The sequence below is a fragment of the Cyphomyrmex costatus genome, unplaced genomic scaffold, assembly GCF_001594065.2.
Source record: "Cyphomyrmex costatus isolate MS0001 unplaced genomic scaffold, Ccosl1.0 scaffold100, whole genome shotgun sequence".
NCBI classification, from domain to species: domain Eukaryota; kingdom Metazoa; phylum Arthropoda; class Insecta; order Hymenoptera; family Formicidae; genus Cyphomyrmex; species Cyphomyrmex costatus.
In genome coordinates this window covers 2,253,857-2,398,035 of record NW_017274955.1, presented here as the reverse complement: position 1 = coordinate 2,398,035, position 144,179 = coordinate 2,253,857, and the positions used below count along the sequence as shown (strand labels likewise).

General features: G+C 28.3%; 8 protein-coding genes across 8 annotated transcripts in view; 6 read left to right on the top strand and 2 right to left on the bottom strand.

The window, feature by feature from the left end:
• The window catches only part of LOC108771803 (chymotrypsin-like elastase family member 2A), a 4,858-nt gene extending 3,729 nt beyond the window's left edge, over positions 1 to 1,129 (bottom strand). Inside the window, exon 1 of the mRNA XM_018537172.1 lies at positions 1,036 to 1,129. Coding sequence (XP_018392674.1) covers positions 1,036 to 1,129 — 94 coding nt within the window. The remainder of the gene's footprint in view (positions 1 to 1,035) is intronic.
• Positions 1,130 to 3,703: 2,574 nt separating this feature from the next.
• On the top strand, positions 3,704 to 7,856 carry PNPase (polyribonucleotide nucleotidyltransferase 1). Its single transcript, XM_018536992.1, has 7 exons — positions 3,704 to 3,858; positions 4,574 to 5,491; positions 5,570 to 5,743; positions 6,014 to 6,210; positions 6,330 to 6,490; positions 7,019 to 7,330; positions 7,458 to 7,856. The coding sequence occupies exons 1-7, from the start codon at positions 3,704 to 3,706 to the stop codon at positions 7,854 to 7,856; spliced, it is 2,316 nt and encodes a 771-aa protein (XP_018392494.1).
• A 990-nt stretch (positions 7,857 to 8,846) lies between these two features.
• LOC108772016 (cytochrome b-c1 complex subunit 9) lies at positions 8,847 to 9,235 on the top strand. The gene is made up of 2 exons (XM_018537461.1): positions 8,847 to 8,993; positions 9,197 to 9,235. The coding sequence occupies exons 1-2, from the start codon at positions 8,847 to 8,849 to the stop codon at positions 9,233 to 9,235; spliced, it is 186 nt and encodes a 61-aa protein (XP_018392963.1).
• A 5,589-nt stretch (positions 9,236 to 14,824) lies between these two features.
• On the top strand, positions 14,825 to 18,211 carry LOC108771357 (leucine-rich repeat-containing protein 15). The gene is made up of 3 exons (XM_018536619.1): positions 14,825 to 14,882; positions 15,464 to 16,170; positions 17,401 to 18,211. Exons 2-3 carry the CDS (start codon positions 15,464 to 15,466, stop codon positions 18,209 to 18,211), a joined length of 1,518 nt encoding a protein of 505 aa, XP_018392121.1. The 5' UTR covers positions 14,825 to 14,882.
• A 5,829-nt stretch (positions 18,212 to 24,040) lies between these two features.
• On the top strand, positions 24,041 to 93,980 carry Calx (sodium/calcium exchanger 3). Its single transcript, XM_018536605.1, has 9 exons — positions 24,041 to 25,392; positions 29,318 to 29,590; positions 47,214 to 47,305; positions 72,997 to 73,188; positions 77,327 to 77,497; positions 82,984 to 83,142; positions 88,144 to 88,315; positions 91,693 to 91,991; positions 93,563 to 93,980. The coding sequence occupies exons 1-8, from the start codon at positions 24,041 to 24,043 to the stop codon at positions 91,895 to 91,897; spliced, it is 2,616 nt and encodes an 871-aa protein (XP_018392107.1). The 3' UTR covers positions 91,898 to 91,991; positions 93,563 to 93,980.
• A 15,263-nt stretch (positions 93,981 to 109,243) lies between these two features.
• Positions 109,244 to 112,966, top strand: LOC108771918 (maltase 1). The gene is made up of 9 exons (XM_018537337.1): positions 109,244 to 109,415; positions 109,674 to 109,853; positions 110,175 to 110,332; positions 110,765 to 110,899; positions 111,246 to 111,451; positions 111,559 to 111,757; positions 111,947 to 112,401; positions 112,487 to 112,627; positions 112,846 to 112,966. Exons 1-9 carry the CDS (start codon positions 109,244 to 109,246, stop codon positions 112,964 to 112,966), a joined length of 1,767 nt encoding a protein of 588 aa, XP_018392839.1.
• A 17,717-nt stretch (positions 112,967 to 130,683) lies between these two features.
• LOC108771346 (collagen alpha-5(IV) chain) lies at positions 130,684 to 137,818 on the top strand. The gene is made up of 4 exons (XM_018536592.1): positions 130,684 to 130,807; positions 131,004 to 131,333; positions 133,311 to 136,319; positions 136,452 to 137,818. Exons 1-4 carry the CDS (start codon positions 130,684 to 130,686, stop codon positions 137,816 to 137,818), a joined length of 4,830 nt encoding a protein of 1,609 aa, XP_018392094.1.
• Positions 137,819 to 139,273: 1,455 nt separating this feature from the next.
• LOC108771954 (prisilkin-39) lies at positions 139,274 to 143,015 on the bottom strand. The gene is made up of 4 exons (XM_018537381.1): positions 142,924 to 143,015; positions 142,220 to 142,379; positions 140,178 to 140,388; positions 139,274 to 139,612 (listed from the first exon to the last, which is right to left on the bottom strand). Exons 1-4 carry the CDS (start codon positions 142,939 to 142,941, stop codon positions 139,306 to 139,308), a joined length of 696 nt encoding a protein of 231 aa, XP_018392883.1. The 5' UTR covers positions 142,942 to 143,015; the 3' UTR covers positions 139,274 to 139,305.
• Between the last annotated feature and the right edge of the window lie 1,164 nt (positions 143,016 to 144,179).

Genomic DNA, 144,179 nt, shown 5'->3' with positions numbered 1-144,179 from the left:
ATGTCAAAACTCCATCTTTGCAGTATTGCTCATCATGCTTGAAATTTCTTAAGTAACTATTTTAATGGTACAACAAAATCATTTTCAGATCTGTATCTAGCTGAATTTTAAATACATAAACAAAATTGTTCGTTTCGTGTAAATTTTTGCGTTTAACTTTGATAATTTCTGTTTATCAGTTTTTAATATGCACTAATCTAGTGTAATGCGAGTGACCGAGTTCACTAGAAAAGCGCGGTAGAATTCAAGACGTGTTAAAAACTTTGAAACATCTAGGATTTGTAAGTATAATCGGTGAAAAAAAGTGAAGTACACATATGATAATTATAACAGGATATTGCAAAGATATTTTAGAATATTATTAGGATTTTCGCGAGTATTTTCTCTGAAATGTGTTTAGTATTCTTTTTAATGCTATTGTAATAAAATACTAAATATACGTGAATTATCAAAAGTTATAGGAGGATAATAAGAGGTGTAAGAAGGATATAAAATCCAAGCGTATAATATTTCAAAAAGATTTCAAATAAAAATGTAGGTGTTGAAAATTTGAAGAAACTAAAATTCCATTTATAATCTGGAAAACATAATGTGATAAAAGTATAAGATTAATCGAGAAATTAAGAATAAACTATACATTTCAAAAATTACAAATTACACATTTTAAAGGTTACGATAATGTTAATCATAATTAAAGGTATATTTTATAAGATATTTTTGTTCTTCAGCGCGTACTAAAGAAAAAAGAAATATCTTATAAAGAAACTTACAAAATAAAAAAATATATCAAATAAACAAAAACTGTACGCATTAAATAAAGAATTAACTGCGCAAAATGGATATAAAATCAATGTAATTAGCCAAGTATTATTAAGATAAATTTAAATCTTAAGAAAATAACGCTTTTGAAGATATCAAGTAAGTTTAATTAATAGAATTTTATTTTATTTCTCTGTGATGTTATTATTACACTGAAGGTAAGAAACATTCCTGATAAAATTGTAAGGAAAATCGCAACGTCGAGAAATTACTTACTAAAATGATCTTCCCGGATGATTCTTATCATGGCACATTGGGTCTCCGCGAGAACGATCACCAGCAGGACAAGAAAATCACCGCGAATATACATCACCAGCGAAATCAAGAATATCCGCGCTGGATCACCACACCGATCACTATGATCTATGGATCTGCATAGCCTGACTGGCCTCGACGACGCCAATCGATCCTCGAGTAGGATTAGCGCGTCACGTCGCGAAGAGCGGATTCTTCGGTACGAAGCGATCTCGAAGAAAGTGATCGTTGAATAGTGCGGGAGAGGGGAAAAGCGAGTGATGCGGTCTAGCAGATGTTGAGGAACGCGAGAAGCGTTTAAGATCATAATTTATGGAATTTAATTAATGAAAACTCAGTCTTAAAAACGTTCCGTTCAAAATAAATGTGAAAAAGAGTAATATAGACCTCTCATTTACGTGAATTTAAATGTACCAAAAATAGATATTATGATTAGTCTTTATTTATAGTATAAATAAACATTTACTTAAATACATATTAAATTTTAGTCTTTAAAACTCTACTAAAAAATTAACATCTTTTAAATAATTTTAAACTGCTCTATTTTGTATTTTTTGTATTTTTTTAATTTAAAACGTGCCTGAAGATGTTAATTATATTTTTATTCTTGGATATTCGCAGAATCTGAATGGGATTTGAGAAAATCTTTGCATCCTCTAAACCGTAAGTTTTCTTTTGAGATTTTTAATTGATTTTTCTATATATCAATTGGAATTATAATGAAAATAAACGAAGAAATGAAATTTTCCTTTCATTTCAGTGGTTGGAATGGAAATTGATTGAAAGAAATCTTATTTATAATCCATCGAGAAGTGCGATAAAAGAAATTAGCGAATCGAATCGATTAAAAAGGAAGAAGGTGAGAGACTTTCTCTTACTTTAGATAAAGCTTAATCGCAGGATTATTCGAATTCGGAGGGCTTTCTTCCTTGGTAAAAGAATTTCGACATCGATGCATGGGAAATTATGCAGATAGTTGGACATATTGTTAATTAACGTTGAGGTAGCTCGAGGAAAGAAACCGAGGGAACCGAGGCGCAATTCAAGAGTCTCTCTTTCTCTCTCGTTCACACACTCCAACGAAGCGACAACTTTCGAGAGCGAATCACTCTACTCGTCCGAGCTGAGAGAAACGCGGTCGATATAATGATATAATCGCTAAGACGATAATCTACTGTTCTGGTTTGCGTTGTCTCGATTGCAGGATATCGCGTTTACAGAGAATTTATCAACATGCAACTGCAGCAAATTTCTAATATTTGAATTATATTCCACAAATAATATTCGGTTTTATACAGAAATCTGAATGTAAATTTCTAGATAGCACAATACTGATCTCTTTCTCTCTCTCTCTCCATTTGAAAAGTATTCACCTTCTTAAATTCTTTACGAATTGCCCTCCCCCCCTCCCAGAAACAGAACAGAATATTTATGATAAATATTTATTACTATCCATTTTTTAGAATGATATGTAAATATTTTATACATGTTCAAAATATTATTAAAATATTTTATACATATTCAAAATATATTATTATTATACAATAAAATATAGTCTAAATATTTTATGTAATATATTTATGATAAATATTAGCAAATAATTTATAATATGTATAATATAAATGTTTATAATCTGTGCAATCTAAGACCACCAAAATATATTTACAAAATATAATTAAAAATTTCACCATTGTTTTCGATTGTTTATCACGAAATAAGTAACAACATTCTTTACATATATACATATTTTCTAAAATATCGAGTATAAAAAAATTCTAGAAGAGATATAAATTTTTTTAGCATTTCCGAAAAATGTTTCAATCTGTATAAAAAATTTGAAGTTTTTCAAAACGTTGTAAAATCATGAAAATTCTAAAAAATTATTTGAAATATTCTTAAAAAATTGTCACCAGGACGAGGGAGAAAACATTAAAAAAGATTTAAATATAAACATTTTTTAAATAAATATACATATATATAAAATGTACATACATAATAAATACATACGTAAAACAAGTATAAGAAGCTCACTGAACGCTCAGTGAGCTCTTTCATCTGATTGGCATATTTCGTTAGATTCTAAAATATAGATCAATAAGATGAAAGAACTCAATGAGCGCTAATAAATGAGCGATCGTGTTTCTGGATGCACCCATTACGTAATTTTTTAAAATCACTTGAAAAATCACATGATATTAGAGATAAATTTCATCTATTATATATAATTTTATAAAATTATCAAATTTTAAATAATTAAATGATGGAAATAGAAAAAAAAACATATAGCGTCGCGTCGTGAGACTTTTCGAATTATGTGATTTTAAAAAATTATGATATGAAACAATTCCGTTGCTTGTGATTTACATATTTTAACTAGATGATTTTGTTATGTGTTACTTTGTGACGTGTTTTTTCCAATAGTGTAATTTTTCAAAGTAATGCAAGGGTTTTTCTAATTAAATACATCATCTCTATGCTGTTTAAATATTACGATTTTTGATTATATAAGCCTGAACTGCCAGTAGCCAACTTCACACTTGTTGCCAAATAGCAACGCCATCAGTAACCAAGAGTTAAACAGAACTGATCAGAAAAACGTGTTTCACGTGTTTGTCTTATGTTGCCAAAGATGATAGCACGTACGAATTTTAGGTTATTGAAATATTGTAGGACAGTATTTGTGACATGTAAATATTTGTGTAATAAAAGAAATGTGTATTATGTTAAGTTTAGTACCGCAAGTGGCAAGAAAGCCGGCACCGAAGCTGTCACGTTTTCTGATGGGTGAGGTTAGGTTGTTACGTTCATACACTTTAACCTGTCTGCCAAATCAAACGAAATATTTAGTTACATTCTGTCATAAAACATCTATATATTTGAAAATTATGTTATATATATATATATATATAAAATTTATATTAAAAAAATTGCAAGAAAAATATAGACTGTCATAGACATTCTTATCTTTATTTTAATATTTTAGGTATTCTGTAATGAGTTTTTTTATCCATAGTATTATTTTTTTATATAAGTATTTTTTATTATTATTGAATTTGGTAGAAATACAGTTGCCACTAATTATTGTTACATGTTATTCATTTTATTAAATTAAGAATTAATATCGTTTATCAATTTAACTTTATGGCTCTTAATTTTTAACAATTTAACTGTTATCAATTGAGCTGTTTACTTAATTGTTTATTTTATTTTTTATTATTTTTACACTGATTTTTTCTCAAAAATTAAGATGTATTCAAATTTTAAATTATTATATTCTGTATTTCTTTGTAATTAAATTTTAACTTATTACTGCAAAATTTATCTGAAATTGATTGAGAAGTATGATGATACTTTTATTTATAATTTCTCAAATTTATTGCAAGAAGAAATTTCTTGTTTTTAACTTATTATTTGAAGTGCTTAAAAGTTATTAAAAAAATTAATTTAATTAATTTATATATATTATCAATTGATATATATATATTTTTTATATATCTAGCAAGCAACTTCAGTTTTCTACAGGCAAGTATGCACGTTTTGCTGATGGCTGTGCGATTGCAACTCTTGGAGACACTTCTGTCATGGTCACTGCAGTTTGTCAGCATCAGTCATCTATTTCTTCGTTCCTTCCACTCGTCGTGGACTACAGACAGAAGGCAGCAGCAGCCGGTCGCATACCAACCAACTTTCTACGAAGAGAACTTGGACCAAGTGAGCATGAAATTCTTACGAGCAGGGTCATTGATCGATCCATAAGACCGTTATTTCCAGAAGGATTCTACTTTAACACTCAGTTAATGTGTAACATGTTAGCCGTTGACGGCATGAATGATCCTGATGTGATCGCCATTAATGGAGCTTCTGCAGCTCTTAGTGTTTCCGATATTCCTTGGAATGGTCCTGTAGGTGCTGTTAGACTTGGAATGATCGATAATGAAGTAATAGTCAATCCTACCAGACGTCAAATTCAAGACAGTATATTAAATCTTATTATCACTGCGGCTAAACAAAATTTAATAATCATGTTAGAAGGTTCGGCCAATGAGATATTGGAGCCATATTTAAGGAAGGCAATAAAACTGGGCGTCAAAGAATGCCAGAACATTGTAACATCGATAACAAAATTGCAAAAGGCATGTGGTAAACCGAAAAGAGAAATTAAAACTTCTGGGGAACAGGAAGACGATAATCTGAAGAGTTCTGTGAAAGAACTCTCAGAGAGAAAATTGCAAGACATATTTTCAAATCATACGCACGATAAGATATCGAGAGATAACGCAGTAAACGATCTTAGAAATAATATTATTGAAACATTGCGAAATGATAATGCACTTTTGGATGTTAAATTAGTAGAAAAAATCTTTGGGAAAATTGTTAAAGATGTATTCAGGACGTTAATTTTAGAGAAGAATGTTAGGTAGTTTTCTCGTATTCTTAAATATAAGATATTGTCAATCTACAAATAATGATTGAATTAAGATTTGATGATTTGCAGGTGTGATGGACGTTTACCAAGTGGTATACGTGATATATCATGTCAAGTAGATCTCTTTAATCCTCTTCATGGTTCGGCTGTATTTCAAAGGGGTCAAACTCAGGTCATGTGCACTGTGACTTTGGATTCTTTGGAAAGTGCACTTAAAATGGATGCTACTTCAATGTTAATTAGGTATATTGATAATATAACAAGTAAACTAAGATATTATTTTTTTTTGTACTGGTTTATTTTGTTTTATGGTAATTACAATTATGTCATGATAAGTTCAAGTTCTGAATATTATTGTTCTAGGGAGAATTTGATTTAAAGATGTAATATAAAAAATTAGAAAGTAGTATTGTAAGAAAAATTAGTATGATCTAAGCAAAAATGTAAACAAATGTCTATATGCAGTAAAATATTTGCTATGTGTAGTTGTTTATAGATTTTAATTTTTTGTAGCAGTGGTGTTAAGGAAAAGAACTTCTTTCTCCATTACGAATTTCCACCTTACGCGACTAATGAAACGGGACACTCGACTCGAGTTGGTCGCCGAGAACTGGGACATGGCGCTTTGGCAGAGAAAGCCTTGCGACCAGTTCTTCCAAAGGATTATCCCTTCACCATAAGACTGACTAGTGAAGTTCTAGAATCCAATGGTGAGGTGATAGTACAATACCCCTGGCAATAAACATAGTTTAATAAATGCTCTTGTAAAGCTACAATAATGTACCAAAAACTTTATAAGTTAAAGTTATGTCTTGCTCTATATAAAAAGGTTCCTCTTCAATGGCTACCGTTTGCGGCGGAAGTTTGGCACTGCTCGATGCAGGTATACCAATATCTTCGACAGCAGCTGGCGTTGCTTTTGGTCTTGTGACTAAATATAATGAAACCAATACACATATTGAAGACTACAAAATATTGACCGATATATTGGTACGTATTTACACAGTTATTACACCGTTTAATTAATTCAATTAATTTGGTTACAGAATATTTGCTACAGCAATGACATAACAAAGTTGTATTTTTGGAGTTGATTATCGAAAAAGAATAGAAACACAAAAAAAGTAGAAAAAACATTTTAAAAGAACATACTTTTATTCCTATAATCATATATAGTTATATTATACCAAAATTGTAATTTAAAATTAATACTAGAATTTCACGCACACAATGATTCAAAATATTTAAACTTATTTTCTACAAAATTTTATTCTTTTTTGAAATCTGTCTTAACAAGCGTTGTATATAAAGTATCATTAAGATCATCTAAAGATTACTTTAATTTTTTAAATCAAAATTTTTTTCATTTCATATTTGAATCAAGATACATTTAGAATGTAGATTATTGTTTCCTTCAGGATAAATTTATTCCAAGTTATAAATTGTTCAAGTTTAACCACTATTGGGATTAATATTTAAATAAAAAATTATATGATTAACAAAAACTTTTGATTGCAGGGAATTGAGGATTATCTTGGAGATATGGATTTTAAAATAGCAGGCACCAAAGCAGGATTCACCGCATTTCAAGCTGATATAAAGATACCAGGAGTTCCGTTAAAAATCATAATGGAATGTATAGATAAAACAACAAATGCTAAATCAGAAATAATCAAGATCATGAATAAAGTGATACAAGCACCGCGACAAACTAAAAAGGACAAAATGCCAGTGGTTGATAACTTAGAAATTCCTATTCATCAAAGAGGAAAGTTCCTTGGAATTGGAGGAATAAACCTAAAGAAAATATTTTTGGAAACTGGAGTGCACGTAAGATTTTTATGATCTGAAAAGTTTTCGTGTCTGATGACCTGAATATTATTAAATTCATAATAAAATTGTTTATTACAATTTTATTATAACTTGAGATTTCATTTCTTATTTTTATTTTGTTCAGATATATCCGCATGACGAAAACATTTACTCAATATTTGCGCCCAACGAAGACGCTATGACGGAGGCAAAAGAAATGATAGAAGGTATTTTAAAAAAGGATCGTGAGCCGATTTTGGAGTTCGGTGCTATTTATACTGCAAGAATAGTAGAAATTCGGGAAACTGGGGTTATGGTGACGTTATATTCCAATATGATACCGGCATTATTACCTAATTCCCAGTTGGATCAACGTAAGATTCATCATCCTAGTGCTCTAGGACTTGAAGTTGGTCAAGAGATACAAGTTAAATATTTCGGACGAGATCCAGTGTCCGGACAAATAAGAATATCACGAAAAGTACTGCAAGTACCAACTTCGGTTGCAAAAACTTTACATCGCGATGATGCAGAAAAAACGTGAAAGTTTTTGATACATAGAATTAAAATTTAAATTAATGCTATACATGTGTAAAAGAATATTCTGTATATTTTTTCCACTATTCTGTTAAAAAGTGATTATTGTTTTGATATGCAGTAGATTTTTCCTTGTACCTATTTGTCTTATATTTTTGTACGATATTGTTAAGAACAGAAATATAAAAAGAGAGAGATGGAGAAATATTGCAGTAAAAAATTATTCAATAATGTATTTTACCTATTCTGCTCTATATACTATTGTCGATATGAATTACTCGAAGATTTAATAAAGTTTACGAATATGGAAGGCCTAACACGATTCTTAAATTTGTTTGTCAACAGTTCATAGAATGTTGTATAATTAGCAAAGAATGAAAATGTTTAATTCCTTAATTTTCAAAAATGCTTTTCTCTTGAAGACAATTCTTAAAAAAAATTTTATTTTACATTACTTAATATTGTCTTTTCTTATCTTTTTATAATCATAATTATCAAATACTATTAGATAAAAACATTAAGTGCAAAAATTGCGCAATAAATTAAAAATAAATAGAACGATTCTTCCTTCGTTTGGGTTATATTTTCCTAGAAATAGATAAATGGAAATAGAGATAAATTGAAATGACAGGATATTAAAATGAGTTAAATTTACATGTACAGTCAATAGCATAATTTATTTTTTAAATGTTTTTTTAATTCTAAATCTATTTTTGTAAAGACAGAGAATTTGACAATTTTTTCATTAAAAATTGAATAATAAAATCAATAATTAATAACTTAACAATAGAGTTCACTACTTAAAAGTTATACTTTTGCATTTATTTGATGCTATTAAAAAATATATGATTTTGCTCAATTATGTGAATATGTTGCTTTTTTTGTAATAATGAATAATTTGACAATCTACATTTAAATCTACATTGTACTTCATGTAATATCTTTCTCATCCATATCATAGCCTCTGATCCACGTAATATTTTTAGAATTTCTGATCATGTTGAATAAGATTGCACGTTTTCTTTATCACTACGTATTTAAACGAAGCTCTACGTTCACACTTAGTGCCGTGATTAGCGCGATGTATTTTGAGAGAGCATACGATGAAGCTTGCGAGTACATATTTGAAACTGTAAATAAAGGGGTATGATATTATAACATATTACATACACCGTACATATATACATATATATACACATATATACATATATATTTATATAATATATTTATCATTTTCATGATATTTTTATATTATGATTTTTTGAATTATATGTGTGACGTCTTTTATCATAAAATGATTAAAGTGATCAAAATTGCTAAAATTGATTTACTTAATGTTTATTACAGAGGCTTTGGAAAGATATAAAACATCGATATGAAAAGTAAATTATGGAAACTTGATATACATATACATAACGCTCAACTAAAGCTTCCCATTGATAATAAGAGAAACTTGTTAAGAATTAATGTACGTAGATATAATGTTATATATTTTATATTATTGAATTTTAAAATTTGTTAAATTAGTCATTATAATATCACTATTAATTATACACTATATTTTATAACAGAATCAGATAATTTTAATAACATTAATTACGAAAAACGTAATGGTGCATATCAAATACAAATAGTGCATATTAAACCAGAAACAAAAGGCATACAACTATCGTTAATATTTTTCTTTTAATTTTAATAAATACGTTTTGTTAATTAAATACGATTTTATAAATAATGATGTAATTAATTACGAAAAAAATTAATTATAATAATAAAAAGTATAATCTGTCTTGTTTATTTTATAGTAGGATGGGCGTTTACTATATTTCCTCTTACTTTTAACTTTTATTTTAAAGACATGCATGGAAGAAAAACGTATTATATGATTTCTTTCTTTCTTTTACTTTCTCACCCTATATGCATTTATGTAATATGAGCGCAATGTAATGGGAGAACGGTATAAGAGAAGCTCTTCGTTTGCAGAAAAAGAATTATAGGATAGAAGAAAATGTATAATAGAGAATATTTTAACTTAAAAAATTGATTACATTCTTTTTACAATTTAATTTTGAAAAATTAATTAATTTTGTAGATTTTGAAGATTATAATGTTTAAACCATATTTATAATTGTAATATTTTTGTGGACATTTATAATATGTAATTTCTCCAATTAAAAATTTTTATAGTTTTTGTACGTTATAAATATTACATGCTTATACACACATACAGAAAAAGATTTCTACTTATTTGATAAATCAAATGCGTTAGATATCTAAGTATATTCTGGTTTTGATAAACTTTATGCGTTCAGAATTTCCTATGATAAAAATATGAATAAGTGCTGATTTTTAAGAATGACGTGATAATATCACGTAAATATATATAAGATGCAGATTCGAAAGCGCAGTATTTGCAAAGAACATTCAGTGAGAAATTAATAGCCAAAATAGTTGAACGAGTACTTAGACTTATTCTTGGATAGAATCAACTTATCGACGAAAGTATGCTATATTTCTATTAATTTTTAATAGTTTATACGTAAATTTTATTTATTGATGGAAAAGTGATTAAAAAATATAATAAAATATGTTTTATACATTTCGTTATTATACTATTGTACATTATATATTATCAATATTAAATCTTATAGCTTATATATTAAGCTCGAGTACAGCTTGCGTTTCATGTCTAAAAAGAATTCGGTGCGCAATTAAAAATCTACATATCTATATTATAGAATATAAATCAAGATCCAGCTTGACTATTACGGTCTGTTTTCATCGGTTTTTCATTGATTATTTATTATACTTAAAGATGCAATTTTTATTTAATAATTAAATTTGATAATAATTAAATATAAAATCAATTAAAAAGTCAACACTAATTTGACAATTTTTTGCTTAGGAAACATGTATATACATAGAAAGTCTTTGATTTATTTCTACTTAAATGTTATTTTATTTTATATAATCATATTTTATACAATTTTCTAATTTTTTATTTCCTTATTTTTGATAAACTGAGAATTGTAACAATTTATGCTATGAACATTAAAATTGATAGATAATTGAACTCGTGATATTATTACGGTAGTTTCGTAGAGTAGCGTTTCAAAACTGAAAAATTGTTCGGCGCGCGGTTTGAAAGATTACACATACGTAATATATAAATTCACACGAAATTATAATAGCACCTAAGATCTAGCTCGACCGTTAAAGACAATTTCTCATTAGTTGCAATGTTTCTCATATGTATGCAGGTCTTAAATAAGATTTAGTATTATATATTTAAATATTGTGTAACAATTTACTTTCAGTATTTGTATTATTATAAGATAATTTTTTTTTCTAGTTTATTTATGCTTCCACATGTTTATTGGACAATAATGTTTTAATTGCTATGTTTTTTTATATAAAGGATATTTTCCCTAATTCAAGTATTTAAAATATCTATGCTGTTTTTAATGATACGATAAAATATCAAAGATAAAAGTTATTTGTTTCGAAATAAATATTATATAAGCAAAGGTAAATAACAAGTTATTATTTTTTATTTAATGGCAAATAGTTAAGAATTTTAATATAAAATAAACTCAAATTAAAATTAAATATGACTAATATATCTATTATATAAAAAACATCCATCAGTAATTTCTTTTTCCAAGAAAAGTTAAATTTTATAAATATTTCTAATTAAATTATATGTAATGTTACGTAGTTTTTAAACTATATTGAGTATTATAATTTCGTAATTAACTTGCTTTTTATTATTTTTACAGATGGAGTTAATACTATTTGTATTAACGTTTCTGTTGGCTGGAAAGCCAACAAAAACTTTGTCAGAATTTAAAAATATGAAGACTATTTCAACATTATCAAAAGAACATGAAAACATATTTAATATCAAAATCACCATCAACGAGAAAAAAAAAAATATAAATAATGTAAATGAAAGACTTAATTTGAGTGACATGGATTTAAAAACAATCAAAAATGACATTATTAAGAGCAACGCAATTAGTGATGTCTCTCTTTCCAATAACTTATTGACAAAGATTCCAAGTCTCTTAGACCACGTGACATACCTAACGTACTTAAATTTGTCATACAACAATATCAATCTTTATGAAGCTAATGAAATTGTACATCCCAATCTTCGAGTATTAGACTTAAGCTATCAGAGGCCAAACGTTATCAATACCATACCGGAAACGGAAGTGGAAACTTTTGAGGAAATAGAAGATATATACAAACGGTTGATTTTTAACAACACTAAGATAAGATTACCGAATTTAGAATATCTCAGTTTAAGTGGAAACGATATATCATCGTTTTCATGGGATTTCAATTTATCGTTTCCAAAGTTAATATGTTTAGATTTAAATAACATTAACGCAGAAGAATTGGAAAAAAATTTTTTCCACAAAATCCCTATATCATTACGAGTTCTTCATTTGGAGAATAATTATTTCCGTAATTTAACAATATATAACGCAGGAGAAATTACCTCTTTATATTTGGACGGAAATATTTTCGAAACTATCTTCATAAATTCTACAAAATTGAAAATATTGTCATTATCTAATTGTACGAAACATCTTAGTAATGGATTTTTTGAAACCCCGTACTTAGAACAACTTGATTTGTCTAGGAATGATTTTGGTAATCTGTTTGACGTTACCATTCAATCCGGAAGGTTTTTTTCATTAAGACGGTTTTTGTTAGATTATAACAAACTGTCATATATTCCTATTCTAACTAATTTGCAATGGCTTAATGAATTGTCGTTGAACTATAACATGATTACATTTATTAAACCAAACGCTTTCAAATATTTAAAGTCTTTAACAAAGTTATCATTAAAAGGAAATAGAATAGAGCGTCTTGAAAAAGAAAACTTTTCAGGATTAGAAAAATTGGAATATTTAGACTTATCAGAAAATCAATTAAATCATTTGCCAATTGATTGGGCATTGACTTTAATAAATCTTCAATATTTAAATGTAAATTCGAATAAATTTGCAAGTATTTCCGAAATAGGTATATATTCGATAAATTCATTGCAATATTTATTTGTACGGAATAATACATTCAGTAAAATAACAACACTTGAAATTGAGCCATTACCAGACTTTATTACAATATACTTAGCTTAAGATGATTCATAATTTTTACCACTATGACTATATACTGATTATTATTTTGTATGTTTAGCATTTATTATTTTACGTATTTAATTTTAGTTTATCTAATTTTTATGTTTAATTTTAATTATCTTTCTCTTATAAATACACTACAAACTTATTTCTATAATTGTTATATAATTTTGTTATATAACAAAAAATAAAAACTTTTTATTATATCTGACTGATCTGTTTATTTAAAATAATAATTTATAGCATTGGTGTAATAAGATACGTACTAACAAATATCTCTGCATTAAGCTGTTAGTTGATATCGCGTCTATAACTAACTGCTGAGTATGCTGCTTAATTTCTTGCTAAAAAAAGAATGGACTTTAGCTTGTATAGAAGCCATATTCTTACTGTTAAAAAAAAACGCATACAAAATATCGATGGAATAATTTTATTTATTAAAAATGAAGCGATTTTAACTACAATTAAATATATAGATGAAAATATTTAGAATTCATATAATAAAAAACAAAATATAAATTAGTTACTGTTATAATGGTCGCGTTCAGCAGAGTCAACTGTTGCGGAGCGGATCCGTAAATGCTCATTGCTATTGGTATATTCTTTTAGATCATCCAATAGCAATAATCGCTCACGGATCTGCTCCGCAACAGTTGAGTCTGCTGAACGTGACCAATGCTATAAAGTATAAATTGTTATGAAATATCTAATTCTTTAAACATCTTAAACCTTAACTTATCATTAAAATGTTAAAAATTATTCTGTACTTCCAAAACTATTTTTCTCATAAAAATCTAGATGCTTCAGAATATTTATATCGTTGGGCGTTGATGATAAATAGTATGATAATTGTGTAAGACTAGCCGTAAGATTGTATAAAGTTTTATGAGAAGTCGTCTCCATGGCATAAGATACGTTTCAATCGTACGTGTTCAGGAAAGTACATTGATAATCTTCGGCCCCATATAAAAAAATTAAGGCATGTGCATTATATAAGAATTTTATTACTAAAAACTTTATCTAACGAAATTTTATCGTTCTCAACTTTTTACATTCTTTTATCTACTCCTTTTATACATTTAATTACAAGTATTCATAATTTTTTATGACATATATGTCTAAATTTTAATATGTTCCTATTAAAATACACAAAATATAATAAAATATAAATACACATGAAGAGTACAAAAAACTATAGAAAAGTAGAATTTAAAAAAAACTGAAATTTAGAGAATAAAATTAGTATTTAAAAAATGTATATTTTTTTTAAAAAGTGTGTGAAAAATAGTTTTTGATTTTAGAAATTTTATCGAGAATACTATAATGTTAGATATTTAATTTTTTTTTTAATTATATACATATGAGCGTATAGTTGCCATTATATTAAATAATTAAATGAATTACACACATATATTTTTTAGACTTAAATAAATATAACAAGATATTTTAAATTATAAGTTTTTTATTATAGTAAATTGATATTTTGGGTTCTAGGAAAGATATTAACTCAATCAAATATTGAATCCCGAGCGTATGAAAATCATAAAATAGTTGCTTAATATCATATATTAAAAATAATAAAATATATCTCTTAAGTTCTACTTATGAGTGATTTAGTTTAGTGAATTTAATACAATTTTAATTTATAAACATTATTTTCGACCGGTGTACGATGCATTATATGTAGACGGCCCTGTTATTCACGCGAAAAAAGTCCCCTGATCCCATGAAGACCATCCCGAGTATATAAGAAGATAACTTTGCCTGCTTATGACAAAAGGTGTTAGACCACTTGAGTGAATTAATCTGCGAGTGAGAAGTATAATTAAAAAAAGTTCTTTTAACAAGTTCCAAAAAATTGCAACTCGATATCAACGGTAAGTACCTACCACAAATTATTAAAATTTACCATATATTTTAATTTTCCAATATAATATTAAAAACTTTTATTTATTATTATATATATTTTTTAAAAACCTGAATAATAACTATACGCTATACCATGTTTTAATTTTAATTTAATTTTACTAATTTTTATCCATTATTTATTTAAGTAACCAATTTTTATCCATTATTTATTTAAGTAACTTTTTATTTATGTTTAAAATTTATGAGTGTTAGCATTACATTAATCAACTAATTTCATAATTAATCTATAAAATTATATTAAATTAATATTAAATTTGTATTTTTTAACTAATACATAGTAATATAAAATAATAGTTAAAGATGAGCAACAACCAAGGATGTTATAAGAAATTAAATAAAATTGAATATGTTTTATATACATAAGTTTGACATACAAAAGTTAGCGACGTATTCGCTAACTTTTATATTATTATATTGGCTATTAATAATGAGTTAATTATCCATATATATATTTTTAGTCTTTTATTCTTCTTTATATTTCTTTACTAATATTATGTATTAATTTGTCTGTTTATGTTTTCTTTTTTAGATGACGCTAGGCTACAAATTCACGATTTTTTTAATTTTCACCATTGTGTATCTGGCAAAGACTCAACATAAAGAAAATACTCCTCCTTATGATTTCAAGTCTAATGCTCATTGGACAATAGTAAAAAATGTGACACCATCGACACCCATACAGATTATTTCCGCTCCTATTATCTCAACATTCCCCTCAAATTCATGCTCTCTTCATAGTCATGTCTTCAGGTTTTCTAATGTGGGTCTTAAAAAAATTGGTCGAGACTTTATTAACAGCAATGATGTTATTAGTCTTATCCTTGATAACAATGACATAGACGATATTTCATCATTTGCTTTTCGCAAGATGCAGAACTTGAGATATTTGGATCTCTCTGGAAATAACATTCCAAAAGAGAAGCTATTGTTGTTGCCAAGAAGCGCCAATCTGCAGACATTGATTATCGACAACAATCGAGATTCTCATAATCCCATTACGGCGACCCTGAAGGAATATGAAGTTTTTCAGAATTTGAAACATCTACACTTGTCCAATGGTCAATTAGGGAATTTTCAAATTCCTTTTTATTTGGCAACACCTATTTTGACTCACTTACATCTGAACAATAACAGCATCTATTCTAGTAATGCTGTTTTCGAAAATATTCCGGCAACATTGACTCATCTTCATCTAAACAAAAACGTTATCAATCAAGTCAAACAAAATAAATTGAGGTATCAATATTTATTAAATTGTTTTCTTATGTAATTAATTATTTTTCTTGCTTATTAAAGAATCTATAAGATAGCAATAAATTTTTACTAGACAGCAATTGATATTTCTGTTATTTCTATTATTTATCTTGTTGTCATTATCAGTAATATTGACATTGTCATTACGATTGTAGTTATTAATTTTAAGTTATTATATTTTCCTGGCGAAAACTTTTCTTGAAATTCTTTGATTTTTCAAAATTTTTATATAATTTTGTATCTTTCAGAAAAATTTTCAGTTTTTTTAATATGTAGACTACTCAACATTTTTAAAAACTGTTCCAACTTATATTATTAAAAATTTTATATTAATATATCATATTAATTTAATATGTTTAACATTATAAATTGAAATATATTTTACAGAAAAGTTGAAAAAGTCTACATTTTTTTAGAATTTTATATTATACAGGGTATTTGAGAAGTAATGAAAAGTTTTTTTTGCATAAAGGTAGAATAGACTAAACTGAGAAGAAAAGTCCTCTACCATTTTACAAAAAATTTTCACAATAGTTAACGAGATATTAATTTATAAAAATGTCCAAATTCGCCCGGCCCACCGCCAAATGCAAGCGCGCAGCTAGTAGATCGACCGCCCAGCGAGACGCGCCGTACACGTTCGCCATCGCTAGACATGCATTGTTTATAACAAGCGGCAATGGTCGTCACTAGACAATGTCCATTGCCGCTTGTTATAAACAATGCGTGCCTAGCGACGGCGAATGCGCGCGGTGCATCTCGCTGGGCGGTCATATCTAGCCGCGCGCTTGCATTTCGCGGTGGGCCGGGCGAATTTGGATATTTTTATAAATTAATATCTCGTTAACCATTATGAAAATTGTAAAGGTGTTTTCTTCTCAGTTTAATCCATTCTACCTCTATCCGACAAAACTTTTCATTCCTTCTCAAACATCCTCTATATACATAAATTATAAAATATTTTTAAGACTTTGTATTCTATAATTTTTAAAGAAAACTAAAATTTGAAGAGAGAAATTTAAGAAATATAATAAATAAGTAATAATATCAAATATTATGATATGTATAATATTATTAGTATTATTTTTACCATGCAGGAATTGTTATTATAATATTATGAATATTATTGTTATAACAATTATCAATAATTATTATTATAATTATTGATGTTATTTATTTTTCTTCTTCTTTAATTTTGATTATTAATTTTAGGCATCTGCAAGAACTCAATATGGATGACAACGTCATCACCCAAGTGTGTTTGGAGGAATGTCAAGACAAATCTATATCCTTGAAAGGTGCTGCCGAAATGCAGTATCTGTCTTTAGCCAAGAATCTGATCTCAGAGATATCATCCGATGCCTTTAGTGACACAAGTCGTCTGCTAAAGCTAGATCTATCAGGCAACGAGATCGCTGATATAGCCAAAGGCACGTTTAATGAAACTATGATGATAAGTAATCTTTCTTTGGCTGATAATGTCCTCGTTGTTGTACCGGATGTCTGCTCGATCTTCTACCTAAAGAATCTGGATCTGTCTGGAAATCGCATCAGCGCAGTATTCTCTGGCAGTTTCTGCGTTAATTTGAGGACTCTCGAGTATTTACATCTGTCAAACAATGTTATAACCACTATTGAAACCCGAGCTTTCCGCAATCTCCAAAGTTTGAAGTATCTCGACCTTTCCGGAAATCGCCTCAAGCAGCTTCCAGTACATTGGATATATCCGTGGATCCAAGAATTGCATCTTGAACGAAATAATTTCACCGACTTGAACAGCATATCGTTGATTAACATTAAGGAGCTAAAAAACATTTATCTTGATGAAAATCCCATGCCATTATTGACAGCAAGATCTTTTCACTTACTTCCAGGACATTTAAGAATACATTTAAGAAATATGCGTATTGAAGATAAATGTGCACAATGTACATGTGAGAATGATGACAATGATGATGAAAAGAATGCAGATGAAGATTATGACAATAAGAACGATGATAATGATAGTGACACTTTCGAGTAAAAAGTGTCATGAAATTTTTCATTATATTTTTTAAATTTCGTTATCAAAAAGATTTTATACGCCAAATGAGATAGATCATTTTGATTGAAGTATGCAATTATGATAAATTTTCTTACAATAACTTAATTTCAATTAATTTATTTAGAAAAATATTTCAAACAAATTTTATATGAATATAAAAAATTAATGAGAACAAAAATTCTATTCTTAGTTTACATTTAATTAAATAAAAAGTATAACTAATAACATTTTTTACTACGTAGAAAAATATACTTTAAAATACTTTTTTTCTTTATTAATAATATTAATTTTAATAGTTTTAAAATATTCCAAACAAAACACACGCTAAATAATTAAATAAATACCATTCAGTTTTAATTTTGCTAATGTATCTCTAAAATCATCTTTTATTGTGTAATTCATTTAGCAAATACTTACATAAAATTTGCAAATAATTTTGTTTTTACCACTGATGATTTACCATATAAATAATTAAATTTTAATTTCGTAGTACTTACAATTAATTTTACAAATAGAAATCAAATAATAATAATTGTCACTTTGTAATGCTCTATATGCTTATTATTGAGTTATATGTACTTAAAGCAAGATACTTTATTCGAATTCATTATATTATTACCTTACTAATACTTTATTGTACGCTTGATCATGCATTATTGTATACTACTATAAGATAATCATATAATAATTTCGTGCATAAATATATATTCTTTGCTTGTATATGATTTTTAAAATAAAGATTTGATGATGAACTTGTATATTTTAGTATAAAGTTATATCCACATAAATATTTTTTTATATCCTGTTAATATTAACATGAAGACTTATGTAATTGTCCTTTAATTAGTTTTTAAATTTATTTATTAAACATTTAACTTAAGCTCATAAAAGTTGTTCATATTTTTTCAGATATTATTAATAAAAAGATATTCTACAACTGACAAATTATATTTGTAATTTTGTAAAATAATCAAATGGTAAAATATTAAAACGACATGTTTTTGTCGATATTTGTAAAATTTTTAATTTAATATATTTGCAATTTTCTAAATTCTTATTATTTTGTAGCACGAGTTAACGATTGCGACAGCATGATCGTCGCAAAATAAATACAAATTCGATGCACGAAAGTACGAAACGAGCGTAATATTTAAGCGACTCAAATGCACATATCAAAATTCCAGATATCTACGATTTCTACGAAGATGGTAAAATCTTCTAAGTTCACTTTTTTCCCCATTTCGCATTGCGAAGTCCTAAAAGATTAAACGTATTTCATGTCATGTAGTAATATAGTCAAAAATATCTGTCTTCCGTCGCATTTAAATTATATTTAAATTACGTTTATATAATCGTATATAGCTATAGAAATAAAAAAATAATTTTTTAGTTCAGTAACTTTTTAGTTTTTTCAATAACTGCACTGATAACATACATTTTTTTGGTAACTAATTCAACAGTTACTTTGTACGTTTTAAATCTATTTATGACATAACTTTCGTATATTTAATTTTTAGTTTTTAATTAATATTTGTAGTCTATCGTTAAACATAACATCTGTTAATCCATTTTAATCGCTTCAGGTAACTCTGCGCTTTTCTATTATAAATCTATTGTAAATCCCTATCTCCATATATAATAAACATTAAAAATCGGAATATCAGATGTAATCGAAACTATAATCGTATCAATTATTATGATAAATCTTCAATTAATTAATCAAAAGTGATTACATTACAAATTCCACAAATATATTTTAATTACATATATTATTAAGTTAATTGAAAAGATCCTGAAAACCTTTTACGAAATTCGCATTTATTAATTAAGTATATATAAAAATGAAAAATTAATTTTACCGTGTCGATTGATATTCACTTTTATACAATGTAATATTTTGTTAATAATTTACAATTCCGCTGAATGCTACTCATCTAAAAGAATTGTTTGAAAATAAATTAAAAATATTTTTATTATAAATTTAAAATATAAATATAATGAAAGATGATACTAATTGACTCGTGTGATGAAAATCAGAATAAGTGGAAGTGAATTGCCTAATCGAGTATTGTACACAGGATGTTGGTGTGTGTTGATACGATTGATATATTTGTACCGTTTTTTTCTTATGTTTGATCCTTGGTTTGGATCCTTATTAAGAAATTCTAATATTATAAAATCATTGTGCTGCATGGAACAATGCTACAATATCAGGAGTTAAAATGTAAATATAATAAATATAAATAAATCTCAATTTCATAAGAACAATAATCTTTTATTTTGTGATAGAGAAAGAGAGAGAGAGAGAGAGAGAGAGAGAGAGAGAGAGGGAAGGAGAGAGAGGGGGGAGGGGGAGAGAGGGGGGGGGGGGGAGAGAGAGAGAGAGAGAGAGAGAGAGAGAGAGAGAGAGAGAGGGAGAGAGAGAGAGAGAGAGAGAGAAAGTTAAGTAAAAATTACAAATATAAGATGTAAATTATGACAAATTTCAATAACAAAGAAATAATGATTTCATTGATCGATTGTCAAAATATTAGAAAAATAATCAATTATTCCACCTCATACAAATTTGTATACTTGATCTAGAATTATCCGTGCTAGCTAGATGCAAGATACCGAGGCGAGCTTCTACCCCTTTCAGGGTGTATTTTGCGCACCGAATGGCGCACATGCGCAATCATGCAGGGAAAACCGAGGTATGAGAAGAGGGCGCGGTGCAGCGAGAACGGGAAAGAGATGGGCACCCCAGTGTGACAAGGATCATTTTAAAGCAATAGCGCACTATAAACTCTATAAGAGGGAGAGATTCATTTAGAAGATGTATCAAAATTCTAATTCTAATTTCTTGTTTTGATAGATTCTTATAATAAACATATTTATAATTATTTTATAATTAAAATTTGATTGTTAGTCCGAGAAAATTTCAATTATTTTTAAAAATATTAATAATATTTGTTTAATAATAAATCAGCATAAGAATTTGATAGTAGATATGAAATTGCCTTTCTGCATATGTGTTCCTGGCTTAAAGGATGGAGAGGCAATGAGAATGCAAGCTCTAACAAGAACAGAAAACGTGGGGAGGATGAGCAAAAGGCATGGATAGTTTGGGAGAGGAATGAAAAGGATCTAAGAATGACAAAGATAATGACTTTAGAAGGAGAGAAGCAATTTGAATAGATTCATTTAGAACGATAGTAATTAAAATTACATTATTTATGAGACTCACTTTTTATTAAAGGTAATATCAGAAAAACTTTAAATTAAATTTATATAAGGCAAAGAAAGATATAAATTTAAAAAGTTATTTTTAACAGAAGCTGCAAGGCCTGAAATTATTAACCAAAATATTTTTTAAATAAATCAATTACTGATATATAAATTCCTTACTTACATAAATAAAAATTTTAATGTATTAGAAATATTTTTGATACTTATTTAAACAATTTTGATTGAGAAAATCATTTTTTGAAACTTTTATTTTCTCCTTTTTTTCCTTTCTTCCCCGTACATACATTATTTTATAAGCTTTTGCAAACTTCTATGGTAAATTACAATATATATATCTTCTCAATATAAAAATTGCTTATATATAGTATTATGAAGATATGAAACACATAACCATAATATGTATAAAAACGATAGAAGTTTCTACACACACCCACGCGCGCACACACACACACACATACACACACACATACATGTATGCATATGTTTGTATACATTCAATTTTTTAAATAAAAATTATTTCTTATTTTTTAAATATATACAAAAAAGCTTGTATTTATACTTTATATACAACGCTCCTAGACATAAAAAATGAAAAATTATCTATCCTTCTATGATATCTCTAGCTTTCTTTTTTTATTTTCATCCCCTTTTCTTATATTTATATCATTGTCCTTGTTAAACCCTAATACTCCTTTTTACCTTAGTTTTTTTCCTTTTTCCCCTCTCCTCTGTTTAGCTCTTTCTCTGTTATGTTTACGCTCTATATAAAAAAAATTATTTTCGGTTTAGCATTATTTATTCTTTAGATATAAATTTTTCTTAAAATTATTATGCATATGTGATGTTGTCTATTTACATTTGTCAGACACAAAGTCAAATTATTTTATTAGAACATAGAAATTATATGAGAAATTTGCTGTCGTGTATAGCCACCCCTGATATAAAATAAGAGAAAGAGAGATAAAAGAGAATGAGAGAGAGAGAGAGAGAGAAGCTAAAAGGTAAGGGTAAAGTGTTAGGGTTCGACGAGGACAATGATATAAATACGGGGTAAAAAAGCGAGAGATAAAAAAGGAAAGAGAATAGCTGCTAGAAAAAGACGGCTGTATTCTTGTTACTCTGTATAACTGAATACAAGATACTCCTACGCCACGTAAAACGTAACTCGAAAGACGCGCATAGATACGGCGGCATTTCTTCGCGAAAACGATGCAAACGGAGATACCGCCCGCAAGTTCAGAGGTATTGTCGGTGCAGAGAAGTCGACAAGGAGGGTAAAACACTTGATGTGATAAAGTAGGCGAGGATGGAGATATGCGATGAGGGCGGTGGTAACACCTAGTGGAGTAGACGAGAACGGTGGTATCGTCAGCCTGGTAGAGTGGAGAAAGACGGAGGGATCGTCACAACTGTGAAGTTGACAAGAAGGGGAATACTACCGATGCTGTGAACTGAATAGGGACGGAAGTACCGCCGAGACAAGGTCGGCGATACCGTCGGCATGATAGAGAGGACCGAGATAGGAGTATCGCCGGCGCACTGCCATCGACGAGGACGCGACTAGAGCGATACGGGAGAAGGCTAAAGGGCGAGAGGAGGAGGGCAAAGAGATGGGGTGGCCACGTCTGGCTAGCTCGAGACACCACTCCCCACTCGGTCTGGCCGCTCTCTCCTCTAGCCTCTTCTCTTTCTCTCACTCCTCTCTCAGTGTTCGTTCGAGCGCGGCCCGGTACGGTTCTGTTATACCCCGTGATGTCAGAGGGTCCGTTTCGTGATGGGAGCTCACTGCCGCGGTAATATCGGTGGGTGCCATCGGTAGCCGATACACCATTCTCAGTGTTATCCGTGTGGTACTAGAGCTTTGTCTTTCCGGGGGTGCGAGCGGGCGTGCGTAAAGAGAGGGGTGTCAGCAGGGCGGGAGTGCGTGAGTGCAGGGGAGGACAGGGCAGTGACATACAGACAAAATTACTCCAAGGCCAATTTGACGGGGAAACGATATCGAAGACTTGATTAGAAAATGAAATTAGTTAACACGGAAGCTGAGGGAAATATTAGCTTGGTACAAAATTGCAGCTCGATGGTATACAGTGATCGCTGTTGCCCGCGATTGGGGTAGTTCCGAAACGTCATCGCCCTTCTTTCAGCAAAAACAAACACGCCTGTATCGCATGCGGAAGATCGGATTCGTTTACATTCTTCGCGCATTAGAAATGAACGTCGGTAATTTGTTAGTCAATGTTGATGTAATAGAGAGCAAAATTTATGCAACGGAAACATATAATAAATAACAGAAAATAGTCTTTAAGTCTCTCTGATTATTTTTCTCGAGGCTCGAAAAAAGGAACCTGTTTTGCTTCTCGTCTTTCTTCTCGGAGGGGAAGTAAATTTTTAGAATTTCCATCCCTCGGAAACGAGCCGCGAGTCAAGATAACGCCGCGGGAAGATCGCTCTGTGTCAGTCTGAATGAAGAACGAGATTTCTCCACGCGGAGTTTTATTCCCGAAGAGACGGCAAGTAACTTGCTGAGAGAAAGACCGCGTCAAGTTCCAGCCGCAATTTTCGACACACAACTCTGACAATATGTCTGGAAACTACTCGGTGCGCTGCGAGCCGGGCCTAGTGATACCGCTCTGGCGTCCGGAGAACAACTTGTATCTAATCGACATCATCTTCCGAGGTCTGGTGTACTTTCTTTTACTGTTATATCTGTTCATCGGCGTGTCGATCATTAGCGATCGTTTTATGGCTGCCATCGAGGTGATCACGTCCAAGGAGAAGGAATTGGTGGTGCGTCGTCATGGAAGGGAGCCGCAGATCATCGTGGTGCGAGTGTGGAACGAAACGGTGGCCAATCTGACTTTAATGGCGCTCGGCAGTAGTGCTCCTGAGATCTTGCTGTCCATCATCGAAATTTGGGCGAAGAACTTTCAGGCGGGTGAACTGGGCCCGGGCACGATCGTCGGTTCCGCCGCTTACAATCTCTTTGTTATCATTTCCTTATGCGTGTTTGTGATCCCCAATGGTGAGACCCGGAAGATAAAACATCTGCGCGTTTTCTTCGTCACCGCCACTTGGAGCATCTTCGCCTACGTATGGCTCTACGTTATCCTGGCGGTTTCCAGTCCTGGTGTACTGGAGATCTGGGAAGGCATCTTGACCTTCGCCTTCTTCCCAGCTACAGTATTGACGGCTTACGTTGCTGATCGACGACTGTTGATCTACAAATATCTGCACAAAGGTTATCGAATGAACAAGCGGGGTGTAATCGTGCAGGCGGAGGCTGGGGATTCCGAGATGGGGGTGGAGCTGGAGATCAAGCCTCAACAAGATGGTTTTCACGGCATGGTGGACCGCCTAGCCGACGCCGATTCCCCTGAAGCGAGAGAGTTCGAGCAAACTCGCAGAGATTACATCAATACATTAAAGGAATTGCGTAAAAAGTACCCTACTTTAGCTCTAGAACAACTGGAGGTTATGGCTCACGAGGAGGTTTTGGGAAAAGGTCCTAAGAGCAGGGCCTTTTATAGAGTGCAGGCTACGAGGAAGATGGTAGGCGCGGGTAACCTCAGTAGAAAGATCAGCGAAAGAGCGCAGAGCGACCTTAGCGAGGTCAAGGCCGAGTTGCAGAAAGCCGAAGCAGAGAGTATCGATATTGAACATGTCAACGCCATGAGAGTATTTTTCGAACCCGGTCATTATACTGTGATGGAGAACGTTGGGACTTTTGAGGTGGGCGTTTCCAGGGCTGGAGGTGATCTCAGCAGACCCTGCACTGTGGATTACTGCACGGAAGATGGCTCCGCTGAAGCGGGATCTGATTATGTGAGTGCCAAGGGCACTCTGACTTTTGAGCCTGGCGAGACCATGAAGACTATCAAACTTTCAGTTATTGATGATGAGTTGTTCGAGGAGGATGAACATTTTTATGTGAGGTTAGTAATAATCATTTTTTGCAAACATTTATCATGATAGAATATACAAAATGTTATGGAAATTTGAATAATTTTAGCGATGAGCTATTAAGCTTGTAATTCTCTAAGGTATTTTAAATTCTGGAAATGAGGAAAATAATAAAAATAGAATGTCAATGCGATTAGTCTTCGTATTAGCAATAAAAATATGGTGATAAATGGGATAATATAATGAAATGTGAAGAGATTAAAAATCAGTTTAATAATTATTAGATTTAATAATAATTAATTTGATGTATTAGTCATAATTATATTATAAAAATTACATTATATCAGATAAAATTTAAATACAAAGTTCATAATTTATATAAAGCGCTACATATATTATTTTAGATTTGGAAGCTTAATGATGCTCATAATTAAAAAGTTAAAATATATTATTCTGATACCTTTACATTTTTCATTACCAAAAAGATATAGCTTAAAATTGTTGTAAATTGCATTGTTAAAGTTATCGAGAACGGTTAAGATATTAATATAAGTAAAAAAAAGAATAGGGAATGAGAGCCAATGCGGATATCGGAGTGCAGAGTTTATATATTTATTGTTAAGATTTTTTTATAAGTATCGTAATCGTAATTGTAATTATGTAATTGCGATTGCGGTACTTGTATAAGATTTCATTAATAATATCTAATCACTCTCTGTGCTCTAGTAACCTCGTTCGCTTTTATTGTTTATTTTTATCCTCTTTTTTCATCAACATAAGGTATTTATGAAATAGTATACTTTTGTTAATTTATTTTTTAATTTTATCGATATTATTTTTATCAAAGTTTTATTGTTTTATATTACACTTCTGCGAAATGTGGTATTTTGAAAGTTGCAACTTCAATATTTGAATAACTATGGTATATTTTATATCAATCGAAAAATTACAATTTATTACAATAATACAGTCCATCTAAAATTAAATAAAGAATAAGATTGATTTAATTTTATACATCTACTTGTCTAATCCATAGAAATATCTGCAATTTGAGACAAAGCCTATAATTCCAGTTATATTTTTTTCCTTTTATGTATAATAACATTAACGTAAAATATGTTTATATATTCAAGGCGTATAAAGTAGGCTTCCACTACAATGCCTTACTGATGAGTCTAGTAGTGGAAGACGGGACGAAACGCCAAAAATTACGTGATATTCTTCGCAATATATAATATTAAAATAAATTATCAGATTTAGATTTTAAATTGTAATTTGACTCTTATTCGCCCTGTTTAATGTATTAATTATTATTATATAAAAGAGTCCTTAAAATCTCCAATTTATTTGTTTATATATTCAACTATTAGGATTTTTATCGATAATTTATTTCAAGAGGTTATATAGAAGCAACGCCGCTGTAAGGCATCCAATATAATTATCGTGTGCTGGTTAAGAGAACTGTAATTACATCAATAATATCAATATATCTTTTTCAAAGAATCGTAATTCTTAAAATATATCTATAGTGGGTGTAGTTCATTTTGCAATCATATAGAATCATTGATTAGCAATGAAAGAGCAATCTTTCAATTGATTTTAAACGAGTAGTAGTTGCAATTTAATCAGTAATTAAGCTGTTATTGGTTGATTTAATGAAAGATGTTAAGGTGGTTATTGGTAGCTATTTTTTATACAATTAAAGTCGTTAAAATTTTATATAATGTACAAGTCTAATCGTAAGATATAAAGATACACTTGAAAAGTTAAAAAACTATTAATTAATACGTTTAATTGCTTTCATGTATTTAATACGTTTAATAAATCAACACAATTAATCATTTCATCAATATTTCTGTTTATCCTTTAACACGTTTTTATTTATTTGTTAATACAATTTCATATATTTTACATTATGTATTTAAAATACATAATAATATATACAATAATTAATAATAACATTTGTTTATAAATTATGTTACACAGAAATGTTCACACATACATTTTATATATTTTATAGATAATTTAATTATGATATACACACATTTTATATTTGCCTCTTTTCATATCATGTGTGTTTTCATTTTATTTACAACAAATTGTTTGTTTGCTAAAGCTAAATAATGGTGGTATGGGAAAACGATTATTTAACCTTTGGATTACGTATTATTATACTTTTATATACGATATATGACACTAAAGCTGTTAAATTGAGCTGTATAATTTTTATAATAACTATCAAAAATGTGTATATCTTTGATAAACACTTATAAACACTTTTTGCAGAAAAACCATTATATCTAATCGAATTATAAATTTAATTTCTGGAAAACTCAGAAGAAATCTTTGCACATATCATAGTATACAAATCATAAATATCTAATATATGTAAATGTCATGTTTTTTAAACTTGTAATTTGTTTTCACTTGACATTGTCGATGTAAATTCCAAAAATGCAAAAAGCTTAAAATTTTTATTGAATGTTACAGATTAAAACAGCATACTCATATGTATAAAAAAAAAATCACGATAGAATAGTTTCATAACAAAAAATATATTTTTAGAATGTGAAATTATGGATATGTGTGTTGATTTTAGATCTATTTATTTTAATTTCTCTATATTTTATCTTTTTTTTTATTAGTCTCTTTTGATCTAGCTTTTTCCTTGGAAGTTTAGAGATATAACGTATGTATCTCTTTTTACATGCAATCTATAGATCCCTTTATTTCACGCCACGATTGGAAACTGCAGGTTCGTGTGGTTTCGGCTAGGTGACCCGATTATTTATTTCTGTTATTTGCAACTTTACCTTGCATGTCAGATTACATCGCTAGGTCGTGCGGAAATCACACGTGCATGTGCTACTAAATCTATAAGTAAAACATGTACTGTGATAAACATACTTGATAATTCGGAGAGAAAAATCGGAGAAAAATTGTATTTCTGCACCAATTACAGTAATAAAGAGTTCTACCGATTATTACATTATTAGTGATATGGGTCGAGGGAAAAACTTTTGTTACTTAACAATATTTATACGTGTCATACTTTTAAAAAAATCTAAAGACTTTTACTGACATTAATAGTCTATTATCTCACATGAACATGAATAATTATAATAATGAAAAGTAAAACAGAACGATATTGTCTATACGATTATACTATATTATACTATATGAGAGGAGATATTATATCAGAATTGCAAGAATATTTTATATATGTTTTTAGATATAAAAAATGAATATGAAAATGTAATACGTTAAATAAAAATTAATTTTTAATACAAATAAAAGATTAAATAGATATAAATTAATATTTTAGAAATTTAGAGATAAAAATTATAATTATATCTTATTTATATAATTATATAATAATATATACATATTACAATACATACAATATGTATTATAAAAATTACATGTATTGTGCGTTATTGAGAGAAAATATAAAGGATTAAATAATATAATAAGAATAAATAACATAGAAAAAATATCTCGGAGTGATCAAACGAGACCGACAGATAAAAATAAATTCTTGGATGAATGCTGTTTTGAATGGCAAATACGAACGTCGAAATTATAGATTAGCTTACCTGCGAACTTGATTAAAGTATTCTAGTCCGAATGATATGTTTTGATAAAAAATAAAGGATTTGTCGAGCTGCAAATTAAAATGTGTGTATTCAAAGGTCAATTTGATAGGCGAGAAATTTATCTATATTAGTCATTGCAAAAATGGTTAATAAATAATGATGCTTATTGTATAAAATTGACATTTTTACATTTGTTTTAAAAATAGATGATGATAATTTACAATTATCTATTTATTAAATTTTTTAAAAATTTATTAAGTATGTTATTATTGTGCCGAATTCATGGAAACGATTTTTGTTGTTAAAGTTAGTATAATTTTTCATAAATTAATGTTAACTACTAATGTTTTCTAATTTTCAGGCTCAGTAACGTGTCGCAACCAGCAATGCTTGTCTCGCCGAGCTTGGCAACAGTAATGATTCTGGATGACGATCACAGCGGCATTTTTGGGTTTCCCGAGAGAGATGTAGAGCTAGTGGAGAGCGTGGGTCAGCATCCTCTGCGGATAGTCCGCTATAGTGGGGCCCGAGGTCGCGTTATTATCCCTTATCGTACTATGGAGGGCACTGCGAAACCTGGCAAGCAATATGTGCATACCGAAGGCAGCATGACGTTTGAGGATAATCAGACAGAGTGAGTAACGTAGTTACTTTTCTTTCTTCTTTTTAAATTAAGAAACTAAGAATAAGTATAAAATTAATTAAGGAGATGATATATAATTTCAATACGATTTTACTATTTTTTTGTATTGCCTTTGAACTTATTTAATTGATGAGCTTATCAGTAATTCAATCTCTTTAGCGATCAAAGTACAAATATTTTCTTTTTATGAAAAGAGGAAAATGTATAGAAAAAGTATTACAAGATTATAATATAATTCTAAATTATAAGGGAAAAGAATAAGAAAATAATCATTTACGAATGAGCTAAAACGATAAACAATTAAGACGTACTTAACCTTTTGTGGAGGAAGAGATATATAATATATAATTTTTTATAATATATATAAATAATAAAGTAAATAAGTAAAATAATGAGAGAATGACATTTAAACACGTTAAAAATATTAGTCATTTAATTCTTGCATTAAAAATGTTTTTATACAATTTTCTAACTGATATTTTATGTTAAATTTAAAGTTAAAATGGAAATAAAAAAGCAGAATCTGTCATTTAAAAAAAAATTATTTAAGTAGTCAGATTGTGTCATGTAGCATTTCCGCAGATTGAAGTAAATTTTAATAATCTACGTTTAAAATATAATGTACTTTTATATATAGATCAATTTATAATCAAAATAAACGTTTTAACTAAATTCAAACTTAAAACAAAATTATTTTATAAGCATGAGAGATGTTTAGTTCTTTTAGTAAAGAAGAAATTGTAAAATTAATCAAATATAAAATATAAAATTATATATGTATATGTATAGGAATTAATATTCTACTGTAACATTGTACATAAAAAATATTTTTACACAACATTTTTACATAAAAATGAGATGTATAAATATTTCATATATTATTGAAAAAATTGATAATGAAATAAAATACACACATATAATTCTAGAATATATTATTAATTAATATAATATCTGTGATGAATATATATATTATATCATATATAAAATAAAGTTTCTTAAAAGAGTTTATAGTCAGAGGAAATGCTCAGAAAATGTGAAAGTATAGTAATTAAAGTTTAATGTATTTTTAAGATCAATATTATTGTTACAATATATTAAATTAGTTTTATCGGACAGTATTACTACTCATCGTCACCAATGGTTGTGTTAACTTAATGGTTAAGCGTAATGTAAGGATCGATCGCCATCGCGATACAATCGATAATTGGAAACTCACACCACATAATTAGATTATATCAGCTTACTGTATCAATTAGCACTATAAATTATCTGCAAAATATTGCACGATGGTATTTTAAAAACTGAAATAGAGACGGCATAAATGTAAAATTAAATGCAAAGATGAGTATCAATTTACATGTATAACATTTGACTTTTTTATAAAGATGAACAAAATTAATTCCGTTGTTTTTAAACGTTTGTTATAATCACTAAATATAAAAAGAAGATTAAAATAAACACTTAATATATTGAGTTCAAATAATATAATATTATTTTTAATGAAATTAAGGTATTAAGTATTGCATGAATTTTGAGGTCGTTAAATATAAAAATAATGTTAAAAGTCTAAAATAATGGATATGAGAGATATAGCAAAGATAAGAAATAAAGTATCTTTAAATTATATTATAATAAAAGTTTATATTTACGAAGATATTTATATATATTAATTAGTATATTGTTTAATTCATGTATGATTGATGATTCAAATTCCGCCATTTCTGAAACTACATTATACTATAGACAGGTATAAATGTACCGAAATTTCCCACACTGACGTTCGATAGAATGCAGATCGCTTCTCTGCTGCAATTAACTGTACAACATGGGATACTGGTGTGATGCTGTAGCTCGCACAATGCATTTCTATTGCAGCTTTATCAGTAATTAGTGACTCATAGGAGATAATTAGAAGACCAGCCTAATACTCGTGCATAATCAGAATCTCGTTTCGTAAAATACAATTCTCGATGACAGTATTAAACTTGCATTAAGAGATATTGCATTATTATACATCCTTTTTATGATATATTTTATTTATTAAGAATTTTATGTATAAACATTTAAATATTTTCCTAGTTTATTAGATGATAGTTATTTCTTAAGTCTTTTTAAAGTATGTGAATTGTATATATTAATTTTCATTACCACGTGAATCTTATTTTTTAATATTGCTTATTTTTTAACATTATCTATAATGCTTTTAAAAAATTATTTAAGATTTGATAAATTACTTTAATTATTTAAAATATATTGCCATGGATTTATTTATATTAATTATTATACTTATCGATTTTATTATACTTTTAAATTTTTCTATATTTGATATATTATTATAATATGTATTATTTGTTGTACAACATACATACATGTATTATTAGATTTTTATAGACGTACCTTTTTTATGCATTTTATATTTACAATATATACACTTATCGAGCATATGTATTAAATCGTGTCTTCGTTATTCTTATTTTCTTAATAAATATTATTCAAATTTTTATTGATTTGTAAGTGTAATACACAGTTTATTCTCAAAAACTGTCTTTATTCATAATCTGAATTCTAACTATTGTGTTGTAATACTTGTTTCCGATATAATATACAACTCTCTAATTTCTCGCGATTGTTCGCAGCGTTGCATTGCTTTACGGACAATATTGCATGAGGATCTTGCTTTGGAGATTTCTGAATGCGTTTAAATTGAGAATTTATCTGAATTTATGTCATAAGATAGAATTTTAAAGAAATAATCTATTTAAGGTTTCAAAATTTTTTTTACTATAGAAAAATATACATAAAATATAAATATAAATAAAATAAAATATAAATAAGTATATATAAAAACACATATACACATATAATAATTATTAATTTTTTACTATATTAATTTCAAAATAACAATTTCTTTAAGCAAATTACATACGTTTTAATGAGAATAGTAACAATAATTTTACTAGGAGAAATTTTTTCTTTCTTACTATCATTAAAACCGAACCAGAGCATTGTTCATTAATTAAACCCGATTGTTTTAATTTTGTTAGTAATTACTTAACGCGAATGGTTTTTCAGAAGCGGTGCATTATTCTTTTATGTCTCAAATTTATTATTGTCTCTTGAAAAATAGAGACAAGGGGCAGGGTGAGAAAGATTGCTATACCAAAGAGAAATTTCTTTCCAGTAAACTTTCGTAAACTTGAAAATAAATCCCTCGTAAACTTTCCATTCCAGCGCGATCTAGTTAAAGACTGTTCAGAATTTGCAAGATATTATATTGTTTCTCGAAGTGACGCACGCAAAAGAGATAATAATATTCTGCATCGGAAAATATTATGATCCTCTACTTTCTAATTAATGTTTACGTAATCTTAAAATACGTCATAAGAAATTGATCATAAGAATCAATTATATTGTAGTAAAATTTGTTAATTAGTTACCAAAATATTTAAAATTAAAAATTTTTCAAAAACAATGTTGACTAAAATTTTTGATAAATTGACTTCAAATCTTTATTTCTAGAGCGATGCATTTTAGTGAAGACTACATTATGATGCCGTATTATAATATAACCATATTATTACAGATTTCTATTTTTAATGACATTTGACATTTGGTGTTAATAATAATGCTTGTATTAAGTGTAAAATGTTTAGTAGTTTGATTAGAAACAACATATATATTATTAGCAAGATTATTTACAAATCCTAGAATTTTAATATTATTAATAGAATATAATTATGAAAATATGGTTATATATTATAAAACTATTTATATCTAAATTTTACGCTTTTTGATAATCCAATCTTAGGAATCTTTAAAATCTTTTAATATCCAATCTTAAATTATCAACCTTAGGAATGATAAATTCTCTCATAATATATTTATTATTAATAAATTAAAAAATAAGATTATACTAAATCCAAATTTGATAAAAAAAGATACAATTCACGTGAAAAAAGTTAAGTTTATTGATTTAGAAGGAGGTGAAGGGAACTCACGCATAGCTAAAATTAAATTGTTAAACATAGAAGTGTTTGCTAAGGGTGGTACTTTTTTTCTAAAGGGAAAGTTTTCTGAGAACTTTCGATGAGAATCGATGTAATTATATTACCAAGTTTTACTGAATATATAACTTTTTTTACAACATTATGTGAACAAATTATTATTTTGTTTCTTATATCTTCTAATATTTGTTTAAGAAATAAATTTAATTTTTCTTTATAAAATTTAAAGCTGTTTTTTTTATACATAATATCCATTTATGACTGAAAATAGCTCAGTATTTTAAAAGTTAACAGAGAAACACCCGTGCCTGACTGATATTACTCGTGCTTACTAGAAACGCGCGCGAAAAGTGTGCTGTATTGAGGTCACTGGGTAATTCACGTTTGCACGAAACGTGCGATTTTACCTTTACGACCCTATTAGACACATTTTTCCTATGTCTTTACCTTGTTTTATTTCCACGAGAGAGTTTAACTCGATAAAATTATTGTCGGTAACATTTGCGATAAAAATTTACTAATTTCGATGCGGAAAAATATGAGGGAACATATTGTATTAAAACTGTATGCGCTAACATTAGTTAGAAAATTGTAAGAAGACAAAAGAGTTGATTAGATATTATTTACAAAAATATATCAATATTGATAGGTATTATTTTGAAAACTTAATTTTTTTTATATATTCTTACTTTCTTTCTCTATATTGTATTTCATTATTTATCTACTCTTCTGTACATACGTTTTCTGGATTTTTCTCAAGATAATATAAAGATCATATTTTCATAGGTCATTGTAGTGATCTTGACCTTAGTTGTAACAACACGATAATAAAAATGTGTATTTTCGTTAAAAAAGATATAAAATCTTGGGAAAAATAAATGTAATAATATAATAAAATAATAAAAAAGTTTTTATTATACTTATTATAAATTTGTTTCTTAAAAAAAAAAGACATTTTTCTCTAACAATATGTCATTATGACTTTTTACAATAAGCTTTAAATTAACTTTAATTTCTAAAAGCTTTAAATCAGTTATAAGAAATTGATCAAACAGTTGATTATTCTTCTCACATTCGACTGTTGTCAATTTCTTACGACTTAAGACTTAAAACTTAGGTGATTATTATAGAAAACCAATGATATATTTCGTATCGTTAATTATTATAATGAGAGATTTAAGACGCTCGAAAATTAAGTAGGATATCTACATATAGATGTATATGTGTATGTGTTGTGTGTGTGTGTGTGTGTGTGAATATACCTTTAATTGTTGTTATTATATTAAAACAATAATGTTTATTTAAACTACATGTGATACACAGAGAGGCGCATCCATTATCGAAGCTACGTGAATTTTGATGGGTTTGAAAACTTCGCGAATGTGATTTTAACATTGCCATTCCATTAGCTACTGTTTTGCTAAGGCTGCGCTATCATTTCTCCTATCTTTCTTGTTTGTCTATAAATGATCGAAATGATTGATCATAGTGTAATACATATATCTTGTATCAATTTTAGCAATCCATTTCTTTATTTCTTCTTGTACGAATTTTTTAAAACAGCTATGTTCGTCAGCCAATTTGTCACTTATTATATTAATATATAGATATATTATATATTTTTTTTTTAATTTATAAATGATTTAAAGAAATATTATTTATTGTGTATAATCTAGAAGTTGTAAATTTTTAAATGTTTCTTTTTTAATTTTTGATTTAAAACTTCTAAATAAATTTTCTGATGATTTTTTATGTACTTTATAGAGTAACAAAAAGATTGATTAACGTATTTATAAAAACTTTGTGAAGAATTATTTCTATTATATATACATATTGACTAATTTCTTCCACATTTTACTAATCTTAAATGCTAATTGATTATAATTTTTGCTTATTATTAGTTTGGCGAATAATTTATTTTCTAATTGTAAGTATATTAATTTCTAATACCTAACTTGTGTAATATTCGCAAGAGAGTGCAATAACTTTTCCCGTTTAATTGTTAAAACAAGTAAATTTGTGTCGTAGTGCAATTTGATCGTGAAGAGTACAGGGATGCAGTATAGTGCACTCCAGGGGCTTCCTGCCCCTGTCATTGGCTCATTTATGGGTTCGTGTCACGATGTCGAATTTTATGCTTTGTTGTCTTCATTCAATAAGACGAAGCTTGAGACAAATTATTTCTCCAAATAATTATTTTATGTCCCAAATACTTTGCATAGTCCACCTTCTTACTAATTATGTATAAAATGTTTCCTGAAAATCGCTAAAGTCAACAAATATAAAGAATGATATAGATTTGTTTAAACTTAACAATTTTTGTTAAATTCACGTCCAGATTTTCAAAGTGTTAAACGTTGATTTCCTTTGAACGTTCGTTATGATTGGTTATGTTCTACGTCCTTAACACAAGATCGTGCAATATAGGTGCAGTCATATTGTTTACTATGTAACTATATATGTATGTACAGCTTGTGTGGAACTCTCTTGTACGTACATAATGTCTCGAATTTCTCGCAATTAACCGTACTTCATGTTGTAGCGGTGTATTTTTCAATATTAATTAATTCATGAAATTACAAGTTTATTTTCTGTTTTTTATGTAGAGTAAAATACTGTGAGATATAGTTATAACTGAATGGTGGGAATTGAATGTTTGCGATACATTATGTGCCGACGGCTGCAAAGCATGAATAAATACGGAGGTTTACTCCCGCTTTGGAGGATTGCCTTGATTGCTAAAGCAATACGCAATATTCGAGTAAACATAGCGCCGCTACATGAAACGTTCTGGAATAATTCAATAATACTTAAAGTAGCTGATGCAGTCTTCTCTCGCTACGTTCAATATGCAGTTTTTAGGAAAAATCTGAAAATTTTTCCACCCAGGTAAGAATTGCAGAAAAGCGGAATATGCATATCAAGTTTCTTGTCAGTTTAGAAACGATGGGAATAACAGTAAAAAATCTAAAGTTTACAATTTTTGTTATTTCTAAACTGCTTAAAAAATATATTTTGTAAAATAGGCGTGATATTACGATTAAAAAATTGAGAAACTTATTAAAAATACAATGGTTACTAAAAATTTCAGTTTTATACTGCATAAATGAACAGAAAAATCTAACAAAATCAAAATGCAATATAAGTAGTGAATGGAAGTTATCTTTATGGTATATAAAGAGCTAAACATAATCAAAATTTGATAAGTGTTTAAAAGAAATTTATTATAAAAATACATAAAATCTGATTTTATTGATTTAGCACAATAACTTGATTTAAGTTCTTTGCATATATACCTTTTGATTTCATAAATCACAGGGTACGTTTATTTATCTATAAAATTTGCATTTTACGCACGTACCTTTGCAAATTTATATTGCAATTTTACATGTGGCTCTTGTGTATATATTGATAGATATAATATAATGAAGATATTATGCGGTATGCGTATACTGCCGCAAGAGAAGGTGCAGTTACAGTGCAGATAAATGCATCCGAATCTAACTTCGGCTACAGTTTGCAACTTTTGTGACAAATTTACGCAATTATTCGCAATTTGCGAGCATTCAAATGGCGCCATTAGTCCAACAAAATTAATTTCAATGTGCGTAGATTTGTCCAATGACAAAAATGAATAAAAGTCTAATTTTACATAATATATTATAATGTAATTATAATAAAAACTATATTTAGTATTACATAATATATATAAAAAGTATAATAATGTGCGTTATAAGATTTTGTTGGATAAAAAACAAATTTTTTTAAAATAGATAATAATGAATGTTATTTATAAAAACAAGATATAAAAAAAATTTTATTTTTAATTGCATTTTATATAATTCAAAAATTTATTTATTTTATATTTTTAATAAAAGAAATTATTCTATTATAATTTATCGAAAAATCTATCTCCTCTTCAAATAGCTCCTATATATTGCGACATCGCACATCTTTCATATAAACACGGTTATTTACTTTGTTCTCACTGCTCTTTTCTCTTTTCCTTAAACAGAAAATTTTTCCGCTTCAAAAAATAGTCACGAATATTCGGGCACTCAGCGATACACAATTTCCTGCAAATCCTCTTACTACCAGGAATTTGCAGAGAAATATAACCGGATATCAACCGTTCGATACCAACGAAATTCGGATGGTATTCCGGAGGTACGGGTGAGAAATAAGACGAATAGGAGATGAGACGCTGCTGCTCCATTCCTTCCGAAACTCGCGTATTAGGTACCTGTATTTTCTAAAATTCAGAGTGAAAAATAGATTGATCGATTCAACAAAGTTGACAAAATTACAATCAGAATATTTGCTTGATACAGAAATATTTTATACACATAAATATATAGATTAATATACGAGTATTAAAAGGATTATTATATTTGAGATTTAGGAGGCGGATAGTAATATTAAATATCTAATAGTAAAAATTTTAAATTTTATTTCAAACTTATATCAGACCAATTTTTCGATTTCTCAGATAGCAAGCTTAGATAGCATAAATAAAAATTATTTACCATCATTTTGACATCAAGAAAACGTTAGAGATGTCATTGTAATGTCAAAATGACGGAAAATAATATCAGCTTGCTTTCTGAGTTGTCAGATATTTTTGCATAATTTGTCTACTTCCTCTCTCTTCCATTTTCTTAAATATTCTGTATACTTTCTAGGAAAGATTGGCACAAATATTACGCGCAGTATGCAATTTGCGTGAATACCAAGCGAATACTCTTAGCCTATTATTTTCTCAAAAGTTGAGGGTGCTTTCAAACTTCGATATGCCTATGCACCCTTAAAATTTGTGCCAAACGTTCATTATCGTTAGGCACCCGGCACGATTGAGAAAGCTATAAATAAGTGAATTTCTCATTTGAAGGAAAGAGATCAGTGTTTATCAAGCAGTAACGTAAGACCCCATTGTAACGGGTAGAGGTCGATCGATTTAACGTGCGTACGGGCTTAAATGGATATTCTAACGCTATTTATAGTTAGACCTTCTCCCGCCGGCGTTCATCCGTTTCTCAACTGTATGGAAACTTATCTACCCTCGATAAAGGGCTGATAATGCACGGCGTTATCATTGCTTTATCACGCCTTCGATGTCATTTTTGAAACTTGAGAGTTAATTTAATCCGCGCTCGCCTATCATCACGGCTTCCACGTGGGCACTAATTAATTTAACTTACAACGGAAGTGTCAGTCGGTTGCCAGGAATAGCTGTCGGTTATTTAACCTGGCGATGTTATTTAAATTCATGCAAATCAGCTTTAATCATCTCTTGCATATTCTGTGATATATTACACATACGTATGTACAAAAGTTATGTTACGCTTTAGTTATATTCAGAATGAAATCTACATTTTTGTAACATTTTTGGAACTTTTCTTTGTCTAGAAAATGCGGGAACATTTTAAATTGGTTAAAAGAATTTATTATAACTTATAAAAATTTATTATTTGAAATATGACTAAAAAAAATATTCATATGTAACTTATTTATCATCAGAAATCCACTGATAAATAAAAGATGTTAGTAAAAGACAATAATATCATGTAGTAAAATTTCAAAGTTTTGGATTTAATCCTTCATGACATTTCAAAAAAGTCACACAATGGTTACTTTTAGTTAAAATAACTCGAACTATTTTTTAAGTGTTACCAAATCAATAGTACTAGTTTCATTAATTTAAAAAAATTGCAGTATATAATTCATAGTAAAAAATTTAATTTTAACACTAAAAAAAATCATAAACATGTTAATTTAAAAAAAATAAGCTTTTTTTTACTGAAAAAATAATTTGTTAAATTTATAATATTTTTAAACTAAATGAGACAATGCCGCAACGGTCTAAGCTGGATCACAAATGCTTCTAAATAATTGCGTGTGAATTTATGTACTACATACCTGTGTAATTCTTCGATTGCACGTCGAAATTTTTTTAGACTTGAAACGCAACACTAATAAACTATCTCAGTAATATCATAAATTAAATTAAATTAAAAAATTTCGCAATCGAAGAATTACATGCATAGTGTATAAATTCACACGCAATTATTTAGACGCACCCGTGATCCAGCTTAGACCGCTGCGTCATTATCTCATTCGGTTTGAAATTTAGCGATCCAATAAGAATTGATATATTGTTTAAAATTTTTGTTTTAGTCTAACTCTTAAAATGATTTACATCATGCTCGGGTTATTTTGATCCACAATGACCATGTATGAAGGATTAAATAATATTATAAATATTATAAAAAGAGTAATTTTAAGGTTAAGTAAAAATTTTATTGAAATACGTCTTTTTTATTATCAAGGATTCTTTAACAAAATTTTAAAAAATCTATTGGAAATTAAAGAGCTGAATATTATTTGAGATTCGTCTCCTTTATGGTTCACCGAGAAAAAAAAAAGTGAGCAACCATTCTGTTTAGGAAGAGAGTCCATTGAATCGAGCCAAGGTAAGCTAATAGTTATGAAGAAACAACATCAATGTTATGAAGAAAGAAGTCTTGTAAAGAAAAAAGTATCGAAAAACAAGTAGCCAAAGACTGTGGAATTAGTAGCAAGCCTTATAAAAAAACCACAGCGAATCTTACGCGAATATCATAAATAACATTGGATAAGTGTCGAAACTTTCTTCGGCAATTCAAAAGACACAGTGAGTGAGATGTTGCAGAGAGCTTTTATTCCTTTAGGATGGCTGAGAAAAAGAAGTTATTGAATCTGAAGGTGAAACTATGGCATTTTACCATGATCCTCTATCAAAAAGAAAATCCATAGAATGGCGACGTCCTGATTCGCCAAGACTTAAGAAAGCAAAGGTGACTCAGTTTCAAAAGAAGATTACAGCCACGATTTTTTGGGATTTTAAGAAGATTTTTCTGACTGATTTATCTCTTTCAAATATCATCGTTATAGGATAATATTACGTTTTTTTTTAATGTATCAGTAGAGGAGTATGCTATTATAAAAAAAAGCAATGCGGCGAGCTTGTTACATGACAATGTGATCATGTACACATTGATTTTAAGGAAGGCTACTATTCTGGAATGCTATTCAAAAAATCATTCACTGTACTATCCTGATTTGGCTTAAACAGTTATTATTTTCTTTTTTCAAAAAATTAATAGATTTATGAAGAATAAAATTCAAGACCTATAAAGAAGCCTACTTTTTGTTTTAAAAAAAATTCAGTTTTTATGAAACTAAATAAGATCAATTAATAAATACATCAAAATGCAAATAGATTATTTAGAAAAGAAGTTTTTGCACAGTTGGATTTTATATTTAACATATCTGCAAAATGGTGGTCCACTTCTTTTATATTAATTCAATGAAATTAATACAATATATTGGATAGTAACACAAATATTATGTAAAAAAATGAATGCAAAAAAGTGTAACGTTGACACAATTTCTAAGCAAAGCGTATAAAAGCATATTCACATTATATGTTAAATTAACACGTATTTTATTTATTTTTTATCTTACAACTTTTAAAACATTGTAAAACATATATCATTTTTATATTGTTTCTTTACTTACTTTGTGTAAGTAATAAATATAGTATAAATTGTGTGCTGTTTTCAAACTAAAAAATGATATTTAGTTGGCACTATTTGAACAAAGTATTTATTAAAATTTAGTATATTTTTTCAGTGCATAAATACAAAATATTTTTATTGTGCAGTAAATTAGATTAAAAACTTTAATTAAAAGTTTTGAGCTGTACTAAATGTATAACAAAGACAAATAAAAAGATATTAATATTGTTGGTGAACAAACAATCTATTCTGTTGCGACATGTCAGATTCAATCAGTGTTTTCTGAAATAGAGAGAGAGAGAGAGAGAGAGAGAGAGAGAGAGAGAGAGAGAGAGAGAGAGAGAGATATCTATGTTCGTGCGTGCATGCAAATTTCTTTTTCTTTCTTTTGGACACCACTGCGCGCTGGCAACGCTTCGAACGTTCGAATTCCGAGCTTGCTCTGGCTGTTATGCTCGTTATGATGTTACTTTGGCTCGCGCAGGGTGATCGGATCAATCTCGCAACATGGGCGTCGGCATTCACATCGTTAAGGAAAAGCGTCTCGTTTATTTCTCTCAAATGTTTGCCGAGGACGTTGCATTTGATTTTCAAAGTACATATTCATACGTATGCACAGGGAATGGAAAGTTACTTTTTAAAAGTAACTAGTTACAGTTACTCGTTACCGAGTAAAAAATGTAACTAGTTACAGTTACAGTTATCGCTTTTTAAAAGTAACTCGTTACAGTTACCGTTACTTGAAAAATAACTTTTCGTTACTTTTCCGTTACTTTTTTAAAATCAATTTAAAAATGTACTTTTGCATTTTTTTTTATATGTAATACTGACAAATATATAGTTTTATTTAAAAAAAAAAAAAAAACAATGTAGAATGGCTCAAATAATAAATTAAATAAAAGTAAAATGAGAAGGGTTACGAGCCAAAAATGAAACAGTTTATTTCCGATAAGAACGACGATGACAATGTAATTAAATGTATAAATATATATTAGAACAATAACATGGATAAAACAAGATAAAAACAAACGACGTTTCGACACTTATTGTCATCGTCTTTTAAACTGTTTCGCTTTTGGGTTCATAGCCCTTCTCATTTTACTATTATTTAATTTATTTTTTAATTTTTTTTAAACACAATTTTGTAATTCTAAAACCTGTAAAATATGCAGCAAACTGAAATATTTGTATGTCCTATGTATTACATAGAAGATAGAAGTGTAAAATAATTACTGAATCATAACGGCCGAATGTCTAAGGGCTTTCAAGTCTTATTGATAAGCGCTATAAATAGCATGTATCCAATCGAACCGTGTTCAATCGTGTGCAAAGTAACGACAAAAGTAACTGTAAATTTCGTTACCGTTACCCAAAAAATGTAACTCGTTACCGTTACAGTTACCAAAAAAAGAAAGTAACGCAGTTACCAGTAAAGTTACCAAAAAAGTAACTTGTAACTGTAACTTCGTTATAAGTAACGAGTTACTTCCATTCCCTGCGTATGCATTTATAATATAGTTATTATTAAACAAAAAGAGCAAATAGTTTGAAATTTATATAAATAGGGATAAAATGTGATGTTTTTCACGCTAAGCCGCCATTGATGTTATATTTAATCTCTTCTCTTCGCCAAGGGTGAAAACCCTTCTTATTCCTCTTCTGCTTGCATGAGCGACTCGATTTGTATCTCATGCAAGAATGGTTCAAGTAAACGACATTTTATTTCGTACTCGAACGATGGCTCCGAAATATTTGCTCGTTCACTAAAGTGCACTTGTGTGATTTTTTTTTTTAAGGATGACAGACCTGAATTATCTTGGCCAAAAAAGAAGAAATTATAATGAAAATTCTTTATTACACATAAAAGTATTTCGAATATAACAGCCAAAGTCTTACAAAAATATTTGTTTAAAAATTTATTTTAAAAATTAAACTTGTTATTTACTATTAATTATTTAATTTTTTTCGATATTTAACATGCTAATAATATTACTTCGTGTCACATACATCCCTCAATTGCTAATAATGATATAACAGACAATTGTAATTTTTAATATGTAGAAGAAGAGCTGCTTTCATGAAACTATATTCGGAATTTTTCAGGATTTTTTAAAGGAAAGTCTTTAGTGAAGCTTTGCGATTTCAAAAGATTGTAAAAAATTCATAGACTATATCCGATTTTTTTTTCAAACTGACTTTCTCGAGACTTTGTTAAAGCGAAAGAACTCATTTCAGTAAGACACGAACATGTTACATGATGTAATACAATTTGCCTCAAGACCTTAAGACCTTCAACATAAAGGGTCGGCTAATCGCGTTAGACGATATCTTGGACTATTAAAAGCATTACACTGCTTTCCGCAGCCATTTGTAGTCAGTTAACTCGCAATTAAGTGCAAACTCGGCATCGCTCTGCATTCGTGGATTAATAAATCATGCCCGCTATTTCTCTAAAGAATAAATCGACGTGATTTGTTTATGTCGAGCACAACGATGCGATTTTGCACGGCAGTTAGTTTCACAGTCGCCTCGTTAATATGACATAAAAAAATCTCCGCGGAACTTGCTGTTGAATATTAGTGGGGATTTTTTTAAGGATTAAAAGTGGAATTGTAACACGAATCAAGATTTAAAGATAAAAACAAATTACGACATTTCTAATCTTATCTTTTTAAATTAAGATTTAAGGATTAGGAGGAATTAATTGTTATACATTCCTAATCTTATCTTTTATTTTCTCGTTCAGAGAGAAATCCATCATCCTCCGGAAAATATTAAACATGCAAGGCTGCAATTTATATTCCCCTGCAGGGACGCTCCGATTGTCATATTGAGGAGCATTACATTGAAATAAATTTGCAATGAAGCGAAAGGGATAGTCGCATGCATAGTATAAATGAACGAGGATTAAATCTCGCGTGCAAAGGTGCTTCACTGTCAAGATAACAAGCATTAGTTGGTTTAATTATAACGCCGCTAAATGAAGTTCTCCGCCTTAACGAGCTTTCGTTCCGTTGCACTTGTATAGTTTCATATTACTGCTACGTATTATGAAAGCTCGACACATGCTATACATAACTGATATCTCAGCTAATTTTTCTCATGTGTGGAATTCTCGAAGGAATCGTTTCCTCGAAGGAAAGTTTTCACAATACTCGAGAAATTTATTTAAGAGATCTTCTCTGAAATGTTAAGCTTTTTCTTCTCTCTGGAGGCTTGTCTCTTATAGGATATATTTTTTATTGGAAGGTACATAAGTTTCTCAGATATTCATATATCTGACGCTTTCAATTTATTAAAAATATTAAACTTTAAATATAAATTAATAATATATATTAATATAACAATTAATTTAAAATTGATTAAACATATGAGTTTTTTTCGTTTTAAATAATATATTTACAGTAATATAAATTTAATGAATACTTAATTATTTTTAATTTTATTGTTGCGTAAATAATACACGGCCAAGCATTGTCGATTTTTCTACTATATTGTTGTAATTAATAATTAATAGCGTTACCAAGCTTGCGTGTTCGAATCTTATTGCTTGTTTCTAGAAGTTTATTAACGGAATTTATAGCAAGATTTTTTATATAAAGAAGCGCGGCATATCGATGTGTGCCTATGACATATTGACATTTTCATGTTGTTCCACACGTGTTATCCGTGTGTGCACAAAATAACCTAGCAAAATTATATTCTTTACAATTTCCTTAATAGATATCTGTTATAGAAAAAAATACAAATAATATACAATATTTAATACTAAAGACCGTTAATGTAAAAACATAACTAATACAAATACGAAGCCTATAACAGTCTAGCTTTGATCTTTTAATCGCTTATATGTAAACTACTGCGGTACTATCACGAATTAAAATAAATTAATAATTAACTAATATACGTAGTCCCCCCAAATTGCGCGCCGAACAATCGTCGGTTTTGAAACGCAACTCTAATAATCTGAAAATACTAAATCTGGAAAATTATTCTTATTGCGAAAAATATTACCTCGGCCAGGAGTCGAATCCGGACACCTTGCTTTACGCGCAAGTATCCTATCCAATTAGATTACCGAGGCCTTAGTAATATTCCTCGCAATAACTGGTATATGTGTGAAATGATAAACGCTTTCTTTCAGGCGCGTAAATAAACAATATTCAATACTAAAGACTGTTAATGTAAGAACATAACTAATACAAATACGAAGCCTATAACAGTCTAGCTTGAATCTTTTAATCGCTTACATATAAACTACCGCGGTACTATCACGAATTAAAATAAATTAATAATTAACTAATATACGTAGTTCCCCCAAATAATATAGAAATAATTAATTTCTTATTCACTATTTTTGTTATACTTATATAATTCGAAAAATATTGAAAAGCATTAATAATTAATTATATAATAAAAAAGATATAAAACTGATTTATTCAATAATTCTTCTCTATTTTAAGTAACATCAATGTTATAAGAATAATAATTATGAAGAGTTTATGTTATATTAACTTTTTATATACTTCAAAAATTTTGATTTAATCTGTTCAACTAAGAGTATTTTGCATGCCAAACGATATTTTAGTTTCCGTACTCAATGAAAATTGATGACTATCCCGCTGAGACTATACTGGCGACAATATAGAAAATAGTATACGCTTCCAAGAAGAAGTCTTCAATTATGCTTTCTGACACTAATGTGCGCCTGCAAGTTGTACAGTTATCCGATACTTAATTATCCAAAGTAATAAATCGATTTCCGCAACGTTGTCCTGTCGTTCGTTGAGTTCGAAACAGTACGAGACAACTCGCGTTTAAACATCTGACAATTTTTAACGTCTCCAATGAATTATGTAATTATGCATAACGAGAATTGAATCTGATATATAATAAGAGGTTAAATTTTTTAAATCTATTAATCTAAAAATAGCTACAAATCATTATTTATAAAAAATCTATACAGCTATACCTAATCTATTCAGATCAATATTTTATCAATTATTTTTTTCTTAATTTATGTACCATGATATTAGGAAATTATTTTAAATACATATCAAATAACTCGATAACATATATCGTTTAGTCAAAAATGTTAAATTTATTTACAAGGATTAATTAATTAATTGTAAAATTGTTAATAAATATGTGTCTGTTTAAAGAACAAGAAGTAGTCATTATGATAATAAAAAATTCTTATTTTAATTTAAAAAAGAGAATTGTGGAATTCTAAAAAATATCGTGACTTCGAAAATTTGTGTAAATTACAAAATTTCATATGTTAGAAAACATAAGATTATAGTATTAAAACTTGATAATAATATATTATAAGAATAAAAATAAGTTTTCAAAACAAAACAAAAGATATACATTTTTTGTCTGATTTGACGTAGAATCGCCTGCCTATATTTTTTTCTATGTAAACTTATTATAATAATCAATAAGTTAAACAAGGACGAAGTAAGAGTCAAATTACAATTAAAAATCTAAATAACTCTGATCATTTATTCTAATATATTGCGAAGAATATCACTACGTCGATTCGTCATCAGAGGTCTATCGATATTCGCAAATTCTCGTAAATGCTGAGATACGCGTATATCTCTTTATATAGAATCTCGATTTAATAACTTACTAAGGCGTATAAGGTAGGCTTCCACTACAATGCCTTACTGATGAGTCTAGTAGTAGAAGCCGGGTAAGAAATATATGTACGAAACGCCAAGTAAGAAATATATGTGAAATGTCTCCTCCCCTCCCCAAATATTGCGCGCCGAAGGATTTCGGTCTTGAAACGCAACTATAAATGCTAAACCTAGAAAACTGTGAATTTAACTTGAAATGACATACAATGTATTATCCGCATTATTACAGCCTGCGGTTTGAAAACTAATAAATTGAAAATTTAAAGGACTCTTTCATATAATAATAATCAATTTCATATAATAATCATTTCATATAATAATAATCAATAAGTTAAACAAGGGCGAAACTTATTATTTTCAAACGTTATTTTCACAGTAATTGTTTTGAACTATTCTATAATTGTTTCAGAAAAGTTATCAACCTGGAAATTATTGAAGAAGACTCCTATGAGAAGGATGCTCTTTTCTATGTCGAATTGGGTGAGCCAGTACTGCAAGGAGGTGATTAAATCTTTTATCAATTTGATTAAATTTTTAGTACTGAATTTTCCGACATACTTTGAAGTCGTTACGATAATACTTCCTTTTCCCATTTTTTTCTATACAGGACCAAGCATTTAAATCGGTATAAGAAACAAAAAAGTTCCCGAGATTTGCAAAAAAATTTGCAGTCAATGAAGTGAATGTGATACAATAAATTATTTTAACGTATTTGAATTATTTTTTAGTAACAAACATTTCAATTATTTTTCTAAAAAAAATTCGTAATTAGAGAAATACATAATTTTATAGGATTGTGATTTTTCTCTAAGGAGCTTTTTTGCATGCTCGTAAGAAAATCTGATACACAAATTTAAATTGCTTTTTATCGTACTTTATATCTATATGTTTATAAGCGAAATAAAAAGCAAAATCTCGATTTAAACTTTCGGCATTTGATTTCGATAGCGCCGTCACTTGCTTACGTTGTTCTTTTCACTTGATCCAATGCAATTTTTGCTGATACTGAAGTTCGGTGAAAGACCTTTCAGTCTCTTGACGAGGATAAATGTGATGGGAAAACTTTAACTCTAACAGGAACACCATATAAAAACTTATCTATTTTTGAGCAATTAAATTTAATTACGATAAAAACGATCAGCTTTAATATTTAAATGTGCTTAAAATCGAAATAGTATTAATAATAAATACTCGATATTTATAAAGAAAACTGTTAATATTTAATGAGCAACAGTATAAAAAACTATTAAATGTCTGTATTACCTCTTTATTTGCCTACAGGTATCTTAAAAAAGGTTTGCTAGTTCAATTTATGTAATCAAAGGAAGCTTTAATAGTTTTATAATTCAACAAAATATTTAATGGAAAAGAAAAAACAAAAAAGAAATGTCGATCGATAAAAGCACGAACGTGACGATTGGCGACGCTATTGAGATTAATCGTGATTAAATACATAAATAAATCGATATTTCACGATAAGAACGCCGATGACTTGTTTTTGATAAAAATTGATTTCCACGTCTCTTCATGCATGTATCACGGGTTGGTTCTCTGCCTGGATCCGTCAATCATAATTGAACGTAAGTCTTGAATAAATGGACATTTTGCGCTTGTCCAAATTCTTTCTTGCGCATCAAATAGTCCCGCGCTGATTAATTTAATTAACTGTCACAGTAGTATGTACACATTTTAATACAGACGGATTTTTTATTCACCGCGAATTATTATTTTCAGTATTTTCAGGAATTTTTCACAACAAAATCAGAAAGGAATAATATTTCTTATAATTGTTAATATATATGTACGTATATATTAATATTATAATTTTATCTATATTGTTTTTTAATATTTAAACGTTCTTATTGTTTTATATTTTTAATATTGGATTAGAGAAAAAGTTCTGCGGTTTTTGTTAACTCAAAACTATATATACAATATCTTTTTTCATAAAAAAATTAACAAAATTTAAATCTTAAAACATGTTTTAAAGCTTGAAATTTCTACTTTTAAAAGGTTTTTATAATTTTTTAGTTCATGTGAATTTAGAAATTTTTATATGTAGAAAACTATACAAGCTGAAAAAAGGAAAATTTTTCTTTTCACTTTATGAGTCTGTTCTATACCAAAAAAAAAAAGAATTTGCGAAAATTTTCGACCATCTAATATAAAAGCTTAAAGTTTTTCTAAAAAAATTGTTTTTAAAAAACGTTCCTACAATTTTTTGTTCCTGAGTTACTTGCAAGTTAAGTAAAAGAAAACATTTTGAATTTTATTGTTTATAACTCTGTTAAAAATTATCGTACCGCAATTAAAAAATCAGATTCTTAAAGCTGAAATTTTACTCTATCGAATAATATAATTGCTAATTTTTTGAATGTACAATATACTTGTACAATTTGAGCTAATAAAATATCGCATTTTCTCTAATCTAATATAAATTAAAATAATAATATATATATAAAAGAAATTGTATAATTAAGTTTTTTATTAAATTTTCCACCTTTTATGATTAGTTGTTTCATTAGATGTTTATGCACAATTAAAATGGAGACGTCTTTCTGTAAACAACACAAAAATAATTCTTTTTTTCTTAGTTTGGATAAAGAAATCAAGCTTTATATTTATTCAGTTATTTATAATTTTCTATGAAACTTGAAACACAGGCTTAAAACAGTCAGGTAACGTCCGCTGTAGTGCTTCTCCATACTTATTAATGGCTTTGCCATAACACAAGGCTTCATTCATGATAATGGTAGAATAGAACGTTATTGGAATAGATTGCTTGTTTCGCGTAAACTAAAAGAAGGATGCAAAAATAGTGTCATTGCCGACCGTCTTGTTACATTTTTGTAATTAGAGTGACAAATTTTAACGAGTGTGCACGTGATTCTCGCAGACTTTTGCAATACTAACTGCACTAAAATTTTGCACTAGCTTCCATGATTATTTATAATTCAGATTTATAACATCAAATTATATATTCCATGTTAATTACGTTTTCTATGATATCTCTATTCACAAAAATGTATGTTACATACAACGTGTCGCTTCTAACGTTACTATCCAAAATATTTCCGTTATTTTTAAAAGAAGAATTTTCAAGAAGAAATTGATCAATGTAAAAAGATTAATATTATATGATAAAAACATTTATATAACATATCTTCGTTGTTTGCTTTAATATGATATTAATAAAAATAAAGAATTTTATTGGTAAAATAACGGTAACTTTAAAATCTAAAAAGATATAGGTAGACTAAATACTTTATTTACTATAATATTTATATTATAATATATAACTGTAATATTTATTCTTTCAAACCATATAATTTTTTTCTAAAAACTTTTAAACAAAGACAGATATTTCGGTGATTACGTCGAGTGAATACTTCGTATATAATATAACGACTTTATTTAATTATATGAAACTCAAAAGAGCTAACGAAGATAAAAAAAGAGCTAACAAAGATAAAAAAGATAACATATTTATATCTTTAAAAACAACAATAATAAAGTATATTTTTTAAATGTTTTATTTTGTTTGTGTATATTAAATTTATATATGAATAAACAGAGAAGGAAATATTAAAAATGAGTAAATAACATATTAAAATATAAATAATAAAAAAGTAAATAACAGGATGTTTAAATCATTGCTAATAAATCACTAAATGTAATAATTTCAGAAACGTGCTTGCACAGAATTTATCCATATTTTTAGCAACATTATCTAAAACATTCCGTGACTTTATGAGCATTTTTGTCTCTCAATTAACTTTTTAATTTCAACTTGATATATCGGCAGATTGCACAAACAAAGAGCCTTTGATCTTGATGTCTTTTTCTCGGTGAATAAAAATCGTCTGATTTTCAACGCTCACGTCTACGTGCAAGTTACGATTTGCATACTACAAGATCACGGAAACACGTGCAACGTGCAATTGTGATGATACAACTCATGTATATGCACATTACATCATGCACCAACCATGAAACGATTCTCACTTCTCACTCTCTGTAGCTTCTTCGATCAACTCTCATTGTAATAATTTTTGATCCAAATTCTATATTACCAGCAATTTTTCGTATTATGTACTTTTAAATACAATATTGAAAAATCTCTATCTATATATATATTTTTTATTTTTCCAAAAAAATGCGTCATTTTTCAGAGAAATATTACAAAAAGATTATAATTCTAGTCTCGTTTTCCAAATTTTTCTGTACTGTAGTATCTACTAATAAATAAAAATTTAGTTAAAATAAAGAGAAATAACAAATTAAAAAATATAATTCTCTTTCTCTTGTTTCTTTTTTAAATTTATAAATTAATGAATTTCGTAATTTTAATTAATAATAACAATGTAGAATACAAATAAATTTCTAGATTTTTTGTTGGGGAAAGAAATACCAAGAGACTTGATAGTGTTTTAAGCTAAGTGCACGCGTGAGCGATTCATGAAGATGAGACGTGTACTTATACTTTTGCAATCCATCTCGTTGAGCTGAAGCTTCATCATGGTACCTCTACCTTTAGTAACGCTAATGTTAGTGGTATTCAAACTTTGAAGATTTAGAACTACTTAGAAAGTTTTTAATGAAAAGGCTCATAACCATTGTTCCTAAAATGCCACAACAATAGCTACAAGAATAAAAGAATCCTTGAAAGAGAGAGAGAGAGAGAGAGAGAGGGTTGGAGGGAGAAGGAGCGGGGGGGGGGAGAGAGAGACAGATCTTGAAGTAATTATTCTCTCTCTACCTCTTTCTCATTAAGCAACTTTTGTTTAATACATCTTTTATATATAGAATTATAATTATAACAATATTTATATGATGATATTGATGATGACACTAGTGATAATGATAATAATTGTAATAGAATAACAATAGCAACAACAATAATACTGTCTGGAATAATATATTTCTTTAGACATGTTAAACATATTTACACTGTTTACACATACGTTTTAAAATATGTAATATATTATTTCTAAAGGAGGATGATATTATTATATATTAAAATATAAATTAGAAGTATGAAACAAAATATTTTGATGTTTCCAAAAACATCTTAAAAATTAATAAAATATTTATGAGTTTTTAAATTTAGAGAGGAGTGTCGACAAAATGATTGGCAATTGTTTAATTTGCTTACAATTGCGTTGCCTACAATTCAGTTGCATAATCAGCAGCTCTAATTGCATACTATGAGACTACAAGCGTTATTATGCATAAGTAATAATTTGAAGTACGGATTTGCGGTAAGCCGCAGAGTATTATAATTTTACTAATGTATATTACGAGCCGCATAACCACACATAAAATGATTAAATCAGGCTAATAGTTCGTATAAGTATTTATTGTTAATAGCATAGTTGTTTGTGTTGCTAAAATTTCGAATATTATGAAAATTTCTCGAGCATTTTATGCACGCTATTCTAGTTTAATCCGCGTGGAAAGTTGCAAACCTATCTGGAATCGGGTATGTAAATACTGTAAATAGTATGCTTAATCAGTTTATACAGGTTTAGATAAATTTGCAATTTTCCATGCAAAATGAATGGGAATACCCTAGAGAGGGTCTGCATAACGAGGTTGCCCGTTGCCGTTGTCTTCAATGCGAAACGTGGTCTATAATTGTACGGTGCCTTTGGGATTTTCAACATTCCACGCTCAGAGAATCCAGATGTCAGGTCCACCTGCTTTCCATGTGCACACAAGATTTAGCACTCAAATCATTTCTAAAACAACATGTCTATTACTCCATTAACGTATAATTAAATATACAACTGTATCACACGAATGAGTCTCTCTCTCTCTCTCTCTCTCTCTCTCTCTCTCTCTCTCTCTCTCTCTCTCTCTCTCTCTGTCGAATTTTAAATGACTAGATTTTTATTTGATATGATTATTTGGAAAGTGGGAACGAATTGTCTTATTGATTTCTGTCAATGGCTATCCTCATCATGGTGTATATATAATTTTGATATTATATTTTCTTTAATATGAATTAGTTTTATATTTTTTCTTTATTCTCTGCCCATCTGCAAATCGCGATGACTAACTCAAATAAATATAAAATAGTTAATTTGATAGATATTTTTACTCGTATCTTTTATGCTCAATTATTCGTAGAGAAAGAATTTTTACTTTACAAACGTTTGTTTACATATATACATTTGTAAGAGAACATCAAGCAAATGCAACTTTTATCAAAATCTAAGCATAAAGTATATACCTCAAAATAATACAAACATTTATTACCATTTACACAAGCAAAAATGATGCGTGTGCATAAAAAATCTGAATTATTTTTGCAAAATGCGAAATGCGTTTGCAAAGCATGTAAAATTATTTTACTAATGTAATTAATGTGTACAAACTATTAAAGGGATTTTTTCATTTTATCTGTGTGACAGTGCAAGCATTGTTTATGCATGTGATGTGTTCATATCTGTACATTATATACGTTATAAAGTCATGTATGTAAAGCATATTTTGCAACATTATTATCCTAAATTATTTTGCATAAATATTTTAAAAAAGAGTCAATGTTTATTTAAACAATTAATTTTTTATACTCAATAACATTTCTGTTGAATTAATAAACATCGATTATCAGATCGTAATTTTTGAAAATAACTATTTAATATTAAATTAAGTAAGTTTAAGACTTTTTTGTGATCGATGTGTTTGATTAATAAATTAATAATTCAACTAACAAAAATGCTTACAGTACAAATTTCTAACTATAATATAAAATTAATCATCTTTAATCTAAATGTAATCTTCTTTTTTCAAATTACAAGATATTAATAATTCTATCTATGATAACATAATATTGCGGGTATTTCTTGATAACTTGATGATCATCGATTAAGTTAATCGAAGTTAAGATTCGATCAAAGTTACCCTAAGGACTTGGATAATGAATGCTAATAAGGGAGGGTAAAAAATTAAACACACTAAATTAGGAACAGAGAATTAATTTCGATAAGAAAGCGTTTAATTCATAAAAGAAATTTTATATGTTTATCGTACGTTTTTTCAACAAAGTTTAATAACAAAACTTAATCGAACAAAGGTATAGTGATTACTAGAAGCCAAAAATATCAGGAAACTAATTAGTTTCTTGACAAAGAAGCATAGGACAGTGATTAATCGATCGACTTTTGTCCATCTCTACTTTTGTATACCGGTGCTTGTGTAAGCTATCACCCAGTGGGCAATTCAGACTGTCGACAATTGAGATTGCTGGCAATGCGATATACGGAAATTACAGGCGTTATTTGCAATCGTTTTGTAGGCAAATAGACTTCCCCATTTGAAACATCTTTAACAATCTCACATTATACACTGTTAAACTTAACAGCTGCTATTAATCAATAAATAAAAATACGATGTTTTATTTGACAAAAAAATATTATTTTTTAATACAATGCATATCTTTTATATTTTTTTAATTACTATTATACAAAAAAAACCATTTTATTTTTTACATTATTTCTTTAATTTATAAAAATTAAACATTTTTTACTCACATAGTTTCATTATTATTTATCGTCTAAGTATTAAATTTTTTTATAGACGCATACAATTAAATAATTCTATTTAATTTTAACAGTTAAAAAATTGTGCAAATATAATTTTATTAATTATAAATTCATAATAACATGCATAGTAAAAAAACGCGTATTTAAAATTTTAAGCGACATCATGTCCCTTTAAATGCGCGTCGAGAGTCTACATGCTTCTCTCGCTTGGAGATACTAATTTTCGTGCATCTATCTATAAATATCAGCGGAGCTTGCCAAAATCGTGTCGGTGTCTCCCGGATAGATGCATATCTAGAGATGTTCTCTTGCTTCCTGAGCAAAGGACCAACACTTCGATTCTTAAGTATTCTTGACTTTGTTATCGATTATTATCTTTTAGTAGCCGTTATTATCGAATGTATTGAAAGAACTTAGAATGTATTAACAATTGTTTATACAAAGAAAATAATAAAATATAATATAAAACAATATAACTTATTTTTGTAGCATTTGTTTTAAATTAAATTTATTTTAACTTGTTATAATTATATCACATTTTTGTATTATTTATATTAAGTTTATACTTCTGTAACATTTATATTTAAAACCATCCATGTTGCGTGTCGAAAGGATTAGAACAAACGAGTGCACTTCGCTAAATTTTCAAGGATGTTTAATTTTGTATGTTGACAAACGTTCTTTTTCGTTTTCTTTTCTCTTTCTCCTTTTTTCATGATCGAGCTAATTATTCAACTAATAATTCAAGAGTTCAATAAAGGAAAGTCGATTAGTATTTCTAGAATGAGTTGAGGGCAGAGAGTGCTTAAAATTAATTTTGTAGAGCATTAATAATTTGTGTGACACATAAAACTCTTTTTATTTAAACTACAAATTGCTTTAGTTAAATACTAATAAATATTTTCTTTTTAGATGGATTAAATAGATAAAAGTTGAAATATTTTATAAAATACACAATAATTTAAAGTATCAAAAATTTTGGAAACAAAGTTTCTCCATATTTTATTGTGCTCTTGAAACATTTTCTTGAAATTTTCAGATAACTTTTTGTTGTAAGAATTTAATAAAATTATTCAATTATTTTAATTATTTTTCATTTTTACTTCTATTTTGGTTCAAATATACGTTTTTATAGTGCGACAATGTTACTGTATTTGTCCACTTGCGTGAAATTTTGCGTTAAATTATCCTGTATAAAATCACTTAGTTGTTGCTAAAATAAACGATGTTTGACAAGCTAGTAAATATTACGTGATTGAATCAACAAGCAGAAAAGTCACAAAAATATAACCGGATGATCTGCATTACTTTCGCGTATTAGCTTCTACTATTATTAGATACGTGCCTACATTTGCATATATTTCTGCATCGGTTCAAGGATCGTGATCAGACGGTTAGAACACGTGTTTGTCACAATTCTACATTCTAATTACAAAAATATGTTTATATAAATGATGTAAATAATTCATTCTGACATACAAAAACTAATAAAAATATTGAATTTGATATTAAAATTGCATTTTTGATAGTTATAATTTTTATTTTGATTTAATATATTTTTAACTTTTATAATCAAAATAAAACTTTCAAAATAAAACTTTTCTTATATTTTTATAAAATTTAATATGGATTTTATAATATAACGTAATATAGTATGTTTCTGTTTTAAAGATTTAAATAACATTTAACAAAATCGTGCTTGTATATTTACTTGTTTGTATATAATTTAATTTAAACTTTTAAATTTTGTTATACCTGAAAGTATTATTAATTTTAAATATTAATGTACATAACTGCTATTAATACAAACTCTGCTTTATGCCTTCTATTAACAGAAACAAAAGGGAAATTCAGCAGTATTATTAACATTTATGGAAACATGCTAATATTGGTATAATTATATTATCGTACAAGTATTCAATATCTCATACAAATATAGCTATTTATATTACATTATGCTCTAATTACAAACATTAAAAATTTCCGAGTTACAAAGCGTGAAATGATGCAAATGCGTTTGGCACGTGCGCTCGCGCTCGCATCGGCGCAATAGCGTGTCGTCGAAAATTTAAAATTATCCCGTAGCGTCGTGCATAACGCCGAGTATAAAACGATAAACACCGTCTGACACCAATTATAAACCAGACTGACGAAGTTCACCAACCACCGACTCCGTCTGCGTCTTCTTGAAGTACATTTAAATGCGCCCGAAACGCATACATGCGCTTCGAGAGTTATATATGTTGTGTAAAGGGCAATAGTCAGGAGAAACGCGATCTGAAAATATTTTATGCATTTCTAACAATCAGTGAAGGCAGTGAGAGAAAAGTGTTTGTGACTATAAAATTGCATAGTAAAATAATTATAATTAGGAACTCCACATTTTTATAATTGTTCTCACAGAAAATTGTATTATAAATTATAATTTTCAAATATTAAAATAGAATGTCAAGATTTAAATGGTAAATAACATAAACATTTTTATTTAATAAATGCAATCGCAATTATAATTACTATGATTATTTCCTTAAATTTATTTATTACTTATGTGATAATATAATAACTAACAATATTATTTAAAAAACTAAAGATTTTTTAGCAATATGTGTGCGACTATTATTAACAACACGATTGTCTATATTTGGTTAAAATAATTATACATATCTAAAAAATAACTATATATATGTATATGTATTATAGTTAAATAATATTATTGCAGCCATTTTCTTTTCTAGATACATTCACCGTTTTAATCACATTATTTTTTGTAGTTGAAGATGGATCTTGCAGTAATAAAGAATGTATGAAAATATATCAATTATTATTCAAAATTCTGGACTAAATGAAAAACACTACGTGCCGATTACTTTTGGATTTGCATTAAACTGAAATAAATAATAATCTTATAAATTAAATATCACCGTTAATTTGATGCTAGTATCTTAAACGTATAAATAATTTTATTACATATAAAATATCACATTACATGAATCGATCACTGCTTTTGAAATGCTGAATTGTCGCAATGTGAATTTTCTGCCGCTCAAATACACACACGCACACACACACACACATAGAAAATGTTTCCTTCGCTTAAAATATTTATCAGAAAATAGAGTAAAAAGAAGATAGATTAAAAATAGATTGTTACTTTTAACTTTAATGTTAATCTCATTGATAAAATTCAACCCGATTTATGAAGCGTGTGCCATTTAGTTCTTGATGCAGTCTGAAATGATATGGATAAAATTTTCAACAGTGAAGGATACGAAGTTATACCGCTCTAACTAATGCCACATTCACGTGCAATTTGATGCGACCTGAAAATGAGGCTTTTGAACCACAGCAGCAAGAATATATGTTTCATTTCCTTTGTTGGCTCGCTTTCGGCGATCTCTTTTGCAAACAGCTGAACTTCTGGTTTCTCTCAATTTATTACATACATTTCGGAATGTTTAACACAAGAACGGCGAGAATATTCAGCAGATAAAGCTTTAGCTCTCATTGAATTTCAGTTGGTATCTTTCATAAAGAATTTTTATTGATGTACGTTTAATGAAACGTTTAAAATATTTTGTTAGCAAGGATATCACTAAAACGCTATAAAAATGCATATAAAAATTGAAAATTAAAAAATCATTATATTATTTTATTGTTATATTATTACATCTTATTATACTATATAAACTTATAATAAAAATACTTATAAACTCTCATAAATTTAAAAACTTATAAAAAAAAATCCTTATAAATTAAATCGATTTATAATATTTAAAAAATTTGCTAAAAGAATGGAACATCTTGTTCTCATGTGTTTTTTATTTTCCAAACTCGCATATGAGTTTTTGGTTCCTTGAGAGATTAATCAGATTATTCGTAATGTATCAGGCCATCAGAATTCCGATTAGTACGCTGAATAATGGCGAAGAATAAATAAGGTTGGATAGCAGAAGAAGTGCAAGAGGAAGCTCGAAAATTGTAATGGGATCCACGATCCCTTATGGCCCGTATGAGTCAGGAAAATTCACGATGAATATCGCGTGACTGATCCAGCTCTATGCCGACTCTATAGAACTTTAAATACAGTCTGACGTCAATCACGGGCTAGAACACGTCCAGAATTGTGTAACTCGTTGTAGCGTGTATTCGACACAAGAAGATATATGTCAGATGGCCGAGACAAGAATTATCTAATTCTGTAGTTTCTATTGTTATGAGACAAGTTATTAGGATTTGCACTTCAATTCTTATAGATATAACTTGATCAATTTTTGTTATTTGAGTCTTGAAATTATAATAGCAATATAAAAATAAGAATTAATTTTACTATTAATAATACAAAAAATTAATATGATAATAAATAAATAACAAATATAATGAAAGAAGAAATACAAAAAACATAATAATGACTACAACAATAACAATAAAAAGATAATAATGACTACACAAAAATAATGACTGTAATAATTACAATAATAATGATTTAAAAGATTTATTTCTACCTTGTATTTTAAAAAGATTAGCAAAGTATAGTATGTTTTTTTAATTATTCTTCCTTTAAATGCAATTGTATGTCTTTTTACTCTTTTTATATCAATTAATTAATTCAATTATGAAAGCATTACAGTTATTGAAAAAATTAATATTTTGTCAAAAGTGCACAGTACTGTATAAGATATTATTACATTAACAATAAATCATTTTTTATGACATTATTTTAGTATATTGAGTAAAACCGAAAAAGAAGTAATAACAAATTCACATAAAATAATATTTTATTTAAAAAAAATTATGCATGACATACTTATGATATGTATATTTATGTAGATATACTATTATTTTTGCTGTTCTTTTAAATGTATCATTATATTACATAATCATTATCTACAATTACGTTTTCATTAATATTAAGAATGAGAAGTAACTTATAACCTATTATTATATTTCCAATAATATACGCTCAGATCTCAAGTCTCGTTCGGTCGGCGCGGTGTAATTTCATTTATTTTCTGAACTCCGTCCATTGTATAACGAGCTACGTTTTATGGTCAGGATATTCTGTATTAACCCCAGGTGATTCTGTTTTTCTTTCTTCTATATAAATCACTCGAATTTAAAACTTGTTTATGTGAGCTATATTTTCCGCTTTTAATTACTCGTGTAATCTGCGTACAGTTGTATGAATACCTTTGTGTAAAATAACGTTTATATTACATTTTCTTGTACTTACATCTTAATGCGTGATTGAACGTGAATAAAATATTTCTATTGGATTTATTTAAATAATAAAAATTTTAAGATTTTTCTTAAAGTGTTTTTGTAAAGGCAACAATATTTGAACTACTTAATTTATTAAAAATATACACCGAGTATGAATAACCCAGCCCTGTATACACTTAATGGGTGCTAAAAAAACGTATACACGGTGAGGGTTAAATATAAATGTGAAAGGTTTTGCTATAGCAGATCAGAAGTTATTTCCTGCATTTGTCACAAATGACAAGTAACTTGTCATACCGCGATATGCAAAAGTTCGCTTTCTGTGAAACATAACGCTATGTTAGGATTATATTTTACGGTACTATGACATACATTTGCGAGTAGCATTAAGATGCAATCGAAAATGCGGAATTGCTTATATGTTAAAAGCCTGTGTGTTTACACGGTAGACGAATGTTAATGTCTATTTAATGACTGTCAGATTATTGTATCATGTATAATTAATGATCACCTGGATATCGTTGTTATTAAATTCTACGAACGGAGATTTCACAGTTTTACATATATATCATTATGTAAGTTGGTAATTTGAAAAGCCTTTAATCTTAGAACCCCCCCTCCCCGCAATTTTATTTTTGGCTCCAGTAAGTATTTCAATTTTTTGTTTTTTTATATTAAATATAATATATAATATGTTACAAATGTGTGAATACATATAAAAGAAAATTCTAATAATATAAATAATATTAAAATAAATTAAATTAGTAGAATATCATCGATAGTTCTAATGTAGCATTAAAAAAAGTTTATTAAATATTTATTATTAATTTATTATTAAGAAGTTATATTAATCTTATTATTAGAAAAGAATGTTATTTAAATTAAATTAAAGAAAGAAGTATATAAATGCGTAGTATAATAATAAGATTTAAAAAAATGCACTCGTTAATTTTAAATATAATACATCTTTGAATTATAATATATAAACTGCGCGCCAAAGACTGTCAACTTGAAAAGTAATCATAAACTGACGTTGTAATGATAATATTACAAATTAAATTGATCGCAACTTAATGCTATAATAATGATCATCTTAAAATATTGCAAAGAACTTGTTGCAAAAAATAAATAGATTACTACTAATTGAAGGATGTTAAATCTATTTGAAAAGATAATATCTGGCGTTGAGCTTATACATATATCTATGACGGTTTAAATCATCGATAAGGCGACGATGTCCATTCATTGTGATTAATCATGTATAGCCTGCTCGATAACGCGCTGTGAATGAACATAGCGAATAAAAGATAACGCGTTAGTTACGGATATAGTTTTACATCTGCACATGCATTTGATTCTGTTTCGTATATAGATATCTGTTCTACAACCAAATACATCACTGGATATCTTTGTATTGTATATTCAATGAACAAAAATTTCTCTGTAATATTAATACATGTATAAAAGAGAAAAAGAGAATGGAAAAGAAAAATTAATTAATTTTATATAATTATATTTGTGTAATTTAATATTGTAACTAACATAAACGGAAAAATCAATAAGTCGTATATTATGAAGAGTTCTTGTAAATGCAAATACATATGTAGTTATAATTATTTTTTAAGTGACTGATAAATGATGACGATATAACGATTAATAATAATTATGAGAAATATATAATAAATTATTAGATTACACATAAGTAACATACGTTTGCTTATTTATGAATCAAGTGAATACTCTTATTTCAAATATTGGATTGATTTACTATTACAATTAAGTTATAGTATATAAATTAGGCAATTAATGATGAATTATTACGTGAAATGTACAGGAACAAATATAAATAAAGCTTTGTAATATATTTATTCATAATTTCTACGCGATAATGAAGTTTTATAATTTCTATTAATGTTTCTCACAGTAATTTTCAATTTTTATTTACAATTTTTATTTATGTTATTACACACACATATGTCATTTATATTTATATAGTTAACAATAAATTTTTACTGTCTGTATTTATACAATTTATTCGAGAAAATTTTGTAACTTTTATTTATGACATTTATGGTAATGATTTATACATTTTATTTATGATTTCTATTTATTTTTTTTATATCTCTCATTTTTATTTATAAGTTGCTACTATATTTATTCATAAGTCGTACATTTAATGTATGATCTGTCACGAGATGCAATAGATATAAAGTCGTAATGCACGGTTGAAACAGTTACTATCATAAAAACAAGTCGAAAATAATAAGCACAGTTGAGACAAATATCACCAGAGATTAGAACAATATGTGATATTCAACACAAATAAGCAAAGAAACAAACCATATTCAGTCAAAGCAGATCGTGTTTAATGATATTTTTTGCATGAATCTTACAATTTTTAGTTTCAAAACAAATTTCTAGAAGCTTGTTCAAATCTCTCTCAATTTCTAAATAAAAGAAATATATATTATATTATATATTTTGAGGATTTATTGGAAACTAAATTGGCAGACAATACTGGATTTTATGTTATAAAATAAAGAGTGTATTATATTATAATAATTCTTTCAAATCATAAAAAGTTCTGTTTTTAAGGTAATGGATACGACAACAATCTACATGCTTGTAGTTTTTATTCTAAGTTTATTTATAACATTTATGGTGCAGTATTAAAAAATAAGCGATAAAATCACAAAAACATCTGATAGATACAAGATAAACTTGACGCGTAAAGAAGTTAGTTTTTGTTCCGACTTGCAACAGACACCGATAAGTGACGAAAATAGCTTCTATACCCACAATGAAATATCCTCTCCTTTGCGACTGATCAAGTTATTTGTGCTAACGAATTTGGATAATGCAGGAGACTAATCTTTTACGTAACAAATGAAAATATATGTAACTTCCATTTAAGTTCCATACAATTCTCTAATCTTTAAAGAAGCACAATAAATGTAGCCACATTTGAATCTCGGCTTATAATTTGTCAATAACTCACACACTTATGTTTATATAATAAAAAATAATAATAAGTAATTAATAAAAGTGAAATAAACAATAAAACTTTTGTATATACAATGATGTAAAATTATATTATTATTTTAAGCTTACGAGGTTCATATATTATAAAGAGAACGATTTTTTATTCTTAACAATTTTATCTTTTTTTAATGTAGTCTTTAATTCATTCCACGGAGAATTAATTATTTCTAAAGTTGAATTGAGCTACACACACACATATAATATACATATATATATACACATATATATATATAATATATTGTATAAAGAAGTTATTTAATATATCGAAATTACATATAATTATGAGAAAGGGACGAACACATGTATTATAGTAAATAAAACAGAATGACACAAAAGGCACTTGATTAATAAGAATTTTTGTTCATATATAAAATAATGTAAATTTATTTAAATATACTTTTGTTTATTTAAGGAAGTACAGGAACGAGTATAAAATACTAGTAATTTGTTACATTTTTACGTGGTAACTAATTAATCCGCGGTCGTTTGCTTTTAATTAAGGAATTAATCAATCCTACCCAGAGATTACGAAAGTTTTGGATCTTATGTTTATATTCTAGACTTTTTTTAACTCATTATATTAACTACGGCCGTTCTTCTAACAATAAAGTGGTATAGTTTACTTCTGATTTGCATAACTTGCAGAATTCTTCTTAAGTGTGATAGAAATTTTTTTATTTTTTAAAATAATTTAAGAAAACTAAATTTTCATCACTATTTTTCCATCACTATTTGTACTTATTAGTTGAAAAATGTTATTTATTTTTGGAGTCCTGGCAATAACAGCGACAGAATAACAAAATATAATTAAGACATGGTCAAGTTTATTACATGCCTACACGTTTTAATGAGTTGTATACTGCCGAATTCCTGCTGACTGGCTTCGAAATAATGCCGGCTAATTTACTACTTAAAAGTAACCGCGGCATAAGTTGGCCGCAAGGCGCCATACGTTGCTTCTAAAAATGGATTCCCGGGCTATAAAGCCGAGCGAACTTTTGTCGGCGAACAAGTCGACAAAGTATGGCGAATAAGTGCCGCAATTATACAATAATGTTTTTCTAAGAAAAAAATTAATTTAAAAAAATGTGATAACAACATAAAAACAGAAATGGAGCAAATAAAGAAAATTATCTAAATAATAAAAATAAAACAAATAATGTCTTGAAACATTCCAAACTGCTTATAAAATGTATTTTTCGGTAATCAAAAGCTTCTCTTATGAGAATAAATAAATTATATTTATATTAATATTCTTATTCGTTTGTTATTTGATTTTCAATGTCCTTTCCATTGCTTTGCAAGAATATTGAGTTTTGAATTTATTGTAAAAAACTTTAAATAATTACAAATTAAAGGACTCTTGATATATAAAATATATTAAGAAGAAAAAAAAGACTATTGAGTCACATCTCAAATACAAAAAAATCACATATATTAATTCTCCTTGGAAATAACAAATATATTATTAAAAATACAAATACAAAAAAAAACGCTAGGACATTTTAAATTAAAAATAACGCACAAAGATTCATATATAAAAATAAAAATTTAAAAATAAAGTAACAAGAATAATCAGGCTAATGAGAGCTATTCCGCGGTTATTGGTGCGACAATATATAAGATATGTTAGAGTGTGAATATTATATACCACGTAAGTAGTTCCCCCCCCATTGCGCGCCGAACATCCGTCGAACTTAAAACGCAAATCTATTAACTACCGTAGTAATATCACAAATTTTTGATGCTTATAGCATCTAACAAGATCTTAATAATATGTTTAAAGACATATTAAAATCTTAAATTAAATATTAAAGAAAGAAATAAATTTAAAACTGAGAAAAATAAGAATTTGTGAAGAATATCACGAGTTGGCGTTTCGTCCCGGCTTCCACTACTAGACTCATCAGTAAGGTAACGTAGTGGGAGCCTACCTTAGACGCCTGGGAGAGATGTTAGAAAGAAGTTCTATATAAACAAATAATCATGTAATTCAGCACTTGCGAGAATTGACAAGATTAACTATAGACCTCTATTGGCAAGTCGACGTAACTACTTACGTGGTATATAATATTCACACTCTAACATATCTTATATATTGTCGCACCAATAACCGCGGAATAGCTCTCATTAGCCTGATTATTCTTGTTATTTGAAATTTTCGAGAGTCTTCTTTATTTTATTTGTTAAAAATAAAGATTTAAATAAAAATTAAAAAACTTTAGTTTTACATATGTTGTATATTAAATTATGATATAATTACAGAAAATATTCAAAAGTATACGAACTCTATAATTAAAGGTAATTGAAGAATGAAAGAAGAAACAACAAAGAGTAATTAATTAATGATAAAATTATGGAAATAACTTAAGCAATAATAATTTATTTTCCGGAAATAGTTTAAATATTATAACAAGTAGTTGCAAATTAATTTTATACGGCAAAATGCATTCAAAGATATATTATAGATCTAAAATATCATGGATATACATATTCTTTAATAATTGAGAAAACTTTCGTAATTTTACTTGGAAATTTTAAAGCACGGAGCTTTGCAAGTCATCAACGAAGTATAAATTACGTAAAAATTCTATCGACACTGTGCGGTAACAGATGGGAATAATTAAACAATACGATAATTCCAAAAGCGGTACTATAAAAACGAAGTTTTCGATTGCTTTGTGTTCGAAGCTAATGCGTTTAATATAGATCTTTTATTAGTATCTTAGTGATAATTCGTTATTGATAGATTAATAAAAAGATTGTATCATCTCTTGACTTCTTCATCTAGACTTTTCTTAACTTTTACTCTGGACCATCCCCCCCCACTTTTCCCAGTTGCAGCAACCATTCGGGTGATCCATGATGGTCCACTCCCACATTAAGCAACCCCATCCATCTTTCGATCGATCTATTTTACTGTTGCAGTACCAAGAGTAATTTCACTGCTCCATCAACCTATATACGTGCGGGACCACTCGGTTAAAAATCGTAGCGTATAGTTTCCAAGTTTTGCTTTGAATCTTGATATGCGACGTGGCATTCTTAGTTTTTAGAAAACTTTTCTTTTCTATAATCATGTACCTACCATGTTTCATGATACTAACGAAATTGAATGTTTTGTGGAAATTATAAATATCTGTACTTTTGTCATTTTAGTTAGTCTAAAAATTATACATTATGCTACATTATTTTAAAAAGAAAATTGTTTAACTCATTTTTTATAAATTATCATACAGCAATATAATGTATAAATTTAAAATATTTTTTATTTAAAGGAAACAAAATATATTAAATAATGACAAATTGATAAAGAAATTAAAAGGAACGTAAAAAAAACGTACATTATTTGTAAAAAAAATAAAAAGTTATGGTTTTTGTATTTAATTTTTTTATTCAATGCATATTTCATAAAAGTAATTTTAAATGTTAATTTTTATACATTTAAAATAATCAATGAAAGAAAAACTATAGAAACGGGGATCTAATTTTAATAGAAACGATTTGTATTTCGATATGTCATGACCCCCGCATGGTGATGACCCTGAGTAAGTTCTCGTATATTAACTTATACCCTTTTTACTAAACGACTGTAACTGTTGTTTTTCCTGATCAATTAATTATACAAATCAGTGTAGAAGAAGTACTGAATATTTAAAACAGAGTTACCAAAGATTTATCTTATTTCGAACAGCCATATAACTTTTGCAAATAATTATATATTTTTTACAATAATTAGGATATATAAGCTGCTTTCTTTTTAACGACACAGTCGACACAAATATCGTTCTATCTTTCTCTTTTGTTGAATATCGTAAAGGAACGACGTTTGTGTCGAATGTGTTTTAAAAGAAATGTAGTTTAAAAGAAATGTGCTTTAAAAGAAAAATAGTCGTTAGCATTTAGAGTTTCGCTGAAACACGATTAAATTCTCGAAAGTTAACAGCTATATTATTCTGATGGTTATTATATACGTAATCTTGCTTGTCAAATCTCTAACACATATATGTGACAGTATCAAGATTGTTTCAATTACTCCTAATCTAATCTTGTGTTAGAAATTGAAGAAAACTATTTTGTCCGTGGTAATCAGTATAATAATGACGTTTCATAATTTCCTAATTTCCTAATTTCGGGCTTTTGGGCTTTGCATTGCAATATCTTTTCATACCCACTCGAACAGAATGTGGAGTTAAAGCACGTTCATTGTATAATCGAAACCACGGTTATCGATTAAACTTATTAGAAACTCAATTGGCGTTTCTGAGATACGGTAATCTAAAATACTTTCAACTTGACAGCTCGCGTATAAATACCGATTCGCCTCGTTGCTTGCTGCACGCGATATGACCGTGTTTATTGATATGCTAATGTAGTAGACTTTTTAAGTTTTTTACGGCGTTTCTTATGTTTTATTTATTGCTCTTATTCACAGAATATTAATTATTTTCTTGTAATCTACTATTATAAAACTATTATTAAATTTATAATCTTTTAACTAAAAAGTATAATATATTATTATAAATTAAAAATTTTAATTTTTTCAATCATTTATTTTTTCGATAGGTAAAATTAAAACCTTTATATTTAAAAAAATATTTATTTCTGATAAATCTCTGAAATTTTTTAAACATTTGGAAAAAGCTTTAGTACATTTGTATACTGAATTTTTCGTTTGCTCCCGCCTACCATTCTTTATATTTTCCAATAATTTCGACGTTTTGATCGAAAAGCGCTCGTGAAAATTCCACTATCGTTCATAAGTTAAACCTTCGAAAGTTAAAAAAAACTTTACAGAATGAGACGAGATTTCCCGCAGTCATTTATTTTTGCCGTCCCAATCAAAATATTCCGATAGAAAAGCCAGGACCATATTTAGTTATCTACGCTTGTATTCAATCATCGTGTCCTAGTTTTGTCACAGCTAGCAATTTTTCAATTGCGATATTTACCCAATAAAAGAATAGAACGGTTTTCTTTCTGTTTATCAATATTTCTTATGTTTATTTTTACTTTATACTAATTATTTACTTTAAGTAAAATAAATATCAATAATCTCAAATAAATATTTAAAGTTCTTAACTGGCAAAAAAAAAATAAAAGTAATTTATTTCTTACAATACATATAAAATAAAAATGTATTTAAAAAAATTTATTTGGAATTTTTCATTTAGTTTGGATAAATTATTCTATTTTTTATTCTATTCATTTAGTTTGGATAAATTATCCTTTTCTTTATTCTATTCTCATTCATTATTCTATTATCCATGCAGTTACATATAAGAAACGTACATTTTATAAGAGTCAATTGTAAAATATCAAAAACTTTATATCTTATTATCCTAAAAAGTAACTAAAGGGATTTTAAATAACTAAAACTAAAACTAGAACGAATTTTTAAATTTACCTACTAATAAATAAAAGTAAATGAAGTAAATAAATAAGTTTCAAAACTCAGATTAATATTTTTTTACAAATTTTATGCAAAAATTTAGAATATATCCTAAAGTTTAAAACATATATGTATCTTAAACTTGATGTGAAATTAGCACATAAGGTTAACAATATACTTGTATTTTCAAGTAAGCATGAAGAATATGGTATTGTATATGTATATTTTTGAGCTAATTTCACATTGTGACAGAATGCAATTCACTTAAAATGCACCGCAACACGCTTCTGTATTCAAGCAAAGGAAGCAATATTGAGATATAATGCTAACTGAGCAAAATTACGTTAGAAAACAAAATACAGAATTATTCCTGAGAGGCAAATTACATTTCCTTCACCTCAAATTTAACGTGCCGCTTTTTTCAAACAAAAACATATTTTGAGCGTAATAAATTGCATCCCGATTGCATCTGGCGTTCATCGATCGTTTATTGATCTTATCCATGTCTGAGTCAGAAATGATCCCCATTTTAATTTCTTGTTCACCTTTCTACTATTAAATTATATTCATTTATTCGAATGAGGTTCAAATCCGACAACGCAAACGTGGCTTTGAAAAACAAATTTACAGCAATTTTGATTGACTTTTTGATTATCTTTTTTAATTATCGTTTATTAAAATTAAAATCAATTAAACCAATCTCCATCTGAAATTTTTTTGTAAAAGTAAAACGTAGGTTATAAAAACACAAAAAAGTAGATAAGCAGATTCGTTTTGTTGGAAATACTGTACGATGATAAAACCGTACCTCAACAATGGATTGTTATTGTATTTTACAAGCGTTGACAATGTGTTGTAAATATGATAGTTGTGATTTTGAATGTAATACATATAATATTATTATTTTATTGTTATTAATTATTATATAACTAACTGATATTGTAGAAATTATGTTTATTATTTTGCTTCATGTTTCAGATCATCTCGTGTATTATTTTCCACTTATCTGATAAAGTATTAAAAATTGTTTACAAATATATCGAATATTATTGCTGTCATTGTTGTATTTAATCTTTAAATCATGTTGATAATATAGTAGCGATTGATATAATAAAATATCTTTCACGGAATTTAAGGAGAGTATTACGGGAGATAACAAAGGATATATCGATTCTGAATCAAGCAAAAGTCAAGTGAAATTGAATTTGCCAATACAGAAAGCTAACTCCCAGAGCTTTAGTCGAGATATGAACTATAAGAAGCTTTTATGGAGTAACATTAGAACACCAAGTGAAAGCCAAGGCAAACAAATTTATATCCGCTTACGAAAGGATGTTTCCTGGAAAGTAATGGAAACGATTAAGCAGTAACATATTTTTCTAATAAAAATCTTTTAACTTTTCTGCTGTGGTTAAAATATAATTAATCATTTACAAAAAAGAGAGAGGTGTATCCTCTAATTGTTTTCTCATGTTTTAGAAAATGTATAGAGAAATATAGATTGATCTCTTCTCTCTCTATGAACTTTTTGCTAGTAACCTTTACAACAGATATATTATATGTACAAATATAAAAGTAATTTTTTATATAATTTCAGTTTTTTTAAAAAATTACATATATATTAATTTGTCAAAAATTTTTGTTTTATAATGCAAAATCTTTATTTTTATATTATGTCTTTTTATTCTTTTTTATCATTGTATAAAATTTCTTTTTAATAATAATAATAATAATAGTAATTTTTTTCCGTTTATTATTTCTTTTTTATCTCTTGGCTGTCTTTTATTTCAACACGCATTTCAGATTTATTTATTCGGTCTTTTTTTATTTTTGAGATAAAATACGATTATATACCATCATGGTTGTAGACAGGAGATACCATCAATAAATGCGTTATTCATCATCGATCGAAACACCCGGTGTAAAGAATCGATCATCCCTCGATGACGGAGATAAATGTGATCATTGAGTATTATTCATGCATCGATAGCGCAGCAAACACACTTTGTGTAAAATCGTCAATACATACTGCATTGTAGACATTTTTATTGTTACATGAATAACATATCCGGATACTTAATACATCCCTCTTTACATATTAACATTTCTTCAGATAATGAAATAACATGGCTCAAAATACTTTCGTTGAAACTAATTGCTGTATTAACTGCGTAACAACAATAAAATGAATACACTGTATTCATATTTATCATTTCATATTTGTGTATGCAGTCACATAGAACAATATTTTTCTTCTAGGCTGAAATAGTTTCATACTATGCGCTAATAGAAAAGTGTTAATGCAAGTGATGTGAGTCGATGCATGGTCAGACACGAAGTACGAAGCACGGAATTAGCTTAAGAGAGAGGTGTGCGACTATAATTCATGAGACCAATCGATAATAAAGTCACGACATGAGAAAGCGACTGTTTGTCGCATTCGTTGTCTACATTTAAGGTTTATTGAAATGGATTTACATGTATAAAGGACATTGATCAATCAATCTTGCCTAATATTGCTTTCACACGATCGATCTTTGTAGAGTAGCATGAGTTTATCTTTAACAATAGATACTAAAAATTTTATTTAACCTTTAATATGCGAGCTTCTGTATACATATACAGGGTGTTCCAATTTAATTGACCCCTTCAAATGTAGCTCAAATAGTGTATTTTAGAAAAAAATGTTTTAGACAAAAGTTGTATGACTTCAAGGGGGACATAAGATGGTACCATTGATTTGATCTTGAGTGGCGTTGGTCAGAGAAAGGTCAGAGGAAGGTCACTCAAATTTTTTTAAACAAAACCCCCTAATTTTTATTGCATATTCTTATAGCTTATCCCTAAAGCTTTCCAACATATTAATATATTAGCTGCGTTCGGTAATAGCAAATCTGAGGTGTCGGAGTGCTCTTATATTATAGCATATAGTATATCACGTGCACTATAGAAAAAGAGCATTCCGACGCGCGACGCCTCAGATTTGCATTGTCGAACGCAGCTAGTATATAGTAAAATAAATCCAAGTATAAAATCTTCTTGCAAACTCTCTTATTTTCCAAAAACAAAAAATATGGATCAGTGGATCAGGCTATTGAGAGTCAAACGTGGTTCTTATTACGTAATTGTCTATTTATTCATAAAAATCTTGAACGTTTCGACTCACTTTGGAGTCATCTTCAGCATACATAATCTCTATATATCCTTAAAAGTTGGAGATAAAGTCACCATCAAATTAGCCGATCTGATGTACAATCTCAAACTTCAAAGAAACGTCATTTAACAAATGTTCAAGGATATATAGAGATTATGTATGCTGAAGATGACTCCGAGTCGAAACGTTCAAGATTTTTATGAATAAATAGACAATTACGTAATAAGAATCACGCTTGACTCTCAATAGCCTGATCCATTGATCCATATTTTTTATATAGTAAAATATTTTTTTTCATTAATTACTTTCCAAATTTTAAGACTTGAAAGTTACAGTACCGATTAGCATTATCCCTAGGTGTCCAACTGACGGCTAAAATCTTTTGTTTAAGATTATGATCTGAATAACTTTGTCAAGATCAAGGCTAAGAGGTTGTACCTCTTATTTTCATTTTTACATAAAAATAAATTTCAGTTCAAAAATGAAAATAAAAGATGCAATCTCCAATGACAATTGTCCTTGACAAATATTATTAAAGTCATGACTCTGAACAACATTCAAGAGGTTGTAGCTGTCTGTTAGACATTTAGGATAATGCTAAATGCTGGCAATATTGTAACTTTCAAGCCTTAAAATTCAAAAAGTAATAAATGAAAAAAGATTAAGTGTTTTAAATAGCTCTCGAAATAAGCTACAAGAATGCAATCAAAAATGTGGAAAAGTTAAATAGAATATTTAGCAATCAGTAATATGAATTAATAATATATAAATATAAGAAATACAAAAAATAACAGTATTACATACATTAAATAATATCATGATTATTTTGAGAAAATGCTTCAACAAGAAATAAAATATTTTTAAAGAATAGTTATTGATAATTTAAAGCATAAATAAAATGTGCTCTATGTACAATTTTATAACTTATATTGGATTTTTGAAGAAGTTCGCAAAGTTTTTTTTAGTTTAAAGTTGTATATACAATATCTTCGTAAATAATGAATGAAATTTAAATTTAAAAAAAAAAAGGATTTTAAAGCTAGCAATCTCTACTTTCAAAAGCTTACCATATTTTTTAAGTTTATGTGAGTTTGATAATTTTTACATACCAAAATAAACCACGAGCTGAAAAAGATGGACAATTTTCTTTTCACTTTGTGGGTTTGTAACGTGCCGAAAACAAATTCTAGCAAATTTTTTACTATCTATCGTAAAAGATTGATGCTTTCCCTATAAATCGTTTTTTAAAAATATTCTTACGATTTTTGGTTATCGCGCAAATTAAATAAAAAGATCATTTTGACTTTAATTGCTCGTAACTCCGTTAAAAATTGTCGTATCGCAATTTAAAAAATAGATTCTAAAGCTGAAACTTTACTCTATCAAAAGATCTTTTACACATATGTGTGAAATAAATATATCTATATATTGGGTTAAAAAAATGCCACGAATTTTTTCCCACACCCAATAATACATATAATTATATTTTTTAATAACTTGTTTCAAAATTTTTTGTCTTAATTTAACTTGGTTTAAAATTGTCAGTATCTTAATATTTCTCGATGTTAAAACTCTTCTCAAAGGTACTTAAAAATTTTAGCATTTTGCTGATGCAAAAATGGGTCATTCAGTATCTAAAAATATATCCAATAAAAAAGTTTACAACGATATGACTCGCATATTTATTATGCCAGACTGAAATTAATTAAAACTGTTTAATTAACAGAAACTGTTTCGCTGTTCTTATCTGACCATGAATCGGCTTTCCACTTATTCTGTTATAGAACGTGTCTCGACATTATTAAAGTAGCAAGGCGCGATTTTCTGGTTTCAGCGGAAGCAGGAATCGCTGCAGCGGCGGAGCTGAAGCAGCCGGAGGAGAGAACGGAAGAGGAGAAAATGGCACTGTTGGGCAGACCGCGTCTAGGCGAGGTGTTCCGAGCGCAAATCAGGATTAAAGAATCCAAAGAGTTCAAGAACACTGTGGATAAGCTAGTCCAGCGAGCAAACGCCTCCATAATACTCGGTGAGCTTCTAATACGATTTCTTCTTGGAACATCTGCTGTAAAGTCTGAAGATTACAATCATACGCGCGCGTATACACTCACATATAGTGTCTTTTTGAACTTTTTGTAGCACAATTGAGAAGTAAAATATCAACTTATATTTCCTAAATAATAAGATGACGTTTTGTAGACAAAAATAGATGTCACTATGTTATATTTTTATGTCAGCCTACTATTTAATTTGTTAATTTTTGGAAACATTTTTCTCAGAAACAGATTTTTTAATAAAAATATTCAGTAAAACAATGTCTTTTAAAATAACTTTTAAAATAATTTTGTCTATAAAATAACATATTTAAAGTTCATCAACATTGGAGGCGGACACTTCCATAAAATTTCTTATTAGTTTTTCATAAGAAGTCACATTCATTCTGATTGTGTCATCCAGTTCGAAAAACTCGTATAAATATGTAAAGGAGAAAATCTTTTAAATAGACTGCGCTAAATGTTTCCGGTTAATAAATAATTTTATAGTTGCTTATTATATATTATTTTATAAAGAATCTTTATATAAATAATAACCTAATATAAAGTACCTAATATAGTCTCAGATAGCATACAATATTTATAGAATATTCACAAAATATTTATAAGATTTATTTGTAATATTTTATAAATATTTTTATGGTCTTACATTGCATAGATTGTAGGTATTTATTATAAGAATTATGAAATATTTATCGTATATAAATTATAGTAAATGTTATGTGTGAAAATACTTAATAAGACATAATCAGCTCACAAGGGGACGCTCAAGCTAGTATATCACGGATTTGTTTGAAAAAAATTGAGGTGATACTTTGAGACAAAAATATTTAACCGTGTTTCGGCATTTTACTCCATAGAGCCCCGATTGGTAAAAAAAAATTAAAGTTCGATCCCTGGAGTATGCATTTTTTTTTTATTATCATTTTTATTTTATTATTATGATATTACTGTAAAAAATAATATATTTTAAACTATTTATATCTATTAAAACCTTTTTTTAACTATTAAGAAAACATTAATTATTAAATGTCTTCTAGCATTTCAATGAAAAATTTTACATCATAAATGTATATTATTTTTTTATTGTTATTATTCAAATTTTGAAATTTTCTTAAAATTGTTTTTTAAGTTCATTTATGCGTTTAATTTATGCGTTTAATGTAATAAATGAAATTAAAAAACAATTTTGAGAAAATTTCAAAATTTGAATAATAACAATAAAAAAATAATATACATTTATGCTGTAAAATTTTTCATTGAAATGCAAGAAGATATTCAATAATTAATGTTTTCTTAATAGTTAAAAAAAGGTTTTAATAGATATAAATAGTTTAAAATATATTATTTTTTACAGTAATATCATAATAATAATAAAAAAAAAAATGCATACTCCAGGGATCGAACTTTAATTTTTTTGACCAATCGGGGCTCTATGGAGTAAAATGCCGAAACACGGTTAAATTTTTTTGTCTCAAAGTATCACCTCAATTTTTTTCAAACAAATCCGTGATATACTAACTTGAGCGTCCCCTTGTCAGTGAAAAATATTTACTAAAAATATGTATTTATATTTATCATAAATATAAAACATTTAGTCTATAGTTTAACATTTTCGAATAACGCGCTTATATAAGATATGTATAAAATATTGAATTCCTAAGATGATATAGGTAACAATAATTTTATCAAATTATAAATTAAAAACAAGATTGTCATGAATAAAAATTATTGTAAAATTATGCGTTAGTCGGAAACTTTTAACAATAACTCAAGCACTGTGACTGAATTAAGGATCAGATTTAGGCATTAAATATAAAGCGTCTGATTATGTAATTATAATTATGACAATTGTAATAGCTGATTGTAAGATAGAACATTGTATTCCCATGTTACACATGTTTAATAACTCCTTATTAAACCATAAGAAACAAGAAAGAGCGATTAGCAGGGAGAAAATGTGGATGAAAATTTTAACTAATTCTTATGACTGTTTCGTATACATATATATTTATATAAATATAGTAAAATTTCTACTCGTAGTTTTTCTTTACAAGAAGTTTTCTTCACCAAGCTTCTGCCATGAATTTATTATTGAACAGTCTGCACGTCCAATTCGAACTTGCTTGACTTAATCTTTCCCAATGGAGAAATGCGTATCACGGGACGCGCGAGCATCTAGATTGAGCCTCTTTAAAAATGCAACTCTGAGGAATGCAGCATTATGTAGAGGCTCGTGAAATTCAAGACTCCCTCGGCGCCATATGCATGATTCTCACGTTTCTGCATTTCCTACATTCACTGCCACCTTAAATTTTTGCTGCATTGGCTATGCAACCGTTTCAGAAACATATTTCTTACATTTCTTTACATCTTGAGCAGCATTTCTAATATGCGCTAAGCTAAAAGCATGAATTGCAAATAAAAATTTTCATTGTAAATTGACATTTAATATGTAATTATAAGTACTTTCAATGTAATTATTATTTTTATATTACTAACGCATATATATTATAATATTTATTTTGTATAAAAAAAATTAATACTTTAATAAGACTTAAATTAAAACTGGTAAATTTGTAAATAAGATCCTCATTTGCTTAAATTTTATTTGTGTAAACAAATTGGTACGAAATAACAAAATCCCTCGGAATGGCGCCATTATCACCACCTATTACGAATTCGTAAATTTCCAATGAAAGCCTTAAAAATAGCCACGTTGAATTCCCTTTTGCGACTTCAAACATAGAAAACAATAAAAATCACGAAGATATCAGGAACGAGCTGTTTTCTATTGCCATTTTGGTTCATTTCCTCCTCGTGCTCGCTCCCCGGGAGGCTTTTCTTTTCTTCACGGCAGGAAGTTATTCCACGTACTTTATGTTCCTCAAAGCATCTCTGAAAAGCTTTGGTGAGAGCTTTGGTCAAGAAATCGAATTTACAAACAGCAATGAAACTTTATTATTGTGATAATTTTGTTCGACACTTAATAAATACCTAGTTTTTATTAATGACAAAGTACTTGTATAGTACAATACGTAAAATATTTAAAAACAAAAGTATACTTTATTTGATAAATATTTATTACAAAAATTAAACGAGATGAAAACAATTTAATTTTCTCTCCATGGAAAAAAACAATTTATTAAAACAATTAAAAACTTCACCAATTTGGCAAATCTACATTGTATAGATAAATGAAATTAACGGTTATCGGATAATTATATTCATTGTAATTACAAAAATTTGTTAATACTTACAACAAAGATAACTTTCTATGAAAATTAATCCAATATATAGATCAAAATTTTTTTTAAAACTGGCTAAGATAGCGACTTTTGCTGCTATAATGAAGGAAACTAATTGTTATATCAGGAATTTGTACTGTAAAAACATTAATTAGTACTTACAAACATAATTTCTTTATTAAACTATCAAATCTTCTTAGTTATAAATGTTAAATTCACGCAGCAAGCTGTAGCTTTACTGAACCATCCAATTTGTATTTTTCCGTATATTTTTCACTTATTCTATCCCTTTCTCTGTCTCTCTCAATGTATATATGTATATATACTCGTGTAGAAATGGAATCGATTACAGTGAGAAGGGAATATCACGTTGCCCTATTATATAGTGCTTTTCTTTGTCCGGTTTTCCTTTCTGCATGTTCTGCTTTCACTCGGCCTGTGAAGCGGAATCGCGGAAAAGCATTTTTCGACTTTTACCTTCTATAGCGCTTCATTCGCTTGTTCGTCACGATTATATAATCACGATTATGTACGAATGTGAACAAAAATGAAATTTTATAGCATTCTTTTTACTGCATTCAGTATTGAGTCTTTATTGAAGGAACAGACTGAATCCTTTGTTTGTTTATGCATAATGAGCGGGGACTGTCGTAGTTTACTAAATAATTTCTGCAACAGCATTAACTATTTTAAGAATTAGGTAATCAAGAATTATTATAAATCAATTTAAATAATTGTTAATATGAATTAAAGAGTTTTAAGATTATAAAATTAATTTATCTATTGCAGTATATTTGAAATATATGTCTCTTTCGTTTTCAGTTTTTCTAAAATACGTATATAAATTCTAAAATTTTATTTTTAGGCACAAGTTCTTGGAAAGAACAATTCATGGAAGCGCTGACTGTCAGTAGGGGTGATGAGGACGACGCAGAGGGTGAAAACGGTCAACCTTCCTCACCATCCGCGATGGATTATCTTATGCACTCACTTACGATCTTTTGGAAGGTTCTCTTTGCCTTCGTTCCACCCACAGGTAAAAAAAATATCTTTTTATATTAATATTATTGTCTATTTGTGTATATGAAATGAACCACTTTAATGTACATCCTAATTTTTCATTATTTCTTTAAATTTGAAACATTTTTTATTATCATTTTTCTTTTATTTTGGATAAAAGTGTTTTAAATGCAAATTTTTGCGTTTTATATAAGATGTCAATGTTATCGAAATTTTGTAAAATATAATATTTTTATATCATAATATTTGTTGAATAATATTTTTTTTAATGCTTCAACTTTTTGCATGAACATTCTGAATAAAAAAATATTATATTAAGTGATCAATAGTTTACAAGACATTTTATATTTTATTATAACAAATTCAAATATGAAATAAAACCTATAATAATTTATTTATTATTAGTATACTATTCATATTTGTTAAATAAATTAGTTCCTTATATTATTTTTATGTACAAAAATTGCACAAGAAACTTCTTATTGATGATTCTTACAGCACAAATGGTAAAAATATTTGTCCAACAATTTTATAAATTCGATTAGTTTTGTCAATATGCGAAAAGATATTTTTAGCACCTTCGAAATAATATATATTTTATCGTGAATACTAATACTGTGGTTTTAATCTACATGAAAACGTTTATAGATACAAAATTGTCATTGGCTTTAACATGATAAAGATAAACCGAATTTCAATCAAAATGTGTTTATGATGGCGCAATCTGCAAAACGGAAAACGGTACACTTAAACTCTCTCACGAGATAATATTTTTTAATATTCACGTGCGGACGAAAAGATTAATTACAAATCGATTTATAATTAATGCGATATTTTTCGAAAAATAACTGTGAAATTTTAAAACTATTGTAGGTTATTCAGTAATCCATCTTAACAGTTTGAAGAACACGAAGATATAGTAGATATTATCTTTGTGCAAAAACAAAACTGAAGAAACTCGGCTACTTGTAACCAAATACTTTGATTATAGGATTTTATAAAAGGTTTGAAAAAAATCGATTCTTTTTGTTTGTGTAATTTTATGTCTTAAATTTCTCACGGATTTTATTGGTTTTTTTTATTTTTGATATTTCTGATGATTTTATATTTTAACCCCTTTTCCTGTATTTTTTGAGATATGGAAGAGCTTTTCTGCATTCTTTAGTCATGGCTCTACTTCCATCCAGGTGAAAGAAAACGAGGAAAGACGGTAAGAGGAGGATAAAGGGCGAGGAGAAGACGTGCTTTATTTCAGCAAGCACAATCGCAAAGACCTGCTGAACTCTGCAAAAGCTTTGGAAACTACTGTATCGAGCAACGTAATTTCACCTTGTTTATCTTTCTCTTCTTTTTTACCCGTCATCCTTATAGATCAACGTTTCTATGCAGAAGTACAAGGTGCAGAATTGTATTTACTCTTCCTCTCGCTTCATCTTTTATAAACAAAAAAAAGCTTTATTTCCGCACAGCCGGAAATTATTGAAGTAATCGAGGAATTTCTCTGATATTGAAAATAAATCCTAATTTAGAATATAATAAATAAATGTTCCTATTTGTTAACAAAGCTTAATTAAATTAAACTAAAAATAAACTTTGTTATATTAATTGAATTAAATAAGCAAACAGAATAGAAAATTAAAAGAAAAGTACAATAATATACCGAGAGAGATGTTTTGGTTAAACTAATAAAAAATTCAAAATTGCATTTTGGTGAGATTAAACAGAATTTCTGATTATCATAACTATTTTCTGGTTATTGTAATCAAAAATTCTATTTGATTTTACTAAAATACCATTCTAATTGAATCTTTTTGTTGATTTAACCAGAATATTTTCTTCTGTGTAATAATAGATATTGTAATATCTCCATTTTTTACAATTCCTGATTATACATAAAATATTTTGCTATTACGATTGCAATACTTTCCAGATAAGCTGAAATTTAGAGTTATGTAACTGCAGGTTATGCAACCGTAATATGTGGTTGCAATAGTATCAGCGAGATTTATGAACACATCGCATTACTAAATGCAATATTCCGCAGGGAGAAGACATGTTACCAGAAAAGCCTGCAAAATCTGAAGATGATAGTTGAATTTCCAAGAACTTAATTTGCAAGTTATGTATACATAAACGCAGAGATATGCATAATCTTAGTTTAACGGTTTTTTTTTTTTAAGAGATGTTCGAAAATCCTAGGAACATGTACGTATATTACACAGGCAAATACGCCACATGTACAAACGAATAGATAAAGAACGCTACTACACATACGGCTATACATTCTTCTCTGTGCTCTCTCACGAAATTTTCACGAAATTTCTGCGTGATTTATGGTGACCTGTGCTTCTATACTCTTTTCCAAAGTAAATTTCGTTCGGAATTTATGGCAATAGTACAAAGTAATGAGATACTAAACACAATTTTCTTTAATAAAAATTAAGAGTTGATACATTTCTCGCGACGGATAATACGAGTACGTTCGAGTAAAATAAGTAAATTAGTAGAAATCTTTTTTAAAAAATTATTTTTAGTACTGTTGATAACATCATACATTCTGTTTTATATTAGAAAGGTTTCTAACTTGAAAAGAAAATGTGAAAAACTAGGTTACAAGAAATAAGTAGAATTTTTTTAATAAAAGTTTTTTACACTTTAATTACAAATAATAGTATATTATATATAAGAGATCTCTATTGTACTTTAGAGTTTTATACTTTCAGACTTTTTATTTAATATTGTCAACCGAGTTTTTATTCCATCTCGAGAGAATTTCCGAGCTTACTCGATTTTCCGATAATTACATAATGTAATCAATAAGAGCGAGAGTTGCTTGAAAAGACCACGAAACACTTTAATAAATCAGTCGAGTTTAGTATAAAAGTATAGCAAGCGGGTTGCAATAATATACATCGGCCACGTGTTAACAGTAAAACTAACCGCGTGTTTACAGACTCTTTAGCTATATTAACGCCCACGTTCCACCGTAAACGTATCTTTGTATACAGATTCTAATAATAATTTTCTTTTATTGTCACATACATGCAGTGAGAAAGAAAGAGAGCATTTTACTTGCGGCATGGAATCGCGTAAGCCTCACGGCTCTCAAAGAATTTCAAATGTCTTTAATAACAATTCCATAGAAAGCGTTTCGCAAATTTCACATCAATTGTGAATATCTCAGATAATTGTTTGGAGAACATTAGGGGTTGATAATATCCGTGCCATTATGTACCGCTTCAAGGGCTTTTGTCACATGATTTTGAGACATGATTATAATTCTAAGATGATACCTATATATTCACAAATGTGAGAAGATGCTTACTTTTCAAGCATACTGCGATAAAGATATGTTTACGAAAGGAAAGTCGTTTTAAATTTTCACAATAATGTATGTATGGGATTGAGAAAATCCATATACAGTATAATATGCGAGAAAAAAACCTTTCAATATCAGTTTTAATGTAACGTGTGGAGTTGAATGTAACTAAAAGGAAATGGAAAGAGAGAAAAGAATATAACTGAATATAATAAAAATGAAAATAGAATACGTAAAAAGAGACTAAAAATATTTTTAAAAAAGTACACGAGGTAAAGAAGCTATTATGAAAAAGATTACCTTACCATTAAATTAGACTTATCACAAGAATTATTAGACTTATTACACAAGAATTATAATACAAGACTCGTAAAGAAGTTTTTCCTCACTATTCTTGAAAACAAAATACATCGCAATCTTGATTTTACTATTAGTAAAGTGTACGAGTACGTTATGATTGGCAAGTTTTGAAGAAATTATATTTCTAAATGATTCAAATAAAAAGAAACAAACTTACTTACATAAATACGATAATTTTTGGTGAAATTATAATTATTTTAATTTTTGCAAAATAAATCTGTACGGAGGATACTAAATTGATTATGTATTTTTATTTCTGTCTTTTAGATATCCTACATTCTATCTCTATTCTGTGTTGAACGTAATTAAGCACTCGCCTATAAGAAATAAAAAGAATACGAATGAGAAATGAAACAGTTATGTAAAAGTTGCATTTTTAAAAAAACTTATGATTAAATGATTTTTGTATAAAATTATATATGAAAACATGTACTAAAAGCAAACATTGCACAAAAATTTCACATTTAAAAAAAAATCGTAAAGTTTTAATAGAAATTTTGTCCATTTATAAAAATTTTTAACTAATCACTATAAGTGATTTTATTTATCGGAAATAGTCAATTACGGTAAAATAGCACTTTTAATGTTACGAGCTTCGTGATTTGTAAAAGCCAAGCAGAATTGAGCTGAGGCAGCGTAATTAGTCCCGAGAGTAAGCGTAAATGAGGAAAAATTGTGGACTTTTAACTAGACTAATTAAGCTCTCAAACGTGTGGTTATTCGTAGTAGTGCATGTTTGCGAAAAGAGCGGCACTTTATAATTTGCATTTTGTTCATCCCGCATATCGCGCAAAGTGATTAAAGTTCTTTGGCACTGTTACCCAATGTTTTTTCTATTAAGCTCCAAAAATTATCATCGGTTTCACTTCCATTATTAAAATGAAAGGCAGCGATTTTAACATTAATTTTCCGGTTTAATTAATTTTTTATAATCTTTTGTCCAATATGGATTTTACATACAAGGTGACAAAAAATTTGCCACAAAGTTTTGTATATTTATCAAATAATTACCCAGATAATAAGTTGACATTATTTGTCGCCTTTTAAAAACAACGACAAATAATGCCACAAAGTTGCTACCTGAACAGTAATATATAGTATAAGAGAAAACAAACTCTGGATTGTGTTGGTTATACTAACTAGGAAAAATGTTTTGTACTATAATCCAAATTTTGCTAAATTTGGTTCAAATGTATCGAACAAAATTGTAATTTTATGCGAACTGAATTACTTAGTTGATATAAATAAATATTTTTGTTATTTACAAAACAGAAAAATTATTTTCTTCGAAAGCAACTAAATTTTTTGTAATATAAACAAAATATTTGATTGCTGTTAAAAAGTGCTTCAACTAAACAATTTTATTGAAGGCACTATCTTTTTTTTTCTTAATAAATTATACCTTAATTAAAAATCAAAAAATTCTGCACCAAAAAATTTTGAGAGTTGGTGAATTGAAGACATAATCTCTTCCCTAAAAGAGAATTTATCCGTGAAAAAATGCATGACCATCGTGGATACATTCCCGTAGCGTCTAAAGTTTACATCAAAGCTAAAGATGGCCATTTTGAGACAGAGAGAGAGAGAGAGAGAGAGGGGAGAGAAACAGAGAGTTGTTTCTTGTAAACATGCGTTATTAATGTTTAAACACAAAACTTCGTGGCTTAACATTTTTTATCACTTTATATATATTTTCTTATTTCTTCTATTTTATATAAAAAGAAATACGAGCGCAAACAATATTTATATTATTTAACAATCCAGTTCTGAAACTCTGTATTTTGCTCTCGCAAAACGTATGGAAAACATTTTTTAAATTTCAGATATCGCCGGCGGATATTTGTGCTTTATTGTCAGTATTCTGGGGATTGGCGTGGTCACGGCGATAATCGGCGATGTTGCCTCGTATTTTGGTTGTACTTTGGGCATCAAGGATTCTGTCACCGCGATTGTTTTTGTCGCCCTCGGTACCAGCATTCCTGGTAAGTGCCTAAAAACTGAGGATAATATACTACAAAAAAGGACGACATCGAGAGAAAACGTGAAAATGTCTTGTTGGATTAGAATTCTGGCAGAGATTCAATCAGAAAGTACAAATAAATTTTTAATAAATCTTAATACATATATCTCTTTGAATAATAAAACTAATTAAACATCTAATACATATTTACTTTAAATGAAAAAAATGATATTAAGTCAAATTTAATGATTCTTGTATCAAATAAATATATGCTTACATTTAGTAAATATTTACTTAGACGTATATAAACAATTATTTTTGTAAATTTAGCAGAGTTGAAAAAGTTACTTTTTAAGTTACTTATAAGTTATTTTTTTGGTTACCTTATATGTTTATTATAAAAACTGAGTACAAAAAGTGATACAAAATTGAAGCAAATGATAAAATATAATATAAAAAATAAAATACCCGAATTAATTATACTCATTTCTGTAATACAAAGTGATTTATAAGTAACTTGTAAGGTAACTTTTCCAATTCTGAAATTTAGTATGCTTTTAGTGTTCAAATTAAATACTTAAATTAAACATGCTAGTCGAGAAGTTTGATTACGATAAGAATTTATATAATCAGAATTTGTTTTGTTTGTACTTCGCTTGTTGATACAATCAGAACATTTTCTCAGTACATTATTAGAAAATAGTAAATATATATAAAGACTTTTGTTATTAAATAAAAATAAAAATCACATATAATTACATAATGTAATTATATTGTTGTACCATCGAGACATTTTAATGTTATACCACCGAAACGTTTGTAAAAATCCTAACAAAGATTTTTATTATTATACATATGTCTATTTTATATTTAAATCTTACTGATTATTGACTGTTACATGCCCTTTACTTAGATTTTTATTATTATTAGAAAAAGCAACTTATCTCTCACATTAGTTTACCTTCACATTAAGCATTGATCGCATTTCTACTTATGACATCTGCTGTATTACGGCAGGCTTTTGAGATTACCTAAGCGAGGAGAGCAATGATAATTTATTGCACTTGGTCTTTGTGTCTGGGAATAATGGCTGCCAACGGCCTATGTTCTTTCGGATGGAACGGTTAACACGTGCAACCATAAACGAGTTAAATACACTTTCTTCGTACATGTACCACCAGAGGGTTGCAGCACTGCTATAAAATTGCATTGTAAAATTGCAATATTGTATACGTCGCGCAAAAAATATTACTGCGTCGTAAAATTGTAGCAAAATTAAAGGGTTTGCCTTAAGAAGACTTACACTGCTCTATGGCAATGTTGCGGTGAAATATATTTATGTTAAGGGATTACGTACATTTAAGAGGCCAAAAAATATAGCAATCTTTTCTGACTTTCCTACAAAAATGCAGGGAATTAAACTCGACGTACGGAGAAGAAAATAATAATATTACACAAAACCTTATTATTCTATTTCTTATTTTACTAGTTTCTAATATTACTGTAATCGTGTTAGAATTTTTCATTTCTTTGCTTCTACAAAGTTTTCGCATTCAATATGGCGTTGTAATTTACAAGATTATATCTCATTGTTGCATTCTAATTAGAATGTTCTATATTGGACTTTTTCAAGCACTTTTTAGATTCCAAAATATTTTATATTTTGTACATTTAAAATAAAAAAAGAACAAACAAGGACAGAACAAGATATAATTTTATTTTAATAATTTTAATAAAACACACATTAAAAATGTGAGTATACAGTCATATTTACAAAAATTAATTACATTAACAACTCTTCAGAAGCAATTATGATCTGACCTTTGTCTTCTATTTTTGTACGAAATTCACGACACGAGCATTTAATAAATTATTTGAGTGGGCGTTATCAAAAGCTATTAAAAGCGTAACGACAGTCGCGTCATTTCAAGTTTCTGGGTCAATAGGTTACGTTCAAAATTTACATCTAAAACAGAAGTTTGAAATTGATTATCCCAAAAATGTGTCCGTAACATCTTAATGTTCAGTGAACGTGCAGCTATTTTAATGTCCAAAGGAGAAACAATGTGTAGAGAGAGAGAGAGAGAGAGAGAGAGAGAGAGAGAGAGAGAGAGAGAGAGAGTTCTTACTAATTTTGATTATTAATTTAACTTATACAGAAAGATATCTCTTTCTATTTTTAAATTACGTCAGAGAATTCCGAAATTATATTTATTTGAAAAATGCCGGCCAAGGCCCTACGTTGGCTGAATATCGACGAGATTTGCATGACGCACAGCTTCTTGGTTGGATTACTTAGGCCACTGTGCTTTTCTTTTATACCGTGTTTTTTCTCTGTTAGAAACTTTACAAGAAACTTTCTTCTCCCAGAACCTCATCAATATTTATGCCAAAGGGTACCTTCGATCTTCCAAAGTACCGCTCACCGAGATCGGTTTGACGATCTTATCGTATTACCAACAAAAAAAAATCGAAAGACAGGATTTATTTAGAATACTTACCTATACAAAATATTTCAGAATTACTTATAATATGATATCAAGATCTGCATTGCGTTAAATCACGCATAGCGAAGCAAATCGCATATTTATGTAGAATCTTATATATTTTAGATTATTTTTTAAATATTTAATTAACTTTTATATTTTTATTAATATGTATATGTGTATATATATATATTTATTACATCCTAAAAAATTTGTTTATTTTTACTCTATGTTAGTTATTACTGAAGAATATCTTAGATTTCTTTTTAATGCTATATTGGTTAATCGATTATCCACAAATTTTGCACAAATATGCGTGCATACACTTAATAATTATTACTTCAAATTCTGTTTGTTTAAATCATTGTTAACAAATTATAAAGCTTATATATTGATTAACAATTAATCGTAATTACTTTGTACAGATTAATTGTTAAAACAAATATTACGACAATTAATTACCGTCTTACGATAATACAAGACAAAGTTAACTATCATTCACGGTGGATGGATTGCTGAGTGTTACTACTGCAGTAATAATGTAATACCAAAGGTATACACCGATGACATAAGCTCAGAATAAACAATCCTCCTTGCTAATTCGACTATTTAATTATTGCATTGATACATACATAGCATATAATAGTATAATAGCAACGCAAATGAATCGAAAACTTGATTTAACCATAATTTTTTATTAAGTAAATATTTATTTGCAATAAGTAAATATTAATTTACTTACAATTAGTACTATTCAAAGAAATACTATTAAAAATGTAGTAAATTTCTTTTAATGTAAATAAGAATTGCTCTTAAATATCCTTAACGTGAATTTAATATAAAAATAATAGAAGGCAACGATAAAAATTGCTTTCGAAAATTCTTTAGATTAAATTTTTATCCACATCTGTGCAGATATATATTATATAATTTCAGAAATCGTGGTATTTACTGCGCACGAAGTTGGAGCGCACGTTTTACCAAGTTGTTATTAAACGTATAGATACGTTTCACATATGTGCTCTGTTATACTACGGGATTTTCTTGCCCTCTGTAACAACGACGAAGGGCGCTTTGCACTCTGCTCACAACTCGACGACCGAACTTACACTGCTATAAACTGCAAACTGGTACAAGCCGCATATTCCAAGCCGTTACCACAAATCCTGCGGCACAACGGTTTTAAGTGCGGTTGACGATCTTTGATTCTCCTGACAGAATATGTGTACTAAAAAGCCGCTTTGTTACTTGCGCGGGTCATACACGTGGTGCTGCGGCGTGAAATACGGGTTTTATCTCGCATAACGCCGTGAATAAAGCGTTAAATTTGCGGATAAATAAAAAGCAATATCGGTTAAATTATAATCTTGGAGCTCGTTAACCTTGAACTCGATAAAGAAATGTATTTTTAAGAACGAATTAAATAACAGATACAATAACGCTTTGATCGTTAAAAATTTACTTATTTGTATATATATATATATATATGTATATGTTTAATTTTATATATAAGAAACTATATAAAACTATATAAAACGTAATGACGATTTTTTTTACCGCCTACGTAAAATATTTATTATTGCATGTTTTTCTATATATATCGAGTCTGAAAAAAGATATTTAAACTTTTTCATAATAGAGGAGCAAAATACATGATATAAAATTTGAAGTATATTATTTTTTAAATATATATAAATAGAGTACAGACTCTCAGTGTTCAAGAATAGTAAGAATATAAGAAATATTAGGAATCAATGCGCTAATTTTCAACGTATAACAAATTTAATGACGTCATTTACAAACAAATAATACAGAGATTAAATGCCTTATTACTTTAAGGTCAACAGAAGGAAGTGAATAATAAAAAATTTCATATTTTCATTTTTTATTTTTTTTTTATGAGAAATTACTCTTACTGAAAAACATTTCTGGTTGAAAATGGACGAATCAAACTGGAATTCTCTTTGGTTAATATAATATTTCTTATAAAATCCATTAAAATTCTTATTTTTATAAGAAATGTGCATTACAGTCAAAATTTTAGTTATTTCAACTGGGATTCTAATAAATTAAACCAGAAAATTCTGATTCGTTTATTTTCCACCGAAATTATTATTTAATGCAACCAGACCATTTTTCGCAGTGAGCTCTTTTTGATTGCACTACCAGGAAATATATTGGTTATTTCATTAAAGCATAAATACGAATAATCTAAAAAAAATTATAATGTGAAAAACAATTTATCTCTAATAAAAATAATTTCAAATATTTTAAATAATTTACAAAACAGACTATATGTGTTAAATAGCTCTAGCAAGACGCATATTTAAAGAAAATCTTTACGACGTCTTTTAAATATCTTCAAAGGCATGTAAAAGATGTGTTTATGATATCTTTTAGACATGCCTGTTGTCTGGGATATTATGATAATTGTAACGTTCAAACATAACAATAGTCTAATAAAACATGTCATTGTTATTCGTACATTAATAGCTTCGTGCACTTGTCAAAGTAACAAAGACTCTGAAATATTTCAGACACGTTCGCGAGCAAAGTGGCCGCTTGCCAGGACAAGTATGCCGACGCGAGTGTCGGCAATGTGACTGGAAGTAACGCGGTAAACGTCTTCCTGGGAATCGGCGTCGCGTGGAGTATCGCCGCCATTTACCGTGCTTGCCACAGCGAACCGTTCCTTGTCGAACCTGGCAAGTAAGTAGTGGAAGCAATTACGAACATCCGGTGTACAGAAAAATGCTTAATTTAGTAAACAATCTACCTACGAATTCAAAGCTTAATTACACTAAAAAAATATCATAAATTTAAATAAATATTTATTTCAATAGTACCAACTAAATATTTATATATTAAATATAAAGATGTATACAATATTTAAATGTTAAATCTTATAGAACCATACATGTGAAAAACACAACCAATAAGAAATTGCTTTTAACGCTAGATAATTTAACTCGTGATATTATTGCGGTAGTGTTTCGTAGAGTGGCGTTTCAAGATCGAAAAATTATTCGGCGCGCGGTTTAAAAGACTACATCCGTAATATATAAATTCACACGGAATTATAATTAGCGCCTAAGATCCAGCTCGACCGTTAAAGGCAATTTCTTATTGGTTATAAAGATATATTTATTTGTGTGGTAGAAGAAATATTAATTTGATTTAACAATAATTTCTTTTTATTAAGTAAATACTTATTTAATAAGTAAATACTGTAAGTAAACATTTAGTTGGAAGTATTCAAATAAATATTTATTTAAATTTAGGGTATTTTTTCTCAAAAAACTTTTAATATAATAGATAATAAACAATTATTTTTATTTTATATATATTATATTATTTATTATTTATATTCTATTATTACATTATTATTATATTACTTATATTATATTTTTATATGTCTAATATTTTTTATTATAAACACACATTATATATAATTTATTTTGTACATCACGTTGGCAAAATTACGTCAGCATTTCTGGAGGTACTACTGAACATTTATTTCTCGTTACTTCTGTTTTCTCGTAAAAAATATATATTTGTGAATGTAATTTACGCGCATGTGTTTAATACATATATATTAGTTAGCAACAAAATTAATTTTCGATAATTCGTGAGCGCATTTTCACGCTAGTTCGGAATCTTACGAATGACACCGGATATGTCACGATGACACAAAACGTTACGTTATAGATTAAGTAAAGCGTGACCTCGATAACAAAGCATCATTCTCCATTTACGATCTCGTTCATGAAACTATTCCTAAGATATTTGGTTGAAGCACGATGACAGCAACTTGGCCAACATCGCTCTCGCGACGACGACATTTAACGCGACTGCCATTGTTCTGAGCTATGAAATTGTGAAATGTCGAAGAAAGTATCCGAGAAATTGGCCATTTATCTACATCAATAGACACTCGACGTAATATTGAAGCGAAATCGGAACTCCGGAGTTCGTATAATACTATATTAGAAGAGAATGATTATTTCTTTATTTTTTTAAATATTTTGTACATTGCATATTTGTCGTGAAAAATAACGCTGATAAAATACTAGAAAACTGTTAAAGGGTCTTTATGACATACAATTTTTTACTCTACTATGCTACACTGCATTCTATTTCACGAGGATTTCGACGGATTGCCAACCGCGAAATGGAGCATTGTACCTGGTCTCGTATCGGATGATGCTGAGTGTTTCCTAGCAAGAACACGCTACAGTACACTTCGTGTTGTATTCGTGTACGATACTTGTTGGAACGATTTGAAACTCTAGACTTAGTTTCTGAGAGGACATTATAAACTTACAATTACTCTAAGAGTGCATTTCAGTTCTCTCTTTTTTTATTGTAATCGTTTAAGTAATATTAATATATTTAGTATAATATATATCATTTATATATTATTATTATTTATTATGTCATTATAATAATCTAATAAAGCCATATAGTATAATTGTATAATTTAATTATACAAAAAGTTGTTACACGTTCTATATTTCTATATAAAATTTTTTTTAATATTAGAAAACACTACACAAAATTTTACACCCTTATATTTGGATTTTTATAGTATCCAGCAGTATTTTACAATTGAAATACACTTCGTATTGAACACAGTTGTTTGTGTACCTTGTTGGAAAATAGTTCATGAAAATCAAATACATGAATGTACAAGAAACATCTCCAATCAATTATTGCGTCTAAACAATTTCGTTAAATAATACTATTTTTTGTTGCGAAATAATTAATTTCTTAAATAGTAAATTTTTTTATTTGGAATGTAGTTGTATTTTTTATAGTTGACAAAACACAGAAATGCGCGTTTTTACTATACTTACTTAAAAATTTTGTTTTTGTGAAATAATTAATTTTACATTTTTTTCTCAGTTTAAAACTGTAGACTTTTAATATAAGTTTATTATATTTTCCTTGAATAATTTACTTTACAACAAATTCTAGTCTTCAAAAGAAGACGTTCTTTCGTTTTTTATATTAGGAAATGCATTTTCTCTTTGTTTTAGAATAAGATTAGATAAGGCAACGTTTCTGCTTGAAGTTGAAATATTACGACAATTTATTAAGAATAATAGATTATTTAGATTGTGCACTAGTGTGCTCAGGTGTGTTCTAAGATGTAATCTATTGCTGTAGACACAGGTGGTATTATAATGGTTGCAATCAAATTTGCAAGTGCTCAGTCGTTGATTGACTTTCAATGATAGTTTTGACATCGCCAATTGGAATTGGAAATGAATCTGTGTGGTTCCACCAGAAAAGTTCTCTCCTTCACATTTTCATGAAGACAATTTCAAAAGCTTAAACGTTGAATTTTTGAAAGTAAGGACATGGAAAGAAAATATCTTTTTATCTTTTTTCTTACTATGTTTTTGAAAATGTGGTAAATTTTTATATAAATTTGATAAATGTAAGTACAACATAGACATTTCGAAGATTTTTTCATAATGACCAATTAAAGCATCGAGAACTTTAATTTTCATTAACCTTTGCCTTTAAATAATATTGTTTTAAAAATATAAAAGACAAAGATTTGAATAATTTCTTTATGAAAAAGAATTCAATGTTTAAACGTCCGAAACTGACGTAAAAATTTATAATCTAGTTGATACCGAGACCCATTTGATTTATCTATTTTGACTAAAAGGAACTACTTAATTTCAAGAAATTAAAATAATATGACGTATAATAAAAAATGTGTATGTATCAATATGTGTGTGTATATCAAGTTTTTACCTTAATATTTTATTACTAAAATAATACTTTAATAATAATAATTAATATTAATAGTAAATAATAATAATACTTTAATAATAATAAAAATAAGTTTATTTATTCTAATAATGAATGAATTTTAAGATAATAATAATTTAAAGTAACAGATGTAACATGAAAAATATAATTAAATAAGTTCAATAAACCCACCGTCAGCTCAAGGGAGTTAATTTCATAATCGGTTGCTTGCTCCCTATACAAAAATTACAGATGCAACTTTGCCGTTGTTTCCTACATTGCACAACTATATATCTGAATAACTTTCTTTTATGACGCAGTTTGGCCTTCTCCGTCACCTTGTTCTGTAGCGAGGCTTGCTTCGTGATCCTGGTGCTGTTGGTAAGACGAGTCAAGTCGATCGGCGGTGAATTGGGCGGACCTTTTATACCAAAGCTCATCACGTCCGTGTTCCTGTTCTCCCTTTGGCTGCTCTACCTCATCATGTCCACCCTTGAGGCCTACGGCGTGATCCAGGGTTTCTAAACCAAGGCCAATGTAACGCCATGTCGGCCTATCCACTGCATATATCTTAGCTCTGGCGTCCGCCAAGGCACGTGCTCAACGAAACTATTAACCGGTAAATACAAAAGATCTTTAATTCTTTTAATTGCAGTTCAATTATTTGTCATGTTTAATTGTTTGTCATTTCTAATATGCATCAGGATGAACTTATTAAGTAGTACAGTGTAGTGTAGTGGACTAATTTATAATTTCACAGTGTTGGTCCGGTCCATTAGTTTTCTGTCTATCTGTAAGATTTTGTTAGAAATAGCTTAATTTTTTCTACTTTTGGAAATAGAAAAGTACTCAAGGACTTTATTTCCATTAAGGTAAAATACGAGTCAAATCAGAGAGACCGCAATTAAGAAAGTTGAAAATCAAGGTTAATTAGATTTTCAGCATTATAAAGCAAAAGAAGCTTAAAATGCTGATTTTTTAAAAGGCATAATGTACTATATTTCAACGTTTTTAACGAAGTTATTCCAATAATATACGTTTTTCACTGTACTATATATATACTTACGATTAGTTATTTCCGTTACAAAGAGTTTTATTCTACTGTATTGTTTTTAAAAGTTAAAAAATAGAAACTACATTATATATATACATATATATGTATACTATATCGATAATAATATTCTTCTCTTATATAAATCTAATTACACGAATAATACAACTAAATTGATTATTAATATTTAATAATATAATTTAATATTTATTATTAATTCATAATATTTATAATTTATTAATTATTTTGCGGACTTATTATGGAAACGTCTCTAGTTAAAACGAAATATTATATAATAAATAATTGCTGTCACACAAATAATTTTTTAGTTTTTATGACATCACTGCTGACATATTCAAATCAATTCAAAATCAAAATCAATTCGTAGATATTCTGGGAATTAAAAAATATGCTTAGTTATATTGCTATTTTACGACTTAAATATTTTGTTCAACATATAAAATAATTCAACGCATGTATATAAGATAGGACAACATCTTTTATTACAAATATCAATATTTTACGTTATTATTATAATTCATCGTATCTACTATAGTAAAATTATATTAGGATATGCTTCTATAAAATTGGGAAGGTATAACGATGTCAGCTATAACCATAAACGCGAAGTTAAGGTTTGATTCAATTATATTTTCATTATGAGAAGAGAGATCAGCAATTACGTTCTTTATTGTTTTATGACTAATATCGGTCGTCTTTTATGATGGAGTTATGTGAATACTACCAGAACATTAGAAAAAATTTTATAGAAAACAGAAGCAATTAAAGAGCAATTAGGTGATTAAATGGAACGTATCGTTTATGGAAAAAATTAGTTGACTTTCTAATAAAATTTAAAAAATTCTGCGCTAATACAATATTCTAGTATTTGACAATATTTAAGCTATTATTTTTTTCTATTTCCAGTTGAAAGAAAAAAGTGATAATCATAATTATCAAATACTTTTCTTCCAGTGTATTTAATAATTATTATTTCTAATTCATTATACCTTAATTATATGTTAATCTGAATTAACTTTCTTGGCACTTTCTCCGATGTAATATGATATAATCTTTTAAATTGTTCTCAACCTTATAAAATAATATATTTTTTAAACTGTTCTCGATTTTGATTACAGGATACAAAAGCGATATCGAGATGATACGATTTCGCGAAGAACGAACTCTAATTGTGCCGGGAACTCACATAAGTTCATCCTCTGAGACGATTAACAACGAACACGTTCGCGTGACGTATTAAATTGGAATGTGTATGTATGTGTATGCATGTATAGAGGTATCTGAGAACATGGGAGTGCTTGCGAGTGTGTCCAGTAAAGAGAAGAAGGCAAAATCGATGGAGAGGACAAGCGAAGAAGAGAAAAGAAAAAAAAACGAAGAAAAAAGTGCGCGTGAGAGAAAAAAATGTGAGCTTGCCTTAAAATAATTCAAAGGAAGAAAGAAGTAAGTGCGTTCTAGTCATGCCATATTCCCCGCAAAAAAAAACATTTGGCTGTTATCAAAAAAAAAAAAAAAGAAAAAAGAAAAAAGAAAAAGGAGAAGATAGATGAAAAAATATAGATAGTATACGTATATGTCTGGTCAGATCGCGGGTACACACACATATATGTGTACATATTGTATTTATTTATAATAATTCTAAGAAATACACACAGGTTTCTATATGGTAATTTAGTAGCGGATTACAATTCTTTCTTTTCTGCCGAAAATGAAGTCGGTAATTTTATATACATATTACTAAAAACGATACGTTACTTTTATCGAGGGAAATTTTAATGTCGGATCGATTGTCACGAGGGAATCTCGCAGGGAGGAGAGAAAAGTGCGCAAGCACCTGAGCAGAAACTGAACGACAACTGTTGGACACGGTTGTGCAATATACCAGCTGTCTGTCAGTGACTTTTATTCATTGTCATTTTGTACATTTTAAAATATTTATTTCTGATATTATATACCAGAAACGACGAAATTGTTAGAGTTTACTAGAAATATACGTTTCATCTTAATCTCGTCTCAGCATAATATATTTTAATATGTATTAGATTTACTACGATTTCAACGAAACAGTAAAACGTGCAACGTGAATCCAAAAGTTCGAAAAAAAAAAAAAAGAAAAAACTGCGATCGATAGGATATTGCATGACTGCGTCGAATTTTTGTAATAGAATTGAAGAACATAGTGCATTTTTATCATTGCAATAATTGCATAGCTATGAAATGCGTGTGGAGGCCACATGTTTGTGAAACTAGTCGAGTTTATTACTCAAGAAGCACACCAAGTCAAGAGAAGGTCAAAATAATTTTATTATGGTGTCATAAGGTCAAAATAACGATTTTTTGTTACAAAATTTGACTGTTTATTGACTATAAAAATCAAAATAAAATCACTTTGATTTTTTGTTGACTTTTACTGTTCCTTGGGTATTTTGATGCAACTGATTTTGGTTGCTACTGATAAGGGTTGCCAGAGAGAAACGAATAAACCGACAGTAAACAATTTGACAGCACGTGAACAAGAGTTCGTTCTAAAGTGGTGAAATTGCATTTTTAATAAAAGTATTTCGAAAAGTTTTTTTTTATACGAATACAACATAGCAAAACACTAATAGCTAATTTAAGTTTCAAACCAGAGATAAGACGTGGCATTGCTAGTAGAATCTAGAATCTTAGGCAATCCTATTGACGATCGATAAACGTCTCTCAGCGTTTATTGTGAAATATATATTTAACATTTTTTCGACGTTAGATTGCAATTTTATACGGAAGCGTGAACTTTTTCTCAGTACGTCGGCATTAGAAAGTTTATGCCACGCATGCCATTCAAAATTTGCTTATCATATATACATAAAATGTAGAATGTTTATAAGCGAATACTAAATACGTCAATTCACAGTTCGTTTATCATCACAGCACTTGATCAAGCATCTATTTAATTTCCTCTCGCAGATCATTGGTTCCTGAAAATGACAGTATATTAATTGAAGTGTGCATAATTAAGGTGTCACACTGTTCATTTAATCTCAAAGTAGCAATTAGAACAAACATGTATTAAATTTCATTAGTGAATATTTTAAATTTGTCAAGGAGATACGTCCCGCAAGCGAAATATTTTTTTAGATCAAATATAAAAAGATAGAATATTAAATTATTATTTAAATTATATTGAAAAAGTATTATTTAATGTATAATACGTGAAATCTTTCATTTAAAATTAATACAAAAAAACAATATAATGAAATCTATATATTTTTTTGTATTTAGAAGTTTCTTAATTAAAAAATATTTCTGTAATATAAAATTTGTGATGAAAGGTGGTTTTTAGTAAATCGAATTATTATATAAATTTCTAATTTTTTTATATGTATAATAAAGCTGTCAAGAATTTAACGTGTGTAAAATTCTAAGGTATGCCAATAATGAAATAAAAGAGAGAAAAAAGTGTTGACAATGTAACTTTTCACGTATAACACGTGACAGATAAGGCTCGAAAACATGCACTTCTTTGATTAATTTCACACAAATCGTACCAGCCTTTTTTTAAAAATCTTTATTCAAATTATGCAGATATTTGTAATTTTGTGTGAACCCTGATGAGGCACTCCAAATTTTCAGCACTTTACTAAAGAGCCATCTTAAGCAAAAATATTTAAAAAATATATAATATACTTTGCTACGAATATTTTTAAAAAATGAGATTCCGAAGGGAAGTTTTCCAAAATTGATTTCTTAGCCAAAATGAGAAATAAAGCTTTTGTTACAAATTTTTATGTTGTTCTTTAAAAACATGGATAATATACATGAATGTCTAAGTGGCGTAATTAAGAAAGGCATCTTAATAAAAGATCAAATGCGTGTAACATTTCTAAAGTTGTATTCTCGTTTGCGTGATTCATTTCGCATGAACGCTATTCGAGAGAGATTTCGAGATCGTCATCAATCAGAGCAGCACAAATCGTTAGCAGACTTGATAACCGTCTCGCCAACAAGATCACATTATTGACCAGCAGAAACATATTTACTATTAAGAGTAGTTATAGAAAGTGCGACAAACATTATATTAGTCTTACCTTCGCGAATTGTATCGCGGCCTTCGAATGTAAATTACATTCGCCTTTGAAAATTATAATGCGAAAAGTCACCTTTTTCTTTATTAATGCATATTCTAATTTCAGAACGTTTGAATTTTCGTCCATGTAATTTTGTCCGCGATATTTTTTTCTAGACAAAAATTCAAATATTTTGACATTATAATAAGCTTATATCAGACGCGTTGAAGATTAAAGACTTAGAATTGAAGATTATAATTTAATCAATTAGATGAATTTAATGTTAATTCGTTTTATTCTGATTCTTTAGTTGAATTCTACACTGAAAAGAATATTAAATTTTAATCAATATTTATTTGATACAAAATTTGATTCAACTATTATTTCTTTATTAAGTAAACATTTATTTATCGTAAATGAATGTTTACTTAACATTATTCAATGAAATATGTATTAAGATTTTGTAAATTTTTTTCTGTGTACTCTCCAATTCGCAATCTTCAATCCCCAATTTTGTAGTTTGGTACAGATTTAGATGGAAAAGTGCGATTCTTCGCGGTATATCATTTTTGAAGAAGAAATGTAATGTCCTCATTAAATTGAGATTGACTATTGGCTCACACTGCCTTTGATCGAGGGTCGCACTCAACGCGAGGCAACCGGTTATACAAAAGTTATGCGGATTATTATCAAGTGGACTCTATCCCGACCATTTATACGGAATATTGAAAAAATTTACCAATTTTAATAAATATTTGTGTGAATAATATTAACTAAATATTTACTTACAGTAAATAAATATTTACTTAATAAAAAAGATGGTACTTAAATCAAATTTAATAGTTCTTGGGTCACATAAATATATGTTTACATTTGGTAAATGTTTAGTTAGTACTATTCAAACAAATATTTATTAAAATTTAGCATATTTTTTCAGTGAATGACTCCCAATAATATATCGCTTCAAAATCACATACTGAATTCGGAGTACGAGTCAGCACCAATCGTACAACCACAGCGTTGAAATTTACGTTTTACAATCGTTGTTACAAAATGAATCTTATATGATTAGAGATTTCGAAGTACGTCTAAACAGGCGTCCATTCTTAGTGATGTTCTATAAACATAAGTGCAGGGAAATACCTCATGAGATTGACATGATTTGGATATTATTAGCATTTTAGCATTTTATAACCAGCTTTTGTAACGTGTTAGAGGAAGAAATTGTTTCCATTCCCCTGCCCTCCCGACGACGATTCATCACGAATTTATCTGTGATCTTGAGACGAGGATCACGAGAATGGAAGTTACATGGCGTGTCGCTTTAAAGGCGACGTTACATCTGAACGAAGCTTACGGGCTGCTACGCAGCATTCAGTATGTACAAATTTATACTACACCATATTTACTCCTATGAGGAGTATCAACCTAACATAAAGGGACGTATTAATGACTGCTGCTCACAGTATTACGAAAGCGCGGAGATGAGCAATCGGACGAGCGCACCCATCGGATCGACTGCACTAATGGCAATTAGTGTAAAAAAATCCTAGTTCTCACAACCTAATTCTGCGTTATAAAATAAAAGCTACAATAGTAATCGAGAAAGAAATAGGGTGAATTGTTACATCCGGAACATTTAATGATTATAAGCGTACTTCTGCTCATTTGCTCGCGATAGGATTCTCTTATCCCCTCTCTCTCTCTCTCTCTTTCTCTCTCTCCTTTTATCTTCCTCTCTCCCTTTCAATTCCTTTTCTTCACTCTTCTCCTCTCTCTCTCTCTCTCTCTCTCTTTCTTTCCAGTCATATTGGATTATGACATCAAATAAAAGATTATATGTTAAATTTTCTTACGGTATAAAGATATCGCATAAATTGATATAAGTATGTACTTATGAATGCAATATAAACATTACAAGAGACACACAATTATATTTTTCAAAATTTAAATTATAAGTTTTATTTATTATATCTAATGTGCGCTATATTTATTATATTTATTATGCTTATATTATTTATGTGCTGTATAGGATTTAAGTAATATTAATTTACTATATGAGAATGCTATTATTTATGTTTAACAGATGCACCATGAGATGATTTATTTTTATTAGTAAGTTACTATAAGTTAGCTTTGCTTGTTAATTTTTTATTTCCAAGATTTACTTGATTAAACGCAGAATGAAAAGAAATTTATTTTAAGATATAAAATAAATACAGAATTTATATGATATTAGAATTTATATGATATTTAATTTGGTGTTTTATATATATATATATATATATAGAAATTATATGATCTTTCGATTCTGATATCATAACCCAACATGCCTGCGGGATACGTCTAATGTTAATCTGTTCGGAAATCGATATAACTTTTTTAAAGATTTTATATCAATGAACTTGTGCATTCGTATATTTCGTTTTTTTAAATATGAGATTACTATGTCTCGGAAAAATTGCTCTCGTCTGATATTTTAATATGGCTAGCGTATACATCGATGTCTATATTGATATTAAATCAAACAATTAATTAAAAATTCGAAATTGAAGATATATTATATTATATTATATTATTGTGAAACTCTTCCATTATGGAGAACAATGGTTTAGTCAATTTTATATTAATTATATTTTCGCTCAATATTTTCTGCAATGGTATGTTAAATTAATTAATTTTTTATTATACGATTATTTATACGTACTTATCATGTAAAAATTTCTCCAATGAATATTAAAATGTACAATAAATTAACATACGGCATATCAAAGTCTTTGAGACGCATGAAATAATGTTTATTGCAAAAGTTATATACTCGAACGTTGCACATACAAAAACAAAACACTTAAATCAACAAATTACATATAGTCGTCGCGTATTAATATAATTTAATTATTTTAAATTAATAATTTATAGGAAACTGTACGATTTTTGAATAATTTTTTTATGTTAAGCTTATAATTATATGTTAATTGTGAATTGGAATTTAAATTGAAACAAATAACTGATATAGACTGCGACAAACATCTACTAGAAGTACTTTTAAAGATATTTATGTTAATTGTTCAAATACTATAGCGGCGTTAAATTCTGCAAATTTTTTAAAATTGTTAAGCCTGTTAATTATTTTTCTTGTTTTGTAGATAATTGTAACATAAAAGTAATCATTTTATGCAGTTTTTTCAAATTTCATCAACCTTCGTTTTTTTTTTAAATATTTAATAATTTTTGATAGTTAAATTCAAAGTTGACGCCACTATAGTTATTAAACAAATTTAAGTTCAACTTTGTTTTAAAAAAATTTTATTTGCTATATCATTATTATGTTTGGCGATTTCAGTTTAATAAATCTTCTGAAATTGTTAATGGATTCTTCTTTTTATGTTTCCATTACGAACTTCCTTACTTTTATTATTCCTTATTATTACCTAAAACTGATAGTATTAATTTTATGCTTATATATATATAATTATTTATTTATTAATCACTTTAAAAAAAGCTTTTTGATATTATTTAAAATGTTCTAAGGTAATGTGAATAAAACATTTGGAACAAAATTAAATTAAACTGGCCTATTTTTAGTTTACTAAAAATTGCGCCTGAAATAAACCTTATAAATATTATACATAACAAGTAGAGTGCAGTTTAAAAGGGTTCTGAAAGAGAGAAAGGAAGGCAAATAAAAATATGAGCAAGAGAAAGAGATAATATCTTAGAGATAAATTTAATTTAATGTTAAACGATCATAATAAATTGAACAGCAAAAGATAATTTAATCTTTATTCTAAAATAAATCAAATGCAGTTACATTAATTATAAAATTATTTTAGTACGCTTAACTTATTCTCTATATGAAAAAAAAAATGACTTCTTTTGTTTCTAGATTTATCAAACTCGGAATTAATCTTAAAAAGAGTCTAACATAAGCCACTTCAAAAAGAACAAACGCTTACAAAAGAAAAAGAGGGTAACACACAGGCACATAGATATTTTATTAATCTGACAATTTGCGATAGTTGTATTATAAATATTTATACGTACAGTAGGACGTATATACACAGAGGCACTCATTAGCAAAGCGTTCAAGTGATAAAATAATAAACGGGATTCCGAGCGTGTCTACGAATCTTCGTTGCACGACTGCTCGATCAATCGAACGCTGTTCAACGCGAGAAAGTTCCGGTTACCGGCAGCCATATTTAATCTATGAGTAAGCTCGTTGATGCAAATATGCGATTCTGATGATCCAAGAGAGTATTCGGAATACGTAATATATATATGCGTCAGTAAAAAAACCGTCCGTCTCTTTAAATCTCTTTAAGGGTAGGTTGAAGGAATTCTGATATTTCCGCGATTGCTTCCCAGATAGATATAAATCACCTCATCTTGCATTGGCGGATCCAGAAATTTGTCAAGAGGGTTACTGACACATCCCAAAAGAAATTTGTTTTAGATCAAATATGAAAAGATAGAGTATTGAATTATTATTTAAATTATCACATTGAGAAAGAAAAAGTATTATTTAAGTAAAATATGCAATTTATAAAACGTTTTATTTAAAATTATATCAACGAGAAATTAATGTAATAAAATCTGTTTCTTATATTTAAAGTTTCTTAAAACAAAAAATATTTTTGGGGAATATCAAAATTTTATGATTAAGTTATTCTAGAAATATTAAAAATATTATAAAACATCTAATATAGAGAAACAGGGCAATGAACCAATAAATTACCTATTTTTTTATATTAGTTGTTAAAAACATATTGATGAGCCTTATTACAAACATTATAAAACATGTTGCTATAAATATTTTATTTATAGCAAAAACTATAAATTACTATAAAAAAAGAGATTCCAAAGGGGAGGGAAGGTTACCAGGTGGATCCGCCAATTCTGTCTCGTTTTCTTAATTATGCTGGGTGAATTATGGCTGTGATTATGATTTTACATAATACAGATATCAAAAGGCGAGAGAATCGTCGCACTTTTATTTTGACGATAAACTTTCTATTCGATGCTTGAACTTGATTTTATCGCGCTCGTGCCGCCAAGCCGGGATCGAGACAGATGAATGTAAGTGAAAATAATCGAGTGTAATCAAAAGTGCTACACGTACCTCAGCGTTCGGCAGAGCGTCGTCGACGAAGGTTCACCTTGATATGCGATCTCTCTATTTCCGTCTATTCCTTCAGCTTTCTGCGTACTCTTCTTAACGTTTATATCTCTCTATTTATCCAATATCTTCTCTCTCCACCCATCTATTTCAACCCCCGTCTTCTCGACGCTCCTCTTCATCCCTCTATTTTCAAATATTTACTCCGATCAAAGGGTTCAGAACGCGCCGAGAATGCAATAAATCTGAATGAACTGTTAACTAGAAAACGTTACAACTTAAAGCTGACCTTTTGAAATATGAATTTTGCTGTTCTGAATTCTTACTTTTCCTAGTTGTCTCTAACCATATAATAAATTGTATAATAAAATGGAATATAAATGAAAATTAATGACTTTATTGCATAATTGTTAAAGTTATTATAAAAGACAGTTCCTTCAATTATGTAGTTTAGTTTAATGCTTAGACACGGATTCATACAAATTCGATGTGATCAAAGTGTTTGAAAAGTCTGAAGTAGAAACATATAAACAAACCTAAATAGTTTTTGTGGGTAACAAAATTAAAAAAATTTAATTCATAATATTTGATTTTAATTTTTGCATCTTTTATTAATTTCATTAAAAATAACATTTATTAATACACTTATAAAATCTCTTATTCGAACATTTATCAAAAAAGTGGCTAAAACAATTTCTCTTATTTTGTTCTGAATTCTAACATAATTATATTAAACGTTTATTAAGTAATGTCACACACAATCTGTTAAATATTTATTCGAATTCTAATGTATTCTTTTCTCTTCTATTAATTTCTGATCTGATCTGAGCTGACTGATAACAGGCCAAATATTTACTGCGCAACATTACAATAGCGCGCAAAGGTCTGGTTAGAGCCGAATTCTATAGATTGATATATATCTAAAGTATATATGTGCGACACATGCTTAAAATCACTGTCTCACACAAAAATTCCCGACCGTTTTGTATTTCACATTGAGGAATTTCCGGGGAATTTCCGCTGTCACTTGTCAAAATAGTGATTGAAATCTAATAGATCTCTTCGTGAGATAAATAACGTATTTGACAAATCGCAAAATTTGGACATATATACTTATTTTACAAATATTAAAGCTATATGTCGCTTAGAGAGGATTTATAATACAACAATTTCTTATTTTAATTATGAGTGATTAAATATTATCTAAACATTAAGTTTTAAATTAGCTTCGCTCATAGCAAGGTTTATTTGTTATATTTTTTACGTGAACAAACACACACTTTGTAGCTCGATTAAGATAATTTTCATAAACTTAACAACCTTAACAACTATTTTTGCAGTAGAAAAAAAACTGCAAAAATTATCTCGATAATTTTAATCAATAACGTTGGAACCAAATTATTATTAAATGTACAACATTGTAGAAGACATGCAATTTTGATATACATATATAAAGATTTTCGTTATTTAAATTTAATTACAAATAAAAACAATAATATAAATATCTAAAAAAGCTTTCTAAATAAATAACATTTGCGAAGGCGGCGTGAATTACTCAAATTACTGCGAAAAATAAAGTAATTTTTTTTTCAGTTATTTTGAATTTATACATACATATACAATATACAGAGTGAGTGAATTATATGGTTTGAGTCATTTTCCCATGTAAATCCGAATTTTGGAATTATAGACGGGCGTTCATACTAATTACTTTCAAATTTTCTATTAATTACTACTTCTCCATTTATTAAAGAGACTAGAAAGAGAGGAATACAATAGTCTCTCGTTATTTACATTTACTTAATTTATTAGCCAATATGGCAATTTAGAGCAAAAAGGCGAGTAAAAAAATATATTATGTATGCCTATGTATGTATATGTGTAGTTTCGCGTGGTCATCTGTAAATGTAAATATTAACGATGCAACACATAAGGAGGAAAGTAATAATTAATAGAGAAAGTAACCGGAGGCCTGACTGTATATCAATTTCCAATGCCTTATTCAAAATAGAAGACAAACTGTCATTTACGCATGGCCAGCCCCGTATTTGATATTCATATAAGCACCGATTACGACCGTTTATCAAGGATGTTGAATACCAGCATTTTGAGAACAACGAATAAAATGACCGTGTAGATAGGCCAGTAGATAACTGTGCGCTGCTTTAATTAAGAAGCTGTTGATTGTTTCATATTGTATGTTTTTATACTCTTAGTTTTAATACTTTAGAGACTAGTTTTGTTAGAGATAGATACGTGTTGTTTACTTAAAAGTTATATGCTATATAAAAGTTATATACATATATTATAAACTTATATAATAATAATATATTAAGATATATATATTCGCCAAAATAAAATTGACATAGAAATATAAATAAGTTTTATACACACAAAATTATAACATATACATACACTTACACTCGCCCCACGTAAAAAATTAATTCTTTGTGATGGGATATTAACTGGCCAATTTTGCGAATTACATTCTGTCATACAAGAATGTATAAAAAGTCATACAATTAAAGACAAAATCTTTATATGGTTTGGAAGATATTACTGTCGTGCTATTACGGTATATTATGTGATATAAATCATAGCACATAATATGGCGACGTTAAGTTATTATACGTTAGAAATTTAATTGAAAGCATAAAGCATAGGAAAATCTTTTTAAAGAGAAATTAATTAACAGAAATTGATTTTAAATTTAATAATAACGTATGTATTTCAAATTATGTATATAAAAATTCTAAATTTAAAAATGAAACTGTCGTTTATACGTTTTTGTGTGACAGACTGCATAATAAATGTGGAATTATGAACTATTTACATTAACTGTTATTTCGATCCATGTAAAACATGTTTTATCTCTGGCTCGATTAAATCGATATGATCCACGTATTATCTTTGAGAGTGATTTAACGGGTGATCAAATGATTTTCTATGAATAACTGATATAATTAAATTAATAATAATTTACATTTCAATATTTAGTTGTAGATTAATTAGTAAAATCTACATATATATGTATATTAATATAATCAGCGTTTGTGAAATCAAAATTGAATACAATACGCATAATATGGACCAGTAGAGAAACACAACAAAAAACACAACAGAAACAAAAGTCTGAAGTAGAAGTTTAAGCAAATAAATTGTTTGCACTTTTTGCTATTATACATATATATATTATATAAATATGATTTTAGAAGATGTTATATTATATAAAAAAGAATAATTAAATTACAAATTATAAAAAAATATCACTAAAGAGAAACAAAAGAAAAACGATATAATGAGAAAAAAGAATCGAAAGAGAGAAATAGATCATTACAATTATATGTATAATAATAAATATAAAATCAATTAAACAATTTTAATAACAAAAAGTATTGTTTACATACAATTTTTAAGTTTTAAAATTTATAAACATCATTTCTGCTAGCATTTATTTGTAAAAAAACATCATAGATGTTGTATTAAATATTAAAATAATTTCTCAATATGTTATTACGTCAATAAAATTTCACGATCATTGATTATTTTAAGAATCAAAATGTTTCAACAGAATAATTAAATAAATCGATTAAATATAATTGATACATATGTGAAAATAGAAAAAAAAGGAATAAAAAGATAGATTGTGTGTATTGCGTAAATTAAATAATAATAAATTAAATAAACTAAAGTATTAAGTGATTACTAATAACATTTTCATTTAGTTTTATTAACTAGTATATTTGTATTTTACATTCAAATAATTTATATTTTTTGTATGCGCTACCATTATATGTAGATATAACTTTTATATTTAATCATTTTTCTTTGTACTGAAGAGAACCTGAATGAATATTGAAACGTATACGTCTTATTATTCATTTTGAATAAATTTTATATATACAAAAATACACACTAATAACTTGTGTCGGCTCACATTGCCATTTCATTTTTTTTTTTTTATTAACTAGTGTATATTGTTGCAAAATATATATCAAACAAAATGCAAAAAATGAAATGAAAAATGAAAAGTAAAAATACAAACAAAACATCGATGATTTAAGTGAAATATTTCACATGACTGATTGAAACTATCAATTTTTTTATTATATTATATACTATTATAGTTTTTCATTACATAAACTAGTTTTCACTTTGGTCCAATTAATTAGTCGTTTGTCTACGTGAAAAAGACCAATAATTGCCGGAAAAATTTTCGGACCAAGGATTAACTGATGCATGATTGTGATTACACATGAATTGTTGAATGTTATTTTCGTTTAAGGTCGAGTATACAATTTTGTTTGCATATTTTAAAATTAAATACCAATTTCTGTACTTTTCCATATTTGCTTTTAATACATTAAAAGTTCTTGTTGAAAAATTAAATTTTAATAAAGATTTTCCAATAATATTTTTTTAATTAAATGCGATTTTATTAAATTGTGATGTTTAAAAGTACTTTTAATTAATAATAATTTAAAAACATTTTTAAAGCAGTTAATTCACGATAAGTGCATCTTTTTTTCAATATTTTATATACAAAATAAAAAGAAGAGTAGAGTTATCTATAATAAGTTATTTATTAAAAAAAAAAGACAAAATAAGGAAATTAAAGAAAATGTTTTTATATGTATAATTTACAAAAATTGTAAAACTTTGTATGATTTTATCATTTATACTTTCGTATTTCGTATATTGTCATTTTGGGGCTGGCTGCACTGTTTTACAAATATCAAATTTTTCCATGACAATTTCTGCATTTTACCAAAAATGTAGATTTTCCACATATTCTTCCTTACTCCTTCTTTCTCCTATTTCACTTTTTCCTTCTCTTACAAACAAGCACACGCACACATCACATAATACACATTACACATGTATAATGCATGTATGTATTCTATAACTAATCTATATTCCATACTATCGTATGAAGGATACCTCATACTCTATGCTATTGTTCAATCTATCATCCTATCTTTACTGTCTTTACATGTCTCTAACGACGTAAACGATAATGTTAGCAAACAAAAATATTTATGATTATTGCTCCCTTGCGAGTAAGGAACGAGAGTTGCAGAAGTAAAAATATGAAAGATTTAGAGCCAGAATGGACCAATTTCATATAAAATTTAATTTAAATATTACGTTATAGTTAAAGTATTAGTATTTTACCGATATACTATAATACTTTAGCATTAGCACTCTCCGGTACAAATAATGATATTAATACTAATTTCATTAAAACTGGTAGTGTAATAGTATATTTATACTAATAATATATAATTGATACTAGTACTTACTAATAATTATTTTAAACAAAATTACTTCATTTTAGTTATAAACATGATTATCGCTTTTTACTAGTAAAGTACTAGTATTTAAAGTATTATTAACAAGCAGATAAATATTATTATCTTTTATTAATTTTTATACTATAATATTAATATTTGATACTGACTAATTTATATTTATCTTTCTTATTTTTCATCAAAATTCAACTACAGTATTTTCTATTAATATTTATTAAATTTAACAACTATATGCATGGAACATTCATTTTCTTCACAAAGTAAATTATTTTATATATATATATATATATTTATTTATTAGGTACAATATGCTTCTCTTGAATTTTCTATCGATACTAGTATTTTACTAGTAATCATTAGAGTGCCAGGAGAGATTTAAATATCTTAAAATTCATCAATTTGGTCCAACTATGCTTTAAACTTTTCGTATGTAATTGCGAAGTCCATCTCATCGACGATCTTTATCTATCAAAGAATAAGAATAAATTATGTACAAGATAGTCGGTGTGTTCCTTAGAAAACAGTTCTGTATATTAGAATTAAGAGATTAAAAGGTGGTTCCATAAACGGTGAAAACGTGCGGTGTGTACATCGCTTCACTGTAAAACTGCTTTTAAGGTTTAATATAGTAAACTGTTTTATAATGGGAAATAAATAAAGCTATTGTCCTACACCACGATACCATAATTTACAATCAGTATTGATGAGTCACTGATACGGATCGTCTAATCTAATCTGATCTAATTACAAAACAATTTTTCTGACAAAATTCCGTATCTTGTCTTGATTTAATAAGAATCTAGACAATAAAGAAAGCAATCTAAATTTAGTGCTATTAATGCATTACATGGTGTAGGATGATCAATTAATTAACGGCTGCATCGGGCAGCAATTAAGCGCAGGATACGCACGTTGTGAGTTTTATACCGTGTAAGCGCGAACATACATACTGCTCGCCAGTAGCATACATACACGTGTATATATGTATTGTTATGTTATTGCCTAATAATTACGAAATAGAACGTTATGAGAATTATAATTCTTATTCTTCTTTTTTCCTCCTGACCAGTTGTCTGTCCAAAGAGATTGTCGAATTACGTCAGTATTTATCCTGATTTGATCATGCTTTTAAAATAATTGCGATAAATGAAAAAGTGGTTGAGGTCAAGGATGATCACATCAATTATATCATTTTATCAGTAAATCAGATTATTATCACACAACACATTAAAGAGTTTTTCATGTCATATTTTGTTGACACACACAATTCAATAATAACGTCACAGCTTTGATCTATTTGTGTGCTATCATAAAAATATTATACATTACAACATAGAAGAGAACTATGTGTTATTATTAGTAAATTACTTTATTATCAATTATGTTATCGTTTTCTTTTATTTTTAAGAAAAAAATAAATCAAACTTTAAAAACAAGTTGTATGTAAAAATTGATTATTCTAACTATCATTATTATTTAACAATTTGAATAAAGTTTACACCTGTTTTTCTTTTAAGTTATATCATTAATTAACTTTCAAATAATACACTAATGCAAATTCACACCATGAAAAATTTTAATTTGCTTCCCAAGAGGTAATTTACTTAGAATAAATTTTTTATTGCAGAGTAATTTTTTCACTAAATTTGATTGATATCATTGGATATTTGTGAGAAAATTTTATCCTAGAAAAGTGTGGTTTTGAAGAAATTTCTATTTCAATCTCTCTTTAGAAAAAATTTGCAATTAAAAATATCAAATCCCACCTATAGGTATACTATTTGAAAATTAATTAACGTAGATACACATTATTACGGTGATACATTTATAATTAATACTTAATATTATAATTCTATTGTTTTTTGTTATATTACGTGTAATTAATATGTGCAAATTTCTTTGAAACTTTGCATTACTATTATTTTTTTTTACCGGAATTAAGTATCCCTACCTCACATTTTACAACAGTCAATTTCAATCAAGACAGCGATATTGATAACACAATTATCTGTCATGCAGAATTTTAACGCGTCATTTTTTTATCATTCACAAGAGGACTATGTTAAGAACGGCACTATAATATAGAAACAAATTTTAATTGATTGTGATTATCCAGAAAAACGATTAACCGAGAAATCAAGAATATAGATAATAGATTCAAGATTTATTATCTCAGGTATGTGTGAGTTTCTTTAATAAGAAATATTGTAACATATAGAGATATATAATTAATTTTCGACCAATTTTTTATACTATATAAACACTTTCCTTTACGCATAAACAAATTTAGATAAATTGAAACATTATCCAACTTGATGCGCGATGGTAGCGTTTATGTATTACGTTACATTAATAAGTATCTTCGTGCTTTGGACAAATGGAATGGATAATGAGGAGCTTGCAGATAGAGAATGGTGGGAAACCACATTAATTTATCAAATCTGGCCCAGAGGATTTCAGGATAGTGATGGTGATGGTGAGGGTGATCTAAAGGGTAGGTAACACAAATTTATTGTTATTATTAATAGAAAATTGAAATAATATCAAAATTTTTTGATTAGATATATACAAATTTGAGTAAAATATTAGGATGCTATCTTCCTATTAATATATTCATGCATATATTGTAATATTTTATATATGTATATTAAATATGCATATAAATACCTTAAATTATTTTTAATCATGTATCTATAATATTATGTATTTGTAATACTTTTTTTGTTATATTATTAATGCAATTTATTTATAGGTATTATTAATCGACTTGATTATATTACGAATCTTGGAATCGAAACGATTTGTTTAAATCCTATTTATGTTTCACCATTATTCGATTCAGGATATGACGTCTCCAATTATACGGACATAGACCCTCTTTTTGGGAATTTAAGTGACTTCGATAATTTGATGCAAGAGGTACACAATCGAGGTATAAAGTAGTAAATAATAATTTGATATGTATATAGTTAGAAATTTATTATACTTTATATATGTTTTAAATTAAATTATCTTTGTTACATAACTGGCTCTTAGCCCTTGAATCATTCTATTGTATTTTATACTTACGGAGCCTTATTATTATTTATTATTATACTTCAATCTTTCACAAAAAAAGAGACGTTCAGAAAGTTTTTCATATTCTACATAAATATTTGTTATTATACATGTTATATGTTCGATATTTTATATACTATAATATTACTTTCTTAATTATTATTTATTTATTATAATTTTATTATTAAACTTTTAGGATTGAAAGTCATTCTGGATGTTATTCCTAACCATTCCAGTGATCAGCACGAATGGTTCCAGTTGTCAGCAAGAAATGTTCAGCCGTATATTGATTATTATATCTGGACCAATGGTAGCATCGATAAAAACGGCAAAAATATTCCACCAAATAATTGGGTACATTTTTTTTCAGTTTTTTATTGTTTTCCAAAATGTAATGTTCGCACAATGTTTTTTTAATTAAATTGTTTTTATAAATGTAAATAATTAAAATTTTTTAAAGATACATTTACATGCAGAATTTAAGAGAAAAAAAGAAACATTATCTTTTGATAATTAAATAATTTTTTTAAATTTAGATATAATTTATATATACAATATCATTTTAAAAAATTAGATAAAATAAAGATAAATATCGACAATGAGGAACTCATCTTCGATGATCTTGACCTTGACATATGTTGTCATGGTCATGATTCTGAGTGACCTTCAGATGGTTTCAGTTGGTACTCGTCTTTAAATAAAGTTATTAACAACAAAAAATTGAAAAATAACGTCTATTTCCTGCTATTTACCAAGATAAACATCTTTTTCATATTTTTAACACAGATAAGCACATACAACGACGAAAATGGTTCTGCATGGTCATGGCACGATAAAAGGCAACAATGGTACTATCATAAATTTCATAGTTCTCAGCCAGATCTTAATTTGAGAAACGAGAAAGTTATTAAGGAATTAATGGTAATTAATAGATTGTCTTAAAATTAAAATATTTATTTATGTTTTTAAAAATTCTAATTATAAAATTAAATATAAATTTAAAAAGATAAAATATAAATCAAATTTTTTTCATAATAATAATTTGCCAATTAACTTTAAAATAATTTTAAAATGTTTAAAATTTTAAAACAAATTTGAAAGCATTTTAATTATGTAATCGGCATATATTATTAACTTACATACAATAATTATAGATACTATAAATTGAAATAATTACAATATTAATACGTATATTTTAGAATTCTTATTCTTGATTCATTCTTATTTTTCATAAAATAATCCATAAATATTTTATTTTTGTAAACAGGGTATATTTGACTTTTGGTTAAAAAGAAATGTTGATGGTTTCCGGATTAATGCAGTGCCTTATTTTTTTGAAGACGAAGCCTTAAGAAATGAGTCCTTTGTGAAAAAGGATATTTATACTTTTGGTCTTCCTGAAAGCACCGCTCTTCTTTACATATTTCGTGAATATATTGATAACTGGGTATCAAGAAATAATGCCACATCAAAGTATGATATCAAAATTATAACAATATTATTAATGTACTATATTATAACATGTATATATAATATATACGTAAATTATTAAAATTAATACAATTTAATGGCATCATCAGATTGTTAATCGCAGAATCATATGACATTTCTGATGATAACTTATTGGCATATTACGGCAATAATACGCATAAAGGAATTGCACCGTTAAATTTTAAATTTATTACACACATCCATAACAATAGTAATGCTACTTATATTAAGCATATCTTAGAGAAATGGCTTAAACTTCTTCCGAAAAACATCATGACTAATTGGGTGGTAAGAGTTTTAAATAATAAATTGAATAAATTCGATAAAAACTAAGAGAAAAAAATTTTATGTTGTTAATTTATTATTATATCGTTTTTATCTGCTTTAAAGAAAAAAATATGTTAAATTTATATTAAAATATGTAAAAATTAATACATTTTTTTTACTTATAAACTGAATTATCTTTTATAAATATAGTTATCAAATCATGACAATTCAAGAGCAGCTTCAAGAATTGGGTTTAACCGAATCGACGGCCTTCACATGCTTAGTCTTTTATTACCTGGACAAGCATACACATATTATGGTGAAGAAATAGCTATGTTAGACACAAAAATATTTTGGAATAGTACCATTGATCCCATGGGTTGTGCCAGAGGCATAAATGAATACAAATACTTTTCAAGAGATCCAGCTAGGACTCCCATGCAATGGAGTTCCAAAAGTTCAGCTGGTTTCTCTATAAATGAAACCACATATCTCCCCATTCACCTTAATTATATTAATAGAAATGTAGAAATTCAACGAAATAGAATAAGAAGCAATTTGAAAACGTACAAGCAGCTGGTTATTCTAAGGAAACAACCAGTTTTTACAGATGGAGATTACGAATTTGTAAGTTTAAATAATGATCGCGTGTTGGTGTTAAAGAGGTTGGTATATACAATATTTATAGATAAATAATATCTTATCAAAACAGAATTTTGTTAATTAATTATTTTTTATATGAATAATCAGGTCTTTGAAAAATTATCCATTGTATTTTATTGTAATTAATTTGGGTCTACGACAAGAGAAAGTTAATTTGACTTCAATTCATGCTAATTTAAAAAATACTTTAAATATGGTTGTGGCTTCTAGTAATGCAATTCGCGTCACGTAAGTTGTGTAAAATATTAACATAAAATAATGTGTAAAATAGTTCATACAAAATTTCTTATCAAACTTATACTGATGCATTTTATTAAAGAAAAAGTAACAATTATTTACAAACTATTAATAATAATAAATTTTATTACTTTGAAACATAAACGTAATAAAAAAAATTTCGTTATATAACAGAATTACAAATCACTCTGTAAATCGTATATTTTCAGAGGTACTGTTCCACGGGACAATTTTATATTAACAGCAAATGCTGCGGTTGTATTAAAAAGCAACGAAAAACAAGAACAAACCACAACTGAATCAATTATTACCACAAGTATTTGTTTTTAATACATTAACATAAATAAATAAAATATAAAATCTTAAGAAGGGCATAGAATCATAACGCAGTAAATTGCGGTAATATTAAATTTAATTCTTGAATACACATTAATTTATGTCGTAGAAATTTTTTAGAGTTTTTCCGATGTTAATTTTAAAACATGTGAGAATGAAACATTTTTTAACATATTAATTATAGTAAGTAGGAAGGAAATTAATCTTATTTATATCAATTGTATTAAATCAAATCAAATTATATTAATTTATTGTATACTAAAGATGGTCTGATATAGACCGAAACGTTTATTTATTATCATTTTATCTATATATTCGAAAATGAAATTTAATATTATCGCAATTTACATCCTGCGTTGTGGTCCTGTGCCGTTTTTAAGATTTTAGTTTTTAATTTAGAAGCCACTTGTAATTTGTTTATTTTTAAATAAAATATATGTCAATATAAATTTATTTATGTTTATATATATTTTATTATAAATTTTTATTTGTATATTACGAGGGTGGATCAAATATAAATGATATGATACAGAAGAGAACTCTTTGAAAGGGACTCTCCTTTGAAAGCGACTTTCACATATTTGGACCCCTAAAAGAGGTGTTAGGAGAGAAGCGTTTTGCGGACAACGCAGGAGTAGAGGCCTTCGTGTACAATTGGCTCACAACACGTCCACCTTCCTTTTATAATGACGGCATAAAAAAAGCTTCCAATTAGGTGGGAAAAATGCGTTTCCCAAGCAAAAGACTACGTAAAGAAAAATATAAAATGTTTTGTACTTTTATTTCATATAAAACATTTTTTTTTAATTCTCGTTTATATTTGATCCACTCTCATAGTAATTAATAATTTTAGCAACATTGTTATTTATTAGAAATATCGTTTTAGCAACGGAGAAAGGTACCATTACCATTACCACTGATTCCACTGAAAATACATCTTCAACAACTAGGATAACCAGTTCTACTGAAAAGTCTACAACTGAAAGTACGACAAAAAAAAGAGAAGTAAGTTCCACAACAGAAGCAGATAATAATTATGCAATGTTAAATTGCACTCCTGCGTTCTTATTAATAATAAGTAGTATTGTAATATCGTGCAGATTTTAAAAATAATGTCGAAGTGCCGATACAATAGATGAATAGAATATTATAAGCTTAATCAGTTTGCATACATTTTTAATAATGTATAAAATGTTTTATATGCAATATGTCTTTTATCCATAAATATTTTGAATAATTTAGTTTAATATGTATGTAAATCATTAATAACTGATATACTAATAATAATTAGATACACTAATAATAATTAGATTCTTGAAAAAAGTGTTTTCTTTATAAATTTTCATGTACAATAATAATGGTACATTCTAATTGATTGCTTTATGTTATTCTTCCATTCATCCGTATTTATTACGCTGTATTTATTATAATCGCGAAGTGCGCATATGTTTTTTAAACATATCAAGAGCGTTTATTGTTTATTTTTTAAACAATTTTATTCTCGTTTAGTTGAAACGATGAAGAAAATTCATGTTAGTCATAGAAATCCGTAAACAGATACGCAGAAAAATGTATAGAAAAAAGGAGAATCCTCGTTTCGCTTCGAGTTCGCAGAATGTGACCATTGCAGCAACCTTCATTGATCTATGTATGACCAATCGCGGTGTTGATCAAATGAGGAGCGAATGTACTTAATCCATGTAATAGATTGGTTAAATGGCCGTTGTCTTATATGTTCTTGCCAGAAACAAAGGCCCGTATTCAGAATGCGCTTATGACGATGTCAACATGCATTTAGCATATACTTCAGTTACGTATACTACAGAATTTTAGAAATAAAAGCGCGCTAATAAAAGTAGCACATTCTAAATATGGAGTAAAAGCACAGGATATAAATTGTTTATCTCTGCATGAATAATTTAGTGAATATCAACTAAATTAAACATCAATATATATTAATATAATTTTACACTCAACAATATAAATATAACGTATATATGACATAATAGTTGCATTTTTGAGTTTGAAATTATAACAATAATGTTATGTTATAATTTTAATTAGTGGGACTTAGGCTTATATTAATCTTATTCTTTTATCTTTTTGATGATTTAAAACAAATGTATGATAATATCATTAAAAATACACTAAAAGATCTGTTGGGTTGAATAAAACCGAATTTTTTTAAGTTTTGTTTGATTCAATGAAATAGGTTTCTCATGCCCATTTCCACCAATGCAGATTAACTTTTAATCTCGGTTCAATTTGCTCTTCATCTTTTTCTAATTCTAAAAATTAGAAAAAGATGAACAGTAAGTTAAACCGAGATTAAAGTTAATCTGCATTGGTGGAAGCAAGCATCAGTGTTATTGTGATTTATATATCATATATTGGAATTTGACAATTGTGTGTGTGTGTGTGTGTGTGGGTGTGTGTGTGTGTGTGTGTGTGTGTGCGTGTGTGTGTGTGTGTGAATGCACAATAAAAGCTGATACTATATAATACGATTCAAGTGACTGCTGAGATATTTGCCGTCTTAAGAGAAGCTTAAATTTGTGTACCATAGTATTATATATAATTATCAGAAACAAATAAAACATAAAAACAGTATAATGTCTTAAGCAGAGTTAAAGAATCATTGGCACAAAACATCGGAAATCGAACCCAAGATACTTTAAGAGACATAAATACAAATCAGCTGTTTTTACATGAAACTAACACTTCATTTATCTATCGTTTAATTAAATCTATCTTTTATATTTGTATTTGTACACCGAACTGGAAATCAGGAGACGCGGTAATGTCTTTGACCATGTTCAAAAACTAAAAGACACTACAAGTCTCTTATCTCAAGCCACCAAAATTCATTTTACGGGGATGCATAATAACTACTAAAATATAAAAAATCTTGAATCGCATATAATATTAGGTGTAGTAAAAAGAAATCTATTATTTTTCCAATAGATTTCGTGCAAAAATAATAGATTTCTTTTTACTACACCAATATGTCCTGAAAGGCGGCATTGCCATGAGTAATTTGAATTAAAAAAAATTTTTCATCAATTAAGCCGTTCTAAACGTATAAGCGGTCGAAAAGTGATGATTTTCATGAAATTTAATTTATCTGTATTAATTTTATTTACATAATTTGTGGAATAATCTCGGATAGAATAAAAATAAGTGTTTAAAATATTAATGTATGATGTAGATTCAAATATATATATATATATATATATATATACACACACATAATCTAAACAATTAATCATTGTTCCGTTAACGGATTGTCAGTTAAAAAGACTATGCGGATTCTTAAGCAATTTCATGTTACAAAAAATATCACGAAACCGGTTTGCTCTTAATAGCCTGGGTCCTTAACCTTCTAGCAAAGACAATGATTTAAACTGCAGTGTCGAGCTCACGAGATAAGCCCGCATACTTTTCAACATGCTGCATGCGTCGCGAATATAATTTCTCAAAAATAGAGGAATATTTTAACAGAAATTACGTGTGCTAGTTGTAAAGAATTACATACGGAAGATATTAAAAGGTTGCCGGCACTTTTTATGTTAATATCAAAGTTCACGTTATACTGATGATTCTTCTGCTACTTTATTATATATCTATGTTTTATTTTACTAAAAATGACGATAAAAATATTCTTGGCTAGAATCTATGTAATAAAATAACTTGAATAAAACGTTGCATTGTGTTTATATGTATTATAGTTAGAGCCTTATTTATATCGTATACCGTTATATTTCAAAGTTCAATTCAAATTTAATTTAATTTGAATTTTTGATAACAAATCTTTTATACAGCTAAATCAAAATTTATTTTTAGAATATAACGCAATCTTTTTCATAGTAAGTCTTAGTTACAAATTTTTTTAATTTTCTACAGTATTATTAAAATGAAACAATTTAGAATCCGGTAGAAGTTAAAATGTATAACAACTTTTCTTCTTTTACATCCGTGAAAAAGCTTTTAATTACTCTAAAAGAAAAAAACACACTCCGTGTGTCAGTAACCGGGAATAACATTCCAAATATAGCGGTCAAGGTAACAAACTCAATGTTTTAATTATATCTTCTACATTTTTGTTTCTTTCCTCTCTTTTTACTTTATACAAAAATTATTGTAATTCATATTACGTTTATTGTATTATACGTATACGAGCATTGGAAGTATTTAAAAACGAACGGATCTTATGATACGACAAACAAGCACTTTCTCTAGTAATAAAATTCGTTTTTGATGGCGTCTTTGAAGCAAATTCCTATCACATATTAGCACATCAATTTGTCGTGCCGACTCTCAGATTCTATAGATGTCAATAAATTCCGACATATGTTTCCGGCATCTAGTTACTTAGGATGAATTAATACAAGCACCAAAAATATTTGCATAATTCAGGATTGACTTAATAGGTCTGCTCATTTTACTTGCACTTTCTTCCCACTCGTTTTGGAACATCATTCTTTATTTAACATACTGTATATGCATTACCCTAATTTACTCTAAACCGGAATTTTAGTAGAACATTTATTTTCAAAAAACAACGTTGGAGAAAAGCGGTACTTGTTTTAATTTTTGTTATAAAAAGTCAATTCCACATTTGTTAAAGTATGATTATCAAATAAAGTACTTCGAAATAAAGAAGAAAAAAAATTACATCAATTCTCAATATTATATTAATAAATTATTTAATAATTTTTATAAATAAAGTTTAAAGTCAAATAAAATATAGGTATCCATATTATAAAAAACAAAGCATTATAATGTACTAGAAGCTCTTGAATTTTTCAAATAAAATTCAAGATACTTGATATTTAAACTAAAGTAATAATTTTTCAAAAATTTATAAGTTGAACAAATCGAAATTAATTATGCATTGCGATGTTTCATAAGATATTTCACGCACGCATATTTCGCATTTTAAAGGTCTGTGATTAAAATTCATCTTAAATGATAATCTGATCAGAGAGGATTACATATGTTTCCATGATATCATCATTATATGCAATATTTCATCTTCTCTGCTCAGTGAAACCTACTTGTTTTCATATATATGTTACGCCACGCGGTAATGATAAACCAATGATCGAAAAATATATTGCAGAATATTGAATGACATCGTTTAACTTACGTGTGAATTTCTGAAATGAACATGCAAACAAATTTCCTCATTTACTATTTTCTTGCCTATATGCTTCCATTTGAGTGGCTTTCACAGATATTGAAGTACCTCATAAAGAAGAAGAAGAAGAAGAAGAGAGAAATTATATCAATGCTCAAAATTATAACATTATATTAATAAATTACTCAATAACTTTAAATAGAATTAAAATCAAATTAAAATATTTATATATTATTAATAAACAACATTAATACTAAAAGTTCTTAAATTTTTCAAATAAGATTAAAGATAACAAATAAAAATAATCTTGCAAAAATTTTTGAGTTCAACAAATCAAAATTAATCACATAATATAAAATAATCTAATTTAATGTAGTTAATATAGTTTATCTTTGTGCCAGATTATGAAACTGATTTTATTCTAATCTCAAGTAATGTACAAGTTTACGTATTCAGCCACTCCAAAAAGATTATCTTAAGTTCTATATATCTATAACAGTAAAGCAAGCAGGAAACGAGTGCACTCCAAACGCCATATAAATATTCATATCAATCCGCTGACGTCTTGAGGAACTGCCTTACGCCAACGGCATGCGAAAAGCATAGCCTCTGCCACCGGAATGCAACAAGCTTGCTTGAGGAACATTTTTGTGTCAAATCTCAATGTCACGTCTTTCTCATATCATACCTGCCATATAAGATATCCCATATTTAACAAGGTTTACGATTGGCCTTTTAAAGATTCTTTCGTTAATGAAAAATTGTCTTTCTTCTAACAAAAGCATTGAAAGCGTTTCAAGATCTTGGAATTATTAACGATTGAAAGAGGGAACTTAATGCAAAATAAACTTTAGAAATATAAACAGACGATATATCCTTATCTTTTTCAATTTCCAAGTAAGCGCGAATGCATTGCCTATTCTGTTTTGCCAAGGTATTCAATCTCGTCTTTTTGAACTTTTCCAGAAATAATTTTATGAAATTCAAACAGTGCAAAAAGTAATTAAATAAAATAAAAACATTTTTTAAACTCTCTGAAAAGTTTGATATTTTAATTATTTTCAAGCTCATTCTGACTCTTAATTTAAAACAGCCTATACATTTGTTAGACATTGATATAATCTACAAATATGTTAGAAGGTGAACCACAACACAAATCATTCTGCAATCAGAAACTTTATGTAACATAGACGAAGTGTTAGTTTTCTAAACGGATTGTCTCTCAAAAAGACGCTTTACATATAATAAGACACTTCATATAATAAGAATTTAAAAATTTATTCAGTATAAACATGATTTTTTTCATTATATTGTCACCACTAAAATTAAATTAAACTTAGCTCTATTCATAAAATCGTTGAATATTAAAACACATTAAAATTTATTTGTGCATTATTATTTAAATTTGAATCTACTTTTCATCGTGTTTTTCAAGCAAAACTAAAAGTAACCCCCTTGAGTATTGCAATGTCTATCTATTGCTCCATTAACAATGACAAAGTATGTTAGACTTCTACAAAGAAATTACTTCTAATAAATAAACCTTATAAAAATCAACCGTGTTACAACAATTATACAAAGGCATTGAAAGTGTTCTTCGAATCCAATTAAACGATCCGTAATATTTAATTGATTCTTGTTAATCATCTTGATATTTGTCACGTCACTATCGTTGACCATATACGACGAATTTACTTGAATTAATCGAGATTAATTCATTTGGTTGTTCGGTAAGCGTGGGAGCCATAAACTAAAGAAACCTAAGTGCACTTACGTAAGAACGCACCTGAACTACATTTTGAACAGCGTTTTCTTAATCGAGGTCTGTACGTCACTTGTTTAAGAGAAACTGAAGGGTACGTAATAATGGAAACATTTCACTACAAATGGTATCGAATATCGATACTAATTTAATCCCTTATTTGACAGGAATAAAATCAAGCTTAAAAAATTATTTTCAAATTAAATTAACAATAATAATCAAACATAACTAAATATAGGAATAGCAATAAACTTATAAAGTAACAAAAAACTTTATTAAACAAGACTATGTATAACTAATGTCTTTTCTAGAGTAAATAATTCAAGATGCTTGCAAAAATCGTCGAAATTAAAATATAAGGATAAAATTGACAATTAGTAACATGTCGAATTATTAATGATTTGAATTAAAATTACGTTCTGCATAAAAAAGAGAGAAGAGAAAGAGGAAATGAAAGAAAGTACAGGAGTAAATTTGAGAAATTGAAATGAGAAGAATAGGGAAAAGAGAAGATAGAGCGAGGATGAGACGAGTTGGGGGGTCGGCGATCCCCACCCTGTATAAAAGTCTTTTTCTGCCAGCGACGTGTTCAGTTCGAACAACGCGCTGCGTGCGATTATCTCTGAGAATCATCCTCGTCATTATAGAGAGGTTACACGGACAATGCCCTGCTGAAAAAGGATTCTGGTCAAGATGCTGCGGCGTGCCACTGCAGTCCTCTTCATCTTGGTACGTCGTCTTTAGTTCATCTTTACATATACAACTTTGAAAATTAGAAACTTATTTAATTATAATTCACTTTCCTTACACTTATCATTAGATTAACAAAAAACTGAATTTCATCAAATACTTTTTTAATAATATTTTATGATATAAAATATTATTAAAAAGTGTATGTATTATACTTAATTAAATTAGATGCAAATTATTATGTATATATAAAAATATATTTAGAATAATATATTTTTAATTGTTTGCTATTTTGAGTTATTCAACTAACAGATACAAAGTTTAACTAAAAAATCTAAAAAGATTTGTAACAATTATATAATTTATAAAATATGAATATAAAATATCATAGGATAAGAATAAACAAAAATTATTATTTAAACAATTTTTTTTCTCAAAATAACATGAATAATAAGCTATTTAGTAAAATAAAAATATTTAATAATTCTGTTGAAATAATTAAGTAAAAATAATAAAAATATTTTAAGTTAATTATTTTTAATACTCACAAAAAAACTTTTAAAAAAAGATATTTTCCAAAAGAAAACTATTTACTGTAATTTTTATAAATACAATAAAAATAATTATCTAATAAATATTATTATTATTATTACTAAAAAAAATTTGATATTAATATTCTTTATTTAATAATATATATTAATATATAATTTTTTTATAACAAACATGTAACATCTTTAGTCAATAATTTAAATCTCTGCTATCGATAAAATTTATTAGAAATCCGATCCAAGTATTAGTGAAATATATTAACATAATATATCCTCATGTTAATGTCTCATAGATATTCGACATACATTTTGTTATCTGTTGCGTATATTACTGTGCATACACTTGATATAAATATATTATAAATTGCATATCTATTCATACAAAATACATTTTTGATTGTTTATTTATTTTTATTATTTGCTTTTTGCTGAATACGTTTGCCAGGATATGTTAGCACGAGAGATAAGTTGGTATTGCGTTCGGTGTTTATGTTATAGCAAAAGGAACAGTGGAAAAATGATTGCACAATATTTCTTTTATAACATAAATTTTTTTCAAGTATTACATTAAAAAGAGGAATAAATATAATTTAAAAGGAGAATTTAAGTAATTTTTGAACGTTTTAAAATTTAAAAGTTTTTTTAGTTTTAGAGAGTCAATCTAAGTGACATATTATTAATTAAAAAAAAAGTTTATTTTTTCCCTTATCACTTTATTTTAAAGAGATATTTTGGATATATTCCCTTTTTAAAACATATTATAATATTTTTAAAAAAAGTATATTTTTAAGTTTAAATCTTATAGTAAGTTTACTTTTCTGTATCATGTACGTGAGAAATGTATAAACATTCAATTACAATTTAATTTTGATAAAACATATACATTAAAGCAAACTACATCTAAAATACATATTTACTTTTCTGCAACAGCATGTTGTTATTCGATTATACAAAATAACTTTAAAAGATACAATTTTTATCAAAAAATATATATCTCTCTCTGCATTTTTTAAATTTTCATTAATTTAACATAAAATTTACCGTATAATAAACTTGTAAAGTGATACTGAAATTGTGAAAACTGCCAATGAGCGAAGAGAGTCCCGATATATCCTCTATTATTTAAAAAATTTAATAAAAATGTATTAATTTAAATATGAATTTATTATTAAAAAACATACTTAAACGTACTTAATATAAATGTAATAAAGATGCATGTAAATGCAGTCCATTGCTATCATTTATTATTATTATCATTAGTAGGTATATTACTATATTATTACATATCAATATACTATTACGTAGTATTATTATTTATGTAATAATAGTACGTAGGAGAAAGTGACACTGATTACTTATATATATAGTAATAGTTGCGTTCGTCGTGACTCGTTATCTAATCGAGACTTCCATTCATATTGGCACTCATTCAAGTGAGAATGTCGTTGCACTACATTTTCATTCATAATTTATTTCAATGTCGTGGCATTGCAATGACATTATATAAGATATTGTAAGTAATTTTTATCCTCCTAAACTTGCGTAATTTTTCTATTAAATTTACAATTTTTTTTCGAAGAATTTCGAATTTTCAGTTCCTCTTCTTTATAAAACTTTTTAAATCTAATATTTTTATTTGAAGTTTTGATTTTTCCTAAAATATTTAAAGTTAAAATATTGTAATATTTATTAGTTCAATTTATATGCATGTGCACATTTTCACCCTCGCGCAAATATACAGTATCATCTGTTACACTCAATGATCAATTTGTTTTACAAATCTATTTCTAATGCATTTAAAAACGTTTGTTATATTTTCTCTATGTCATTTAAGCAATAAAAATTAGATAATTTTTTGCTGTATATTGTATAAATATTTAATTTACATAAGTATCAACAAATTTTTTATCAACAAATTCTTATCTCTTGTTTAATTAAATCAGATACTTTAAAATAAAATATGAAAACATATAACTGATGTAACTATTGAAATATTTATTAAAAATTGAATAAATATAAAGATAGTATATAAAATATAGATAGAAAAAAATACATAAACAAAATTAATGTATATACACTACTCAAAAAGATTGAAGAATTACTTGTTCTATCCTGCAAAAATAAACAAACTTCGAGATAGAATAACTTCGTCAAAAATCATCGTGTCAAAATGTTTAAAAAAGCATGTTAAAGCTTGATCTCTACTTTTCAGACCGGTACTTCAAAAAACGGTCTTACTAATAATTCGTTAAGTTACACAAACAAATAAAAGTGTATCAAACATTTTTTACGAAGTTTGAGAAGTTCCATCGCACGAACTAAAAATTGTGCATAAATGCGGTTTATTTAGCTTTCAAAAGAATGAATCTTTAATTTGCTTTTTTATCGACCTCGTATGATTTTTTTTCATCGAGTTATTCAACATTTAAGCAGTTTAATTTTTGCAAAGTAGAAATTTCCAACTTTAACAATCTTTTTTAAATCATCTCGATACGATTTTTGACGAAGCTATATATTTTATCTTAAAATAACTTTGTCTGTTTCTCAACAAAATTAGAGTCATTTAATATTAGGAAAAAAAATTATTTTTATTTCAACGTTAAATAACTTGGTGAAAAAAAATCGTACAGAGCTCAACAAAAAAATTAAAGGTAAAGACTCTTTTGAAAGCTATAAATGTACGCATTTGTGTGTACAATTTTTATTTGACTCCGTGGAACTTCGAAAATTTCGTAAAAAATTTTGAGATTTGATGCATCTTTATTTATGATTGTGTAACTTTATAAAATTTCAGTAATACGGTTTTTTTAAGTACTGATCTGAAAAGTATAGATTTCAAGTCTTAAAATGCTTTTTTAAAAATCTCGATATGATGATTTTTGACGATGTTATTCTATCTCGAAATTTGCCTATTTTTGCAGGGTGGAACACGTGATGCTTTAATTTTTTTGAGTAGTGCATTTCAGCTAAAATCCTACATTACTTTAGTTATTCTAAATAACAGTTTCTTTATTCCTTTTACATTATAAGATATACTTTTATAGGAAAGTTTATTCTTTTATGGAAAAGTTAAAAGAGAGAAGATCATTTCGTTCTAAGAAATATCGTGATTCATGTATACAATTGTCGCAATAAGATGTGTCATTCACATATGCATGGAATGAAGTTTTGCCTTAAAAGTGCGCACGTGTAATCTGGAAATGTTTGCACATTTCTACATACTCGATCTTTCACGTATCATTGAATTCCTGCATGTCATTGCAATTTAATTAAAATTTTGACATAATCGATAACGCAAGATTTATTGCGTGTGTGTACATGTATGTTAATATAATTTATTACTTTTAAACATCAGTTTAAACTATATATCAATTACATGTTACAATGTAATATATAAATACAATAATATTTAAAAAAAAACTGATAAAACATAATTAAAAATATTTTAAGGCCTACATTTTATCAATCAATTTCAAGTTACAATTTTTTTTTGTAATCTTCTATTATTTAAGAAATTAATAATTAATCAAATTTGTGATTCTAAAGAGAAGATATAGTTATCTGGATTATTATAATTAAAACTCATAGAATTGTATATGTATATATTAAGATAACAAAAATGTAACTTATTTATAAAAGATTTTTTAATATAATTTTATTGATTGTGAGATCAATGCAATTGACATACAATTATGTATCAAAGACTTCGCCCCAGGCTAAATCACTGGTGTCCCTTACGCAACTACTTACAGGTGACTTTCACTGGAAGATGATCCGGCCTCTATATGTGATTCATAAGGTGATACAGCTTTGGCCATTTGATTGGCAAATTTGCCATGTGCAATTAAAATATCCGGCTCAAATGTCATTACGTTTACATTTAATATTTGAATATATTTTGTCTACTTCAATTGATTCTTCATAATACTCAGATTCGTAAAAAGATACAATTTTAAAAATTTATCTGTAATATTATTTTCCTCGTTTAATAAAAAAAGCATTTGTAACATAAATATAAATAAAAAGATTATTACATTAAAAATATCTTAATTAAAAATTTATATAAATTTTGTCGATATTAAAATATTTAATTAAATTAAAATTTGATCATTTAATATTGTTTAATTAAAAATCTAATCATAATACGTTTTTTTACAATATATACTATAAACGCATTTTAAATATGGAATATGTAGCAGTTTCACAATAAAATAGAAAAGATTAAATGATTTATTGTTACAATAACGTTATAAAAGTTAAAATGTTTAATTAAATTTAATTAAAATAATTGTTTTTAAACTAAATTTTATATTTATATTGTTAAAAATACTTACTTGGCTATAAAATATTATAATTATGAATATTTTAATTATATATTAATAATGTTTTTCCATTGTAATAAAATAACCACACAATCTCACTTTATGTTATTATAATTGTAATGAGATTGTATATAATTGTAATAAGATTGCAACTATTTCATCAACATTAGAATAATAATAAAAATATATAATTAAGAGGAAATTATTATATGACATTACAGTTATACATTATAATTCCGCGAAATTTATAGTATTAACTAAACCATAATATCGTATAAGTAATTGATGTATCAATTTGATCTATCAACTTTTAAAGAAAAGGTTGAATAGTGACTTCTATCACGATAGTAAAGATCGCCATGCACTCTTTGCATAATCAAGGATGAGAGTTGCAATCGTGTATAAGGTTAGTCTTCGATTGAAATGATAGGGCAGTCACTTTTTTGATATTCCTGGCGGATTCCCGGCGTCCCTGAACGGGATCCTGATTCTCTCATTTTCTCTTTCTTTTTCAATCTCTTACCCTTAGATAAAAAGGCGTGATAAATAAATATGAAATTAATACACTAGAATGCCAAAGAAGGATGCAATTGAATTAACTTTGCATCTTCTCTTTATTTATTTTCCTGACAGCTTATCATTATAATACACATGAGATAATAATCAGTCCATTGATATCATAATATTAAATATTTAGATTTATATTAAATAGATTTTAATAATTATATGAAATTAAATCATTTAAAATTTTTTAAACATAGCATAATACATGATACATGTACAATAATAATGAACATAATAATAATACAATACAACAGTACAAAAATCGTATAAAAGGAATAAATTAATAAATTGTAACAATAAAATATTTAAATAATTTAAGTAGTTTTTAAAGTATTTAAATAATTATTGATTAAAAGTTGTATAAATTATATAATTATTATTATTGCTTCCATGATATTCTCAAATAATTAGCAATTAGCTAATCAATAATTATACAAAAAATTGCGTTCAGTTAATCCATTGAGTAAGTTTTTATTCTTTCATTCAATTTAATTAGCATAGATAAAGAATAGTTCACTAAATTTGGGACATTCTTTTTATATCACGATTATTAACTGAGCACACGAATAGTTTGATTTACGACATTGCATAAATTATCATATTTTAACGTAATTGATGACTATATTTCCTTTAAGAAAAAATCAAATTTGATCTGACTTTGATAAGATTAACAATTTACGATATTATTAGAAACAATTGTTACTTAAATTATTAAGAATGTCATTTTTACGAATTTATAAACACACACACACATACACACTTTAATTTAATTAATACCAATTTTAATTCCAGATGAATGAATTTATCATGTATTTAAATAAACGAAAAATCTAAATATTTTTATTTAAAAAATCATACAAATAATTTATCTAATCAACATCGTACCTTTTTCATTATAAATTTTAACAACTAATATCTGCTTACTATATTGTTAGAGTTTGTTATTATCATCAAATATTTCTGTAAAAAGGTTTAGTATATAAGTTAGATGTTTAGCGTTCTTACAGAATTTACAGATTACTCATAGAATATCCTTTAGGACATTGTCTTTTTTTTAGAATGTATAAGGGAGAAAATATGGAGTAATATTTTATTTTAAATTTGAAAAGGTACGTTAAGATTGCCTTGAAAAGCAAACAGCTAGTACTTTGATGCTACGGTCGTTTGACTGAAACGATCTTGCTATTGTCCACTAAAATATCGCGACATAAATACCGTAGGCATTAATCGTCACGGCAACATTTGACGCTGCAAGTACGCGTGGAGAAGGGTTAGGTCGGGAGCTAGCATATATTAACCTTTCGTTATATAGTCTGTCAACCCGGGATTGAAAGAAAAAGACGACGAAGAAGAGTCTCGCTCGCATAGCCTTCTTGGAATCGCGACTTTCCCTTCTCGTGGGTGGAACAACGGTTGAGATCATCAATCGCGACCGTGGATCCTGGCCAAACCTAACTTAGTCAACCAGGATATGTGCTACTTTTATGGCATATATATGCATGACGACTGAATAAAATGGATTATAGAAAAATATTAATAATTAGATATTAAAATATATATTAAAAAATCTATTTTATTAGGATCTAAATAAATATTAACATATTATAATTCTAAAATGATGTGGAGAAGTCGAAATATTTTAAGTATGAAAACTAAAAAATTAAGAGATAATCTACATAATAATAAACATAAAAATATCTCTATGTCGCCATTTAGGGAGGTTGCGGATACGGCAATAGTTTCTGATAAATCATCGTTATTTTCCGCAATAGCAGTCAACATTCTTACGAGAATATAGAGATATCCTGATTATTAAACCATAAGACTTATCGGATTAAACAGAAAAGGGGGATAAGCAAGCAATCAAATTCGGTACCGGATGTCATATTTTATCTTCGAGTCGATTCATCCCCAATACTACGATCGATATGCTAGTACAGCTTCTAATACATATCTAATATTATTTTTATATTTGTATAATTCAATTCTTATAAAAATATGACTGAATATTTTGAGTTATCACGCCTTACAAATAATACAAGGCGAGGGGGGGGAGAGGAGGAGGAGAGTAAAATAATTTAATAATAGTTTCAAAAAATCAATTATATCATGTAAGGAAATGTCGCGTAATTTTAAAAATGTGAATAACATTGTAAGTACAAAAGTTTATTTAATTAAAGAAGAAATTAAATTTTCTTAAGTAAGCAATGCTGCAACGCGATTGATAACTTGAGGTATTCTCAATTAGACGGGCAATTTATATTAGATATGTGATATATGATCCCTTGCATCTTTAACATGAGATACGATCTTGATATGTTCCAGCAATTGTAAAACTGACTAGTCATTATAAGTTTATTTAATTAAATTGTCATTAAACTTATGAGTTATTGCAATTAGTTACTTGTTATAATTAAGTTACAATTTTTATTAATTAATATAAGTTAATAGAATAAAATTTTTTAAATTAATTGTTTAAATTATTATATTTAAGAGCAAAATCAAAATTTTAATTAAAAATAAATTTGTCTCTAATTTATGTTTCTAGATACCTGTTCTAACAAAAAAACAGAAAGCACTACAATTATTTTTATGAACTACATTTGCCTATAGTTAATTGAAGACTTTGAATTCTTTAAAGTAGGTTAAGTAAAATTTTCTTCTTTCCTGCAAAATTTAAATGAATTCGAAAGACTGAAATGTCTTTTCCGTTATATATTCTGTATGCAGGAAAGATGTGCATATAAATTCGCAAACGTGAGTGCATAAACCATCATTTTATATTATGCATGCGAAGAGAAAATAAATGCGAATTACGAATAAACCAAAAATTTAAGAAAAAGATATATATACATATAAATTAATTAAATTTAATCTTAATTAAATTGGAATAATCTTGTATGCAATATATGATGCATCTATTATAAAATTACATCATTTATACTTTCACACATTATTATACTGAACATACACACACATTCACGCGCGTATATGTATGTGTAATATATGCAAAATCCTAAATTATTATCTCATGCAGATTGAAAATTGAATAAGAATTTCTACCGTTAGTCATTGATCGCTTTCGACTTTCGCTTATATAAAATGGATAATTCATTGAGATCAGAAACGACAGAGAGAGAGTAACAGTTAGTTATTCTATCACGCCTAAAAAAGTGAAAGCATATTACATCAAAGAATGATAGCAATATATTAAAAATAAAAAATGATCTCTTAATTATTGATAAATCTTTTGCTAAAAGAAATACCTATATACATATTTAAACATGCAGTATTGATTTTGTTTTAACTTTTATAATATAAAGCTTATATTATTTTTTTTATACCGTCCATAAACATAATAAAAACATATTAGACTGCGTGTTGTTAGTTGTATAATGTTTAGAAAATTAATAGCTGAGAATTACAAATCGCTCTAACTATACAGAAACTGGAAATGCCGACTATGATATTTCACGATACACGCTTGCAGATCGCATCAAATACTTAATTCTACCGACTGATATTAAAGGCTAACTGTTTTTAAACACAGCTCGATAATTACATCATGTTTCATTGGAAATGTCACATGCCTGGACAAAGCAAATTATTGCGATTAACAATTGTTTCTTATTAGAAAAAGGATCTTCTGCATAAAGATAACATAACGACTAGCAGTAAATGTAGTTTACGCGAACTTACAGGCAATTATAGCTTTATAAATAAAGAAAGATATTATATACGCATATGTGTGAGACACGAATACCTTTAGATTTTTATTAATCATAATAGAAATTTATATACTTTTATTGTCATTAGAATCATGGATGATATCACTAGTTTCATAATACGTTTCTATGTGGAGTGATATTTTTTTCGTTCCATAACTTTAACTTCTAATCGCGTTTCACTATTTATTTCTATCCACATAATTCTTTAATTCATTGAATAAATTATCTTAAAAAATAATAATTTTTTATACAGCTCACATACTATTGGGTTGGAGGAAAAGTCCTGCGGTTTTCATTAGTTCAAAATTATATACATAATGTCTTTGTCAAAAATTAACAAAATTGAAATTTAAAAAAAGATTGTAAAGCTCGAAATTCCTACTTTCAAAAGGTTTTTATAATTTTTTGGTTCAGTGAATTTAGTCACTTTTACATACAGAAAACTAAAAGCTGAAAAAAGAGTAACTTTTCTTCTCACTTTGTGGGTCTGTCATATACCAAAAAAAAATTTTCCGAATATTTTCGACTATCTAATATAAGAGCTTAAAGTTTTTCTTAAAAATTTGTTTTTAAAAAATTTTTCCTAAGACTTTTTGTTACTGAATTACGTGCGAATTAAATAAAGAAACATTTTGATTTTAATTGTTTATAACTCCGTTAAAAATCATCGCAATTAAAAAATCAGATTCTTAAAGCTGAAACTTCGCTCAATCGAATGGTATAATCGCTAATTATTTAAATGTACACTATACCATTTTAAGTTAATAAAATACCGCAGAACCTTTTTTCTAACACAATATTATTAAAAATGTTTTTTATTCTTTTGTAATATATATTAAATATATTTTACAAAGAAATTAAATAAAATTTTATTAAAAATGTGAATATAATTATACATAACACATACGTAGATTCAACTTATCTATTGCAAACAATAAAAAAACAATTATTTTTCAGATGATTGCTACTTCTATGTCGCAACTCACTCAGGAATTAACAAGCACCAATCGAGATGGCGAAGTCATTTTGAGCATTAGTGATGAACAAAAAATTCAATATTTGAGCCAAAACTTTGAATCAGGCAAGTCCAAAAGATTTAAAAATAATGAAAGAAGTTCAGATAACAAAGAGTTGAACACAAGTAAGGCGAGTCCGTAATTTGAATATCCATTTTAGATATATCTATCTAAAATGAGACGTAAAAATTATAGGCTTCACTTTTCTTATAGTCAAAATTTAGATATAATAAGTTATGATTATTATATTGTACTTTACAGATGCATACAAATACGGTTACGATGTCAACCCGCATGGACAATTTCATCACGAAATACGTGGTCTACATGGAATTACCTATGGATGTTATGGGTACGTTGATCCCTTTGGTCACCTGAAAACAACGTTTTATATCAGTGACGGATGGGGTTATCGCGTTGTTCAACCAGGGAAGGATGTGGAACTTTTCCTTCACAAGCATGAACATCATGAAACCGGAGACAAACATGATCATCACGAGCATCACGGTGTGATTACACCATGGCGAGAATTATATTTCCCCGTGGTGTGTGCGCAATATACAAACACGAACATTCCACCAAATGAAGGAAGTATGTTAATGAAGGTATATGTGATCTGACAGTAAAAAAGTTCCATGATTGAGGAATATTTAAAAAAAATACAAACATCTCACAACAAATATTATTTTGTATTCTTAATTAAAATCGTTCTTCATGACATCAATACATTTCACATAGATAATATATATATATATATATATATATATATATATAATATATACATAAATTACTCGAAACTTTTTTTAAATATTCTGTAATCGGAGTTGTGTTTAAAGCATTCAACACATTCCTCTGTAAAAGTCTTCGACGTCTTGGAAAATATTTATCTTTCAAAATGTTTTAGAGCTTCTGGAAACAGCATTGCAAACAGCATTACAAGCATTTAAAAAAATGTTAAGGTTTTATATAAAAAAAAAATGTGAAATGTGTTGATGTTGTAAAAGATTACTTTAAAGTTTAACAGAAAAAATACTACATTTTGTTAGATATATTCTTTATTGCTATTGTTGGGAACTTTATTGTCAGGTCATGCCCAGACAAAACGAAATATTTATAAAACATTAACGCAGCAGTCTGGGATACATTATGCACAAAAACTACAGATGAATTTGATAATAAAATAAATGTGTGGCTACATTTTAAACAGCGCCTATTGGAAGTGGATCAACAATTGAAACAACACCGACTCGACCTCCTTATAGACCTGACTCATCAGGTATAAAAATTTTAAATACTATATTATATATTAATAACAATATATTTAAAATTATATAATAAAGCATACACATATTATATATACAGACTAGTATTACATGTATAAAGTTAATTCCAATATTATTAAATTCCATAATGTGTTTAATTTAAGAATTAAAAAATATATTACAAATTAAAAAAAGCGAAACATTTGATACTATTTTTCATAAGTCATTACAATTGGACGTTAACAAAACTAAAATTTGATTGTCACATTTGTTAGTGTTAAACATCAAATAAGAAGATATACCTTCATTTCAAAATCTTGTTACAATACAGATAAAATAGAAAGACATGGAATATGTTTTCTTAGATTGTAATTGTCGAGATATATGTATACGTATATATACACACAATGAAAACGTTTTCTTAGAAAGAGTAAAATAATAAAATTATATATAAAGGTACGAAATACATTGTACAATTGATAAAATAGAAAAAAATAATATTATTAAGTAAAACATAATATTTAACAAATATTAAAATCTTTTTAGGACCGTACTATTGATAAACAATAAACGAGAAGAAGGAAGCCTAGTAACGGTCAAAGCTAGATCACAATGTTTACTATTATAATGTGTGAATTTTATATACCGCGTATGTAGTTCCTTTAATCGCGTGCCGAAATTTTTTCAAACTTACAACGCAACTCTAATGAACTACCGTAGTAATATCACTTAGTTAAACACTCTTTATATAGAATCTCGAATTAATAACTTACACAGGCGTCTAAGGTAGGCTCCCACTACATTACCTTACTGATAAGTCTAGTAGTGGAAGCCAGGACGAAACGCCAACTTGTGATATTCTTCGCAATCATATATTTCACAAATTTTGAGTTATCATTACTTTAAAATTACATCGTTAGATTTTAATATGTCTTTCAACATATTATTAAGATCCAATAAGATGCTATAAGCATAAAAAATTGTTAGATTACTTGTCAATTTAACTAAGTGATATTACTACGGTAGTTCATTAGAGTTGCGTTGTAAGTCTGAAAAAATTTCGGCACGCGATTAAAGGAACTACATACGCGGTATATAAAATTCACACATAATAATAATAAGCATTGTGATCTAGCTTTGACCGTTATTAGGCTTTCTTCTTCTCGTTTATTGTTCATAATATTTAAGTAATATTAAACATACTGATACACAAGTAAAACGAAAACATTTATATGATCATTTTATCAGTATTCAAGCGAGCTTCATACATGTTATTCCATACGTTATTGTTCATCAACATTCACAGAACATCCAAATGTTCCTGGCACATCAGGAAAACCAGGAACGCTGCCGTATCCAGGACATCCGGCTATTCCTGGGCATTCAGGAACTTCAGGCACACCAGGAAAACCAGGAACACCGTCGTATCCAGGTCATCCGGGAATTCCTGGACATTTAGGAACTCCAGGCACACCAGGAACACCGTCATATCCAGGACATCCTGGTATTCCTGGGCATTCAGGAACTCCAGGCACACCAGGAAAACCAGGAACGCCGTCGTATCCAGGACATTCGAGTATTCCTGGACATCCAGGCACGCCAGGAAAACCAGGAACACCATCGTATCCAGGATATCCGGGTATTCCTGGGCATCCAGGAACTCCAGGCACACCAGGTACACCAGGAACGCCGTCGTATCCAGGACATCCGGGTATTCCTGGGCACCCAGGAACTCCAGGCACACCAGGAACGCCGTCGTATCCAGGACATCCGGGTATTCCTGGGCATCCAGGAACTCCAGGCACGCCAGGAAAACCGGGAACGCCGTCGTATCCAGGACATCCGGGTATTCCTGGGCATCCAGGAACTCCTGGCAGACCTGGAACGCCGTCACATCCAGGATATCCGAGTATTCCTGGGCATCCAGGAACTCCAGGCACGCCAGGCACACCAGGAACGCCGTCACATCCGGGACATCCGGGTATTCCTGGACATCCAGGAACTCCAGGCACACCAGGAACGCCGTCACATCCGGGACATCCGGGTATTCCTGGGCATCCAGGAACTCCAGACACACCAGGCACACCAGGAACGCCGTCACATCCGGGACATCCGGGTATTCCTGGACATCCAGGAACTCCAGGCACACCAGGAACGCCGTCACATCCGGGACATTCGGGTATTCCTGGACATCCAGGAACTCCAGGCACACCAGGAACGCCATCACATCCGGGACATCCGGGTATTCCTGGGCATCCAGGAACTCCAGGCACACCAGGAACGCCGTCATATCCAGAACATCCGGGTATTCCTGGACATCCGGGTATTCCTGGACATCCAGGAACTCCTGGCACACCTGAAACGCCGTCGTATCCAGGACATCCTGGTATTCCTGAGCATCCAGGAACTCCAGGCACGCCAGGAAAACCAGGAAGACCGTCGTATCCAGGACATCCGGGAATTCCTGGGCATCCAGGAACTCCAGGCACGCCAGGAAAACCAGGAAGACCGTCGTATCCAGGACATCCGGGAATTCCTGGGCATCCAGGAATTCCAGGCACGCCAGGAAGACCAGGAACACCGTCGTATCCAGGCCATTCGGGAATTCCTGGGCATCCAGGAATTCCAGGCACGCCAGGAAGACCAGGAACACCGTCGTATCCAGGACATCCGGGTATTCCTGGACATCCAGGAACTCCAGGCACACCAGGAACGCCGTCACATCCGGGACATCCGGGTATTCCTGGGCATCCAGGAATTCCAGGCACGCCAGGAAGACCAGGAACACCGTCGTATCCAGGACATCCGGGTATTCCTGGACATCCAGGAACTCCAGGCACACCAGGAACGCCGTCACATCCGGGACATCCGGGTATTCCTGGGCATCCAGGAATTCCAGGCACGCCAGGAAGACCAGGAACACCGTCGTATCCAGGACATCCGGGTATTCCTGGACATCCAGGAACTCCAGGCACGCCAGGAAGACCCGGAACACCATCGTATCCAGGATATCCGGAAATTTCTGGGCATCCAGGAACTCCTGGCACACCTGGAACGCCGTCGTATCCAGAATATCCTGGTATTCCTGAGCATCCAGGAACTCCAGGTACACCAGGAAAACCAGATACGCCGTCACATCCAGGACATCCGGGAATTCCTGGGCATCCAGGAACTCCAGGCACGCCAGGAAAACCAGGTGCACCGTCATATCCAGGACATCCGGGAGTTCCTGGACATCCAGGAACTCCAGGCACGCCAGGAACGCCGTCACATTCAGGACATCCTGGTATTCCTGGGCATCCAGGAATTCCAGGCACGCCAGTAAGACCAGAAACACCGTCGTATCCAGGACATCCGGGAATTCCTGGGCATCCAGGAATTCCAGGCACACCAGAAATACCGTCGTATCCAGGACATCCGGGTACTCCTGGGTATCCAGGAATTCCAGGCACACCAGGAACGCCGTCATATCCAGGACATCCAGGAACTCCAGGCACGCCAGGAAAACCCGGAACACCATCGTATCCAGGATATCCGGAAATTTCTGGGCATCCAGAAACTCCAGGCAAGCCAGGAAGACCAGGAACACCGTCGTATCCAGGACATCAGGGAATTCCTGGGCATCCAGGAACTCCAGGCACGCCAGGAAAACCGGGAACGCCGTCGTATCCAGGACATCCGGGTATTCCTGGGCATCCAGGAACTCCTGGCAGACCTGGAACGCCGTCACATCCAGGATATCCGAGTATTCCTGGGCATCCAGGAACTCCAGGCACGCCAGGAAAACCGGGAACGCCGTCGTATCCAGGACATCCGGGTATTCCTGGGCATCCAGGAACTCCTGGCAGACCTGGAACGCCGTCACATCCAGGATATCCGGGTAGTCCTGGGCATCCAGGAACTGCAGGCATTCCAGGGAGACCAGGAACGCCGTCATATCCAGGTCATACTGGTATTCCTGGGCATCCAGGAACTCCAGGTATTGCGGGAATTGTTGAATTATATCCAACGTATCCTGGTACGTCTAATACACTTGGAACTCCGGGTACACAAGGAAAACCGGAAACATCATATCCAGGACATATAGGAATTAGTATCGCTAGCACATCTGGTACTCTCGGTATATCAGAAATATTCGAAGATCAAGAAAAACCAATATCGTCATATCCTGGATATCCTATTTATCCCGTTACATTAGAAACACCTAATGTACCTTTACCTTCTGAGACGTTAGGTAAACCAGATGATTTATTATATCCCGGAACTACCACTACATCAAATAGGCCAAGCATTTCTTTCAACCCAAATAAACCAGGTATATTATTTAGATTATATAATTATTTTTACTGTAATTATGAATATTACATCAAGCATTATTTATACTGGTATTGCATATGGTTTAAATATGTGATGATTTATTCATATTGTTCTGATTACATCTATGTAGGTTATCCTGGTTATCCTACGTATCCAGAATATACGGAAGATTCAAAATATCCAGGAGGGGCAATAGGACCTGAAGGACCAGTGGGAGGTGAAGGTCCGATTGGTGATATTGGCGGCATAGGAGGTAGCGGTGGTGTTGGTCTTGATGGTTCTGACGGGCCATGGCCAACCGGTTCCCCGGGTCCTGATGGACCATGGCCTGGTGATCCAGATTATATACCCGGAATAAAACCAACAAGAAAACCTTCGCGTAAAGGTGCAATAACCCATTCTACGATTGAGTCATTTGACACAGACAAATATAACTCCATCTCGAAATATAGTTTTAATAATAAAACTGATTCTTCATATACGGGTTATACTCTAAAGGATATCGAATTGTCACACCTATCGAAAATTAATACATCGTTATATAATATAAAACATAATCAATATAGACCTCAATACGAAACTCAATCTACGTCATCAATCTATGGGGAAAAGGAAACTACCTATAATGCAAACAAAATTAATTCATTGTTGCAAACAGATCTGACACCGTCATCATTGAAATACGAGATCGAAGATTATCAATATACAGATGTATTGAAACCAAATTCACAATTTTATGATCACTTGATATATACAGGACCACAACAAATAAAAAAACCTTCAAAAAATGACTTCAAGCAATTTTTAGTGCACGATCGAGATCACTATCGAAAGTCAATATTTTATCCATCTTATAATTCGCAACAGCAATCTCCTAAAGGCGCAGATCAATTTTATAAATTAAAACAACAAGAAAACAAACTTAACGTGGATGAACAATATAATAACTCTGCCAATGTGAATGGCAAATTGATTTCTAACGTGTCCTTTCAATCGGATGGACTTTCCTCTGCTCCAGACAGACAGGTAAATGCACGCCTTGAGCAGACATTCCAGATGAATCCCGTTCTCGACGCTATCGGGGTTCAGCCGCCCAGCTCCATCAACGTCAAGCCCTTATCGTTACCTGTAGGGCCAAATTCACAAGCATGTCCCTGTTACTTAGTCGAGCCGAATAACAACACAAACGTAGCAACCAGCTCGACTCTTACCTCTATCATTGGTCAATTGGGATTCATTCCTGTTATCTTCGTACCATACTGTCCTGGCAAAGAGATGGACAGCAATAAGATGAAACTTATGTTCCCGTCCGCCACTCCTGTTCCATATGCATGCGACACATGTAATACACAAAACAACAAATTTGTTGTAAAAACGCTCGATATAAATCAACTTGGTAATATCGACTATCTCAAAGAGGCATTATATCAATCCAATCTTGGCTTTTTGAATGTTCCAGTTAAGACCAACATCGAACGAAGAAGAACCAAAAGCTGAAAGGCGAAATAAGGATTGTAACACTAATTTATTAAGCTTAAGTTGCGATCGTTCTAAAAAGAGCTTATCTTCTCCTGGAGAATAGAAATAAATATAGGATATTGGCATTGCCTGTCCGTCAGCTGCTGGTTAGTTGATGGATGGCCAAATTAAAAGTATTTACCGAAATGACCAAAGTCAATAGAATATACAAAATCTTCAAACTAAAAATTGAATTAATAATAAATTTTTTCAGTATTATTTTTATTAAATTAATTTACCTTCTAGCTGCACAAAGAACAGATAAATGATTAACTTTCTACCAATTTCATTAATTTGACGAAATTAAAAATAAACACTAAAAATAGATTTCTTTTGTATTATAGATATAATTCCCTCTTAACATTTTTGTTTTGAATTTTATATACAATATATACTTAGCATAATTTTTTATTATTTAAAATATATGCTGTCCTATATTATTTATAAAAATAGCAATTTTATAAATTGATGAAAATTATAAAATTATTAGATTTATTAAGATTGTTTATTCAATATTTAGTTTGATGTAAAACTAAAGAGAGAAATTTTTTTGTAGATGCTATTTCTAGATTCTATACGGTTCAGTACAACCAATATCCTGATATTTATTATTACAATTTGTATAATAGAAATTTCTGTGCTAAACATTTTATATTTGATTTTTTAAAGTAAAATTAAAGATTATATAGTATATATTATTAATTTAATATATACATTAGATGTGTAGAAATTATTATAATAAAATATAAAAATTGTATGTTTTTAAATTTGTAATTAATTTCTCCTTTCCTTAAACATTTTATAACATTGCGGAAAATAATTAATAAATCAATAATTAGCATAAATTTATTATATAAGAAATACTGGTGTGTATGTGTGTGCGTGTATATATATACAATAGAGAGAGAGAGAGAGAGAGAGAGAGAAAGAGTGCGTGAGTACACAGCAATATTAGCTTTTAAAAATAACTTTAATTTAATATAAACGAAAGTAACATATAATATTACTTATATTAAATAAGTAAATCAAAAAAGTAAATATTAAGTATAAAATTAAATGTTAAAAGAAATGTAATATTAATTATAAGTAGAAAAGTATATATATAAATATGAGGAATAAAAAGTACCACATATATAATATAATATAATAATAACAATATCAGTATCAATAAGAATCTTAAACGGTACATGTGAGAACACAATCAATATAATTATCAGATTTTTATTTTAATATTAGATAGCATACATATATTATTTGTACTGTAAAATTATATCATGATTTTTCTTTTATATTATATGAAAGATATGTTATCATACAGCTTTTGCATATTCCAACAAAACTTAAAAATGTAATAGTTTATATATTACTAAAATTGTACATATTTGTATTAACACAAATGTAATATATTAATCCATTTTTAATTATATTGTTTATAAGTATTACGTGAAAATATAACAAAATCACGTTTATGAATAACCACGATAACCAGATGGATTACTCAAAGAAGTGCCATAACTATCACTACGATAACTGTAAGGAGAATATGGACTCCTCGCTGCATATGTTGAGCCATATGTACCATATGTGTTTCCATAACCATAATTATCGTATCCATCATAACGACCACGTCCGTATCCTAAATCGTCGTAACCTCCAACACCATAACCCCCATAACTACCAGGATAATATCCCCTTCCATAATCCCCATATCCTCCATATCCTCGATAGCCTCCATATCCGCCATACCCAGGATAATTTCCATAATACCCATATCTGTAATCAAGAAAATGATTTTCTCTCTTTTCATTTATGGAACGTTGCGTGTAAATAATATCTCTTTTTCGAAAATATTTTTTATTGAAATATTTGTATGTCCTATGTATTACATAGAAGATAGAAGTGTAAAATAATTACTGAATCATAACGGCCGAATGTCTAAGGGCTTTCAAGTCTTATTGATAAGCGCTATAGATAGCATGTATCCAATCGAACCGTGTTTAATCGTGTGCAAAGTAACGACAAAAGTAACTGTAAATTTCGTTACCGTTACCCAAAAAATGTAACTCGTTACAGTTACAGTTACCAAAAAAAGAAAGTAACGCAGTTACTAGTAAAGTTACCAAAAAAGTAACTTGTAACTGTAACTTCGTTACAAGTAACGAGTTACTTCCATTCCCTGTATATATATAGTAGAATCTATAACTGATATCTATTAATTGTGAGTATTAAATTTAAAAAATTTAAAAAGCATGTACTCTTATATTTTAAATAAATATTATTTTTCTTCTCTAAATATCATTCTATATATTATAAGAAGTTTGATAAAATCGAATCTTACCCGCCACCAATGGTTCCTCCTGGTCCAAGATAACCTCCATATCCTGGAATCAAGTTGTTACCACGATATGATGTACCAGGATAAACGGAACCAATGATTCCTGTATCATATGGATATCCAGGATATCTTCCAGGATATCCTCCAATTGACCCAGGATATCCACCAATTGATCCAGGATATCCTCCAGGATAACCTTTAGTTATGTGAAACGCTACACAAATATTTTTTATATGAATGATAAATTACACGTATCATTGAAATCAAGAATCAATTAATTCTTAAAAAATTATAGTTTTTTATAAAGATTAAATTTTATAATTTAGAATTTAAAAGATATTGTAATTTTTTAATATCTTTTTGTAGTAAACATAATTTTTACGTAATTTTTGCACTTGAAACCATGCCTGTAAAAAATAAAATAGGAATTCAAAAAATTACAAAATACTCGCAAATATGAATTAGAACACTCGGTGTAAGTAAGGCACAGGTATTTTTGTAAAAAGATATATATTTTTTTCATTTTTTAATGCCTAATTTTTTTTAAATAAGTTGCGGATGTAATATTAACTTTATCCAAAAGATATCTCCATTGTATTCTGAGAGATATTTCCTGGATAAAGATTGTTTAGAAGTGAAGAAATTGGGCACACATAAATGTAGAATGCACATAGATTATTTTCTATCGGTTTTAAATCTTCCAAATGGAAAAAAGAAACCAATATTACAAAAAAGTTTGATAATCTCTTATTTGTTCAACAACGCTGAATAAGACATTTAGAATTAAATATTCAAAAAAATTAAAAAGTTATAATCAGTTATTAAAGTTATAAAAACTTATTCAACAGATTGGAAGAGTAATTTCAGCAGAAATAGATTTAAGAATACGACGATTTATATTCGTGACGAAAATTACTATAAGAAAAAAGAAACTAATATTAAAATCAATGCAACTCAATCAAAGATATCGCCTTATTTATTTTCTTTTATTATTTTTTAATACACTTGATCAGATTTAATTTCCAAAACGCGTAAAATGAAAGTTTTCCGAAATGAGACATTGCGATTTTGAATTTAAATTTGTGTAGATTTCTCAGAATCAAACAATCCATCATTCTTCCTGCGTAGTTGACAGAATTTACAAAATTAACAATACAATTATGTTTACAAATACGTTTGTTAGGAATTAATTAAGTTGCGGAAATTAAAACACATGCAAGTTACGGAAAGAAAATTGTGAACGTAATAATCGTATAATAATCGATTGCGATTCATATATTCCGCACAATATAAGGATAATAGTGCAATGAGTAATCAGCATATTAAGTAAGTGTGTCACTGCCATTCTCACGCTCTCGACTTTGAAAGTCGGGCGCTTCCCATTACAAAAACGGAAAAAACATCACAGTTTGTAATAAGATGCTAATATAACGAGCCATCCGAAGGACTTCCTTCTTGAGAAAAAAATAGAAGTGATTCACTTCGAAGAAAATACTTTAGTATACGTACTTCCGCATTTTCTGCAATTCTCAAAAGAGTCTCACGCAACGAACTATATGTTTGAAAAGTTACGGAATAATTAATATAATCATGTATGGAATAATGTCTGTGTACAATAAACCCCATTATGTTATGCAACGAAGGTGCCATTAAATTGTCATATCAAAAAAGCTTGGTCGTATAGTCATGCGCTAGCGATCTCCTTGAATTACTCTGCGTTTAATCGTTGCAAACAGAATTATTCCAACTTTTTAATCGTAAATGAAAATAAGTCCATAATTTATAAATAATGATAAAAACATAAATAATAAGACTTGGTTATAGAGGGCATGAGCGTGTGTGAATGCGACTTTATAACTGCGAGATATAGATTGCGTAATTTAGGTAAGGCCATAGATAAATTATAAGTATCATAATAAATGTCAATCATGCGTAAGATTATATATTATATATCCGTAAATGTGTGTGTGTGTGTGTGTGTGTGTGTGTATGTGTGTCGACAAAATATACACGTAAGTATAAACAAGTTATTGATATTCTCTTACTTCGATCGCTCGCAGATTCAACCAAATCTCCCTGATTTTGTGTATTATCTGGATATACATTTTGTGCATTGTTTACTGGCGATAATTTTGTGAGTAATTTTAATTCATCCGAAGATTCATCTGCACTGTGGCATATTGCAATTAGACTGAAAGTCGATATCTGTGAAAAATATGCATAGTATATTACACACAGTATTTGGTAATGCAAAACAATTGTATACATGATTAAATGGCACAATGTGGATAACGCTATTAAACAACACGTGATTAAATATTTGCGGTTTAATTCGTAGAACTTGTAGATTTTGTTTCAAATGTTACCGCTATGTAATATATATGCAGATCGCAAAACGTTAATATAAAAATATATGTATGTTAATAGTTTAAAATGTATTATATATATTAGCCTGTTAAATATGTTATTTATTATATATTATTATATCTCACACATGTATAAAATACTAATATATTTAGTGTTGAAAATTAAACGATTGATAAAATTTATACTAATAAAAAACTATTTGAAATTAAGGTGAATTAAGCGGTTTAATGTCAAATTTAATAGTTTAATTTACCATTAGATATAACTCAATATACTCTTAAAGACGAAACGTGTAGGAGCAACATTGAAAAAAATTTAATATTTCGGTAATGCTCTAATTAATTGAAATTGAAAAAAGAAGATATTTAATTGTTTTACTTACAACAAAAAACAACTTCATGTTGCCGATGTAACTACTTGCATTTTTCGGAGAAACACAGTGTTTGAGACACGGAATGATAATCTGTTCTTATACCGGCGTGCAAAACTTCTATATATCCTCTTTTCTAACATCATGTCAATATGCCCCTCTTCATGCTTCAAGGTGGTCTCGGTTGTTTAAGCTTAGGTCACTCTTAGGAGCCGCGCTGACAAGGACGTTGACAAGAATCGGTAAGACACGCCCAAAGGTATGGAAACTATCTTTCCGCTTTACATTTTTCCGTTTAAATACACATACAATAGTTTCTGAGGTTGTTATATAAGTATCTTGCAAGTCGTCATGTCTATATGCAGAGTCACAGCATTTTGCAATAACGGTTCTTTTTTTTAAGGAAATTGCAGTCACAGATGAAAGAAAGCAGTGCTATTTGTTATTATAATTACTTTATTTTTAATATTTTGTTTCTAATATTACGCAATTATTTGATTATTATCTATATTTAAAAAATAAAAATATATAATAAAATATTATAAAGAAAAACGGTCTAAATTGGGCGGTAATAAGATTTTTTAATTAATAGATTTCTAGTTTGCAATATTACTAAGAAACATAAAATAAAAATATAAAATATATAAAAATACAAAAATAATATTGAACGTTTCGGAACTCACAGGTCCTTCTTCAGCAATTCATAAAAATGTTTCGATATCAACGATATAAATGCATAATCTTACGGTCAAAGCGACATGGTGTGGTATTGTGTTGGTTTTCGATATCAACGATATAAATGCATAATCTTACGGTCAAAGCGACATGGTGTGGTATTGTGTTTATAATGATATGACAATTTGTTTGAAGAGAAATGATTTTCCTGTTTTTGTGTGAATGTGGAAATTGTGTAAAATGTACTAAAAAACGGGAGCATCATTACTTGTTCGTCTGATTCTGTTAAGTGCAAGTGTTACAATCATTATTTATTGTAATACTTTAATACCATGTCGCTTTGAACGTAAAATTATGCGTTTATATCGTTGACATCAAAACATCTGTATGAATCGCTGAGGAAAGACCTGTGAGTTTAAAAACGTTCGATATTTTTATACTTTTACATATTTTATATTTATATTTTATGTTTCTTAGTAATATTGTGTAAAATAAAAATCTATTAATTAAAATATCTTATTACCGCTCGATTTAGACTGTTTTTCTTTATACTTTGCATTGCAAAAAATGAGCGAAATCTAATTAATAAAATA

Excerpts from the sequence above, each read along its gene's own strand:
- LOC108771357 (XM_018536619.1), top strand. The coding sequence starts at position 15,464 with ATGACGCTAGGCTACAAATTCACGATTTTTTTAATTTTCACCATTGTG. Across the intron at positions 16,171-17,400 it reads GTCAAACAAAATAAATTGAG|GCATCTGCAAGAACTCAATA; the intron begins GTATCAATATTT and ends TATTAATTTTAG.
- Calx (XM_018536605.1), top strand. The coding sequence starts at position 24,041 with ATGTCTGGAAACTACTCGGTGCGCTGCGAGCCGGGCCTAGTGATACCG. Across the intron at positions 47,306-72,996 it reads TGAGCCAGTACTGCAAGGAG|CGGAAGCAGGAATCGCTGCA; the intron begins GTGATTAAATCT and ends TTCTGGTTTCAG. Across the intron at positions 77,498-82,983 it reads TGCCTTCGTTCCACCCACAG|ATATCGCCGGCGGATATTTG; the intron begins GTAAAAAAAATA and ends TTTAAATTTCAG.
- LOC108771954 (XM_018537381.1), bottom strand. Across the intron at positions 140,389-142,219 it reads TGAATCTGCGAGCGATCGAA|CGTTTCACATAACTAAAGGT; the intron begins GTAAGAGAATAT and ends ATATTTGTGTAG. Across the intron at positions 139,613-140,177 it reads GGAGGAACCATTGGTGGCGG|ATATGGGTATTATGGAAATT; the intron begins GTAAGATTCGAT and ends TCTTGATTACAG.
- LOC108771346 (XM_018536592.1), top strand. The coding sequence starts at position 130,684 with ATGATTGCTACTTCTATGTCGCAACTCACTCAGGAATTAACAAGCACC. Across the intron at positions 130,808-131,003 it reads GAGCCAAAACTTTGAATCAG|ATGCATACAAATACGGTTAC; the intron begins GCAAGTCCAAAA and ends TGTACTTTACAG. Across the intron at positions 136,320-136,451 it reads TTTCAACCCAAATAAACCAG|GTTATCCTGGTTATCCTACG; the intron begins GTATATTATTTA and ends ACATCTATGTAG.
- LOC108772016 (XM_018537461.1), top strand. The coding sequence starts at position 8,847 with ATGTTGAATAAGATTGCACGTTTTCTTTATCACTACGTATTTAAACGA. Across the intron at positions 8,994-9,196 it reads TTGAAACTGTAAATAAAGGG|AGGCTTTGGAAAGATATAAA; the intron begins GTATGATATTAT and ends TGTTTATTACAG.
- LOC108771918 (XM_018537337.1), top strand. The coding sequence starts at position 109,244 with ATGGTAGCGTTTATGTATTACGTTACATTAATAAGTATCTTCGTGCTT. Across the intron at positions 111,452-111,558 it reads AGAAATAATGCCACATCAAA|ATTGTTAATCGCAGAATCAT; the intron begins GTATGATATCAA and ends TGGCATCATCAG. Across the intron at positions 111,758-111,946 it reads ACATCATGACTAATTGGGTG|TTATCAAATCATGACAATTC; the intron begins GTAAGAGTTTTA and ends TTATAAATATAG.
- PNPase (XM_018536992.1), top strand. The coding sequence starts at position 3,704 with ATGATAGCACGTACGAATTTTAGGTTATTGAAATATTGTAGGACAGTA. Across the intron at positions 5,744-6,013 it reads GCTACTTCAATGTTAATTAG|CAGTGGTGTTAAGGAAAAGA; the intron begins GTATATTGATAA and ends AATTTTTTGTAG. Across the intron at positions 6,491-7,018 it reads AAATATTGACCGATATATTG|GGAATTGAGGATTATCTTGG; the intron begins GTACGTATTTAC and ends TTTTGATTGCAG.